This window comes from Salmo salar, chromosome ssa21 (genome assembly GCF_905237065.1).
Source record: "Salmo salar chromosome ssa21, Ssal_v3.1, whole genome shotgun sequence".
Classification (NCBI taxonomy): Eukaryota; Metazoa; Chordata; class Actinopteri; order Salmoniformes; family Salmonidae; genus Salmo; species Salmo salar.
Window position 1 is genome coordinate 45,965,880 of NC_059462.1, and position 144,179 is coordinate 46,110,058.

The 144,179-nt window shown below is 42.6% G+C and overlaps 3 protein-coding genes across 11 annotated transcripts; all 3 read right to left on the minus strand.

Annotated features, from left to right (window-relative positions):
- Window positions 1-396: 396 nt before the first annotated feature.
- On the minus strand, window positions 397-12,910 carry LOC106582412 (enhancer of polycomb homolog 2). 7 transcript variants are annotated; one of them, XM_045704838.1, is made up of 15 exons: window positions 12,129-12,194; window positions 11,651-11,911; window positions 11,335-11,494; window positions 10,863-11,008; window positions 9,030-9,236; window positions 8,295-8,443; window positions 6,768-6,903; window positions 6,309-6,521; window positions 6,086-6,193; window positions 5,768-5,916; window positions 5,242-5,567; window positions 4,541-4,677; window positions 4,219-4,369; window positions 3,745-4,024; window positions 397-1,687 (listed from the first exon to the last, which is right to left on the minus strand). In XM_045704838.1, exons 3-15 carry the CDS (start codon window positions 11,432-11,434, stop codon window positions 1,615-1,617), a joined length of 2,175 nt encoding a protein of 724 aa, XP_045560794.1. In that variant the 5' UTR covers window positions 11,435-11,494; window positions 11,651-11,911; window positions 12,129-12,194; the 3' UTR covers window positions 397-1,614. The 7 variants fall into 7 exon arrangements, with proteins under 7 accessions (XP_045560794.1, XP_014020982.1, XP_014020981.1 ...); XM_014165507.2 differs by lacking the exons at window positions 11,651-11,911; window positions 12,129-12,194 and adding an exon at window positions 12,491-12,909 and having other exon boundaries at window positions 6,110-6,193; XM_014165506.2 differs by lacking the exons at window positions 11,651-11,911; window positions 12,129-12,194 and adding an exon at window positions 12,491-12,909.
- A 389-nt stretch (window positions 12,911-13,299) lies between these two features.
- On the minus strand, window positions 13,300-64,779 carry LOC106582411 (methyl-CpG-binding domain protein 5). Of its 2 annotated transcripts, none has more exons than XM_014165504.2 (10): window positions 64,414-64,779; window positions 52,496-53,183; window positions 29,597-29,699; window positions 29,215-29,395; window positions 26,243-28,387; window positions 20,808-21,043; window positions 19,641-20,672; window positions 18,565-18,641; window positions 16,243-16,318; window positions 13,300-16,073 (listed from the first exon to the last, which is right to left on the minus strand). In XM_014165504.2, exons 2-10 carry the CDS (start codon window positions 52,603-52,605, stop codon window positions 16,011-16,013), a joined length of 4,023 nt encoding a protein of 1,340 aa, XP_014020979.2. In that variant the 5' UTR covers window positions 52,606-53,183; window positions 64,414-64,779; the 3' UTR covers window positions 13,300-16,010. The 2 variants fall into 2 exon arrangements, 1 of the variants encoding a protein (XP_014020979.2); XR_006761225.1 differs by having other exon boundaries at window positions 16,055-16,073; window positions 19,873-20,672.
- A 4,314-nt stretch (window positions 64,780-69,093) lies between these two features.
- On the minus strand, window positions 69,094-128,972 carry LOC106582410 (activin receptor type-2A). Of its 2 annotated transcripts, none has more exons than XM_014165502.2 (12): window positions 128,442-128,972; window positions 127,791-127,982; window positions 106,378-106,600; window positions 103,347-103,459; window positions 100,703-100,857; window positions 77,988-78,131; window positions 77,492-77,635; window positions 76,973-77,118; window positions 76,155-76,269; window positions 75,707-75,845; window positions 74,234-74,364; window positions 69,094-72,423 (listed from the first exon to the last, which is right to left on the minus strand). In XM_014165502.2, exons 2-12 carry the CDS (start codon window positions 127,843-127,845, stop codon window positions 72,229-72,231), a joined length of 1,560 nt encoding a protein of 519 aa, XP_014020977.1. In that variant the 5' UTR covers window positions 127,846-127,982; window positions 128,442-128,972; the 3' UTR covers window positions 69,094-72,228. The 2 variants fall into 2 exon arrangements, with proteins under 2 accessions (XP_014020977.1, XP_014020978.1); XM_014165503.2 differs by having other exon boundaries at window positions 128,915-128,933.
- Between the last annotated feature and the right edge of the window lie 15,207 nt (window positions 128,973-144,179).

The following is a 144,179-nucleotide window of genomic DNA, read 5'->3' on the forward strand; positions in this document are numbered from 1 at the left end:
AAATTCGAAGATGTTAAGAGTTGTACACCTGACCAACCACCCTGCTTTTATTTTTGTCTCAAGTAACCATGTCTTATGTAAACATAAACCAAACGTATACGAATTTGAGCGTCCCAAATTTACCTCTACTATGTTACATCTAGTCTATGAGACCAGGCTGGTCCATGTCTTTAGTTGGCCTACCTTACATGACTAAAACCTCAGTCTTGATCTTGTTCGGAATACATTTCAGACTGCAGTGAAGGATAACTACTAAGCACAGTATAGAACATTCTGAAGACTATAGCAACAAATGTAGCATACAATCACTTTGAGTAAAACTTCACTTAAGGCTAAATACATAATTCACTTCGGTGAAGAAATAGCAAACAAGAGGAAAGAGTTAATATACTGATATATACTGATATGAATAGATATGTTTATTTCCCAGCACTTTTTTCTGAAACCCTCCAAGAACAAGTAACAGGGAAACATGTATGTCTGAAGAAATAGTGCATGAACACTAGATAATTATCTAAACATATTTCTAATATCTGTACAGGAATCACTACATCAACTACACTAATCTACAGGAGGTCAAGCACCGACCATCAGACATCGTTTCAACATGTTTCTTGCCCCTTCACCAAGGGAGAAAAAAAAAATCCCCAAAATATTGATCTGCACCCCCCCAATCCAAAGGGTTAGTCATTCAACAGAGTTGCCAAGTAATCTTCACGATTATACCGCGTAATACATTACAATGGTAAGATTCCTATGTACTCTTCATTGGCTCCCTACCTGTTTAAAAAGACAAATATACTTAAAAAAAAAAAATGTTTTCCTGCTTTACATTTGCAGATAGATCTTAGGATGCATTTATTTGTCATTTCAAAGTCAATTTAAATAAATAGGTTTGTATGGCAAATGGCACATTTAAGATGTCTTCACTGTTTTTGGACAATTCTGCATCGAATGAAAAAATAAAAAACGGAATTAAAAAGACAAAATTCCTGTTACAACTGACAAAGTAACAGAAAATAAATTGTCTGAAGGGGAAAATACCATTACTAATCTAATGTTACTTACAAAAAGACCATATCTATTCAATTTGTGAAACCAAATCAAAAATCAGGATAATTTTTCCATCTTCAGAAAAAAAGCACAAGAATAAAATATGCTAGCAACACCGATGTCCACATTTTGTGGATTAATTTCCTCTTTAGAGATACAAAAATGTAAACATTGCAAAATAAATAGTGAAAACGAGTGATACAGGATCCGTGGTTCATGCTCATGATCCCAACAAACATGTATTTTTTTTGCTTTTCTACATGTACATTTTTTTTTGCATTTTCAAGTGCAAAAGCATGATGACAAATTCGCTAGAATTCAAGTAACAGAAAAAAAAACATACCAATGATACAAATATACTATTTTACAAGTTAGTGATATTCCCAATTTACAAAATGTACATTTATAATAGACAAATTTGTTATAATATTTTGATATGCTCGATTCTGTATAGGTCCTTGTATATGCTTGCCCTCTGGTGGCTGGGGCTTGCATTCTTCCTAGCGGAGGCGAGTTAGTTTGTCACATTCACCGGTCTGAGGGGAGGAGGAAGGGAGGAGGTTATGTCACCTCCATTGGTACTGTGGTCTCTGAAATACCGTTCAACGCAAGTCTCTCCGGTTCGTGATTATCCCTGAAAAAAATGAAGAAATAGTCATTCGTTATTCAGATAAAAAGCAAATTGGTACGCCTGGAAAATTAAAAACACAAGTTATGTATAGTACCAGTCAAATGTTTTTCTATATTTGTACTATTTTCTACATTGTAGAATAGTGAAGACATCAAAACTTTGAAATAACACATATGGAACCATATAGCAACCAACAAAAAAATGTGTTAAATCAAAATATTTTTGATTCTTAATTTTAAAAAAGGCACTCGCACATCTGAGCTAACTTTTTTGCAGGTGCATGGTAACAGTTGAATAAAATGAGAAAGAAGAACCCTGCACACTGCTCGACAGTATCACTGCTCTTTAATAAGCTTTACGTATCAGCGTCACGGCCTTCGTCAGGGCTTTTGTGAGTTTTTAAATTAGCACCCTTATGTAGACCTAGCCCCACCCACATCCGTTCCACACATCAAATGGGGTTAGAGTTGAGGAAAAATAAATACGTACTATCAAATATAACAATATGCATTTCATAAATATTCAAATAAAGTGTGTACATAAAACGTATTTAATAACGTCTGTAAAACCACAATGAGGACATGACCTACCAAGCAAGTTTTCATAAATCACAGTGTACCGCGCAAGAAAAATGTCAAAGTAAATCTGAAATAGGGGTATAATTCATGTTCAAATTTACAACATAACATACATAGGCATTTCATCATTAAGACCTTTAGGAAATAATGTCTAGAGGGTGAAAATCTAAAAATTATATTTTGCTCAGAGTATTATTACTATCACCTCCCCTGTCTGATATCATACATTTCTCTATGCCACAAAATCTTTAAAAAAAAAATATCACAGGCCACATTGACATTTAATAATTTAGATAACATGGGTGGTGGAGCACATAATGTCATTTATTTGGAACCGTTTTCCTGTATGTGGGTGGCAGAAATACACACTTCATATTGTTGCACTGTGCACAACCTCTGCATTTATAGCTGCCATTCGGGAAGAGGGCATAAAAGAGCCTGGCTGATTTTTTTGTGGCTGGCAGTTGGCATGGACCAATTTATCGTGGTGGATTCTTAAATTCAGCTGGCAAAGCTGAGTCAAATGATAAAATATGCCAGTGTTTCTTGACAGCATCTCCCACTTTTCACGAGTTCAAAGTATATGTGGTTGTGAACATTAGAGTTATTTAGCTCTAGTGGCTCTTTTTTGGTCAAACAGCCTTGAGGTGTATTTAGGTCATTGTCCTGTTGAAAAACAAATGATAGTTCCACTAAGCCCAAACCAGATGGGATGGCAGATCGCTGCAGAATGCTGTGGTAGACATGCTGGGTAAGTTTGCCTTATTCTAAATATATCACAGACAGTGTCACCAGCAAAGCACCCGCACACCACCTCTTCCATGCTTCACGGTGAGAACCACACATGCAGACATCATCCGTTCACTTACTCTGCATCTCACAAAGACAACAGTTGGAACCAAAAATCTCAAATTTGTACACAGACCAAAGGACAGACCGGTCTAATGTCCATTGCTCATGTTTCTTAGCCCAAGCAAGTCTCTTCTTATTGGTGGACCTTCATGTTTTAAAGTAATGATGGACTGTCGTTTCTCTTTGCTTATTTGAGCTGTTCTTGCCATAATATGGACTTGGTCTTTCACCAAATAGGGATATCTTCTGTATACCACCCCTACCTTGTCACAACACAACTGATTGGCTCAAACCCATTAGGAAAGAAATTCCACAAATTAACTTAACACACACCTGTTAATTGAAATGTATTCCAGGGGACTATCATGAAGCTGGTTGAGAGAATGCCAAGAGTATGCAAAGCAGTCATTAAGGCAAAGGGTGGCTACTTTGAAGAATCTCAAATATAAAATATATTTTTGATTTGTTTAACACTTTTTTGGTTACTACATAGTTTTGATGTCTTCACTATTATTCTACAATGTAGAAAACAGTAAAAAATAAACACCCTTGAATGAGTAGCTGTCCAAACTATTGACTGGTACTGTATATCAGCCATTCTAAACGAAAGAAGAAATTAAAAGGTCTTACCTGGCCATGCTGCCGATGGCAGGCGTCACCTTGGGCACGCGGTCCAGGCTGCTTGCGGCCATGGTGGCCAGCTTCAAGGCAGACGGTGAGGGCCGGGCATTGTGGTGGTGGTGGGCAGGGGAGACAGCGCTGCCGTGGCCCCGGTGATGGGGTAGAGACTGGGGTGTGGTCGAGTGGGAAGCAGGGAGCAGAGGGCCACCGCTGGAGGGGGTCCGACCTGACCTGTCCAACCCTGTGCCGCCCTGGGATGTGCTGGTGGAGTGAGGGGGTCTGGAGGTCCCTGCAGGAGAGGTGATATGACACCGTCAAACCTGAGTAGGCCTATTACCTGAATAAGCACATATCTTAAAATGTGAATTAATTAAGTGGGGTGGTCATTTAGCAATGACTCAATTCCTTTACAGAACCCAACAACAAAATAATATCTGAGAGTAGTCCATAGATTTCAAATGTATGATATATTCTGAAGCGGACCTAAAGGCTGGACGACCCCGTTGACGCTGGTGTTGTCTGGTTTGTTCTCATTGTTGACCTGGCCTGGAGCACTGATCACAGCTGACGCAGCAAAATGGGCACCGGCCGAGTCAAGAGTCTTTGATATGATACAGTCAGTGGAGCCAGCAGTCTACAACACAATATAATGACAGTCTTTAGAACAGAACACAGCCATAACAGTCATCCAAACACACACGGAGCTGTTTGAAACCTATCAACACATTAAATGAAAATGCATTCTGCCCCACCGACTGGACTGACGTCATTAGGAATGCTGTGTAAGGGGTGAAAGACTGTGTACCTGTGTGTTTTGTCGCTCGGGCAGTGAGAAATGCTGCTGGGGAGGAGGAGCTTTCAGCTGCAGTTGAGCCAGCTGCTGTTTCTGCATCTGGGCCAGAGCCTGCTGATGGACCTGGTATTGTTCCTCTGTGATGCCACCTGCAGATACAGGAGATCAAGGCCATCAGACTAAGAACAACAGAGATAAAAGAGAGACCAATACATATACTAAGGTGGTGTACACAGCAACGAGGGAGGGAAGACGAGCAGACAGTAATACAGCATCCTTGAAGGGAGGAGGAGATGAAGACTGCCTGCGGTGCCACTCCTTAACACTAGGGGTCAGAGAGAAGAAGCAGCCAAGGAAATTGCAAACAGAATCAGGAGAGAGGCCAGTTCCTTAATATGCAAGCTCCTAACATGCTACGGTTCAGTGGCAGTCTTTCCACTTCCCTGAACAAATAATTTCTGATTGGGAGTTGTGAATCAACATTTCCTGGCAGTTCTGAGAACAGTTTCTGTAGAGTAATGTGAGGAAGACCAGGGGGGCTGACAGGAAAACAAAAACCACAATGTGAAAATTAACAGAAAAACCAAATGTGTTCCACAAGCAGTACTATCACAATATAGCCAAGATAGAAACTGTATACAGTTAAATTATATTTGGTAGAGGCTTGAAAAGTGGAAGATGGACCTTCACTATGGTGTTGAGGAGGAGCTCACCTGAGCCACTGTTCTTGGTGTGGACAAACAGCCCTCCAGACAACCTGTTGTCCATGGAAGGTCTACCCGTCCTCCCTTCCCCACTGCCGTCACCCTGTGTGGACCTAGGTCTGAAAAAGCGCCACCTCAGGGCTTGAATGTTGCTCAGAAGGTCTGTCAGCGAGGATGCAGAGCCAGGCATAGTTCGATGGTTCTGTGAGGGTACCTGGTGGTCAGAGAGCTCTGGAACCGCAGAAAGGCCCTTGGGGAAGGAGGAGCTGAAGACGGCTGAGTCTAGCTGCTTCAGTACTCCATCCAGGTCTGACGATGCCCGATCCAACAGGACCCTGAGAGAAGAGGAGAAACATTCATTCTGATAAATCATAATGCGAGTTAACATTTATGAATAGACTTAAATCAAAGTCACGATAAATACCTAACCTACAATATACCTAACCTATAGCATAACTATCTGAACAGAAGACAGCGAAGACAAATATTTCTAAGGGGAATAAGTGGACGCAGTGAGAGGTATGCTGTGACGTACCTGCCACCTCGGCCCACCCTCCTACGGGCCAGTCCCACACAACGTTGGGGTACAGAGAGGGCGGTGAGGGATTGACGATGCCGCAGAGCATCCAGCCCTGCCAACTCAGGGTGATCCCACAGGAGCCCGGAGGTCTGGTCCAAACAGGGCTGAAGAGACAGAGGAAACCGTTACTCATTTAGGCTAGCTACCACAGTGATATACAGACAGGATCAAATACCACCTTAGCCACAGACTAGACCCAATAGCACAATATTACCACCGATACTAATAATGTGTGGAATTGCAAATTAATGTGAGAGAATATACTTTAATTACAGTTGTGATTGCAGTGAGACTCACAGCAAGGTAATGGCATCCTGCTTTCCTTCTGAAGGCAAACGTTCCATCTGGATCATTCTCCTCGTCCGGTTCTGATGGTGGAGACTGAAGGAGAAGACAAAACCAACACTATAAAATGCACACAACCTAAATATGTCATAACGCATGAACTTCTTCGATATGATATTATCATCAGAACCCTGTTCTCAGAGGTACTGACCAGTGGGTAGTCCTCCTCTCCAGAGCTGTGGAAGTCATACTGTTTAATATCGGCCTTGTTAACGATGTGCTGGCGCTTGGCAGGCCTTCCGGGGCGGCACAGAGGTTCCCGCCTGGTGTACTTTTTCTTTGGTCTGACAAAGTCAAAGGGATCCTCGTCCTTCACCGAGATGTGGTGGTACCCATGGTGCTGGAGACCACCTGACTTGTGCGTCTGAAAGAGAAAGACAGTGGAGTTAAAGGTCGTTAAAGTGTCAGAGCCACACAGACAAGATTTCTTCATAGTCAAATGATCAGAGTGAGAAGAGTTCATTGCTGCAATCAATTTCTTGAAATGTGATCAGTGTGCTGCAGGTTTCATCCTCCACCATCTCCCTATTCTGAACTGCTTGATGGTCAAATGTAAACCCCCCCCAGGTAAAAGAGGTAATGTTATGGCTGATAGAAACCCTAATATTACCTTGATTTTGATCTCAGCTTTGTGGTTATGGCGGTTCCCGTTGGTTACAGTGATTGGAACTGTGTAGACGGGCTTCTCAGCCAGAGGGGCTGTCACCTCACTGAGGACTTCACCCGTAAAGTCACCCATCTGATATCTACACGGAAACAACACATAAATAATAAGAATACATTCATTCAATATACAGGGGGGAATGTAAAATAAAATAGGCAGCTGTAACTTGACCATCATTCATATTGATTGACGGTATTCACCGTCAACATGAAAGAACAGGCTGAGACAAGCAAGCCTTTTCTTTCAGCACCGGAACTAGTAGTGTGTTACAGTGTTAGAAACTAGGTGACCTGCAGCCCGCTCCGACCACCCGGCATGACCTGCAGCCCGCTCCGACCACCCGGCATGACCTGCAGCCCGCTCCGACCACCCGGCATGACCTGCAGCCCGCTCCGACCACCCGGCATGACCTGCAGCCCGCTCCGACCACCCGGCATGACCTGCAGCCCGCTCCGACCACCCGGCATGACCTGCAGCCCGCTCCGACCACCCGGCATGACCTGCAGTCCGCTCCGACCACCCGGCATGACCTGCAGCCCGCTCCGACCACCCGGCATGACGTGCAGCCCGCTCCGACCACCCGGCATGACCTGCAGCCCGCTCCGACCACCCGGCATGACCTGCAGCCCGCTCCGACCACCCGGCATGACCTGCAGCCCGCTCCGACCACCCGGCATGACCTGCAGCCCGCTCCGACCACCCGGCATGACCTGCAGCCCGGTCCGACCACCCGGCATGACCTGCAGCCCGCTCCGACAATGACCACCCGGCATGGCCTGCAGCCCGCTCCGACAATGACCACCCGGCATGGCCTGCAGCCCGGTACGACAATGACCACCCGGCATGACCTGCAGCCCGGTCCGACAATGACCACTTGGCATGACCTGCAGCCCGCTCCGACAATGACCACTTGGCATGACCTGCAGCCCGCTCCGACAATGACCACTTGGCATGACCTGCAGCCTGCTCCGACAATGACCACTCGGCATGACCTGTAGCCTGCTCCGACAATGACCACTCGGCATGACCTGTAGCCTGCTCCGACAATGACCACTTGGCATGACCTGCAGCCCGCTCCGACAATGACCACTCGGCATGACCTGTAGCCCGCTCCGACAATGACCACTTGGCATGACCTGCAGCCCGCTCCGACAATGACCACTCGGCATGACCTGTAGCCCGCTCCGACAATGACCACTCGGCATGACCTGTAGCCCGCTCCGACAATGACCACTTGGCATGACCTGCAGCCCGCTCCGACAATGACCACTCGGCATGACCTGTAGCCCGCTCCGACAATGACCACTCGGCATGACCTGTAGCCTGCTCTTACACAGGAAGCCCTGCTGGGTTCCTCCATGCTCCCCTAGCAGGACACAGGCTACAGTCACACGCGCATTGTGAGAAACAGGGCACCAATAAGGCACAGACTACAATTTCACAACACCCCCCTCCAATGCTTTTAAGGCTCACCTTTTCTCCATCACCTCCAGGGTGAGGTGCAGCAGCTCTCTCTTGCTCTTCTCCCGCCGCTTGATCATCTCCAGGATGGTGACCGTCCGGCTGAACTCCCTCCTCAGCTTCAACATCTTCTCATAGGACGCCTCGTCATTCTTACGGTTCTAAACATCGAGAGACACGGTCAAACAACTATAACAACCCTCAGGATCATCAAGCATACACAGGGGACCTGAGTGAGTAAGGGTACAGAGAGACATGAAAATGCTTGGAGAGCACATTACAGGGGCGACAACATATTGTAGCTAACATGAAACAAATCACATGCAACATCATTCAATTAACAATGAAATAGTGCAAAGCTCCAAGCCTTGATAGAACAGAAACAATTTTTAAAAGTTTCCTTTGCAATGGGGCTCCTGAGTGGCGCAGCGGTCTGCGTCTCAGTGCTAGAGGCGTCACTACAGACCCTGGTTCGATTCCAGGCTGCATCACAACCGGACATGATTGGGAGTCCCGTAGGGCAGCACACAATTGGCCCAGTGTCGTCCGGGTTAGGGTTTGGCCGTCATTGTAAATAAGAATTTGTTATTAACTTAATTGCCTAGTAAAATAAATAAAATAAGAGTCGCTACAATGAAGGCCATCAAAGACTGAAAGAGCAGCAAATGATTGCCTAATACTGAAACTGCATATAATCTAAGTGCGAGGAGACACTTCAGTCCAAGCCATGTGATTCTAATTTCTCACCTTCCTGGTCTGCATCTTCTCTGTGCGTCGTCTGAAGGCCACGTAGGCGTCGTTGTTGGTGGAGCCGTCCCTCTTCTCAAACTTGATGAGGGGGATGAGCGACGGGCCCCGGCAGTTCTTCCTCTTCCTCACCCAGTAGTCGTACACTGCCTTCAGGAGGTAGTCATCCTCGTTCAGCAGCAGTTTGGCCTCTGTGATAGTGACCATCTGTGAGAAGACGTGAGATGAAAGTTTAGTTTATTACACCGTTTTCTTGATTATTTTCCAGAGCAAACGCCTCTTAACCTGTTAGGGCTAGGGGGCAGTATTGACACGGCTGGATAAAAAACATACCCGATTTAATCTGGTTACCACTCCTACCCAGTAACTAGAATATGCATATACTTATTACATATGGATAGAAAACACCCTAAATTTTCTAAAACTGTTTGAATGGTGTCTGTGAGTATAACAGAACTCAAATGGCAGGTCAAAACCTGAGAGATTCCTTTACAGGAAGTGGCCTGTCTGACCATTTCTTGAACTTCTTTTCCATCTCTATCATTTACTAAGGATCTCTGCTCTAACGTGACACTTCCCACGTCGTCCATAGGCGCTCAGAGCCCGGGAAAAAAACAGAATGTCGTCATTCCAGCCCCAGGCTGAAACACATTATCGCCTTTCTCAAGTGGCCGATCAAGGGACACTGGGCTTATGCGCGTGACCCCGACCGCCCCCGCCTTTGGGATTTTTTTCCTCTGTTTGCCGAAAAGGAGATTCCCTGTCGGAATATTATCGCTTTCTCACGAGAAAAATGTCGTAAAATTGATTTTAAACAGCGGTTGACATGCTTCGAAGTACGGTAATGGAATATTTAGAATTTTATTGTCACGAATTGCGCCATGCGCGTGACACTTCTTTACTATTTCGGATAGTGTCTGGAACGCATCGAACAAAACGCCGCTATTCGGATATAACGATGGATTATTTTGGACCAAACCAACATTTGTTATTGAAGTAGCAGTCCTGGGTGTGCATTCTGACGAAGACAACAAAAGGTAATCAAACTTTTATAATAGTAAATATGATTATGGTGAGTGCTAAACTTGCCGGGTGTCTAAATAGCGAGCCCGTGATGCCTGGGCTATGTACTTAGAATATTGCAAAATGTGCTTTCACCAAAAAGCTATTTTAAAATCGGACATATCGAGTGCATAGAGGAGGTCTGTATCTATAATTCTTAAAATAATTGTTATGCTTTTTGTGAACGTTTATCGTGAGTAATTTAGTAAAATGTTAGCGAATTCCCCGGAAGTTTGCGGGGGTATGCTAGTTCTGAACGTCACATGCTAATGTAAAAAGCTGGTTTTTGATATAAATATGAACTTGATTGAACAAAACATGCATGTATTGTATAACATAATGTCCTAGGGTTGTCATCTGATGAAGATCATCAAAGGTGAGTGCTGCATTTAGCTGTCTTCTGGGTTTTGGTGACATTATATGCTGGCTTGAAAAATGGGTGTCTGATTATTTCTGGCTTGGTACTCTGCTGACATAATCTAATGTTTTGCTTTCGTTGTAAAGCCTTTTTGAAATCGGACAGTGTGGTTAGATTAACGAGAGTCTTGTCTTTAAATGGCTGTAAAATAGTCATATGTTTGAGAAATTGAAGTAATAGGATTTTTAAGGTTCTGAAAATCGCGCCACAGGCTGGCAGTGGCTGTTACATAGGTGGGACGCTAGCCCATAGAGGTTAACGCAGCATTACAACCAGGTCAATCTTCTATTAACACAGAGAACCTCTTTTGATAACACAATTGCTGCTGGTCCAGACGGAGGGTGTTATGTTACCTGATTTGTGCTGGCTTTCTCCAATCTGTCCACCATGGTCTCAAACTGTATGGGTTTGATTTCCATCTTGCGGTTGAGTCTGTTGAGGAGGATCTCATCCTCTGAGTCCATGTCATAGTCTGGCTGCTCATTGTCCAGACCCAGGGCTGTGAGAGGAGGAAGAGAGGATATAATGAAGTTAGCAAAGGCTTTCTTGGTGCAAATGCTTTAGTGTAGGGCCTCTTTAACCAATTACAGTTGATCGGCTGCTGGACAGATTTCATCTTGTGAAAGTGTGGTAACAATTGACATCAATTGTCCTGTAACCTTGGCTAAAAAACAGATTCATATGTACTAGCTAGCTGGTCAAAGAGTCACTATTCAGATTTGGCACGCAACCTTTCAGAAACTATTTGATAGCTTGTCGACATTTGTCCTCTGAGTCAATATGCGTGCGTGTGTGTGAGGCTGCTTCCAAGGAAATGCTACTGACGCTGGATGTGGAAGAGCTGTTTGGGGATCCTGAGCTCTCCTTTGTAGAGGCGGTCATAGTAAGTGATGTTGCTCTCCGCCTCAGGCACCGGGATGACCATGTTCTCCTTTTTCTCCCTGAAAACCGACTGAGCAGAGATGGCCCTCTGGAGATGGTGCTCCTGAGAGAGAGAGAGAGAAATATTCAATTTCTTTGAAACCCTATATTTGCACAATTCAGAAAGTGAGAGTGAGAGGAAGAGAGAGAGAAAGAACCAGATACAAGTGAGTAAGGGAGAGAAAGAATGATATCTTAATGTGTTTATTTTGTAACTGACCTGCTCTGTATTTTAAATTAAATAAATCCCATGTTTGCATAGCATGACTGCAAGAGGCTGCCTTTCATATACTGTTACAAACGGAGAGCAGACAAGACCGTTTTTGTCTGCAAATAACACTCTGTATGGCCTGGGTTCATTGGCAGCGCAGCTGCACAGGGAAACCAACAGCTGTTTGCAGTGATGAAACCTCCTGCAACAACTTGAAAGGTGTAGGACTCCTTTCATTGCTGTTTGACTGCAGGCAAAACTACATCTGCACTGATGTAACAAGAACACAGATCAAAGACAGAAGTAGGTAGCTACCCTACTAGTCTAACAAGTGGGCCACGGTTCTTTTACTGCGCCTATAGCCATCTGCCACCCGCACATCTCCTGTTAGTTACTTAGTAAAGACAGCTAGCTAGAGTTAACCCAAGTTAACTAACCGTTAACTCAAGTTAACAACTCGTATACAGTAGTTACTTTATTTAATTACCTACTTCAGACGTATATACAGTTGGATAAGAAACTCATTGCTAATGTTAGCTTAGCTAACTTGTTACGACAACGCACGCCTGTTTGTTATCAATAGCAACCAAGAACATTTACGTAAAATCATTTACGTCACTAGTCGAAGAAAGCGTCACCAATCACACAGAAGCCTCGTTATTTACGCTATGAGAGTATAAATTGGCGTAAAGACCACGATTTACTACGCAACGAGCGGGAAATGAAGGACCCTAAGCATAGACAGAACATACGCACAAGACGTTGCGTAAACGTATCAAGAATACAATCGCCCTGCTGTGCACCTGAAATATTTTTTTAAGAGACCTCAATTTTAAAACGTTTTCTTACCGATTCTTCTTCTTTTTCCATCCCCGTAGGCATTTGCGGCACAGCCCGGTTGATCGAAACGCAGTCATTTAGGTCTGGAAGGTCTTTGTTGCGGTATATGGGGAGAGGTTTGGCGGCGTCTAGCGCTCGCGCTCGGAACGATAGTTTACTCATTGTTGGCCCCTATCGCAATCACATTGAATGCGAAGAAAACATGTATCCCGCCCGAATTCGCTCAAAAACTCGGTATAAATCCACAAGGGACTCCGCTGTTTCCACAATAGAAGGATTCATTGGTTCTCATTCGGTCGAAATTCAATGTGAAAAGCCATTTCTGGTCGCGTTCACATGGATTTAGATGCTATTTTTCTCGGTTGATCCTCTCCCAGTGCCATGAAAAACATGGCGGACATGTCCACAGCGTCTGAGAAATCCCGACAGCCAGCGCGACACATCCGAAAAACATGGGCCCTGGTGTTGCGCGCGCATCTCATACAACACGCATGAAGAAATCATGTAACATGGTTTTAATGACTATGCATGCACCACACTTTGAATTTTGCCTGGTTAAGTATGACTTTTTAGTTGTGTTGGAAAAACATAACATGGGGATTGTTCACTTATCCCAAACACTCAGCCCAGTATACTCAATAACATTTCAGCCAATCATTTCAAAAGTTGCAAAGAGGGTAGTTGAACAATTTACAGATCAGTGTCCTTGAATATACAAAATATAACATTTTACACTGGCAATGTAAAACACAGATGTGTTCGGATTTGAAGTGAATTAGGGTAGGACTGGAAGAGACTATAAAAATCACAAACCACAATTGATAGAATACATCATTTTATTGCAAAATTAATGCAATACTATGTCAAATTTGTACATCCCTTTGGAACAAACACAATGGAAAGATTTTGAACGAAGCATAATAGCCACCTTCCACTGCCTGTAATTTCAGGCACACTTTTTAAAATGTGAAACATTTCTGCTGGAGAAGCAGAAAGGGGAGATGCTACAGCTGTTATGTATGCAGAAAGATATTAAAAACTATAAGAACCTCAAGTACAAAATATACTTCAATATTGGTGCCACATTATGTGACTGTTAAAATGCCAAATGACTTAAAATAAAAATACTTTACAAAAAATAAAAATATTTTCACACCATAAAACCAATGTGGGCCACTCAGCTTGTACCATACTGTACCGTATGTCCTGAAATAAAGATCACAAAATGACATGGAAAAAACATTCAATAAAAAGCTAATTCAAACAATTTTTTTTTTTTTTATAAGATGGCAAAACATTTATTCCATATAAACACAATCACTCAAGATCATTGCAGTAGACAAAGTTGAAAATGGACCTAAATAATTTTTATGCAATGTAACTCATAATACCTTAATGATAAATAGGCCTAGTATTAGGCCAAGTATTTTGAAATGGAATACAACATTTAACATGATTTACTTAGTCCATGAACTAGTGGTGAGCTCTTCATATTTTAGGAGTAAGAGTGCTAAATTAAATAATTATAAACAAGATAGATATAATGTTGATGACACTCGTATTAACACTTGGTCACCTAGCAATTACATTTTAGGATGCCCTGTTGTTCTGTTAGAATTGAATACAGATGACTTGATATTGTATTTTAAATACAACATTTTTGGACAAACTTATCAAGAACATTTCAGTTATACAATTTCAGATTTACCCAAGACTGATCAAATCAGAAGGTTCCCCTCCTGAGTCAGGGTATAAAGTACAGAAAATTAAGTTCACTCATTTAATATAAACATTTAAAAATGTCTTCAGGCCGTGGGTATATACTCAGTTGACACAAGAAAAAAAACACTATATGCACATACAAGCATCCAAAGACATTACACTTCATAAATAAACACAAATATATAAATTCATATTTAAAAACCACTGACAATGTTTATCCATATATAGGCTGTTAATTTGTTAAGAGAAAAATATAATACTATAAAGGCTTTTCAGAGTGTACAACTCTTAGTATTATTGCTAAGTAACCATTTTAATGCAATGTAACAAACTTACAAATAAATATGTGATTCATAAATAAATAATAAAGTACAAAAGCAACACAATGAAAATCAACTAAATTAAGGCCACCTATTCAATAGAGTATTAAAAAGGTAAATAATATAAACTAAGTCCCAACCTGTGATGGGGCATAGCTTTGGCAGCAGGGGTTATAGCATTGGATATAAGGCTCAAATCAAAGTTCACTCTCATACTTTCTTGGGTCGTTTAAACTTGCTTTTCAGAGCAAAGGAAACCAATGCGTATAATACTGATCTCTTCTGAACTGTAAATGTGCAGTTCATCCAATAAGGCATTTTGACACTTGAAAATGACACATTCAAGGGAAAGATAAACAAGAAAAAAAAACAGAGCAATGCTCAAATTACATGATTTGCACCATTTAAATATTAACTTAATTGTAAATTAAACACTAGTGACAGAACCATATATTATAACTGTTAATATTGAATACTTAAGTTTCAGAATGCATGTATACCACAAATGTGTTTATACTTTACAATAACTTACCCCTTTTTTAAATGAACACAAAACACTCACAATTAAAGTCATTTGGCAGATAACACAGAAAATCTGTATCAAAAATATTCAGAGAAAATACATTTTACTTTGGGAGTAAATATAATTTAACTTAGAAGCATTTTTCAGACTCCTTCCTTTGATGGCTTTTTCTTTTCTTGGATAAAAACATAAGAGAAAGTATTTGCATGTCTCTCTCTCTATGTTCAGATAAACCCACAGTATCTATCTTCAAATCTTCCAGTTTACTTTTCTTGGGACTCTGTATGCCTTTCCAGCAGGAGAAGAACATCCTTACTGAAAATAGTGTCTGTTGAAGTTCAAATGTTCCTAATCCTTCTGCGGTTTGATGCTTAAACAGCATGTTTCAATAGATCTGTAGAAAAATGCCTCTATGCTGCTTTTCTTTCAAAAAAAGAAATCTCTGGCCGCACTGTTTTGTGCAAAATAAAAACATAGGAGATCGACATGTACATTAGAAAATGAGCATTGGATCGACTCATCTATGATAATACTGAACAATATATACAATTAAATCACTGAATATAATGTACTGTTTTCCTTTGTCTATTGTACATCTAAAATGCATCAGAAATATTTGTACCAACAATTTCCTCATATGGAAAAGAATGAGATTCTATATAAGGACAAGCTAGCAGTGGATATATCATAGCGATTATTTTGCAGCTAGGTTCCTCCATCCTTTTTTGTACTTCTTTCACTGTCAGTGTCTTGGTGGTGGTCAAGGTGGAAGGGGTGTTGACTAATTGTAGCACCAATCCAGTTGGACTAAGTACCAAGCTGATTTAACAGAGTGGACAATGGTCGCGTCTAATGCACACACAGCTAACTAGCTAGCGGTTCCACATCGGCTACAATGAAACCCATTGGCTAGGTGGACCGCTACTCAGAAGGCCACTGAAGTAACGGATCCACACATTCACTGTCATCTGGAGATCTTCCTCCTCTTGGGTTTAGGGGTCTTGACTTGTCTGTCTCTCTGTGACATCTGGTGCGCCAAAGAAATTGGGAAATAAAAATGGAACACCATCTTTAAAGACTGTAGACTCACACACATTTGGGCACCCAAAGGTCATGTCTAGAGAGGTGTGTATATACAGTACACACAACCAAATACTATGAATCTACCCATCATGTTTAGACGTCAGAGTACTCACATTGCCTGTCATCTTATCCAGCTCGCTCATAGCCTCCTGTATAGCAGCTTCTAGGTGGTTATTCCGTTTTCCCCCACTGTAAGAAAGATAACATTTGTATTACTGTATCCTTATCTGAAAAAAAACTACAGGAACAGATTTTATATATATTTACATTTTTTATTTAACTAGGCAAATTCTTATTTACAATGACAGCCTAGGAACAGTGGGTTAACTGCCTTGTTCAGGGGCAGAACAACAGATTTTTACCTTGTCAGCTCGGGGATTTTGGTTACTGGCCCAACGCTCTAACCACTAGGCTACCTGCTGCCCCCTGGTTCTACTTCTATCCATCTATATCCAGTCAAAAGTTTGGACACACCAAAACATTCAAGAGTTTCTTTATTTGTACTATTTTCTACATCAAAACTATGAAATAACATATGAAATCTTGCAGTAATCAAAAGTGTTAAACATATCAAAATATATTTTATATTTGAGATTCTTCAAAGTAGCCACCTTTGCCTTGATGACAGCTTTGCATTCTTTCAACCAGCTTCACGAGGTAGTCACCTGAAATGCTTTCCCAACAGTCTTAAAGGAGTTCCCAAATATGCTGAGCACTTGTTGGCTGCTTTTCCTTCACTCTGCTGTCAAACTCATCCCAAATCATCTCAATTGGGTTGAGGTCAGGTGATTGTGGAGGCCAGGTCATCTGATGCAGCACTCCATCACTCTCCTTCTTGGTCAAATAGCCCTTACACAGCCTGGAGGGGTATTTTGGGTCATTGTCCTGTTGAAAAACAAATGATAGTGGGACTAAGCGCAAACCAGATGGGATGGTGTATCGCTGCAGAATGTTGTGGTAGACATGCTGGTTAAGTGTGCCTTGAATTGTAAATATATCACAGATAGTGTCACCAGCAAAGCACCCCCACACCTTCTCCTTCATGCTTCACAGTGGGAACCACATGCGGAGATCATCCGTTCACCTACTCTCACAAAGACACAGTGGTTGGAAACAAAAATAAAAATATGGACTCATCAGACCAAAGGACAGATTTCCACCGGTCTAATGTCCATTGCTTGTGTTTCTTGTCCCAAGCAAGTCTCTTCTTATTGGTTTTCTTTTGTAGTGGTTTCTTTGCAGCAATTCAACCACGAAGGCCTGATTCACGCAGTCTCCTCTGAACAGTTGATGTTGAGATGTGTGTTACGTGAACTCTGTGGTGCAGTTAATTGCAGATTTCTGAGGCTGTTAATTAATGAACTTATCCTCTGCAGCAGAGGTAACTCTGGGTCTTCCTTTCCTGTGGCGGTCCTCATGAGATCCAGGTTCATCATAGCGCTTTATGGTTTTTGCGACTGCACTTGAAGAAACATTCAAAGTTCTTCAAATTTCCGGATTGACTGACCTTTATGTCTTGACAGTCCATCATTACTTTGTTTCTCTTTGCTTATTTGAGCTGTTCTTGCCATAATATGGACTTGATCTTTTACCAAATAGGGATATCTTCTGTATACCCCCCTACCTTGTCACAACATAACTGATTGGCTCAAACGCATTAAGGAGGAAAGAAATTCCACAAATTAACTTAAGGCACACCTGTTAATTGAAATGCATTTCAGGTGACTACGTCATGAAGCTGGTTGAGAGAATGCCAAGAGTATGCAAAGCTGTCATCAAGGCAAAGGGTGGCTACTTTGAAGAATCTCAAATATAAAATATATTTTGATTTGTTTAACACTTTTTTCATTACTACATGATTCCATATGTGCTATTTCATAGTTGGGATGTCTTCACTATTATTCTACAATGTAGAAAATAGTAAAAATAAAGAAAAACCCTTGAATGAGTAGGTCTGTCAACTTTGGACTGGTACTGTATATGTTTTTTTATTAAATATACTCCAGTCTGAACTTAAATGACTAAAACCAGGTAGAAAGTGTGTAGAAGTAAGAATAAATATATATATATTTTTTTATATATACATCTACCCTCTGGACAATTTGTCTTAAATCACAGTATTTTCAATATTTATTAGCAGCGCTATTTAGCGGATTTGGTTGATTTTGTGGTCTCAAACCAGTGAGCTTAACATTCTTCATCAAGAATATGGGAAATTGCAATTATTGATAATGAAAAGGTGGGACTGTTGTTCTCGTTATGTAAATTGGTGCATTTACTATCAACATTGCATTAAACCTAGATTTCCAGATTTTTGGCATTTTGGCTAAACAAATAATAGCAATGTGAATATTGGAGCGAGACAGACAACCTGGTTCAATTTGCGTCCAGAGACAAAACCAGTTGAGAACCACTGATTAGGGTAAGTAACTTACTTTCTAGTTATTTTGTTTGCTTTGTGTAGTGTCTCCAGATCCTCTGTTAGTGTCCTCTGGAAATTGTCTGACTCTACCTGTGGGCAAGTAGAAAAAAACATTACCAAAACACCGACCGGGGGAATAAACCCAAAACTTTACCAAAGGATCATCTGCATTGAGAGTGTTAAGACAGCCAAGTGAAACCAAAAGAACATTACCCTGTTCTCAGGACAGGAGTTCTGAATGAGTTTGCAGAATGACTCATGTCAAAGCAATGACTTCATTTAACACTCAATAATCACAACAATTCAACTTCAATAAAGCCTTATTGTCTTATGACTAACTGGCAAGCTTCTTTAATTAAACACACGACAGAGAATTTAACAGTTTTCTAATTAAAAGAGGCAGCATTTTCTCCTACCCTTCCAAACTGCTTTCAATTTCTGATTTACTCAACACAAGGGGTCAGATTTATTCAAATAGTTGTCCACACATAGGCCTATAAAAAGGATGGGTGTGGCAAATTCATCCACCACTGCATATTATCTGTACGGTCAAACTAGGCAAGAAACCAAACTGAAATAACGCCTAGTCCAAATGTTAGCCTAAATTAACGTGTCACAAAAAATATAAAAGCACATTCCCCCAATCCCACATTGAAGAGCCTGGAGAGTAGTTTTGAAAATATCTAAAACAAAGCACAATAGGCTGTAAATAAATTCAAGCAATGGATGTCGACATAAGTGAAAATGGGGGCGAAACGACTAATTCTTTGGCATCACCGAGGCCGTTGGCAGTGCCACAGAGCAGAAATAGTTTTTGAATGCAGAACACCTGAGTTCTTCTCTTTCCCTGCCATGCTCCTTGTGAAGAATATAATATCCTTCAGGGACATGCCATGCCTAATATCAGCGCACTCCTCTCTTATACAAAGCATCATCAAAGGTATGGTGCACAACAGTAGTTGCAGCAAAAGTGTAATGTAAAATAGTGTTGAAACTGAGGGTGGAATTGTGACGGAGACCTCCACTTCCTTATGTGGTGTAGTCATGTGACCAATCAATCACACAACATTGACAATACAATAATCTCACTTTGCCCTGTATGCTGTTCACCATCCCAAGGGAGTACATGTGCCCCTCGCTTCCCATCTTGCCTGGCCATGGAGGGAAACCTTTGCCCTGGCCCCAGAGCAGCTCTCCCGGGTAGTGGGTCTGAGTTCTGGGCCTGTGGTGGAGCTGGAGCCCCTCACTGGAGGAGGGTGAGTCCCCAGGCCTCAGGTCCTCCTCGCCGCTCAGGCTCCCGTTCAGGTGCCCATTGTAATACCTGTTGTAGCAGTGACCGTTGAGTTGGCCGTCGAGTTGGCCGTTCAGATGTCCGTTGAAGAGGCTGTAGTCCTTGGTGAAGTGGCCCTCTGGTGGGGACAGGCTGGGGTGTCTGGGTCTTCCCGAGGTGTGGCCCCTACCGTTGCCATTCATATGGGCATACAGGCCACTGGGGACTTGCAGTGGTGTTTGATCCTGGGAGCCTAAGTGGGCCTGACCTTTGGGCCTTTCTGGGTAGGTGCCGTTTCTGCTCTGGGCTAAGGAAAGCTGTTGGAGGGGCTCGTCATCACGCCACAGACCAGCCTGCTCCTTGCCCTCCGCCTCCCCGTCCCATTGTCTTCTCTGGGCTCCACGTCGAGGCGAGCGGAATCTTGTAGGAGATTCCATGGCAACGGGGGAGAAGATGTTGTTCCGTTCAGGGGTCTTCTTGCGGGGCCGGCCCACCTTGGGATGGTGTCGGTGCTCCGGCACTGGCTCCTGATATGAGCGGAGCGGGCCGGTGTGGATGACAGAGTTGACCGCATGGGAGAGGTCAACAGGCTCACAGACAACAGTAGCAGCGAAGGTACTGCTACCACCCGTTGATGTAATGACATTAGACATGCTCTTGCTGGCCGTGCCCATCGCTTCCCTGTGGAAAGGATCAATAACTTGTCCCCCACCACTGTGAAGGCCCTGGGGAGACTGGTATTCTCGATGACCCTCCTGGAGACAAGGGGCACCGGGTTGGGACATGGACATCATCCCCGGTCGACTCATCATAGCTCTGTTGGGCAGTGGAATCCTCTCAGGCAAACCCCCCTGTAACAAAAAGAGAGGGAGAAGGGCTGTTATGTTGACAGTAATCAACAATAATCATCCTTAAAATACAACACTAATCCAAATACACAGAAGAGAAAATAAGGCTCAAACAGACCAGGAACACATCAGCCTGACCTGGAATCTCTGAAGGAGGCTGTTCATGGGGTTGGAGGAAGCACCACCAGGGAGAGGGGCAACAGGATGGGAGCCCTGGCTCTGTAACCTGTGGAGCTGCTGGCTCTGTATGGAGTGACGACCCGGACCCCGAACAAGCTGTTGCTGTGTATTGGCTTGGCTGCTCCTGATGAGAGACTGGAGACTCTCCTCTTGGGCCTGCCTCAGCTCACAGCTCAGAGAACTACTGACCTCAACTGTACAGGGAGGGAGAGAGAGAGGTGTGAGAGATTACAAAGAAACACAAGAGGGGTGAGAAAGTTGGGAGAATGAGGAGTGAAGTGAGGGATTAGGTGTGTAGAGGGAGATCTGATCATGAGTGAAGTGAGGGAGAGTCTAGGGAGATCTGATCATGAGGTCAACACCGCTCCAAGCTAACTGAGGCTTTTCAAAGATAAGCAAACACTGAAGTCTTGGAACTTGGCAAACTACAGACAACAACGGGAGACCTAACAGACTGACTCTGTGACGATCACAAAAAGCAGGGGATTCTCTGAGAGGAAGTAGTGAAGGGGGATCACTTGGGAATAGCACAATCACTCCAAATAAGACAATTACCTGTGGTAATTGGAAGAGGATGTGTTGAAATACAATGAGACAGTAAAAGAGAGTAGTGTGGTCGTAAAAACAAGCACAAAATGTACTCCCATTTACTTCCCTTGATTTGTGAGGACTTGATTGAACAAATACGAAAGAAAAAGGAAACCGACAAGACAAGTGAGAAAAGAAAACAATGTTGTTGAGATGAAAACCAAAGGGGTCAACTGGGGTTCATTTGGGCTTTTCCTGACTACACACTGACTTCAGACCAAATATAGGTGTTTTAGATAAGATGGCTACTGACTCTTAAATCAATCGTGATATAAAACCTGAACGTACACTTCTAGAACTCGAGCCATATGCCTAGATGGATATCCATACATTACCTGAAAACTGTCAGCAAGGGTATGGTGTAGAACAGGAGAAGTAGTCAACAATAGCAGTCAGTGACAACATTAGGAGTCTATTGCTATTGAAATAAAAAGGTTCATTTAACAAAAACAGATGACAAACCTCAACAAAGTAGCCAGTAGCCACCATGATCCGCTAACTTTGACGGTTTCGGAGGACATTTGCTGAATCCACAGAGCTTGGACAGGAAGTGAATGTGATCATATGTGTGGAGCTCCTGTATCGAAACAGAAATGCATCCATGTTTATGGATGTGTGGCACATCTCTCACTGTAAGGGCATTGGCTTGTCCAGGTGAAAGTGCTCCCTACTCTCTGGCAGATAGCTAGTGACTAGACACTACTATGAAAGTGTATAAAATACAAGATTCCACCTACTGTAATTAGCTTACGCTAAAGGGTTCATCTGTCTAGATACATTCGACTCCTGATAATTGCACATCAAAGGAAATGCAATTTCCCTTCAAGGGGAGTGCGTCTCACTTGTCCCAATTCAAATTCTTAATGTTCTCGTGCCACCGCCTGCTATCGGCATTAACAACAATCCCAAGCCGTTGCATACATCAGGAGTGGACTGTACGTCATTTAAATCAGACTAGGGCTAAGAGAATGTATCTAGACTAAATGCCATTACTAACCTTTACTTACTACGTATCACTTCAGAATAAAATGACAGAGACAATAAGTATATGGTGGCATAGCTGGTATCCTACTCATCCACCCAACTACCTACAACCATTAAGATTAGAGCTGGGATGATAAACCAAAAACGATCCACACCGACCATACCGATCACTTATCGCAGACATTTTTGCTGATGTCATTCATTGCAATAAGTAGCCTATACTAGAGAAATGTGAAGTTTGAAATAAGTTCTCTAATATCGGTGACTGTTAAAGAGACAATTGATGGCTACAACCCTCAAACTAGTAGTAGTAGTAGTAGTTTAAAGAAGAAGAATAATAATAATAAACAGTATGGTGCACATTGTTATAAACGTATCCTTTGGTTTATCATTATGGCATCAACTCAGGCAATTTAGAACCATATGGATTTTTGTCCATATCGCCCAGCTCTAATTAAGATCAAATCCCAATCTCAGTAATTCAGATTAAATATTACATTACTTGTTTACTAGAACCGCTGTTCTCATTTTCCATGACCCTCTCGCCCATCCTTCGCTCTCTAAGTGCAGGAATGTAGGTTACTAGAGGCTAGCTCCAGGACACAGAGACATTAGCCAAGAGGACGCACACAGCGAACCAGTGACGCGTGGCTAGTGGCGCTTCTTGGGCTCTCAGTCACAAACTGTCACCCTTGGCAATGCAGAGGCCTGGCTGCAGACCACAGAGGACATAGCAAGGAAGTGCATTCCACAACACTAAGGTCTCTCCACTCACTGTCTAAAGGCTGATTACAATGACACAGATAGAAACTAGGCCTACTGTTTACAGTAGAACAACTTCTAGCATAATACTTGATCATCTAACTTGGTGAGTCGTTATTGTTGTTTGGTCTTCTATCATTTCATACAATGAGAAACACACATGATCATAATAGCCAAGATGGGAGAGTTGGGTTTCAGGTCAAAGCACTGCTGAAAAGATGACTTAGTTGAGCTGAAAATGGGTTAAAGAAATTAGAGCCAAAACAAAAAAAAGCACGAACAATAAGGCCTGATGTGAGAAATACAAGTTGAAAAACATCAGAAATGTTTTATCTGCCTGCTTGTACAAAATGTTTGCCTTTAAAGAGGTCTTGCACAGGCTTAAAATACATCACTTTTATTTGGCTATGCAGCAGAAAATGTTTTGCAGTCAGCTCAATGTTGAAAGCTTCTAAAAGAGCACAAGTGACAAAGACGCCAACAAAATGAGACTGAACTGAATGAAAAGGACAAAGAGTTATGCAAAAATAATACAAAATAGTCGTTTTTTGTGATCATTGTAATAATGTAGGCTAATGTACACTACGTTCAAAAGATTGGGGTCACTTAGAAATGTCCTTGTATTTTTCCCATTAAAATAACAACAAATTGATCAGACATACAGTGTAGACATTATTAATGTTGTAAATGACTACTGTAGCTGGAAACGCCAGATTTTTTATGGAATATCTTCATAGGTGTACAGAGGCCCATTATCAGCAACCATCAGTCCTGTGTTCCAATGGCACGTTGTGTTAGCTAATCCAAGCTTATCATTTTAAAAGGCTCACTGATCATTAGAAAACCCTTTTTGCAATTATGTTAGCACAGCTAAAAACTGTTGTCCTGATTAAATAAGCAATACAACTGGCCTTCTTTAGACTAGTTGAGTATCTGGAGCATCAGCATTTGTGGGTTCGATAACAGGCTCAAAATGGCCAGAAACAAAGAACTTTCTTCTGAAACTCATCAGTCTATTCTTGTTCTGAGAAATGAAGGCTATTCCATGCGAGAAATTCCCAAGAACCTGAAGATCTCATACAACGATGTGTAATACTCCCTTCACAGAACAGCGCAAACAGGCTCTAACCAGAATAGAAAAAGGAGTGGGAGGCCCCGGTGCACAACTGAGCAAGAGGACAAGTACATTAGAGTGTCTAGTTTGAGAAACAGACGCCTCACAAGTCTTCAACTGGCAGCTTCATTAACCTCTTGGGGCTAGGTGGGACGCTAGCGTGCCACCCGTGGTGCACTCCATCAACAGCAGGTGCATTTCAAGAGCGGCAAATTTGAATCCAAATAAATGTCAAAATTCAAATTTTTCAAAAATACAACTATGTTACACCATTTGAAAGATAAACATCTCCTTAATCTAACCACGTTTTACGATTTCAAAAAGGTTTTATGGCGAAAGCATAAATTTAGAGTATGTTAGGACAGTACATTTACAAGAGTTGTGTGTAATGTTTTGTCAAGTCAAAGACAGGGTCACCAAAACCATAAAACCAGCTAAAATGATGCACTAACCTTTTACAATCTCCATCAGATGACACTCCTAGGACATTATGTTAGACAATGCATGCATTTTTAGTTCTATCAAGTTCATATTTATATCCAAAAACAGCGTTTTACTATGGCATTGATGTTGAGGAAATCGTTTCCCTCCAATAACCGGCAGTCAAGTCAGCGTAACAAATTAAATAATTAAAATTAGAAAACATTGGTAAAATATTATATTGTCATTTAAAGAATTATAGATTTACATCTCTTGAACGCAATCAACTTGCCAGATTTAAAAATAACCTTACTGGGAAATCACACTTTGCAATAATCTGAGCACTGCGCCCAGAAAAATACGCGTTGCGATACAGACTAGACGTCATGTTGGGGAGATCTAAAATCGAAAATACTATGTAAATAATTACCTTTGATTCTCTTCATCAGATGTCACTTCCAGGTATCACAGGTCCATAACGAATGTAGTTTTGTTCAAAAAAGCTCATCATTTATGTCCAAAAATCTCCGTCTCGTTAGCACATGATGTAAGCCAGCCGGACTTCTCGTCATGAACGAGGGGAAAAAATATATTTCCGTTCGTTCAAACATGTCAAACGTTGTATAGCATAAATCATTAGGGCCTTTTTTAACCAGAACATGAATAATATTCAAGGTGGACGAATGCATACTCTTTTATAACGTATTGGAACGAGGGTACCCAACATGAACTCGCGCGCAAGGTGTCTAATGGGCCATCATCGTTCCATGGCTCTTGTTCGGTCAGATCTCCCTCCAGAAGACTCAAAACACTTTGTAAAGGCTGGTGACATCTAGTGGAAGCAATAGGAAGTGCCAAAATATTCCTAAACCCCTGTGTTTTTCAATGGGATAGGTTTAAAGTCAATACAACACATCAGGTATCCACTTCCTGTCAGAAAATGTCTCAGGGTTTTGCCTGCCAAATGAGTTCTGTTATACTCACAGACACCATTCAAACAGTTTTGGAAACTTTAGAGTGTTTTCTATCCATATATAATAAGTATATGCATATTCTAGTTACTGGGTAGGATTAGTAACCAGATTAAATCGGGTACATTTTTTTTATCCAGACGTGCAAATGCTGCCCCCTAGACCCAACAGGTTAAATAGTACCCGCAAAACACCAATCTGCCGTTTCCAGCTACAATAGTCATTTACAACATTAAGAATGTCTACACTGTATTTCTGATCAATTTGATGTTATTTTAATGGACAACAAATGTGCTTTTCTTTCAAAAACAAGGACATTTCTAAGTGACCCCAAACTGTTGAACAGTAGTGTATATCCAATTATTTGCAATACTAGAACAAAAACTATACCAGTTCTCCATAAGGTTGCACAATAAATTACTGTCCTTCGCTTAACCACAAAAACGTGTAGGTAGAGACTATTGACTTAAAACATCATGATATAAATCTATGATTTTGCTACACACTTAGCATAAGAGGACAAAAGTCAACAAAATCAAGAAACAGCTGCTTACCTGACTTAGAGAGGGCTTGGACACTGCCATTGGACATCATGGGAGGCAATCCTGCCCTGCCTCTGAAGTGGGGGTTGCCTTGCACCTGGGATGGTTTCTGATAACGTCCAAACTGCTGCTGCGAGTTTGGGTTGTCCTGCATTGACCCCATGGCTGCATGTTGTCTACCACCGTAACCCAGCACACCAACGTTCCCAGCTGAGGCGGGATCCTGCATTACGTTCATTGGCCCGTTAAACTGCTCCATGTTTAGATCTTGGCCTGAAATCTGACCTTCGTTGTTCATGTTCTGGAAGAAAGGGACCAACGCTCTGCCCTGGAGCTGAGGCCCCCGCAAGCTCTGCTGCAAAGCTGACATATGAGGCAAAGCTTCCTCCAAGAAGGGAGATTTGCTGGATCGGGCTGGGCTGGGGCCCACGTGGCTTGGCCCATTATGGGCACTCTGGTGGCTCATGGACTGGAGTAGCTGGGCCATGGATGTGTTTGGGGGCAGGCTACCCTGCTGAAACATTCTCCTCAAAGGCTCTGGAAAGCTAGCCGAACTTGATCCTGAGCCACCCATTGGATGCTTGAGCACGTCGAAAGCCCTGTCATTGTTGACGCCACCACCGCTGACATCATTGGACAGTTTCCGCTTGCGATTCGCCTCTCTCTGCTGAGCCATACCCATGAGTTTGTCTCTTAATGCTGCTCTTCCGGTTTGAACCTCACTCGCCAACGGCCCAGGATTAGGTAGATATCGCTGGTTTAAAGTGCTGTGTCCATCTAGGTTCCCACCTCTGCCTCCACCAACCAGCCCTGGGTGTCCCAAGCCACTGTGAGCCTCTGCGCCTGCAGCCGCTGCGCTGTCGGGATGTTTGTTTTGATTCACTAGCTGTGCTTTGGCTGCGGCTGACAGAAGACTGCTGGCTGGGAAGGAAGCAGGATTCTGCTGATCTAGCATCTTGTTAAGGGGCATTCCTACTGAGTGATTCCTTTGAAGGACACTATCAGAACCAGGAGCTGGAGGGCACATGGAATTGGAAAGCCTGCTTAGACTACTGTTCATCCCCCCTGGCAGGTAGTTGGGGTTATCGTTCAAGTGATGGAGTTTGTCCATCTTATATGAACTTGGCGGCATTGCAGGTCGAGGGGACCCCAAAGAGGCCCGAGGGGACCTGGGAAGTGGCTTTGAACCCCCACAAGGAACCTGGAGCCCCGTGGGGTGAGCGAAGCTCCCATGTTCAGAAGATCCGGAGGAGCAACGTGAACGGTGGGGTGACTCCTCCACCCTGGCAAGGACAGGCCCAGCCATATGTACCGGGGACACAATAGGCGAGGACGAGACAGATGAAGGGGTAGGGTGGTGCTGGACCCTCTGGCCATGCCCAACATGTCCAGACTTCCCAGTTGGTAAAGGCAGGTTGCTGGGCAAAGGGACACTGGTAGGGGGGATGTTTACATTCATTGGTGGTACCTGAGAATGGGCACTGTGTTGGAGGCCAGATACATTTGACACTAAGGGACCCTGGCTTGGAGCCTTGCTTGGAATGGGGTCCAGGATACCAAGAGGGTCCATCTCAGAGGAGGGAGGGAGCTGAGACAGGGACAAGTGCGACTGTGGGTGTGGATGGCATGCAGGCTGGAGCTTATGTTGAAAGTTGTTGTGGGGGAAGCTGTAGAAGGGCTTCTGCATATTGGGGCTTTTGGCATTGACGGGTACATTAGTCCTTCCTGCTATGGCACACGAGGGCTGGGTGGCCGAAGGCGAGCCGTGGAACAGAACACTAGGTGGTGAGAGAGGTGTAAAACGATCACCGTTCATAAGGGCAGAGCCTGGGCTGCAAGCTCCATGAAAACCAAGCATGTTGGGCTCAGGACTCCCCAGAAGTTCAGTCCTTGGGGAGGGAGTCCCATCACCATAATGCTGCGAGCCACATGAGGTGGAGGAGGAGGGGCTGAGCAGGACACTGTGGCGGATACGATATGGTGACCGTTGTTGGCTACAGCGATCACTTCCCCCCAGTCTTGTCCTGCTGTAACCAGAGTACGGATCTCGCTGAGGAGAACCCAGTTCATGGTTATAGTACCGTAGACCAGGTATTGTCATCTTGTTGGGTGGACCATCGTACATATTGTTCTTTATTGCTGGATGACTCACCGTACCTGCAAAGCAGAGTAATATTGTTCATATTAGTAATCTCAGTTAGTAGTCATCCTAGTTTTGTCAAGTTGATATTACAGATCAAAATTGAGATGATTCTGAGTGACACAATCAGCATTTTCCATTCTAAACTTACAAATATACAAACAGTGCTTAATTGACAACAGACACCTTATATTTACAGCAAACAGTTAGAAAACAGCAGATAAGCAGACTGAATGTTATGGAAATATAATCTAGCTGATATGTGTATGCATGTTCAGACAGTGTCACATTTTTGCTTGTCTTTTATAACACAATGCTGACAGGGCACAATGCAGCACAGCAGCTGTAAAAATGCTGCATGGAACAGAGCATTTCTGACAGAGCTGATCTCAATCTGTCATAAAGATATTGTCTTTCATTTTAATTTCTCCATGGCATATTGAAAAACTGAACAAAACTTGCTGAGAATGCACAGATGCTCACGTCATCATATCTAGTGACACCCATTGGAGGGTAAAAGCAATTGAATGGCAATCAAATGCTGTAAGATCTCAAAGCACTGGTGAGTATAGGCCTATTTCTAAACATGATCAGATATGAGATATTGAACTTCATTATCAACCAATAAGCTATATGAATGGTTGGATTGTTGTAAGTAAATAATAAAAATAACAACCATTTAGCAGATGCTTTTAACCAAAGTGACTTAGTCATGTATGCATACATTTCACGTATTTCTGGCCCCGGGAATCGAACCCACTATCGTGGCGTTGCAAGAGTCATGCTTTACCAACTGAGCTACAGAGGACCAGGAGGCAAGCGTGCCTCTCAAACCTCCACATACCAGTGCTACTACCATGACTAGCCAGAGCCAGTGAGGGGTGCAGTGACTCCATGTTCCTGTGCAGAGTTGCCGTGGCAATGATCTTCCTCTTGTGGATACACAGCTTGGTGACATCGGCGTCAGCTCGTGCATCCTCAGCCATCCTATGCTTGACAGCCGCCCCGGGGTCAAAGCTGAATATCTGAAGGGGGGGGTGAAAGATGTTAGCGTGTGTAAGTGGCTACTCCTATAACGTACGTGTCACCTCTCTCCTCCAACCCTGGCAACAGTTAGAAGTGTGTTAGTGTTCAGTAGCATGTGCAGTGTTTTCCCTTGAACTTTATGACCCAGCTACCAGGAGTGGCCCCATCACACACCCACAAACAACTCCTGGCTGGCTCACCTTGTGGATGGTGAGAGGACACTCCAGGCCACACTTGCAGGTCCCATCAGTCAGCAGGTAACTCTTCACCTGCTCCAGACAGGCTAGCACAGAGCCACTGGGACTGGAAAGTGGAAGAGGAGAAATTCTGTGACTGACCAACGTTAACGGCATACAGTAGCACAACCATACAGTAGCTACATAAAGACTGTCTGCATCAGAAATGGCCCCCTATTCCCTAAAGTGGTTCTGGTCAAAAGTAGTGCACTATACAGGGAATAGGGTACCATACGGGACAACCATACACATTCAATTATATCAAAATGGCCTGAATAAAGTAAATCAGTCACAGCAAAAAAAAGCAAAGCTCACAAAACATGGGAGGGCCACATTACCATGACAACGGCTCACCTCACAATGACAACGAGTGTCATCAGCTTAAAAGGCTTGTTTCCGGAGAGAAAAAAAAATCATTTACAAGCGTCACACCAAAAAAAAGATCTTAATGAAAGTAAGGGAGTGAAAAGCGGCTGACGCGTGGAGAATTATGGTGCCATAAAACACAGATCCCGACAGCGTTTCACAGTTTTTCAGAGGACACAATTTTCTCTGTATAATACAGTCACTGTTCTCAAACATGCTTCCCCTCAAGGCCATGTAGCACAGATCTACCCACCAGAAAGGGAATATACTTCATATGAAGAGGGAGGGTGGCAATATTGGACTCTGGAAGATGTTATGCTTGACTGGCCCTGGTATTGAAACGCTTCCCTTCACTACAGCTCATGGACAGACAATATTGATATAATAACCGTCATGTCAAAGAAAATTTGGAGTCACGCAATGTGGTGTATAGCCCTCCCCACGTCGACTCGGGAAACCACACAGTTTATTAGACTACAGAAAAAATAAGTTATTAACTTCACTGGGTGGTGAAAGTGCATGGTGATGAGCTTGATGTTGCTTTCCAATAAATATTGAGGGTCTTATTCTGGTGACATGATCATCGATGCTTGGCTGTCATTTGACAAATAAAAATATTATCGCTCTTATCCGTCATCGCATCATGTAGACTAGTCTACCCACACAGCCTACCTGCACTGTATCAAGGTGTTGGCTAGAGTGTAGGTGCCCAGACCAGAGCAGGCAGATACAATTAGAGTTGCAAAGGGTCCGAAACTTCCCTGTAAATTTACGGAATTTTTCCATGGGAAGTTAAGCCCAGGAATTTGGGGAATTTTGCTTAAATTCATCAAAAAAAGTTAGCTTATAACAGTGAACCTTTTTTGTGGGACACACATAAGGCAATTCTAGGTCTTGTAGCATATTTTGGTTAAACTATTCCCAATTCAATGGAATTGCAACCCTCTGCACGCACAGTGCATTCTTCCATCACATGTGCAGCTGATTCTCAAGATCTTGCACACTAATGAGATGCTATTGAGCCCACACTACTACACTGTCTGGGCCAAGGACGAAATGCTGTCTGGTAAGTTTTGATTACAATACTGGGTGGGGTGAATATATTTTATGGTAAGTTTTGATTACAATACTGGGTGGGGTGAATACATTTTATATGACCAACATGTTGTTTTGTTAACTAGTAAATAGTAGCCTACAGCAAAGTGTGTTTAAATCATTTCTAACTTGTTAAGAATTTCTGGTAGTTAGTTTTTGCTACCATGTGGGTTTCAGCTTGCTTGAGCCTGCTAACTGAGGAGTGTTAATTCACCATTTTCCATAGATGTTTCATTTTAAAACATTTATCTTACAAAGGAGTTATCTGCTTAATTATTTATCTGTACATGGAATTGTATTTGGGTTTTTTGAAACTCATTTTTTCCTAATCTTTACAGAAAAAACACCATCTGATATGGAGACATTTCACTGCAGCTAATTTAGAAGGAAAAGCTGTGTACATTTGCAAATACTGTGCCAAATCATATGTGAAGAATGCAACAAAGATGCAGAATCATCTGGCCAAGTGCATAAAGTTCCCTCAGCGCTCACAACAAGCACCTCTGATAAAAGTCCCTCTACTTTTAATCAAGGTGAAAATAATGAATCAGAGACCTTATCGATAGCAACAGCTCATGGTCCTCCTGGAATCAGAAGTTTATTTGACTCAATGGAGGAACGTAGTCAGAGAAATGCTGATGAATGTCTTGCTCGAGCTGTGTATGCAACTGGTTCACCTCTGATGCTCACAGGGAATGTGTATTGGAAGAGATTTCTGAATGTTCTCCGCCCAGCATACACCCCTCCAACCAGACATGCTTTATCTACTCATTTGCTGAATGCAGAGTTCAACAGAGTTCAAGTGAAGGTCAAGCAAATCATAGAGAAAGCAGACTATTGCAATCGTCTCTGATGGGTAGTCGAATGTTCATGGGAAAAGAATAATTAACTACATCTCCACCCCTCAACCTGTATTCTACAAGAGCACAGACAAGGAACAACAGGCACACCGGTCTCTACATTGCAAATGAGCTGAAGGCATCCATCAATGACCTTGGACCACTGAAGGTATTTGCACTGATGACAGACAATGCTGCGAACATGAAGGTTGCTTGGTCTAAAGCGGAGGAGTCCTACCCTCACATCACACCCATTGGCTGTGCTGGTCATGCATTGTATCTGCTCCTCAAGGACATCATGGCACTGAAAATAATGGAGAGACTCTACAAGAGAGCCAAGGAAATGGTTAAGTATGTGAAGGGTCATCAAGTTATAGCAGCAATCTACCTCACCAAGCAAAGTGAGAAGAATAAGAGCACTACATTGAAGCTGCCCAGCAACACCTGTTGGGGTGATGTTGTCATATTTGACAGTCTCCTGGAGGGGAAGGAGTCTCTCCAAGAAATGGCCATATCAGTCTGCCGATATGGACAGCCCCATCAAGATGACCCTCCTGGATGATGTATTTTGGGAGAGAGTAGTAAGCAGCCTGAAACTCCTGAAACCCATAGCAGTAGCAATTGCACGGACTGAGGGAGACAATGCCATACTGCCTGATGTAGACTCTGCTTGCAGATGTAAGTGAAGAAATCAGTACTGCCCTGCCCACTTCACTGTTGCTAAGCAGAGGAAACTGCAGTTCTGAAATACATCAAAACGCGTGAAGACTTCTGCCTGAAGCCCATACACGCCGCTGCATACGTTGGACCCCAAGTATACTGGCAAGAGCATCCTGTTTGGTGCAGGGCCTATGGTGTCATCACTATCATGTCTCGCCATCTTGGCCTGGATGAGGGCAAGGTTCTTGGCATTCTGGCGAAGTACACTTCCATGCAAGGGCTTTGGGATGGAGATGCAATATGGCAGTCTTGCCAACATATCTCATCAGCCACCTGGTGGAAGGGACTTTGTGAATCCTCAGAGCGCAACTGGTCCTTGTTTGGGAACACACACACACACACACACACACACACACACACCAAAGCACGCAACAGGCTGACAAATACAAGGGTTGAAAATAGAGGTTGACCGATTAATCGGAATGGCCGATTAATTAGTGCCGATTTCAAGTTATGACAATCGGAAATCGGTATTTTTGGACGCCGCTTTTGTTTTTTTTATACCTTTATTTAACTAGGCAAGTCAGTTAAGAACACATTCTTATTTTCAATGACGGCCTAGGAACGGTGGGTTAACTGCCTTGTTCAGGGGCAGAACGACAGATTTTTACCTTGTCAGCTCGGGGATTCAATCTTGCAACCTTACGGTTAACTAGTCCAACGCTCTAACCACCTGCTTTACATTGCACTCCACGAGGAGCCTGCCTGTTACGCGAATGCAGTAAGAAGCCAAGGTAAGTTGCTAGCTAGCATTAAACTTATCTTATAAAAAACAATCATAATCACTAGTTAACTACACATGGTTGATGATATTACTAGTTTATCTAGCCTGTCCTGTGTTGCATATAATCGCTTAGGTACACGTTGCTCCAACCATTAACATCAATGCCTTTCTTAAAATCAATACACAAGTATATATTTTTTAAACCTGCATATTTAGTTAATATTGCCTGCTAACATGAATTTCTTTTAACTAGGGAAAATGTGTCACTTCTCTTGCAAACAGAGTCAGAGTAAATGCAGCAGTTTGGGCCGCCTGGCTCGTTGCGAACTATTTCTTCCTAACAAAGACAGCCGACTTCGCCAAACGGGGGCCGATTTAACAAAAGTGCATTTGCGAAAAAAGCACAATCGTTGCACGACTGTACCTAACCATAAACATCAATGGCTTTCTTAAAATCAATACACAGAAGTATATATTTTTAAACCTGCATATTTAGCTAAAAGAAATCCAGGTTAGCAGGCAATATTAACCAGGTGAAAGTGTGTCATTTTGCGTTCATTGCACGCAGAGTCAGGGTATATGCAACAGGTTGGGCCGCCTGGCTCGTTGCGAACTAATTTGCCAGACTTTTACGTAATTATGACATAACATTGAAGATTGTGCGATGTAACAGGAATATTTAGACTTAGGGATGCCACCCGTTAGATAAAATACAGAACTGTTCCGTATTTCACTGAAAGGAAAAACGTTTTGTTTTCGAGATGATAGTTTCCGGATTCTACTATATTAATGACCAAAGGCTCGTATTTCTGTGTGTTATTATGTTATAATTAAGTCTATGATTTGATAGAGCAGTCTGACTGAGCGGTGGTAGGCAGCAGCAGGCTCGTAAGCATTCATTCAAACAGCACTTTCGTGCGTTTTGCCAGCAGCTCGTCGCTGTGCTTCAAGCATTGCGCTGTTTATGACTTCAAGCCTGTCAACTCCCAAGATTAGGCTGGTGTAGCCGATGTGAAATGGCTAGCTAGTTAGCGGGTGCGCGCTAATAGCGTTTCAAACGTCACTCGCTCTGAGACTTGGAGTAGTAGTTGTCATTATTTCAAATAAATAAAAATAAAAAAATATATATATATAAAAATAAAATAATAAAAAAAAATAATAATAATAATGTACCATTTTTTGGCCGATTAAAAATCGGTATCGGCTGTTTTGGTCCTCCAATAATCGGTGTTGAAAAATCATACACCGGCCGACCTCTAGTTGAAAAATTGGTGGCCATCTGGGAAAATTTGAGGCTTTTTGAGCCTGACAACGAGCCATCCTCAACAAGGTTGGAAAGTGACAGTGAAGATGAGGCCTCAGTCTGACGTTCAAGTGGTGGACATTGAGGAGTTCCAGGGAGAATACAAAAAACATCACATTTAAATGGCATTAACATTAATTTGCATATATTCCCGTGAATTCCCACGGAAAGTTTCCACCTCTGAATATTCCCCAAAACGTGCAACCCTAGATACAATTGCTATTTAACGCAAAAGTTGTCACGCCACTTGGTTCTGAAATCATCATCACCCACTAATTAACTTGTTTCAAAGTCATGCGCACAAGTACAGTGAAATGCCTATCTTGTTAGCTCTACACCCAACAATAGTACAGTAGTAAACAGGTAGAACAAAAATAAAACAATAAAAATGTTACATTTACATTTGAGTAATTTAGCAGACGCTCTTCTACAGAGGAACATTCAGTAGTCAGTGCATACATTTTCATACTGGTCCCCTGTGGAAATAGAACCCAAAACCCTGCCGTTGCTCAACCAACAGCTACACAGGAACATAAGCAAGCATACCATATACAGGGTCGATCAGTTCCAGTACCATATTCACAATGTGCAGGGATACTGGAGTGATAGATGTAGATGCACTATATATACAAAACCATGTGGACACCCCTTCAAATCAAATGAATTTAGAAAGCCCTTCTTACATCAGCTGATATCGCAAAGTGCTGTACAGAAACCCAGCCTAAAACCCCAAACAGCAAGCAATGCAGATGTAGAAGCAATGAGTGGATTAGGATATTTCAGCAATACCCGTTGCTGACAGGTGTATACAATCAAGCTCACAGCCATGCAATCTCCATAGACAAACACTGGCAGTAGAATGGCCTTACTGAAGAGCTCAGTGACACAACATGGCACCGTCATAGGATGCCACCTTTCCAACAAGTCAGTTCGTCAAATTTCTGCTCTGCTCGAGCTGCCCCAGTCAACTGTAAGTGCTGTTACTGTGAAGTGGAAACGTCTAGGAGCAACAACGGCTCAGCCATGAAGTGGTAGGCCACACAACCTCACAAAACAAGTGCTTAAGTGCGTAGAGCGTAAATACTATCTGTCCTTGGTTGCAACACCCGCTACAGCATACAAGACATTTTAAAATGTTTACATTTTAGTCATTTAGCAGATGCTCTTATCCAGAGCGACTTACAGTAGTGAAAATATACATTTCATTTTCATTTCATGCATTTTTATTTATTTATTTTTTGTACTGGCCCCCCGTGGGAATCGAACCCACAACCCTGGCGTTGCACACACCATGCTGGCGTTGCAAACACCATGCTCTACCAACTGAGCCACAGGGAAGGCCATTTTAGATGATTCTGTGCTTCCAACTTTGTGGCAACATTTTGGAGAAGGCCCTTTCCTGTTTCAGCATGACAATGCCCCGTCCACAAAGCGAGGTCCATACAGAAAGTGTTTCTTGAGATTGGTGTGAAAGAACTTAACTGGCCTGCACAGAGCCCTGACCTCAACCCCATAGAACACCTTTGGGATGAACACTATACTGGAAACACTCAGTATGTTATTTTAACTAAAACATAACCAATCTTTGTTAAACATAAATACCAAAATAGTTTTTTCATGGATTCTGCGACTTGGTTAGCTTTTAAAAGCTAGGACTGCTATTTCTTATCTCGGATACCCACTTAAAGTCGGCTTGAAAGAGCCACTAACTAAGCTAAGCTGCTAACGTTAGCCATCAAGCTAACGAAGTTAGTCCCAGATGAGTTTTCCAATGGAGCCCTCTCTGGAAAAGTAAATGAATGGTTCCAGCGCTGTATTCACTATGGTTTGATCAGGAAAAACTGGATCACTCAGAGTTCCATTGCAGCAAGGATTATAGGCTTGAGGTGGCTTCTTTAATCACGCAGGTACCCAGTCAACGTAAGAAACTGGGGAAAATGCAGAGTGGAATGTTTACCTTTTCTACGCCGGTGGCTTGACGGCGTTCGCGCATGTTGGATGAATCTCCGTCTTGTTGTTTGTCATTATCCGACTGGCTGGTGTTGCCCGGAGTTCGTTCGCCAGGGGAGCCATCTCTGCCTCTCCTCCCACATCTGATAGAGTCGAAGGAGCACAGCAAGAGGAGCATGGCAATCAAAGATCGTCACGTCACGAGCTGCGGAAGCCGAAAACAGCAGCCCCCCGCAAAGCAGTCTACATTCCCAAAGAGAGGTCCGGAGCGGATACAAATATTGAATAGTTTCACCACGCTGTAGCCTGATCTTCCTACACCTTCGTCGCTGGGGGTACCCGTGTCTGCAGCCGCTGTGCCTACTCCTATTCCTACGATTTCGAAGTCGATGTTGGCAACCTTTCATCCCTGCTCTGGATCAAGCGGGGCGTCTCCATCTGTCTGGAGACCTGCACCATCCTGTGAAAAGTGGGAGTGGGCAGATTTCCTTGTCCTTCTCGCCAGCTGTGATTTTGGGCAGCTCCAATGTAAGAAATGTGACTGTTCCTGGTGCAAAAACAGTGTTCTATCCCAGAGCTTGAGTAAATGACATTACTAAGCTGCTCCTGAATGTACTACGCCAGGACAGCGATTCTATCGTAGTTTCGGTGGGTTTTAATGACATTATGAAGGGCAGCTCTGAACAGTTGAAACTGGATTTCAAAGAGCTGATTGACTATCTGCTAGACACTAATAAAAGACCCATCATATCTGGCCCTGTGCCCTCCCTGAATCTTGGCATTGAACACTTTAGCAGGATTCCTTCTCTTCACAACTGTGATTACTGCAGCTCAATGGGTATAACTTTAGTTGACAATTTCAATACCTTTTGGAAACAAAACAATTTATAAGGAGGATGAGATCCACCCAAATCATTCAGGTTCCTGGATCCTTTCACAGCATTACAAGGCTGCGTTGAGACAATGACTTCAATGACCCCAGCTCAGTTAATCCCTTTCCATTGTGTCGCCGAGTCATCATAATGCTTTAGCAAATGTACATTATACCAGGGGCATAGGTAGACAACGTAAGTAACCTAATTTATGTCCCTCTAACTGCCCTGAATGCCTCTGCTGATCCTACAGCTATTGTATGCAGCAATCACGTGTCTATGAATCAGATTTATGCTGTTAGCAATGAGCCGGTGTGCCCTAGCTGAAAGTCCACTGTGTGCAACTCACCCTGCACTAACATAAATAACATGAGAATATCTACTTCTGCTAAACTTCCCAGTAAAGCTAAGAAAACAAGCAAGCATCCCAGAAAAGTGCTCAAAATAGCCCACGTTAACATATGTAGGTTAACCTGTTATGGCTAAGGGGCAGTATTTTCACAGCCGGATAAAAAAACGTACCCGATTTAATCTGATTATTACTCCTGCCCAGAAACTAGAATATGCATATAATTATTAGCTTTGGATAGAAAACACTCCAAAGTTTCTAAAACTGTTTGGAATGGTGTCTGTGAGTATAACAGAACTCATTTGGCAGGCCAAAACCTGAGAAGATTCCTTACAGGAAGTGCCCTGTCTGACCATTTCTTGCCCTTCTTGATTATCTCTATCCAATACAGGGGATCTCTGCTGTTACGTGACACTTCCTACGGCTCCCATGGGCTCTCAGAAGGCGGCAAAAGCTGAATCGTGGCTTTGCAGGCTCTGGCTGAAAAACATTAGCGCGTTTGGATAGTGGCTGGTCACAGTACTGTGAGACTCAGGCGCGTGCACGAGGGGATCCCATGCTTTTATTTTCTCTCTCTTTGTACGTATACACGCTTTCCAGGTCGGAATATTATCGCTTTTTGAGAAAAATGGCATAAAAATTGATTTTAAACAGCGGTTGACATGCTTCGAAGTACAGTAATGGAATATTTAGAAATTTTTTGTCACGAAATGCGTCGTGCTCGTGACCCTTATTTACACTTCGGATAGTGTCTTGAACGCACGAACAAAACGCCGCTATTTGGATATAACAATGGATTATTTTGAACCAAACCAACATTTGTTATTGAAGTAGCAGTCCTGGGAGTGCATTCTGACGAAGAACACCAAAGGTAATCAAACTTTTCTAATAGTAAATCGGAGTTTGGTCAGGGCTAAACTTGGTGGGTGTCTAAATAGCTAGCCGTGATGGCTGGGCTATCTACTCAGAATATTGCAAAATGTGCTTTCACCGAAAAGCTATTTTAAAATCGGACACCTCGATTGCACAAAGGAGTTCTGTATCTATAATTCTTAAAATAATTATGTTTTTTTGGGAACGTTTATCGTGAGTAATTTAGTAAATTCACCGGAGGTTTGCGGGGGGTATGCTAGTTCTGAACGTCACATGCTAATGTAAAAAGCTGGTTTTTGATATAAATATGAACTTGATTGAACAAAACATGCATGTATTGTATAACATAATGTCCTAGGTGTGTCATCTGATGAAGATCATCAAAGGTTAGTGCTGCATTTAGCTGTGGTTTTGTTTTTTGTGACATTATATGCTAGCTTGAAAAATGGGTGTCTGATTATTTCTGGCTGGGTACTCTGCTGACATAATCTAATGTTTTGCTTTCGCTGTAAAGCCTTTTTGAAATCGGACAGTGTGGTTAGATAAAGGAGAGTCTTGTCTTTAAAATGCTGTAAAATAGTCATATGTTTGAAAAATTGAAGTTTTTGTATTTGAGGAATTTGTAATTCGCGCCACGCCTATCATTGGATATTGGAGCAGGTGTTCCGCTAGCGGAACGTCTAGATGTAAGAGGTTAAGAAACAAGGTACATGAAATTAATAACTTGCTAGTAATAAATGGCAATCATATTCTGACTATCTCCAGAATTCACTTAGACCAGTGGTTACCGAAATTTTTATAGTCCCGTACCCCTTCAAATATTCAACCTCCAGCTGCGTACCCCCTCTAGCACCAGGGTCAGCGCACAAATGTTTTTTTTTGCCATCATTGTAAGCCTGCCACACACACACACTATACGATACATTTATTAAACATAAGAATAAGTGTGAGTTTGTCACAACCCAGCTCATGGGAAGTGACAGAGCTCTTATAGGACCAGGGCACATACAATATAATAAATCATTTTGCTCTTTACTTAGCCATCTTACATATAAAAGCTTATTCGTTCATCAAAAATTGTGAATAACTCTCCACAGGTTAATCAGAAGAGTGTGCTTGAAAGGATGCACATAACTCTGCAATGTAGGGTTGTATTGGAGAGTCTCAGTCTTAAATCATTTTCCACACAGTCTGTGCCTGTATTTAGTTTTCATGCTAGCGAGGGCCGAGAATACACTCTCACATAGGTACGTGGTTGCAAAGGCCATCAGTGTCTTGACAGCCTGATTTGCCAAGTCAGGATACTCTGAGCGCAGCCAAATCCAGAAATCTGGCAGTGGCTTCTGATTAAATTAAATTTTCACAGAACCGCTTGTTGCAATTTCAATGAGGCTCTCTTGTTCAGATATTGATAAGTGGACTGGAGGCAGGGCATGAAAGGGATAACAAATCCAGTTGTTTGTGTCATCCGTTTCGGGAAAGTACCTGCATAATTGCGCACCCAACTCACTCAGGTGCTTCGCTATATCACATTTGACATTGTCCGTAAGCTTGAGTTCATTTGCACACAAAAAAAATCATACAACGACGGAAAGACCTGTGTGTTGTCCTTGTTAACGCAAATAGAGAAGAGCTCCAACTTCTTAAACATAGCCTCAATTTTGTCCCGCACATTGAATATAGTTGTGGAGTCTCTAATCTTAGATCATTCAGACGAGAAAAAACATCACCCAGATATGATGAGTTTCTCACACGACTGGCCTCATGCAAGCGGTCAGACAAGTGACATTTATGGTCAGTAAAGAAAACTTTAAGCTCGTCTCTCAATTAAAAAACAAAACGTCAATACTTTTCCTCTTGATAACCAGCGCACATCTGTATGTTGTAAAAGCGTTACATGGTCGCTGCCCATATCATTGCATTGTGCAGAAAATACACGGGAGTTCAGGGGCCTTGTTTTAACATTTAACCCTTTTCAATGTAGTGTCCAAAACGTCTTTCAAGCTGTCAGGCATTCCCTTGACAGCAAGAGCCTCTCGGTGGATGCCGCAGTGTACCCAAGTGGCATCAGGAGCAACTGCTGCATTACCACTCCACTATGTCTCCCTGTCATGGTTAAAGACCATTTGATGTCACAAAGCTGTCCAGTACTCTCCTGTTGTCCTGGTTTGCAGAAGAGGATGTCTTCCTTAATTGACACCCCATAAATGTAAGGGACATATACCAGGATCTGTGCCAGGCCCGCCACGTCTGTTGACTCATCCAGCTGTAACCCATATAATTCACTGGCTTGTATGCGAAGCAGTAATTGTTTCAAAACATCTCCTGCCATGTTACTGATGCGTCGTGAAACAGTGTTGTTTGATGACGACATTGTCTATATAGTTTTTTGAACCTTTCCCCGAGCATTGTCCCAGCCATATTCGCGGCAGCAGGAAGAATTAAGTCCTCCACAATAGCATGGGGATTGCCTGTCCAAGCCACTCGGTAGCTCACCATATAAGACGCTTCTAGCCCCTTCTTATTAACCTGTTATGGCTAGGGGGCAGTATTTTCACAGCCGGATAAAAAACGTACCCGATTTAATCTGATTATTACTCCTGCCCAGAAACTAGAATATGCATATAATTATTAGCTTTGGATAGAAAACACTCCAAAGTTTCTAAAACTGTTTGAATGGTGTCTGTGAGTATAACAAAACCTGAGAAGATTCCATGCAGGAAGTGGCCTGTCTGACAATTTCTTGCCCTTCTTGATTATCTCTATCCATTACAGAGGATCTCTGCTGTTACGTGACACTTCCTACGGCTCCCATGGGCTCTCAGAAGGCGGCAAAAAGCTGAATCGTGGCTTTGCAGGCTCTGGTTGAAAAAAAGTAGCACGTTTGGGTAGTGGCTGGTTACAGTACTGTGAGACTCAGGCGCGTGCCCGCGTCGACCCCATGCTATGTTTTCTTTCGTCTGTTTACCTAAACGCAGATTCCCGGTCGGAATATTATCGCTTTTTTACGAGAAAAATGGCATAAAAATTGATTTTAAACAGCGGTTGACATGCTTCGAAGTACGGTAATGGAATATTTAGAAATCTTTTGTAACGAATTGCGCCATGCTCGTGACCCTTATTTACACTTCGGATAGTGTCTTGATATAACGATGGATTATTTTGGACCAAACCAACATTTGTTATTGAAGTAGCAGTCCTGGGAGTGCATTCTGACGAAGCCAACAAAGGTAATCAAACTTTTGTAATAGTAAATCAGAGTTTGGTCAGGGCTAAACTTGGTCGGTGTCTAAATGGCTAGCCGTGATGGCTGGGCTATCTACTGAGAATATTGCAAAATGTGCTTTCACCGAAAAGCTATTTTAAAATCGGACATATCGAGTGCATAGAGGAGTTCTGTATCTATAATTCTTAAAATAATTGTATGTTTTTTTTGTGAACGTTTATCGTGAGTAATTTAGTAAATTCACCGGATGTTTGCGGGGGTATGCTAGTTCTGAACGTCACATGCTAATGTAAAAAGCTGGTTTTTGATATAAATATGAACTTGATTGAACAAAACATGCATGCATTGTATAACAATGTCCTAGGGTTGTCATCTGATGAAGATCATCAAAGGTTAGTGCTGCATTTAGCTGTCGTTTAGTTTTTTGTGACATTATATGCTAGCTTGAAAAATGGGTGTCTGATTATTTCTGGCTGGGTACTCTGCTGACATAATCTAATGTTTTGCTTTCGCCGTAAAGCCTTTTTCAAATCAGACAGTGTGGTTAGATTAACGAGAGTCTTGTCTTTAAAATGCTGTAAAATAGTCATATGTTTGAAAAATTGAAGTTTTCGGATTTTAGAGGAGTTTGTATTTCGCGCCACGCCCATCATTGGATATTGGAGCCGGTGTTCCGCTAGCGGAACGTCTAGATGTAAGAGGTTAATGGTATCTGTTGTTTTTATACATGTCTTACTACTTGAAAGTCTTAATTCTCACTCCAAAAACTCCCGTGGCTTATTTTTCAAATTGGCATGTTTTGTTTCTAAATGTCTGCACAAGAGTGAAGGTTTCATCGAGTTGTGAGATAGTATTTTTGCACATATAACACACTGTGGCTGAGGAAAGGCACTACTCCCAATATAACTGAAACCCATTTCAATGTAGTTCTCATCATTTTGAACATAATGCTGCTGCTACCGTCTCTTATGACCGAAATTAACTTCTGGACATAAGAACAGAGATTATTCACCACGAACTGGAAGAAGCTTTTTCCTTTAACAAATCCAACGAGAAGGATATACTGCTCTCCCGGGAACAGGCACAGATCCCTGTCATTTGTATGAAGAAAAGACTGAGGAAGAGAGGACGTAGATCGAGCTGCCTTCTGAGAATCCATAGGCGATCGAGTAAACTCCCAATGCCTTCCGTTCTACTTGCTAACATGCAATCATGGGAAAATAAATTTGATGACCTACGATTATCCTACCAACGGGACATTAAGAACTGTAATAACTTATGTTTGAAAGAGTCATTGCTGAAAGACAACACGGATAATATAGAGCTGGCAGGATTTTCCATGCACCGGCAAAACAGATGCTACGTCTGGTAAGACGAGGGGTGGGGGTGTGTGTATTTTTGTCAATAACAGCGGGTGCGCGATGTCTAATATTAAAGAAGTCTCGAGGTATTGCTCGCCTGAGATAGTGTGGTCTACAGCTCATCATAAGATGCTCTATCTACCAAGAGAATCATCTATATTATTCGTAGCCGTCTATTTACCACCACAGACCGATGCTGGCACTAAGACCGCACTCAACCAACTCTATAAGGCCATAAGCAAACAAGAAAATGCTCATCCAGAAGCGGCGCTCCTAGTGGCCGGGGACTTTAATGGAGGTAAACTTACATTTGTTTTACTAGCAAGTCATATGTGCAACCAGAGTAGAGGTCGACCGATTAATCGGAATGGCCGATTAATTAGGGCCGATTTCAAGTTTTCATAACAATCGGTAATCGGTATTTTTGGTCAATGATTTGGCGATTTCTTTCTTTATTTTTTTAGACCTTTATTTAACTAGGCAAGTCAGATTAAGAACGCATTCTTATTTTCAATGACGGCCTAGGAACGGGGGTTAACTGCCTTGTTCAGGGGGGATTCGTTTTTGCAACCTTCTGGTTACTAGTCCAACGCTCTAACCACCTGCCTTACATTGCACTCCACGAGGAGCCTGCATGGCAGGCTGACTACCTGTTACGCGAGGGCAGCAAGAAGCCAAGGTAAGTTTCTAGCTAGCATTAATCTTATAAAAAACTATCAATCTTACATAATCACTAGTTAAACTAGTAATATCATCAACCATGTGTAGTTATCTAACGTGTCCTGCGTTGCATATAATCAATGCGGTGCCTGTTAATTTCTCATCGAATCACAGCCTACTTCGACAAATGGGTGATGATTTAACCTCTATGGGCTAGGTGGGACGCTTGCGTCCCACCTACGTAACAGCCACTTGCAGCCTGTGGCGCGATTTTCAAAACCTTAAAAATCCTATTACTTCAATTTCTCAAACATATGACTATTTTACAGCTATTTAAAGACAAGACTCTCGTTAATCTAACCACACTGTCCGATTTCAAAAAGGCTTTACAACGAAAGCAAAACAGATTATGTCAGCAGAGTACCAAGCCAGAAATAATCAGACACCCATTTTTCAAGCCAGCATATAATGTCACCAAAACCCAGAAGACAGCTAAATGCAGCACTCACCTTTGATGATCTTCATCAGATGACAACCCTAGGACATTATGTTATACAATACATGCATGTTTTGTTCAATCAAGTTCATATTTATATCAAAAACCAGCTTTTACATTAGCATGTGACGTTCAGAACTAGCATACCCCCGCAAACTTCCGGGGAATTCGCTAACATTTTACTAAATTACTCACGATAAACGTTCACAAAAGCATAACAATTATTTTAAGAATTATAGATACAGACCTCCTCTATGCACTCGATATGTCCGATTTTAAAATAGCTTTTTGGTGAAAGCACATTTTGCAATATTCTAAGTACATAGCCCAGGCATCACGGGCTCGCTATTTAGACACCCGGCAAGTTTAGCACTCACCATAATCATATTTACTATTATAAAAGTTTGATTACCTTTTGTTGTCTTCGTCAGAATGCACACCCAGGACTGCTACTTCAATAACAAATGTTGGTTTGGTCCAAAATAATCCATCGTTATATCCGAATAGCGGCGTTTTGTTTGTGCGTTCCAGACACTATCCGAAATGGTAAAGAAGTGTCGCGCAATTCGTGACAATAAAATTCTAAATATTCCATTACCGTACTTCGAAGCATGTCAACCGCTGTTTAAAATCAATTTTTACGCCATTTTTCTCGTAGAAAGCGATAATATTCCGACAGGGAATCTCCTTTTCGGCAAACAGAGGAAAAAATCACAAAGGCGGGGCGGTTGGGTCACGCGCATAAGCCCAGAGTCCCTTGATCGGCCACTTGAGAAAGGCGATAATGTGTTTCAGCCTGGGGCTGGAATGACGACATTCTGTTTTTTCCCGGGCTCTGAGCGCCTATGGAAGACGTGGGAAGTGTCACGTTAGAGCAGAGATCCTTAGTAAAAGATAGAGATGGAAAAGAAGTTCAAGAAATGGTCAGACAGGCCACTTCCTGTAAAGGAATCTCTCAGGTTTTGACCTGCCATTTGAGTTCTGTTATACTCACAGACACCATTCAAACAGTTTTAGAAACTTTAGGGTGTTTTCTATCCATATGTAATAAGTATATGCATATTCTAGTTACTGGGTAGGAGTGGTAACCAGATTAAATCGGGTATGTTTTTTATCCAGCCGTGTCAATACTGCCCCCTAGCCCTAACAGGTTAACAAGCGCATTTGTGAAAAAAAGCACTGTCGTTGCACCAATGTACCTAACCATAAACATCAATGCCTTTCTTTAAAATCAACACACAAGTACATATTTTTAAACCTGCATATTTAGTTAATATTGCCTGCTAACATGAAATTGTGTCACCGCTCTTGCGTTCATTGCCTGGCTCGTTGCGAACTAATTTGCCAGAATTTTACATAATTATGACATATCATTGAAGGTTGTGCAATGTTACAGGAATATTTAGACTTAGGGATGCCAATAAAATAAACGTTTTGTTTTCGAGATGATAGGTCATTTAATATGGTCGAATCCGGAAACTAAGGCTCGTATTTCTGTGTGTTTATTATAATTAAGTCTATGATTTGATAGAGCAGTCTGACTGAGCGGTGGTAGGCACCAGCAGGCTTGTAAGCATTCATTCAAACAGCACTTTCGTGCATTTTGCCAGCAGCTCTTCACAATGCATTGCGCTGTTTATGACTTCAAGCCTATCAACTCCCAAGATTAGGCTGGTGTAACCGATGTGAAATGGCTAGCTAGTTAGCGGGTGCGCGCAAATAGCGTTTCAAATGTCACTCGCTCTGAGACTTGGAGTAGTTGTTCCCCTTGCTCTACATGGGTAACGCTGCTTCGAGGGTGGCTGTTGTCGATGTGTTCCTGGTTCGAGCCCAGGTAGGAGCGAGGAGAGGGACGGAAGCTATACTGTTACACTGGCAATACTAAAGTGCCTATAAGAACATCCAATAGTCAAAGGTATATGAAATACAAATCGTTTGGAGAGAAATAGTCCTATAATTACTATAATAACTACAACCTAAAACTTCTTAACTGGGAATATTGAAGACTCATGTTAAAAGGAACCACCAGCTTTCATATGTTCTCATGATCTGAGCAAGGAACTTAAACGTTAGCTTTCTTACATGGCACATATTGCACTTTTACTTTCTTCTCCAACACTTTGTTTTGCATTATTTAAACCAAATTGAACATGTTTCATTATTTATTTGAGGCTAAATTGATTTTATTTATGTATTATATTAAAGTTAAAATAAGTGTTCATTCAGTATTGTTGTAATTGTCATTATTACAAACCAAAAAAAATACAAAAATAAAAAAAAATACAATAAAATAAAAAAGAAGTTGTCCGATTAATCGGTATCGGCTTTTTTTGGTCCTTCAATAAACGGTATCAGCATTGAAAAATCATAATCGGTCGACCTCTAAACCAGAGGAAAACAATTCTAGAACACCTTTACTCCACACACAGGGATGCATACAAAGCTCTCCCTCACCCTTCATTCGGCCAATCTGACCATAATTATATCCTCCTGATTTCTGCTTACAAGCAAAAACTAAAGCAGGTAGTACCAGTGACTCACTCAATACGGAAGTGGTCAGATGACGCGGATGCTACAGGACTGTTTTGCTAGCACAGACTGGAATATGTTCCGGGATTCATCCAATGGCATTGAGGAGTATACCACCTCAGTCATCGGCATCATCAATAAGTGCATCAACGACATCGTCCCCACAACGACCGTACGTACATATCCCAACAAGAAGCTATGGATGACAGGCAACATCCGCATCGAGCTAAAGGCTAGAGCTGCTGTTTCAAGGTGCAGGACACTAACCCGGACGCTTATAAGAAATCCTGCTATGTCATCAGACAAATCATCAAACAAGCAAAGCGTCAATACAGGATTATCATTGAATCCTACTACACCGGCTCTGACACTCATCGGATGTGGCAGGGCTTGAAAACTATTTCGGACTACAAAGGGAAACCCAGACGCGAGCTGCCCAGTGACGCGAGCCTACCAGACGAGCTAAAGGCCTTTTTTGCTCGCTTTGAGGCAAGCAACACTGAAGCATGCATGGGAGCACCAGCTGTTCTTGATGACTGTGTGATAACACTCTCAGTAGCCGATGTGAGCAAGACCTATAACCTGTTAGGGCTAGGGGGCAGCATTGACACGGCTGGATAAAAACATACCCGATTTAATCTGGTTACCACTCCTACTCAGTAACTAGAATATGCATATACTTATTACATATGGATAGAAAACACCCTAAATTTTCTAAAACTGTTTGAATGGTGTCTGTGAGTATAACAGAACTCAAATGGCAGGTCAAAACCTGAGAGATTCCTTTACAGGAAGTGGCCTGTCTGACCATTTCTGGAACTTCTTTGCCATCTCTATCATTTAGACTAAGGATCTCTGCTCTAACGTGACACTTCCCACGTCGTCCATAGGCTCTCAGAGCCCGGGAAAAAGAGAATGTCGTCATTCCAGCCTCAGGCTGAAACACATTATCGCCTTTCGCAAGTGGCCCATCAAGAGACACTAGCTTATGCGCATGACCCCGACCGCCCCGCCTTTGGGATTTTTTCCTCTGTTTGCCGAAAAGGAGATTCCCTGTCGGAATTTTATCGCTTTTCTACGAGAAAAATGACGTAAAAATTGATTTTAAACAGCGGTTGACATGCTTCGACGTACGGCAATGGAACACTTTGAATTTTATTGTCAGGAATTGCGCCAAGCGCGACACCCTTATTTACTATTTCGGATAGTGTCTGGAACGCATCGAACAAAACGCCGCTATTCGGATATAACGATGGATTATTTTGGACCAAACCAACATTTGTTATTGAAGTAGACGTCCTGGGTGTGCATTCTGACGAAGACAACAAAAGGTAATAACATTTTTATAATAGTAAATATGATTATGGTGAGTGCTAAACTTGCCGGGTGTCTAAATAGCGAGCCCGTGATGCTTGGGCTATCTACTTAGAATATTGCAAAATGTGCTTTCACCAAAAGCTATTTTAAAATCGGACATATCGAGTGCATAGAGGAGTTCTGTATCTATAATTCTTAAAATAATTGTTGTGCTTTTTGTGAACGTTTATCGTGAGTAATTTAGTCAAATGTTAGCGAATTCCCCGTAAGTTTGCGGGGGTATGCTAGTTCCTGAACGTCACATGCTAATGTAAAAAGCTGGTTTTTGATATAAATATGAACTTGATTGAACAAAACATGCATGTATTGTATAACATAATGTCCTAGGGTTGTCATCTGATGAAGATCAAAAGGTTAGTGCTGCATTTAGCTGTCTTCTGGGTTTTGGTGACATTATATGCTGGCTTGAAAAATGGGTGTCTGATTATTTCTGGCTTGGTACTCTGCTGACATAATCTGTTTTGCTTTCGTTGTAAAGCCTTTTTGAAATCGGACAGTGTGGTTAGATTAACGAGAGTCTTATCTTTAAATGGCTGTAAAATAGTCATATGTTTGAGAAATTGAAGTAATAGGATTTTGAAGATTTTGAAAATCGCGCCACAGGCTGGCAGTGGATGTTACGTAGGTGGGACGAATTCGTCCCGCCGGTCCCATAGAGGTTAAACAGGTCAACATTCCGCGTGAGGCCAGATGGATTATCAGGACGTTACTCAAAGCATGTCGACCAACTGACAAGTGTCTACTCATTTTCAACCTCTCCCTGACTGAAACTGTAATACCTACAGTTGAAGTTGGAAGTTTACATACACTTAGGTTTTTGAATAACGCGCCACGGGATTACACTGGCTGTTACATAGGTGGGACGATTTGGTGCCACCTACCCTAGAGAGGTCAAGGTATTGGAGTGGCCATCACAGAGCCCTGACCTCAATCCCATAGAAAATGTGTAGGAAGAACTGAAAAGGTGTGCGCGAGCAAGGAGGCCTACAAACCTGACTCAGTTACACCAGCTCTGTCAGGAGGAAATGGGCCAAAATTCACCCAACTTCTTGTGGGAAGTTTGTGGAAGGCTACCCGAAACATTTGACCCAAGTTAAACAATTTAAAGGCAATGCTACCAAATACTAATTGAGTGTATGTAAACTTCTGTCCCACTGGGAATGTGATGAAATAAATAGAAGCTGAAATAAATAATTAGAATTATTATTCTGACATTTCACATTCTTATAATAAAAGTGGTGATCCTAACTGACCTAAAACTGGGAATTTTTACTTGGATTAAATGTCAGGAATTGTGAAAAACTGAGTTTAAATATATTTGGCTAAGGTGTATGTAAACTTCCCACTTCAACATGTTTCAACCAGACCACCACAGTCCCTGTGCCCAAGGAAGTGAAGGTAACCTGCCTAAACGATTACAGACCCGTGGCACTCACGTCGGTAGCCATGAAGTGCTTTGAAACAGGGCTGTAGTGGAGCGGGTCGAGAGATTCAAGATCCTTGATGTCCACATCACCAACGAACTATCATGGTCCAAAACACACCAAGACAGTCGTGAAGAGGGCACGACAAAACCTTTGCCCCCTCAGGAGACTGAAAAGATTTGGCATGGGTCCCCAGATCCTCAAAAAGTTCTACAGCCGCACCATGGAGAGCATCCTGACCGGCTGCATCACCGCCTGGTATGGAAACTGCTCAGCATCTGACCGTAAGGCGCTACAGAGGGTAGTGGGTACGGCCCAGTACATCACTTGGGCCAAGCTTCCTGCCATCCAGGACCTATATAATAGGCGGTGTCAAGAGGAAAGCCCATAAAATTATCAGAGACTCCAGTCACCCAAGCCATAGACTTTCTCTGCTACCGCACGGCAAGCAGTACCAGAGCGCCAAATCTAGGACCAAAAGGCTCCTTAACAGCTTCTACCCCCCCCAAGCCATAAGACTGCTGAACAACTAATCAAATGGCCCCCGGACTATTACATTGACGCCCCCTCTCCAATTGTTTTGTACACTGCTGCTGCTCACTGTTTATTATCTATGCATAGCCACTTCACCCCTACCTACATGTACAAATTCTCTTAACTAACCTGTATTCCCGCACACTGACTCGGTACCGGTACCCCCTTTATATAGCCTCGTTAATGCTATTTTTATTACATTTTTTACTTTATTAGGTAAATATTTTTCTTAGCTCTTCTTGAACTGCACTGTTGGTTAAGGGCTTGTAAGGAAGCATTTCATGGTAAGGTATACACTTGTTGTATTCGGCGCATGTGACAAATATTTAGATATTTCCACCTTATTCCCATATTGTCCTTTTGCTTGTTTGATGACTCTGCAGAGGTCATCAATGGACTTCTTGTACTTGTTCCTGTCCTCAGCAGTAGCCTCAGGGTTGTGTGCTGCAGCCCTGTGTGCTAGCTTAGCACCAACCTCAGTGTTAATCTAGGGCTTTTGATTGGGGAAGCAGAACATCTGCACTGTGGGGACAATGTCGCTGATGCATTTCCTAATGAAGCCAATGACGGAGGTGGTTCGCTCGATGTTATCGGCGGATTCTCAAAACATATTCCAATCAGCACTAGCAAAGCAGTCCTGTAGCAAAATATCTGATTCTGGTGAGCTTCTGCTTGTAAACAGGAAGCAGGAGTACAGAGTCATGATCTGATTCGCCAAATGGTGAATGAGGGAGGGCCTTGTATGCATGCCTGTGGGTAGAATAACAGTGGTCTAGGAATTTATCACCCCTAGTCGCAAAGGAGACGTGTTGATGGAAGTTGGGCATCGCGTGTCTTAACGTGGAATTAAAAATCACCAGCAACCAGAAAAACAGCATCCAGATACATGTTTCCTGCTTGTTTATAGCCTGTACAGTTTGTTAAGTACCAGCTTGCTGTGTGTGTGTGTGTGTGTGTGTGTAAACTAGTTTGTTAAGTGCCAGCTTAACATACACAATGAATATATAAGACAACTTTGGATTTCATCCCATCTCAAAATCATATGGTTTTGACCGTTTTAAAGTTTAGTGATCTTCTCCTCTCACTTCGGCCATGCAGCACACCTAACAAAAGTGATTGCTGTCCTCGTGTAAAATGATCACCTTTCTCCTGTATATCTAAAAATGACCATAAAGACTGATTTACTAAAGCAAAACCACCAAAACTATTGCTGATGGTGAACCTGAACAATCAAAATAAATGGTATTGTAGGTCCCATTCAGCAGGTAGCCTACAGCAAGATGAGAGTTGTCGCCGGTAACTTACTTTTATTCCGGTAAAACTTATTACAATGCTTATTACATGCTTAGTTCGACACTGAAGGAGAGGACCCATCAGTTGTTACAAAATATGAGGTCTTTTTGGAAGGTAGAAAGAAAGTACAAATATGAGCAGAACATTTGATTAAATCAGAGATTTGTAACGTTTGAATGGATTTTCTGACAGATGCTACATTTGGATCGGTTTGGGTTCCGCAGACTGATCATAACTTAATTTTTTATTTTTTCCCCAGAGGTTAGGTTGGACACTATTTTATAAAAAAAAAAATGTGTAACAGGTTTTAGTAACAGATTTGAACAACATGTTTTTAATTATATGTATTTTTTTATTTAACTAGGCAAGTCAGTTAAGAACAAATTCTTATTTACAGTGACGGCCTAACCCGGCCAAACCCTAACGACGCTGGGCCAATTCTGCGCTGCCCTATGGGACTCCCAATCACGGCCGGTTGTGATACAGCCTGGAATCGAACCAGGGTCTGTAGTGACGCCTCTAGCACGGATATGCAGTGCCTTAGACCGCTGCGTCACTCGGGAGACAAAAACACTTAAACATGTCAAATCGGGGACCGATGCGCATCAGTGAATCATTACATCCCTAATGACAAGCATCTCTGAGAATATGAAGTAAAAGGACAATCGAAAGGGTATAGTGGGCCTAATATGCAAATATATGTTTTTTTTTTAAATATCCTGTATGAAGGAACCTGTTCAACAAACATATTTCAAATGGTTACAGACAATTACATGAAAATCTTCCTGTAGAAGGAAAGAAGTCATTAGCCTAAATTCTGACTGGGCAGATGGGCCCCAGGCTAGTTTAAATACAGGTAGAGTAGGTCTTACCTTATGTAGACAACCCCGCTGTGGGTGATCCTCCGCTGCCAACCTATAGGGACTTCAGCCGGGGGCTTCCCCTCAGAACACAGACCTTCATACTTCTTTGTTCTGTTCATTGTCCACTCCTTAAGTCCACACAACTACACCCTTGCGATGTGAGATATCACAAGTCTGTCAGAGAGCTCAGACTAGTGTGCGTCATCCTGGGGTCTCTCAGGAGTGAACTGACCAAGCAAGAGATGATGTGCTACAACAGCTTCGATGGTTGGAACTGCCAACTGCCAATCCCACCGTTGCCTGCCTCTTCTGGGACAGGTTCACTGTGGAACCAGACCTTTGAGGCCCTTTGTCCCCATCCTGTTTAATGTCGTCATGTTTAAATCACCATTTTCATCAATGTTTTTGTGAAGAGGCCATGGTAATGGTGGGAGAACCTGCCGACATTGAGATGGGTGACCTGAGGGAACTTGAAGCAGCGCTGCCCAGGCGACCTCTCTCACGGACCAATGTTTCACTTTCAGTTCACAGTAGCTGATATTGGATGGATCTGGTTATCAATGGTGATTAAGTGAGCTCTGGCTGATACTAACTGCCGCTGGTACCTTAAAACTCCTCATGTTGCAGGTTATGTCAGCATTACATCCTCCCAGAGAGGATCATGGATTAAAGCAGCCACTGTCCCATATATTCCAACCTGTAAAACAAGTAAAAAGTAACACCGTCAAATTTACTACAAAAAGCTTTTAAGAATATATTTATAGTCTAAATATATTTATAGTCTAAATACTCTCAATGAGTAGGAGCTCAGAGTATATCTAAATATTTCCCACACAAGACAGGTTTGCAGAGCTTTTACATAGCCCAAAATAATGTTAAATCCATTGTGCACGTTTAAAAATATTGTTTTTCCTCTAAGAAAGAAATCGCTCTTCAATGTAATTTGGACTAGTTGTAGAAGTCACTAGCGATAGTTAGCTGTATTTGGCTATATGCAGAGTGAATGGTCACAAAATCATGATGGATTGGATGCCATTGTTCCAGGCACTGACGTGACTCTGAATACTGCTAAGGCTTAATGATACTGAGTCGCCACGACAATGGGCCAGCCTACCTGCCTCCCATCCCCCTTTTTAATCAAGCCCTTCTCTGGCCAATACCTTAAGAGATCAGTAGTGGCAATAGGATGGGAATATTCCCCCTGTGTATCCACAGCCATTTCTAGGTGGGTGGATTTGGAGGACAAATATATTAGACTTTATAAGCTGTTTTTTCATTTTTGTTGTTTAATTTTAACCAGAGTCTTGCATTCTGTCATCTGAATGGTCAAATCTGTCTCCATCTCTAGTGAATTCTCTTGCTGAAATAGTGGGAGTGTAAAGGTGACAGTGGGCCTCCCAGGGGCTGAAACACTCGATAGCCCTGTGTGTCTCCTGGGCTGCGAGGTGTTCGTCTTCACCGCCAGGCCTGTCAGACCGACAACTTATCTGTAACTCTGGGGTGAAATAAAAACAGCAGCACTTTGATATTGCATTACAGAGTGTGAATCACGCTCGCTGTGCATTTTCTGTGACGGATGACTCATCCACACAGCCGAGCATGCACAGAAAACGCTGGTAATTAAAGCAAGGGTGCCTTCCTTTGCCTAGATACCAATACAAAATGGCTTGGTATTAAATCAGAGCACACACACACACACACACACACACACACACACACACACACACACAGAATTGCTCCATGATTGAGAGCAGTGGTAGTGCCACTGCCACAGACACCCTTGGGATATGTCTGAAAGAGGACAAACGGAACAGCAAAGGCCAATATTCAAATCTGATTGTTAGCCTACCATCATTGTGCCATCCTTTATTTTCATAGTTGACTGAAAGCCTGCACAATGTCAAAATAATCACAAATATGGACTGTAGAACAAAACAAAAATCGAAGGTGTTTAATTTGAGGCTTTATCGTGTTTTACCTTCACAGTATGTGTGCCTAAAAGCCAGGCACATTTGTAGAGCATGATAGGCCTACTAGTCCCTCCCACATGATAAATCAGCCATAAAACACTACATGGCTCTCCAGTGTTCCGCCACTGCTCCATAGCTTGGAGGGGAACAGAGCGGGTTGAAAAATAGGCCAGGCTCTCTTGGATGCAAGGTAGCTGTTGCAAGGGGGGGGGGGGGGGCTTCAGTGTTAGATTCAACAGCTTCAAATATTTTGGCAGTGTAGAGTTCCAGGGACACAGCATCTCTACTTCTGATATTGTGAACAAACAATCCAACTCCACGCCAGATGAGCAAAGAAAAGAAAACGATTGACCCAATGTATTAGAACGACATGTAAATGCAGCCTAAGTACCCATACAGTACAATAAACAAATATTCCCTGGATAATAAAACGGAAAGCAGGCACACTGGGCCTTAGTGCTGGGCAATATGGCCAAAATATCATATCACTGTATTTTTGTCATTGACGGTATGAAGCTATTTGACGTTTCTGAATAATAACTTGCTTTATGAGTAGCGCATGACCCTAGGATGCCATCAAATTCATTCTAAGTGGTTTTAAAAATGGGCTTTCTCCATTCTGATTGCTTTATACTGTTCAAACAAACTACAACCAAAAATAGTAAGACATTACTGAAAGTGAAGTAGTCTTATTTGTAGAACAACGAAATCCTATTTTGTAGCCTCAAACTCTGGTACTCGATCAATGGTTGCCATTTCTATAGTTATTTGTTCAATTCCAGCCTTCACTTCCATAGTTTTCTTCAATTTCTTAATTTCCTGCACAAATTTGTTATTATTTAAACACTGTCAAGTGCATTTTGTCTTAGTACGCCTCTATAAAATAAAATAAAAGAATATCAGAATATTATCATCATCATCATCATCATCTTTGACCATGTACTTTCGGGTTAATTTGCAGATCTTAATAAAAAAGGGCAGTCGGACAATTTCTGGTGGTCTCTACTCCGAAGTTGTTGACTAGTTGTGCTAGCGTTTAGCTAGCAGTTCTCAGCTGTTAGCAGTTTCGTACTGGCGATAAAAATGAATTATTGCAAGAATTTGAGTAACTACGGAATCATTTAATTAAACAAATCAAACAAAATGACGTTAGAATGTAAAGTAAAAATCCACACCGGTGTGTGTATCAATACCGGTATAGTAAAATGCAGTAAACTAGCGATGTAACGATTAAAATGCTTAAGATGCAAGTGCATAGGTTCGAGGAACCCAAACCGATCCAAATGTAGCTTGCATCGGTCAGAACATTGATTCAAACGTTACAAAATCACTGATTTCACTCAAATGTTTTGCTCAATTTACTTTCTTTCTACCTTCCAAAAATACCTCATATTTTGTGATAACTGATGGGTCCTCTCCTTTAGTCTTGAACTAAGCAAGTAACTGTGTTGATAGTCATTTATATAAAAGTAATTGTGCATGCCGAACAACCCCAGGGAATATCAGTAGCCTAATGACAAATTGAAAACAGGCTTTTAGAAATGTATTAAAAATTAAAACCTGAAATACCTCATCTACATAAGTATTCAGACCATTTGTATTAAGACTCAAAATTGTGCTCAAGTGCATCCTGTTTCCATTGATCGTCGTTGAAATGTTTCTACTACTTGGGAGTCCAGCTGTGGTAAATTCAATTGATTGGACATGATTTGGAAAGGCACACACCCGTCTATAAAAAGGTCCCACAGTTGACAGTGCACGTCAGAGCAAAAACCAAGCCATGAGGTCAAAGGAATTGTCCGTAGAGCTCCGAGACAGGATTGTGTCGAGGCACAGAAGTGCAGTATTGAAGGGTCCCCAAGAACATCATTCTTCAATCATTCTTAAATGGAAGAAGTTTGGAACCACCAAGACTCTTCCTAGAGCTGGCCGACCGGCCAAACAGAGCAATCGGGGGCGAAAGGCCTCGGTTAGGAAGGTGACCAAGAACCAGATGGGCACTCTGACAGAGCTCCAGAGTTCCTCTGTGGAGCTGCGAGAACCTTCCAGAATGACAATAATCTCTGCAGCACTCCACCAATCAGGCCTTTACGGTAGAGTGGCCAGACAGAAGCCACTCCTCTGTAAAAGGCACATGACAGGCCACTTGAGTTTAAAAAGGCACCTAGACTGTCAGACCATGTGAAACTAGATTCTCTGGTCTGATGAAACCAAGATTGAACTCTTTGGCCTAAATGCCAAACGTCACATCTAGAGGAAACCTGACACCATCCCTACAGTGAAGCATGGTGGTGGCAGCATCATGCTGTGTGAATGATTTTCAGCGGCAGGGACTGAGGGTCTAGTCAGGATCGAGGGAAAGGTGAACAGAGAAAAGTACAGAGAGCTCCTTGATGAAGAGCGCTCTGGACCTCAGACTGGGGCAAAGGGTCACCTTCCAACAGGACAACAACCCTAAGCACACAGCCAAGACAACGCAGGAGTGGCTTCGGGACAAGTCTTTGAATGTCCTTGAGTGGACCAGCCAGAGCCCGGACTTGAGCCTGATCGAACATCTCTGGAGAGACCTGAAAATAGCTTTGCAGCAACACTCCCCATCCAACCTGACAGAGCTTGAGAGGATCTGCAGAGAGGAATGGGAGGAACCCCCCAAATACAGGTGTGCCAAGCTTGTAGCGTCATACCCAAGAAGACTCAAGGCCTTAAATCGCTGCCAAAGGTGCTTCAACAAAATACTGAGTAAAAGGTCTGAATACTTATGGAAAATGTGATACGGTTTTTTAACTTCTTATAAATGTGCAAAAATTTGCAAAGACCTGTTTTTGCTTTGTCATTATGGGGTATTGTGTGTAGATTAAATCGTTCCCCCCCCCTCAATCAATTTTTGAATAAGGCTGTAACGTAAAAATGTGGAAAAAGTCAAGGGGTCTGAATACTTTCCCGAATGCACTGTATATTCATTGGCTATCTAATAGTGGTAGTGAGGTGGTAGATGCCTAGTCTCACTTACGACTCAGCTCAGGTTAGGGCTGTGCGATATGGTCACATTCACGATATGCTGTATATCGCAATGTTTTGAATTCTGCTGCCACAGTTCTAAAACGTCTTTCTCCCTTGAGGTAAACAGTGTAGGCTAGTATAACTTCTTTGTCGGTGGTCTTGAAGGCCTTCCCAGCTCATACCTATCACACACAAACTAAAAATGTCCAGTAATGCATCAGGCTGTTGCATGAATTTATCCGGCGTGAGCCAGCACTGGAATTCAACCGTATGTTTTTATAAGCAGTTGTCATTTCAGCTTATCATTGTAAACTAAACACTGGAGCAGAGTTCTGATGCTACCCAATAGCGCTGGGCCGTATATTGTGCATCTCACAGAATGGACCAAAAAAAATAAATGAAACTTAGGATCTGTGTTTATTCTACAGTACTCTTGGGGGAAGACACAAAAAAAGCAGAGTTAAATAAACAAATAAAAAGCGTTATGGATGTTACATGAAATGGACAAGCTTTTTGGGGAGACTGAACATATTAGCAAAAGTCTGAGTCTTAGGTCAATACATGGATTGCCATTTCAAAGGCTTGGCTGAACACAAAAACAATTTAGAAAATATAGTAATTTCCATTATTAATTTAGAAAGTAAAAACAACTCACGGAGGTTACATCCTTCATTACAAATGTCTGAGAGTCTAAAATAGACATTCACATCTTAAAAAGGGAAACTCCAATGTTGACACAGTCCTGAAATGTTTTGTATGTCAGCAGTCAAGAAATTGGACAATCAAGAAGCAAAGTGTCACCGGTCAGTCCTAGGTGCCATCTCCGTTCTGATAGGATGGTTGAAGCGCACAATGATAGCAGTCTGCCCAGAGAAAGCCAAGTGAGCTAAAGAGCCAAACCTTTTAATTACATTCATATGAGACAGCCCTCCATCAAGACAGCAGAGCCCCCGTTTCATCAGTATCCATGTTATCTACACTGAGTGTACAAAACATTAGGAACACCTCTTTCCATGACAGACTAAGCAAGTGAATTCAGGTGAAAGCTATGATCCCTTATTGATGTCACTTGTTAAATCCACTTCAAATCAGTGTAAATGAAGTGGAAGAAACAGGTTAAAGAAGGATTTTTAAGCCTTGAGACAAATCAGACATGGATTGTGTATGTGTGCCATTGAGAGGGTGGACATCCAGCCAACTTCACACAACTGTGGGAAGATTTAGAGTCAACATGGGCCAGCATCTCTGTGGAACAATTGACACCTTGTAGAGTCCATACCCCAATGAATTGAGGCTGTTCTGAGGGCAAAAGAGATGCAGCTCAATATTTGGAAGATGTTCCTAATGTTTTGTACACTCAGTGTATAGTTCCAGTCGGTATTAGATAGAACGTTGCGGCCGTGCCCGTTTGGAAAACAACTTGTGGTTACCTAGGTTACCCCACCAGCTCACAGCAAAAACATGACCTTTTTCAAAACGCAATTTTCTTGTTGTCTGCTTGTTTCAGTCAATTACAAAACGACATTCAATAAAGATAGATAGATCTAGATCTATCTCTCTATATAAATAAATAGTTTAACTAGGCAAGCCAGTTAAGAACAAATTCTTATTTACAATGACAGCCTAGGAACAGCGGGTTAACTGCCTTGTTCAGGGGCAGAACGAGAGATTTTTATCTTGTCAGGTCGGGGATTCAATCTAGCAACCTTTCGGTTACTGGCCCAATGCTCTAACCACTAAGAAAAGTAAAACATGTCTAATGATTACTTTTCAACATTGCCTGCTCCCGAGCATTCACACTACTTTAAAAAAAACGTAATATCGTAGGGCTTCCCTCATGCCCCTTTTAAAGACTGTGCTAGAAGCCACATGAGTGAGTGCTAGCTACCACCCGTAACATCTAGCAAAGACCAACAAAATTAACAAACGGAATATAAAGCTACAAGTTGTGAGTGGAGTTACAAACGGACTATACTAAAGTTAAATGTCTTACCTGTGTAGCCTATTTTGACACCGGGTCCCAACATTTTCCACACCAAATAGCCTGAAGCCACAGGGCTCATCTCGCAGGCTCTATTGAAGCAATAAGGCACAAAGGGGTGTGTCGTGCCTGGATACAGCCCTTAGCCGTGGTATAATGGCCATATACCACAAACCCCTGAGATGCCTTATTGCTATTATAAACTGGTTACAAACTTAATTAGAGCAGTAAAAATATATGTTTTGTCATACCTGTGGTATATACCACGGCTGTCAGCCAATCAACATTCAGTGCTCGAACCACCCATTTTATAATTCCCTACGTGGGACAACACAGCCGCTTTTTGGCATGTTTTGCTATTTCTGTATAAAAACTATATATAATTGGACGAAGTTGTCTCTTTTACAATGAGGGTGAATGGGAAAATGTTATGCCCCAATTTGTGGGTGTGATCGAGGACAACTCATTATTATGTAAATATCAATTCGGAGTATAGAAGAACATGGAGTGAGCACCTCTCCCTCCTTGCGTCTCAGCCATGAAGGATTCTCCCATAAATTGAATAGATTTTCCTGTGCTGTTCTATAATTGGAAAGGACCCCACATCCATAAATATGGGATTTATGAAACACGGGAAGTAATAAGTGGTCCGGCGAGATGTAAACTCAGCAAACAAAGAAAATGTTCTCACTGTTAACTGCATTTATTTTCAGCAAACTTAACATGTGTAAATATATTTGTATGAAAATAAGATTCAACAACTGAGACAAACTAAACAAGTTCCACAGACATGTGACTAAAATAATTGGAATAATGTGTCCCTGAACAAAGGGGGGGGTCAAAATCAAAAGTAAGTCCGTTTCTGGTGTGGCCACCAGCTGCATTAAGTACCGCAGTGCATCTCCTCCTCATGGACTGCACCAGATTTCCCCGTTTTTGCTGCGAGATGCTACCCCACTATTCCACCAAGGCACCTGCAAGTTCCCGGACATTTCTGGGGGGAATGGCCCTAGCCCTCACCCTCCGATCCAACAGCTCCTAGACGTGCTCAATGGGATTGAGATTCGGGCTCTTCGCTGGCCATGGCAGAACACTGATATTCCTGTCTTGCAGGAAATCACGCACAGAACAAGCAGTATGGCTGCATTGTCATGTCAGGATGAGCCTGCAGGAAGGGTACCACATGAGGGAGGAGGATGTCTTCCCTGTAACGCACAGCGTTGAGACTGCCCGCAATGACAAGCTCAGTCCGATGATGCTGTGACACACTGCGCCAGACCATGACGGACCCTTCACCTCCAAATTGATCCTTCTCCAGAGTACAGGCCTCGGTGTAAAGCTCATTCCTTCGACGATAAACGCGAATCCGACCATCACTCCTGGTGAGACAAAACCACGACTCGTCAGTGAAGAGCACTTTTTGCCAGTCCTGTCTGGTTCAGCGACGGTGGGTTGTTGCCAGTGATGTCTGGTGAGGACCTGCCTTACAACAGGCCTACAAGCCCTCAGTCCAGCCTCTCTCAGCCTATTGCGGACAGTCTGAGCACTGATGGAGGGACTGTGCGTTCCTGGTGTAACTCGGGCAGTTGTTTTTGCCATCCTGTACCTGTCCCGCAGGTGTGATGTTCGGATGTACCGATCCTGTGCAGGTGTTGTTACACGTGGTCTGCCACTGCGAGGACGATCACCTGTCCGTCCTGTCTCCCTGTAGCGCTGTCTTAGGCGTCTCACAGTACGAACATTGCAATTTATTGCCCTGGCCACATCTGCAGTCCTCATGCCTCCTTGCAGCATGCCTAAGGCACATTCATGCAGATGAGCAGGGACCCTGGGCATTTTTCAGAGAGTCAGTAGAAAGGCCTCTTTAGTGACCCAAGTTGTCATAACCGTGACCTTAATTGCCTACCGTCTGTAAGCTGTTAGTGTCTTAACGACCGTTCCACAGGTGCATGTTCATTAATTGTTTATGGTTCATTGAACAAGCATGGTAAACAGTGTTTAAACCCTTTACAATGAAGATCTGTGAAGTTATTTGGATTTTTGCAAATGATCTTTGAAAGACAGGGTCCTGAAAAAGGGACGTTTCTTTTTTTGCTGAGTTTATTGTGCTATGACAGCTCAAACCGACACCCATATAGTGGACTTCTAGTAGTTAGACAGACCCTGTACATTCATTATTTATCTTATTTCAGTATTCCATTAACACGCAGTAGTTTATAAAGAATGGCCAGACCAGCTAGCCTAGCTACCAAAACTCCTTGCTCCGACCAAACGCCATGCCCACGGACATTCGTTTCTCCTCCGCAATGAGTCTGGATCTGAGTAACTAGCTAGAACGCTAACCTAACGCAGTAGGCATAGAAAGATGAGATCCCACTTCGGTATATTTTTCTTGCGACTCATCATAGGCTACTAGAACGCAAACGCATTCTAAGGGTTCTGATTGGTCCCAGAAACCGATGGGTTGGACCAGAGCCAAAAGGGTTGGGCCAAAGTTGCGTTTACTAAATGAATCATTGGCTTTGATACTCTGATTGGTTAGAGACGATCCAATCGCTGATGATCTTGTTTTGTACAACACCCCAGACATTTATTTTAACGTTCAGAAACGTCAATAATCATCGCTGTCATACAGGTTTTCGAAAAAATACACTGATATGCCCCTTGTCTTTCATATCAGCTAGAAAGAATCTTTCAAATAAAAAAAAGATGCACTCACTGCAGCAGTTTTGCACAGATCCACAAGCTGTGTGTGTGCCTTCAGTTAAGGAACTACACTTCCTCCCCAGTTACTTTTACATGCTGACCACACCACCCGCGTTGCATGCACGAGCTTTGCAAAATAAACATATTTTTCAATAATTTCATCCGAACTGCTCGGCTACGAGCTTCTGCATAACCATCAAGCATTTTAGATGCTAGTGTAACCGATGTGAAATGGATAGCTAGTTAGCGGGGTGCGCGCTAATAGCGTTTCAATCGGTGACGTCACTCGCTCTAAGACCTTGAAGTAGTTGTTCCCCTTGCTCTGCAAGGGTCGCGGCTCTTGTAGCGCGATGGGTAACGATGCTTCGTGGGTGTCAGTTGTTGATGTGTGCAGAGGGTGCCTGGTTCGGGGCGAGGAGAGGGACAGAAGCTATACTGTTACACTTGATGCACTGCAAGTCCCGCCTCTCCCATCTCCTCATAGTTTTTTTTATTTAACTAGGCAAGTCAGTTAATCACAGATTCTTATTTACAATAATGGCCTAGGAACAGTAAGTTAAATGCCTTGTTCAGGGGCAGAACGACAGATTTTTACCTTGTGAGCTCGGGGATTTGATCTAGCAGCCTTTCGGTTACTGGCCCAATGCTCTATCCACTAGGCTATGTGCATATAACCATGTGAGTGAAAGAAGGATGAAGCAGGGCCACACTCCAGTCCATTTGTTGGTGGTAATGCACCTTAAAGTTGGTTGCCAACTGCCATAGAAAATCCACAGAGGAAGAATGAACAAGGAGAAAAAACGAACTAGAATTCCCCCTTTTTATCTGTGGATTAATTGTCAGAGTGGAGCGCAAACGATTTTGTATGACTCAACATGGGGTCAAAATTCTATAAAGATCCAGCTAATCCAGTCGGTTTTGATATTTTAACCTGGATGTCATGAAAGCTTTTGGTAGGGATAGACAAAATCAACACAGGCATGATGGCGCACACAGACGCATGCGCGTTACCGGTTTGGTCAGCATGTTACACACAGGTGTTCAGAGCAGGCTATATAGCCAATTACCACAGGTGGCCCGCCTATGGCTTCCCTTGTGGGGACACTAACCCTATGAAAGGTGTAGTCATTTAACCTTCTGTTTTTTTATTATTGTTTTTGGCTGATATCAAAGATATGTTCCTTATGTTTCCAAAAACGGGTGCAAGTGTCGCGCTCTTAACAAAACTCCCCTGGTCAGAAGATACTATTGTCAATAGGCACTAAAGCAGTTAGCTTTCATGAATGGGGTAGCAACAGACCAGACACTAATGTATAACATTACTTTCAACTGAAATGAAAAGGAAAACCACAAAAATACCCAAGATGTTGGGAAACAAATAATGGATCTCTTGATGCAACATGGTCATTTTTTGTCCTTACCTTTATCATAAAAATAAGGTTTTGACAGTGGAGCAATACTCTATTCTCTCTCACAAATTAATATCTACTAAGATTTCATTCTCTGTCCTATGGGATGTTTGCTGGTGGCCTATGCAGAGGGTCTGATTAACATTGCAAACAGACCAGATGCTGAACAAGCATCTAAACCCATACGAACATCTGCAAAACCAACATTCTGTTATTAAGCATTACAGTACAACAACAAAAAATTACAAAAAAATACTGTTACGGATTGCCATCACTATCCACTATATAGGAGGGAACCAATTAGGCCAGGTACATTATTACTGTGCCATAGCCACACTCCTCTGAAACCACAGACAACACGGCATAAGTAGTTAACGTTACATATTGATGACATTATGTCGTGTGTGCGTGAGGTAGGCAGCACGCGCACTATTTTGAAAACCATGCGCGTTGTCGGGTGCTGATTTGACTGGCAAAATAATCTGCGTAGATAACTAACTGTTAGGGTAACTAACTTTCTTGCTAACTATAAAGCATGTAAATTGCAGGTGATAATTGCATGCTAATAGCATGCTATCTAGCTGGCTACCTAGCCTTACTTCAGCTTCCTACTGGTGGCTAGTTACGCGTACGAGCCTGCTGCTATTGACGATGCCATAACAAACACAGCAAGAGCAATTTCACAGCCAAGCGACACGGATGGAGAAGATAGCTACAACAGTAGTCCTGTATGATAAAATAATATTATTTTATTTTACATAGATTTTGGTGTTACTAGTCGCTAGCTAGCTATTTAGCTAGCCAGCTAGAGTTGCCTATAAATGTTTTCTTAAAATGTGTAAACTAATATAGCACTCTTACCTGTATAGCTTCCCATATCAGAAGACAAAAAACACGACACGGAGAATTTAGTTCAATAACAACATGAACCGAAGCCCTTCTTTGCAGAAATGTCAGTCGAGCCAGGGCCAAAATTGAGACAGACACCAGGCAGAGGTCTGTTGCTGAGAGGCTTGAGAGTCAGAAATAAGGTTTAGCATATCCAAAATACCATGCCCTCCATTTCAACAGTTAACATTTTGCTTTTCAGGATTACATGTAGAGAAATGTAAAAATAAAAAAGAAGCAGAGGTTCACGTTTGCTATTCCTTTGAAAATCTACATTAAAGCGCTCCCACGTACAAGTGCCACTGCTAGATTTCTCTCGAGCTTGTTGGGAATAGAAAGATGGGAGCGATGGATTGCGCATGCGCCACAGCTGGAGCCTGGAAAATCTGTCCCAGCATGCAACAGAATGTAAAAAGAACGCAAGGTTTAGAAAGGGAGACATGTTGAAACATTCTAGTATCTTCAAAATTATTGTGGTGGGTGCATACCATAATGCAGGCATATTCTGATTATTTAATATATTGTGATTATTTTATGTGTTTATAGTACACTACTGCTGGACAGTTCATAATGCATCCATTGAATGTATTTCATTTGAAGGATTTCCCACACAACTTTCATAGTAAATAATGTGTATACATTTGGATTCTTGTTATTTAGCCGACGCTCTTATGCAGAGCGATTTACAATTATTAATGCATTCATCTTAAAGGTCGACTTTGGGCACAAAAAACTGTCAACTCCGCCCCGTTCTCAATTTTCGAACATAAATGGAGTGTGTCATTCTGGTCACGCCGCGACCGACGTAGCAAAGTCGTTAACTAAACAAGCCACTTTAGCTAGCCAGTAATGGTGCTTTTAAGACAAATGGGAACTGAAGAAACATTTTTAAAACGTGGTCAAATCATGTTGTCAATGATATTCAGGCCGGAAAGTCGGAGCTGTAGAAAGATTCTCGACTTGAATTCGGAGTTGGAGGACCTTTCAAAATGATTTTTTCCCAGTCTGAGCTATTCTTTTCCGGAGTTCCGAGTTGTCTTGAACCCACTGAAGTCGGGGATTTACGAGTTCCGAGTTGTTTTGAACGCGGCATAACTCATCCAGAATGTGTTTGGAAATAGGCAAAAAATAGCACTTCTGTAGCCAAATGTCTTTTTCATAAATGTTTGTTTTTAAGCATTAAATGACCTGGTATGATGGTGCATTGATCAGTTAGTTATACAGTTTAAAGACGTTATTTTTACCGAAAGCTAACCTTTAAGATAACTAGGTGATAAAACCACATATCATAGTTATTACATTAGTACATTGTTCCTCAATAAAGAAGTTAATGCTAGTAGGCAAAAAAATGTGCACACGTATTTATTTATTATACATACATCTTAAGCGTATGTATTATCATACATCTTAAGTGTATCAAGCCCCAGCATGTTCAATTCACTGTAGGAGCCTTGCTGCTGCATCAGGATCATGCCTCCATCCCATAGTGTGAGAAAGGGAATCTTAGATGCAATGGGCTTTGCTGCCACCTAGTGAACAGATGGAGCTCTCCAGCTCCCTGTTGTGCTGAAATCTACAGAAAGACGTCTTGCTCCCAGACAAGTTAAACAACTTCTTTGCTCGCTTTGAGGACAATACAGTACCACTGACACCGCCACTACCAAAGCCTGTGGTGTCTCCTTCACCGTGGCCAACGTGAGTAAAACATTTAAACGTGTTAACCCTCGCAAGGCTGCCAGTCCAGACTTAACCTTTAAGATAGCTAGTTCTATTTCCATCCAAACACATTCTGGATGATGTATGATAATACATACACTTAATTAAGATGTAATAGGCAAAAAATAGCACTTCTGTAGCCAAATTTATTTTTCATAAACGGAACAGTAGCGGAAAGTTCTTCAGCGTACACATCACGGCCAAACTTAAATGGTCCAAACACACAGACAGCGTGGTGAAGAAGGCACAACAGCGCCTCTTCAACCTCAGGAGGCTGAAGAAATTTGTCTTGTCACATAAAACACTCAAACTTTTACAGATGCACAATCGAGAGCATCCTGTTGGGCTGTATCACCAGCTGGTACGGCAACTGCTCCGCCCACAACCACACGGCTCTCCAGAGGGTAGTGAGGTCTGCACACCGCATCACCGGGGGCAAACTACCTGCCCTCCAGGACACCTACAGTGCCCAATGTCAGAGGAAGGCCAAAAAGATCATCAAGGACAACAACTACCCGAGCCACTGCCTGTTCACGCCGCTACCATCCAGAAGGTAAGGTCAGGACAGGTGCATCAAAGCTGGGATCAAGAGACTGAAAAACAGCTTCTATCTCAAAGCCATCGGACTGTTAAACAGCCATAACTTACAAAGAGGGGGTGCTGCCAACTTACAGACTCAAATCTCTGGCCACTTCAATACATTTAATAAAAGGTATCACTAGTCACTTTAAATAATGCCACCTTAATAATGTCTACATATCCTACATTACTCATCTCATGTGTCAGAAGTTGACATACACCTTAGCCAAATACATTTAAAACTCAGTTTTTCACAATTCCTGACATTTAATCCTAGTAACAATTCCCTGTCTTAGGTCAGTTAGGATCACCACTTTATTTTAAGAATGTGAAATGTCAGAAAAATAGTAGAGAATGATTTATTTCAGCTTTTATTTCTTTCATCACATTCCCAGTGGGTCAGAAGTTTACATACACTCAATTAGTATTTGGTATCATTGTCTTTAAATTGTTGAACTTGGGTCAAACGTTTTGGGTAGCCTTCCACAAGCTTCCCACAACAAGTTGGGTGAATTTTGGCCCATTCCTCCTGACAGAGCTGGTGTAACTGAGTCAGGTTTGTAGGCCTCCTTGCTCACACACACTTTTTCAGTTCTGCCCACAAATTTTCGAAAGGATTGAGGTCAAGGCTCTGTGATGGCCACTCCAATAACCTTAACTTTGTTGTCCTTAAGCCATTTTTTCCACAATTTTGGAAGTTTGCTTGGGGTCATTGTCCATTTGGAAGACCCATTTGCGACCAAGCTTTAACTTCCTGACAGATGTCTTGAGATGTTGCTTCAATATATCCACATAATTTGCCTGCCTCATGATGCCATCTATTTTGTGAAGTGCATCAGTCCCTCCTGCAGCAAAGCACCCCCACAACATGATGCTGCCACCCTCGTGCTTCACGGTTGGGATGGTGTTCGTCGGCTTACAAGCCTCCCCCTTTTTCCTCCAAATATAACGATGGTCATTATGGCCAAACAGTTATATTTTTGTTTCATCAGACCAGAGGACATTTCTCCAAAAAGTACAATCTTTGTCCCCATGTGCAGTTGCATATCATAGTCTGGCTTTTTATGGCGTTTTTTGGAGCAGTGGCTTCTTCCTTGCTGAGCAGCCTTTCAGGTTATGTCGATATAGGATTTGTTTTACTGTGGATATAGATAATTTTGTACCTGTTTCCTCCAGCATCTTCACAAGGTCCTTTGCTGTTGTTCTGGGATTGATTTGCACTTTTCGCACCAAAGTACATTCATCTCTAGGAGACAGAACACGTCTCCTTCCTGAGCGGTATGACGGCTGCATGGTCCCATGGTGTTTATACTTGCGTACTACTGCTTGTACAGATGAACGTGGTACCTTCAGGTGTTTGGAAATTGCTCCCAAGGATAAACCAGACTTGTGGAGGTCAACAAATTTTTTTCTGAAGTCTTGGCTGATTTCTTTTGATTTCCCATGATGTCAAGCAAAGAGGCACTGAGTTTGAAGGTAGGCCTTGAAATACATCCACAGCTACACCCCCAATAGACTCAAATGATGTCAATTAGCCTATCAGAAGCTTCTAAAGACATTACATAATTTTGTGGAATTTTCCAAGCTGTTTAAAGGCACAGTCAACTTAGTGTATGTAAACTTCTGACCCACTGGAATTGTGATACAGTGAATTATAAGTGAAATAATCTGTCTGTAAACAATTGTTGGAAAAATTACTTGTGTCATGCACAAAGTAGATGTCCTAACCGACTTGCCAAAACTATAGTTTGTTAACAAGAAATTTGTGGAGTGGTTGAAAAACGAGTTTTAATGACTCCAACCTAAGTGTATGTAAACTTCCGACTTCAACTGTAAATACTGTATTCTATACCATCTACTGCATCTTGCCTATGCTGCACGGCCATCGCTCATCCATATATTTATATGTACATATTCTTAGTAATCCCTTTACATTTGTGTGTATTAGGTAGTTGTTGTGAATTTGTTTGATTACTTGTTATATTACTGCACTGTCGGAACTACAAGCACAAACATTTCGCTACACTCGCATTAACATCTGCTAACCATGTGTATGTGACCAATAAAATTTGATTTACTGTACTTCAGCACTGCATCAGAAATTCTGCCAGCCGGATAGATGAGGGACTGCATGAATCGGTCCAATTCTCAAAATCTATATCCTAAATCAGCAGCACAGTTGTGACATTCATTCAAAGCCATACGCACATTCATGGGTTTGCACAGGTGGTGGATAAACATTGGATGAATGTTGTTGCATATTTTTCATTGCTCCCAGGACAGTGCACCTGTGTTTTTCATGCTCAGAACACACTCCAACCCTGCAGTAGAGAGATTATAAACAGACCGTACACATTGTTCAGAGCAGTCACTATACTTTATTTTAGGGGGAGAAATGGCATAAAATGTCTTCTGTACAATATTTAACTATCACTTCCAACCAAGCCCTGAAACGGTTTTGTTAAATACTTGCAAAACAAAGGCAAAGATGTCATGTTTATTTCGATAGCAGGATGGCCATTTATGACTACGGTGAGAATATCGGCAGGTAACACAAACCTCAGTTACAGTGACACCAATTTTATTGTGATGACGAAAATAATGCGTCACCATAACATAGAAAATGTTAAATGACAACAACAAAAAATCCATAGCTTGTCAAATCTCATATTCCCACAGCACTGTTAACTACACAAGTCTATGGTTACACCATACAATCTGCCTTCAACACTGATCAATGTTGTGGGAAAGTTGAGTTGACAGCTAGGATGTGTGTCTGATTGGTCTGAGGTAATGAATGAGCCAATCCAGGGAGTCTTTGCTAGCCTATATAATAACAATACTTTTTCCTTTGAAAGAGAAGTGAGCATTGTCTGGGCCTTGACATAAATTAATAAAACCATATTTTTTACAATACAATTACATATAAAATGAACATTAAATTCTTTTTTGGAATATTATTAACATGATAAAGGATTGTTTTCTTTTTCACCTTGAGACCATAAAAACAACCTCATGCTAAAATCACTATCTAAAACAACATTCATATGTACATACTGTGCATTTTCCATCCAGTCATCTGCTGTCATAGAGGGGTTTGGCTTATGTTAAGGGGTATACTACAATGTAGGCGACATGCAATGTGTGCCTCCTTAAGAACATGACGGTGTCATAGAAGTAGCTTGTTTGACATGAAAGAAACCTAGAAACCTTCTGAGGCCAGAGGGGGAGTATCTGTTTAGGGAGATAGAGTATCTGCACAGCAGTAGTGTTCCTAAAAAGATATTGTGGAACAAAATATGGATGCAAACAGATTGGATTTGACTTTCCTCTTTAGCGTCAGTGCTAAAAGATAATACAGACACAAAGTGTACATATCAAAATGGCAGCAGTTGCAAATCTGCCTCCCTCTGTTTTTGAAGATTGCTCTTCTGTTGGCTCCCCATGTCTACACTCCTGAATCAGAGTGGCTCCGGTTAGAGCGGAATAGCAAGAGTAGCATAGATGTCAGTCAGTCAGAGAATAAGAAACCCTGAGCTACACGGTGTTAGTCCTACAGATGCCGAGACCGCTTTAAATCCAGAACGTACATGTTGTTGCACTATTGAGTTGGCATACAGTTCTTGCCAGAGAGGATGTACTGGTTTTAAGTCAGAGAATAAACACAAACAGATGATTACATTGATTTAAAAACAAACGCTACATAGAGTGAAAGAAAGTTGGTGCCATGGCAAGAAGCAAACTGTCAGTTCCAACTTTGATTGCATACAGTTAAAACAGTAGAAGCATGGTGTTATTATATCCCTGAACGTCTCTCCTTAAGTGGTAGGATATAACAAAATCTGTCTGATGGAGAGAAGCACAGAATTGAGTCACCAGTGTTTTACTACAATTGGACTACTAATAGAACATATCTGGTTAGACTCTGAAAGCTACAATTGGCAATTTGAATCTGTTATGTGTTGTCTACAGTAGCACATAGCCAAAGTGGTGGACATGCTGTCAGTGATGGAGAATACAAGATTGAGGGGGAACACGTATCGATTTTTATCATGATGGCTACATTAGCAATGTAGAACACCTGACATGATCTGAATAACCCGTCTAAATGGACATCTACCTGAAAACCACAGAAGCCGTAAAGACCTCATGTATGCACCTCTCGACTAAGTTATCCAAAATAATGGCACGAGAATGAGTCAGAGCCTAAAAGCAGAGGGGGGGGTTGTCGTAGAGTAATGTATGCTTCCTGAGACGTATTGAAATACGGTGAAAATAGTAGACTACGAACAGAAAACACCACAAACATGGCAGGGAGAAAGAGCAATACAGTTACAGCGGATTGTAGACATTCGAGTTTAAAATCAAAAGGGGGTTTCAAACAACCGACACCAGCGTCACACTTTTACATAGAGGCTCAAAAACAAAACTAAAAAAGGCATGCGTTTTTAATATTATGTGGACACCGCAAACCTAAAAAGGGAAGTGCTTAAAAATATTTTTCCTCAAATATTTTCATATTTTCAGGGATGTTTAAAAAGTTCAAAACATTTTGGTAAAAACAACAATGCTCACAGTCACATTTGAATAGCAGGGGCAACATAGAAAATACACAAAAAAAATACACAAACAGAAATGAAGAAGGCAGAAACACTTGTTTGTGAATGGCCATTTTGTTGGCATACTCCATTATTTGAAAAAGCTTCAATACCAAACATGTCATCTGAATGTCAATGTCCTGTAGTGGTTTTAGTGTTACAAAGGAAAACATATTTATTTGTAGGATGTACAACTGAGGTATACCTTGTTGAGAGACTCAAGAGGTTGATGGTTATTTGTATAGAAATGCTGTGAAGCAGGTCCGGATAAATAACCTTGATTACGCTGTTCTCTCTCTCTCTCTCTCTCTCTCTCTCAAGCAGCGAAACACAGACATTCAGAAGCTGTTTCTTATTGGCATTACAGTAGTCATTCTGAGAAACACAAACAGAAAATGTGTTTAAAAACCAAGTTGCCCTTTTTTTTCTGCTGAAATGAAGTTAACTGTGTGTCTCGATTCTTCTTCTCTCCTGTTCCGCCTTTTCTTAGAAAAAAAACTGAAGTCAGTCCAGGAAGTACATTTTCCTTTATTTTACAAAAAAATTGTAATATCAACCAAAAGGTCAACTTTAAAATGACTTTGTCCATTGTCAAGGTGCTGGACAAAAATATTTGTTCAGTGAGGGGTCTAGATGATTGATTGTCCACCCTCCCCACCCCCCATCATGCCCTCCCATTTTAAAGGACCTGGGCATGAGGAAGTCTTTAGGTACACATGTAGCTAAATGCAATAGGAACCAGTTTAAAACTGGATCATTCTCCATGAACCCAGGTCCACTAAATGATTTTGGCGCCACTTTGGGTATAATCCCAGAGTTAGCAACAAACGTTGGAAAGAGTCCTGACCTTCTGCTTAGGGAGGCGAGTCTCTCTGGGTTCTGTTCATACGCCTAGTCATAGGCTGGATTCTTTGGGGGGGTAGTCCACGTTGGTCACCATGGTGACGACTGTGACGATCTCCTCGGGCGCGGTGATGTTGTTGAGGCGCTGCATCTGCACCATGCGCTCCTCCACACACCCTGCCGACAGGCGCGCCTCCGCCTCGTGGTCCCAGCACTCCTCGATGGTCTCACACAGCATGGTCAGACCCTGGGAGGGACAGAACACACACACACGGTTACCCTCGGCGACACAAGGGCACAATGACACACATGGAGCGAGGCCCGTGGTGCGTCATGGTGGACAGAGAGAGACCAGACACCATTAAGTTAACTAATCTACTGTTACAGATCCACAAGAGAGGAAACAGATCTGGTAGGAGACACTGAGAAACTGTGAGGAGGAGGCCACTCAGCAGACATATCAGACAGAAATGGCCACTATCTTCTGGACTGGGTGGAGAAATAAAAGTGTCTGCGTTGGGCTCGCGTTAGGATGCTCTGCAGACAGTAGAGATTCAGACAAACCATTTTAGCTAACCATAGTCAAGACATAAACAGATGAGGTAAACAGTGCCCTGGGTCATGGTAAAAATGTGCTTAACAAATCACATAATAAGGTGCATGGACGCACTCTGTGTGCAATAACTGTTTAACATGATTTCTGAATGACTACCTCATCTCTGTACCCAACATATATCATTATCTGTAAGGTCCCTCAGTTGAGCAGTGAATTTAAACACAGATTCAACCACAAAGACCAGAGGTTTTTCAATTCCTCGCAAAGGGAAGGTTGGTAGATGGGTAAAAAAAAAAAGCAGACTTTGAGCATGGTGAAGTTATTAATTACACTTTGGATGGTGTACCAATACACCCAGTCACTAAAAATATACAGGTGTCCTTCCTAACTCAGTTACCGGAGGGGAAGGAAACCGCTGAGGGATTTTACCATGAGGCCCGCAAAACACCAGTCTCAACGTCAACAGTGAAGAGGTGACTCCGGGATGCTGGCCTCCTAGGCATAGTTGAAAAGAAAAGCCATATCTCAGACTGGCCAATAAAAATAAAATATTAAGATGGGCAAAAGAACACAGACACTGGACACAGGAACTCTGCCTAGAAGGCCAGCATCTCGGAGTCGCCTCTTCACTGTTGACGTTGAGACTGGTGTTTTGCGGGTACTATTTAATGAAGCTGCCAGTTGAGGACTTGAGGCATCTGTTTCTCAAACTAGACACTCTAATGTACTTGTCCTCTTGCTCAGTTGTGCACAGGGACCTCCCACTCCTCTTTCTATTCTGGTTAGAGCCAGTTTGCCCTCTTCTGTGAAGGGAGTATTACACAGCGCTGTACGAGATCTTCAGATTCTTGGCAATTTCTTGCATGGAATAGCCTTCATTTCTCAGAACAAGAATAGAGAAGCGAGTTTCAGAAGAAAGTTCTTTGTTTCTGGCCATTTTTAGCCTGTAATTGGACCCACAAATGCTGATGCTCCAGATATTCAACTAGTTTTTTTTTATCAGCACAACAGTTTTCAGCTGTGCTAACATAATTGCAAAAGGGTTTAATAATCTACCGTTTCCAGCTACAATAGTCATTTACAACATTAACAATGTCTACACTGTACTTCTGATCAATTTGATGTTATTTTAATGGACAAAAAAAAATATATATATTTCAAAAACAAGGACATTTCTAAGTGACCCCAAACTTTTGAACGGTAGTGTATATTAGTGTTTTATTATTCATAAATCTTTGACAAATGTTCAAATTTTTCTTCCACTTTGACAGAGTACTGTGTAGATGGTTGACAATATTTTTTTTTTACAATTAAATCAATTTTAATCCCACTTTGTAACACAACAAAGGGGTGTGAATACTTTCTGAAGGCACTGTCCTCCATCTCCTTACTGTTGCATGACAATGGGTATTTGGTCATTTGTGGTAGTCACGGTACTACCCCTTCAGTCAGGTCACAATGGTTGATTGGTTAAGATACATGGTGTATATGTTCTACTCACAGTGTGTTTCTGCCAGCACTCCCTGAGTGTGGGCCTCAGCTTTTTGTGAACTACAACATCCTGCATGTCCTCCAGGGATGGGTGCTGGCCAATCTCCTCCTCAAACGGCAGCATGTACTCATCCACTGGGCCTGAAATAACACAGCAGACTGTTACCTCAACACCACAGTGATCCATTCCAACAAAGAGAAAACCTTCACAAAATGCAATCAATATACCAATCATTACTTTCAGCTAATAAAGAAAATAAAACATTGGTCTAAACACAATCAGTGATCTCTGAGTTTTTCCCCCCAAGGTATTCAGAGCTGATGCTTTGTGTTGTCTAACAGCTCTTGACCAGTGGAGGTCTCCCTCTGGGCAGTGAGTTGCTCTGACCAGGCTCTAACCCAGAGTTGCCCTCCAGTGATAACCAGAGGTCATGCAGGGCGTTCCACATGCTGACCCCCGACACAACAACCCGGGTTAGGCCAGGTCAATACGGCTCCATGGAACCAGACAGACAGAATCCAGACGGAATTCCCTGGATAGACACCAGGACTATGGTAGTGCAGGAAAGGACCCCCCCCCTCCTGGAGAGATACTGTGTATGCTGGCTTCTGCTCCAGCCCTACACCTGATTTAGCTAATCAAGGTTCCGAGTAAAGCTGGAACACAATCCTGCGGTAGTGTAGCTCTCCAGAGAGTATGCTAGGAAGACAGGAAGAGGGTTGGCCACTCCTACTCTGCGTGGGCCACTCCTACTCTGCGTGGGCCACCCCTACCCTGCGTGGGCCACCCCTACCCTGCGTGGGCCACTCCTACTCTGCGTGGGCCACCCCTACCCTGCGTGGGCCACTCCTACCCTGCGTGGGCCACCCCTACTCTGCGTGGGCCACCCCTACCCTGCGTGGGCCACTCCTACCCTGCGTGGGCCACCCCTACTCTGCGTGGGCCACTCCTACTCTGCGTGGGCCACCCCTACTCTGCGTGGGCCACTCCTACCCTGCATGGGCCACCCCTACCCTGCGTGGGCCACCCCTACTCTGCGTGGGCCACTCCTACTCGCGTGGGCCACCCCTACTCTGCGTGGGCCACTCCTACTCTGCGTGGGCCACACCTACACTGCATGGGCCACCCCTACTCTGCGTGGGCCACTCCTACTCTGCGTGGGCCACTCCTACCTGCGTGGGCCACTCCTACTCTGCGTGGGCCACCCCTACTCTGCGTGGGCCACTCCTACTCTGCGTGGGCCACCCCTACTCTGCGTGGGCCACCCCTACCCTGCGTGGGCCACCCCTACTCTGCGTGGGCTACTCCTACCCTGCGTGGGCCACCCCTACTCTGCGTGGGCCACTCCTACTCTGCGTGGGCCACCCCTACCCTGCGTGGGCCACCCCTACTCTGCGTGGGCCACTCCTACCCTGCGTGGGCCACTCCTACTCTGCGTGGGCCGCTACTACTCTATGGTCCTTCCAGGGAGTGTGTTCTTACCGTCAGCAGCCTTGCAGCGTGCGGCCAGCTCCCACAGCACCAGTCCCAGGGCATACATGTCTATCCTCAGGAACGAGTCCCGCTGGAAGTTGATGGCCCCCTCCAGCACCTCAGGGGCCATGTACCTCCGGGTGCCCACCTGGAATGAACAGACGCGCACACACACACACACACACACACACACACACACACACACACACACACACACACACAGACTGGTTAGAGATCAATCTCAATCGGTGGTCCTGCCTGTTTTGGATAATTTACATGCAATTGTCTCAATCTGACATCAGGGAATACAGAGTTCTGCTTGTGCTGAACAGATTGACGATGTTGATGTTTTTTTCTTTGTAACATGAACGTCGAGGTATGCTGACGTTTTTACAGTCATGTAGAACATCATGGACTACACCTTCCACAACCATTCCTCCCATCACTCATCACTCACCTGTCCGTGCGTGTCCCCAGCGGATTTCCCAGCCTCAAACCTCTGGGCCAGGCCAAAGTCAGCGATGCAGGCTGTCAGGTTGGACTTTAGAAGGATATTCTTACTCTTGATATCCCTGTGGATTACAGCAGAACAGAAACACACCAATGAGACAACAGACAGCGCGGGAGAGGAAAGATACCCATCATTTAACAGGATGAATGTTGTGTACTTTGACCTGTTCACCAGACGTCCTAACTGTCCCAGACCTGCTGTTTTCAACTCTCTAGAAAGAGCAGGAGCGGTAGAGATACTCTGAATGATCGGCTATGAAAAGCCAACTGACATTAACTCTTGAGGTGCTGACCTGTTGCACCCTCGACAACTACTGTGATTATTATTATTTGACCATGCTGGTCATTTATGAACATTTGAACATCTTGGCCATGTTCTGTTATAATCTCCACCCGGCACAGCCAGAAGATGACTGGCCACCCCTCATAGCCTGGTTCCTCTCTAGGTTTCTTCCTAGGTCCTGGCTTTTCTAGGGAGTTTTTCCTAGCCACCGTGCTTCTACACCTGCATTGCTTGCTGTTTGGGGTTTTAGGCTGGGTTTCTGTACAGCACTTTGAGATATCAGCTGATGTAAGAAGGGCTATATAAATACATTTGATTTGATTTACTTTCTGGAAGCAGAGTTAGATTTTTGGGGGGGGTAAGTGAAGGAAGGCAGTGGATTGAAAAGACCATCGAAGAGTAGGTCTTTAATGGCAGTGTAATGATAGAGGAACACAAACAGAGATAGGTGACCAGGGAGGATGGGAGAGCAGGGAGCTGACCTGTGGGCGATGGCTGGCTTGTGTCCGTCCTTCAGACCAGGGATGTCTTCATGGAGGTAGGCCAGGCCTCGAGCCGTGGTCTGGGCTATGTGGCACAGCTCGCTCCACGACAACACGTTGGCCTTCAAATAGTCTGTCAACGAGCCCTGGAAATGGAGGCAGACAACCAGTTAATATAACAGCACCTAGCAAATGTGGCTCACCTTGAAGTCAACATGCCACCATACCATCTGACATAATGCCAGCTGATTGTTCTACCTCTAACCACTAGAGGGCAGATATATTCAACACAGATAAAGACCATTCTAGTGTTTTCTGAAAAATAGGAAGGAACAGCTCTATCTAAGGTTGTCTAGTTAATAAATACTGGATCAGTGTTGCTACATAGACTTGCATTTTCACAACGACGCTTGATGTCTTGGGATAAATGTTAAATTCTAGCATGACTTCGTTGAATGAGTTGTGATTTAATTTGCTTTGTTTGTGCTGTGATCTTCTGACCAGCAGGGGGGGCTGTACCTTCTCGTGGTACGCTGTGATCAGCCACAGCTCTATGTCCATGTTGTTTCCCCTCTTCTCTGCTCCCAGGAAGTGGAGCAGGTTCTCATGCCTCATCCCGCTCAGGTTGTAGATCTCATACTCGTTCTGCCATGACTGCTTGTCCTGAGGACGCCAAACACACAGAAAACTGTTCAAGATGTACAATATCAACTGAGAATGGGTTTTGGATTCCTACTAGACATGAAAAGAAAAAAGAAAAAATATGATTGTTATTTAAAAATAGCATAATAATGTATGTTAGGTCATGTCAGTTGCTGCTCAGTGGTCAATCAAGGCCACTGTGGGCTTAGTGATTGGCCTCTAAAGTAGGGGGCTGGTCAGCCCAGGAGGATTACCTAGGGCCTGGAGCTTTAAGACTGATGACGCTCTCTTCTCCCTTCCAAAGAAGCAGAGAAAGCCTCCACACAGCCCTCTGTCCTGCTACTAGTGGTGGTTAGTGGTTACATTACTGTACCTGAATGGGGAATATTTTGACAGCCACGTAATCGTTGAGCAACTGAGCCTTCCACACGCAGCCGAAGCGCCCCCTGGCTTTGATCTCAATCAACTGCAGTGGCTTCTGTCCCAGGATGGGGGAGGGAGGCATGGGCCCCGGGTCCTGCAGAGGAGAAGAGAGAGAAACACACATCAAACTCACTGTTTGTTACACAGACACCAAGCATTAAATGGGACTGCAGTACATTGAAGTAGGATCCAAAATGGCTTCCATGTTGCAGGGCCAATGGTTGGGCTATGGGGAAAAGAGAAACTTTTAACCAGCTGCTGGGCTGGGTGCTATGAAGCTTTGACAGAAGGGGCTTATGGGGGCTAGGGAAGTGATGAGCATGTTAAACTTAAATCACCAACCCGTCTCCTCTCTGGACTACTGGATGAGGCCTGACCTACTTACCGTAGAGTAGCATGGAGGGACTGACTGACTGCTGCAGCACACCTGGTCTGGAGGGATATCTAGACCCGATTTACACTATAGGGCCAACCAGAACCATTCTGTTCTTTCCCGCTCGGCTTGGCCCAGGAGTTTACATTGCCTACTCTGAGCTGAGACCGCCACTTTTGACTGGTACTGTATACTGTAGGTACGGCTCTGATCTGCACTGGAGTCATGTAAAAGCATATGCTCTGCTCTAACTATAGATCATGTTTTATGGGCATGTCCATCATGTCCATCATAGCTCCAGACAGTAAGAAAAACAGACCTTTGCCTCGATACCATCAAGGAAGAGAACTACAGGATACCATCAAGGAAGAGAACTATAGGATACCATCAAGGAAGAGAACTACAGGATACCATCAAGGAAGAGAACTATAGGATACCATCAAGGAAGAGAACTACAGGATACCATCAAGGAAGAGAACTATAGGATACCATCAAGGAAGAGAACTATAGGATACCATCAAGGAAGAGAACTATAGGATACCATCAAGGAAGAGAACTACAGGATACCATCAAGGAAGAGAACTATAGGATACCATCAAGGAAGAGAACTACAGGATACCATCAAGGAAGAGAACTACAGGATACCATCAAGGAAGAGAACTATAGGATACCATCAAGGAAGAGAACTACAGGATACCATCAAGGAAGAGAACTATAGGATACCATCAAGGAAGAGAACTATAGGATACCATCAAGGAAGAGAACTACAGGATACCATCAAGGAAGAGAACTACAGGATACCATCAAGGAAGAGAACTACAGGATACCATCAAGGAAGAGAACTACAGGATACCATCAAGGAAGAGAACTATAGGATACCATCAAGGAAGAGAACTATAGGATACCATCAAGGAAGAGAACTACAGGATACCATCAAGGAAGAGAACTACAGGATACCATCAAGGAAGAGAACTACAGGATACCATCAAGGAAGAGAACTATAGGATACCATCAAGGAAGAGAACTACAGGATACCATCAAGGAAGAGAACTACAGGATACCATCAAGGAAGAGAACTACAGGATACCATCAAGGAAGAGAACTACAGGATACCATCAAGGAAGAGAACTACAGGATACCATCAAGGAAGAGAACTACAGGATACCATCAAGGAAGAGAACTACAGGATACCATCAAGGAAGAGAACTATAGGATACCATCAAGGAAGAGAACTACAGGATACCATCAAGGAAGAGAACTACAGGATACCATCAAGGAAGAGAACTACAGGATACCATCAAGGAAGAGAACTATAGGATACCATCAAGGAAGAGAACTACAGGATACCATCAAGGAAGAGAACTACAGGATACCATCAAGGAAGAGAACTACAGGATACCATCAAGGAAGAGAACTATAGGATACCATCAAGGAAGAGAACTATAGGATACCATCAAGGAAGAGAACTATAGGATACCATCAAGGAAGAGAACTACAGGATACCATCAAGGAAGAGAACTACAGGATACCATCAAGGAAGAGAACTACAGGATACCATCAAGGAAGAGAACTACAGGATACCATCAAGGAAGAGAACTATAGGATACCATCAAGGAAGAGAACTACAGGATACCATCAAGGAAGAGAACTACAGGATACCATCAAGGAAGAGAACTACAGGATACCATCAAGGAAGAGAACTACAGGATACCATCAAGGAAGAGAACTACAAAGGCAGGATGATGCTGATGATGACAGACTGATTAAGAGGTGTTCTGGTCGCCGTAGTGACGGACCATGACCATTCTGTGTCTACAGACTGTTACAGGTCTATACAGATGTCCGATCTCAATTTAAACCAATTTTCTACGGCAGGAAAATATTTATGCAGCAACAGGGAATGTGAATTATTATGTGGATTATAATTCATGGACCATTTTTGTAGGGGTTGATACATTTTTCTTCACGACAAATTAAGTCTGAAATTTCAAAAGCGGAAATTAAACTTTTGAAGCGTTTTTAAAACTCAAATACACTAGAAGTTTGCGTTTCCTGGCTGCTTGCCTGCTTCAATGAGGGCCGCTATTGGTCCTCTAATGAATTAGTTGAATAGCAGGGAAGGTAGCCTCTTTAATGTCAGAGAATGTTTATCTTTCCCCATAGGTTGTACACATAATGGCCTGCATGCGTACAGCCAGAACAGGAAGGGAAGGATAGACAGATTAATGACGGCAAAGGAGGAACAGGAAGGAGGGAAGAGGGAAACCAAGTGAAAGAGGGCAGCATATAGGGCAGGATATATAGCCTGGGCCTAAAGCCTGCAGTCCAGACCTAGCCGCAGCCACACCCTGCACCTCTAGCTGTCTTCACAGTGTTCAAGGTCATGTTTACGTTGCCATTCTCTCAAGTGATCAATCATAGCACAGGCACTTGTAAAAATGAAAACAATGTCATTTTTATGGTCCAGCTGTCCCTGTAGGCTAGGACCGGGCTGAGAGGCCTAACATTTATCATCTGTGTGACACATTCTTTTGTCTTCAACAGGAGAATCAATATTGATGTTTGCAAGCTACTGAGAACGGTTATCCTTGTACTGACTTAGCTATACTGCAAACCAGCAGGCACTGAGTCGCTTCTGTTCAAAATGGTTATTATATTTAAGTAGCCTATAACTGTTGGTGTGTGTGTGTGTGTGTGTGTGTGTGTGTGGTTAGCCACCATTCTCCCACCCCACATTGATATAAGACACCATATCGATCATTTCACCATCACGTTCTTTGGCTGCATTCATAGCATGCTCAGACTCTTGCATTCCAACCAATAAGCCAACGGTCCATGCACTTCCCTCCTGCTGCTGAATCCCAAACAGGACAGTGGATTTAGCGTATATCCGTGCACATCAAAAAATGAAAATAACAGCGAGCAGTTTCAAACTCATATAGACATGAATGGTGCATCTGAGGTGGTGGGAGTCTCAAGCTTGAGGGATTTGATAAATCATATTCACAAGAGATGCAGAAACTGTGAACAGATCGTAACCAACTGCTGAATGAGAGAGACTTCTCTTACCTCTATCATAATATGAAAGGTGTGCTAGTTAAGGAAAGAGGTGGAAAGAAAACAACATTTCCAGCATGAGAGACAAAACAAATGGCAGCTGAGCTGATGACCTGTGGCCAGAGGATATGTTAACACCACTCCTGACCTAGGATCAGGGACACCAAGGGTCTGTCCTGAGAGTCAAACGTGGCTTCAACGGACCTCAACAACAAGAATGGGCCATTGTTACACAGCAACATCTGGAAGAAATAACCAGTCAACTGTGAGTTCCCCTGCTCACCTGCAGCCACGTTTTCAAGTCACGACAACATCTGACAGTCTATTAGCCTGCCCTGCTCTGCCCTGTCCTGTCCTGCTCTGCCCTGTCCTGTCCTGCTCTGCCCTGTCCTGTCCTGCTCTGCCCTGTCCTGTCCTGCCCTGTCTTGCCCTGTCCTGTCCTGTCCTGCTCTGCCCTGACCTTCCCTGCTCTGCTCTGCCCTGTCCTTCCCTGCTCTGCCCTGTCCTACTCTGCCCTGCTCTGCCCTGTCCTGCTCTGCCCTGTCCTGCTCTGCTCTGCCCTGTCCTGTCCTGCTCTGACCTGCCCTGCTCTGTCCTGCCCTGCTCTGCCCTGCCCTGTTCTGCCCTGCTCTGCCCTGTCCTGCTCTGCCCTGCCCTGTCCTGCCCTGTCCTGCCCTGCCTGAGAAAGCTCTCTCTTTCTCCCAGAACTGACTCTGACTCTAAACCCTGTTACAATACAATCCTATTGAATCTCCAGCCAATTCATTCCTGTTTCCACCATTCACACACCACTGACCGATGACGCAATAGGGCGAAGGGAGTGACTAACAAAACTCCTGGGCAAATCCTAACTAGTAATGGTGTGTGACACAATGGCAGTATGTTAAGCGTATGTGTGTGAGGAGAGAGGCTGCAGTCCGCCTGCTAACACCAGGTTTTCAAGCACAGCTCTGTGTGTATATTATAGTGTGTTCAGCCTGAGGACACTGTAAAAATGACAAGCTGACTGGAAGCATTTCAGCGGCTGCCAACAATTCCCTCAGAATTTAGCAATGGCTGTTACAGAGTGTTATTACGCTTCTGGTCCCTTCCCTCCCGACACACCGTCAAGCAAGTACACACAATTTCTTCACACGCACGCATACACACACACAGCTACATGCTACTGTAACATGTACAATTATTTGAGTGAGTGTGTGTGACTCAGTGAGCAAGTGATACATGTGTGTGAGTACTGATGTGTGTGACTACAGATGTGTGTGAGTACAGATGTGTGTGAGTACAGATGTCTGTGAGTACAGATGTGTAAGAGTACAGATGTCTGTGAGTACAGATGTCTGTGAGTACAGATGTCTGTGAGTACAGATGTCTGTGAAAGCCAGAGCCTGCTGAAGTAAGCAAGCCCATGAGAATGTCAGACAGTCCAGAATGTAGTAGAAATAAGAGTATAAAATGAAATCCCAGGCAGCGGTAACACCTGCGCCTGTGAAATAAAGCTGACCAAGGACTTAGAAGGACCCAGGTGACAGTAAGCAGAGTACGCCAAGACAGGTGCACTTTGTGTTGATTTGTCTGTCATTTCAGTGAGCCGTTGGTAGTGGAGGGAAAGGAAGGGTTGTAGCAGTGAAGCTGTATGACCTGTAGGCAGTGAGTGAGGAGAGACACTAAGGATGGTTAAAAGGCTGTGTGCCCTTTGTCTCTCTCCCTCCCTCTCTCTCTTTCCATCCCTCGCTCCATTTCCCTCCCTCCCTCCCTCCCTCTCTCTCTCTCTCTCTCTCTGCTGAAGGACATGCTTACTCAAAAGGTGCCTTTATAAGGCTGATGAATAATGAACTCCACTCCACCCCCCTCCCCTATACCGTCTTCTCCTCTCCTCTCCTCTCCACTCCACCCCCTTCTATCCTCTTCTACTCTCCTCTCTCCTTCCCCCCCCCCTCTTTCCCCTCCTCTCCTCTCTTCCCCCTCTCTCCCGTCTTCTCCTCTTCCCCTGTGTGATAAATGGTAATATATGGTACCACAGTGTAAATGCATACCTTGACTTGTTTGGGAAGAATGGGTAGAATGAAAAGCACTTAATGTGCAGTAGCATATATTATATACCAGCATGACTGGAAAGCCTGTGCTATAAAATCAGGCAGCTGGCTGTAGATGGTCCAGCAGATAACAGCAGCTTCTTGGAGATAAGGGGTCGGCAATAGTGATGGGGGAAAAAAATGGAGTTCCATATCGGATTATATTATTTTTGACAATATATCGTATCGTTTCGACAATGTCGCAATATTATTTTTGCGCTAGCTGGCTGTAACTGCACCAAAACTCCAGTATTTTTCCTTCATAGTTTGTTCTCCATCTTCTTTTTAAATAGGGAGCAAATTAGTTTTCAGCACTTTTATTTCCATGACTGTTAGAAACTGGTTTTCTCATGGCTCTCTCTTGTCCCTCTGCAGCAGCCATATGGTGAGTAACGCTGATAATCACAATACATATCTAATCGGCACCTAAGTATCGTGATAATATCGTATCGTGAGGTCCCTGGCAATTCCCAGCCCTAGTCAGCAAAAGGCGGCCCGCAAGTGATTTTGTTTGGCTTTGTTTTACCAAAGTCAGTTTTGGTAAAAAGACCAAATCACCTGGAATTCATCAAAAAATGTGATTAATTTAGGAAATCTGTTCCCCAAGTATTCCCACGAAAAAGAAAAAAAAAATGTAATCAAGGTATGAAATGATTGTATTTGAAAATGACAATCTCCTTTTGAGCTTAGCTGTGGTCAATTTGCAATGTACAAACTATTATAATTCCGTTCTGGCCCCCCGACCATCCGCTCCGCGGCTGAATCTATTTGCTAGCCCTGCTGTAGATGGTCCAGCAGATAACAGCAGATGAAGAAGACACTGCTGAAACATGGTGGTGGCTAGGCAGCATTAACACTAAAACCGCTAAAGCAGTCATTTTAACTGCTCATTATTTTATTTCTGTGCCATTTTTTAAGTCATGCCCCCCTCCGTCCTTGATTTTTCTTAAAAAAGTCTATATAACACACTGTCGTTGTCCGAATCTTAATATCACAAACAGAACTGGAGTTATAACTAGTTTTAGGAGGGCATGTCATTTAAATGGTTTCCCCTGTTGCCTCTCCTTCTCTCGACAGTAGGGCCTGCTCCGCTCTTTCTCCCGACAGTAGGGCCTGCTCCTCTCCTTCAGACAGTAGGGCCTGCTCCTCTCCTTCTCCCGACAGTAGGGCCTGCTCCGCTCTTTCTCCCGACAGTAGGGCCTGCTCCTCTCCTTCTCCAGACAGTAGGGCCTGCTCCTCTCCTTCTTCAGACAGTAGGGCCTGCTCCTCTCCTTCTCCAGACAGTAGGGCCTGCTCCTCTCCTTCTCCCGACAGTAGGGCCTGCTCCTCTCCTTCTCCCGACAGTAGGGCCTGCTCCTCTCCTTCTCCAGACAGTAGAGCCTGCTCTGCTCTTTCTCCCGACAGTAGGGCCTGCTCCTCTCCTTCTCCAGACAGTAGGGCCTGCTCCGCTCTTTCTCCCGACAGTAGGGCCTGCTCCTCTCCTTCTCCCGACAGTAGGGCCTGCTCCTCTCCTTCTCCAGACAGTAGGGCCTGCTCCTCTCCTTCTCCAGACAGTAGGGCCTGCTCCTCTCCTTCTCCAGACAGTAGGGCCTGCTCCTCTCCTTCTTCAGACAGTAGGGCCTGCTCCTCTCCTTCTTCAGACAGTAGGGCCTGCTCCTCTCCTTCTTCAGACAGTAGGGCCTGCTCCTCTCCTTCTTCAGACAGTAGGGCCTGCTCCTCTCCTTCTCCAGACAGTAGGGCCTGCTCCTCTCCTTCTCCCGACAGTAGGGCCTGCTCCTCTCCTTCTCTCGACAGTAGGGCCTGCTCCGCTCTTTCTTCCGACAGTAGGGCCTGCTCCTCTCCTTCTTCAGACAGTAGGGCCTGTTCCTCTCCTTCTTCAGACAGTAGGGCCTGCTCCTCTCCTTCTCCAGACAGTAGGGCCTGCTCTGCTCTTTCTCCCGACAGTAGGGCCTGCTCCTCTCCTTCTCCAGACAGTAGGGCCTGCTCCTCTCCTTCGTCAGACAGTAGGGCCTGTTCCTCTCCTTCTCCAGACAGTAGGGCCTGCTCCTCTCCTTCTTCAGACAGTAGGGCCTGCTCCTCTCCTTCTTCAGACAGTAGGTCCTGCTCCTCTCCTTCTTCAGACAGTAGGGCCTGCTCCTCTCCTTCTTCAGACAGTAGGGCCTGCTCCTCTCCTTCTCCAGACAGTAGGGCCTGCTCCTCTCCTTCTTCAGACAGTAGGGCCTGCTCCTCTCCTTCGTCAGACAGTAGGGCCTGTTCCTCTCCTTCTCCAGACAGTAGGGCCTGTTCCTCTCCTTCTTCAGACAGTAGGGCCTGCTCCTCTCCTTCTTCAGACAGTAGGGCCTGCTACGCTCCTTCTTCAGACAGTAGGGCCTGTTCCTCTCCTTCTTCAGACAGTAGGGCCTGCTCCTCTCCTTCTTCAGACAGTAGGGCCTGCTCCTCTCCTTTGTCAGACAGTATGGCCTGCTCCTCTCCTTCTTCAGACAGTAGGTCCTGTTCCTCTCCTTCTCCAGACAGTAGGCCTGCTACGCTCCTTCTTCAGACAGTAGGGCCTGTTCCTCTCCTTCTTCAGACAGTAGGGCCTGCTCCTCTCCTTCTTCAGACAGTAGGGCCTGCTCCTCTCCTTTGTCAGACAGTATGGCCTGTTCCTCTCCTTCTCCAGACAGTAGGGCCTGCTACGCTCCTTCTTCAGACAGTAGGGCCTGTTCCTCTCCTTCTCCAGACAGTAGGGCCTGCTCCTCTCCTTCTTCAGACAGTAGGGCCTGCTACGCTCCTTCTTCAGACAGTAGGGCCTGCTCCTCTCCTTCTTCAGACAGTAGGGCCTGCTCCTCTCCTTCTTCAGACAGTAGGGCCTGCTCCTCTCCTTCTTCAGACAGTATGGCCTGCTCCTCTCCTTCTTCAGACAGTAGGGCCTGCTCCTCTCCTTCTTCAGACAGTAGGGCCTGCTCCTCTCCTTCTCCAGACAGTAGGGCCTGCTCCTCTCCTTCTTCAGACAGTATGGCCTGCTCCTCTCCTTCTTCAGACAGTATGGCCTGCTCCTCTCCTTCTCCAGATAGTAGGGCCTGCTACGCTCCTTCTCCCTACAGTTGAAAGTGTAGTGCCCCAGCTTATAATCACCTCGATAATTGCCTCAAAACGGAACCGAAACAGATTTTACACATATTCAATAAATTAAGTATGATGGGGAATGATGCATAACTATGTACAGTTGAAGTCGGAAGTTTACATACACCTTAGCCAACTACATTTAAACTCCGTTTTTCACAATTCCTGACATTAAATCCTAGAAACAATTCCCTGTCTTAGGTCAGTTAGGATCACCACTTTATTTTAAGAATGTGAAATGTCAGAATAATAGTAGAGAGAATGATTTATTTCAGCTTTTATTTCTTTCATCACATTCCCAGTTGGTCAGAAGTTTACATACACTCAATTAGTATTTGGTAGCATTGTCTTTAAATTGTTTAACTTGGGTCAAATGTTTTGGGTAGCCTTCCACAAGCTTCCCACAATAAGTTGGGTGAATTTTGGCCTATTCCTCCTGACAGAGCTGGTGTAAATGTGTCAGGTTTGTAGGCCTCCTTGCTCGCACACACTTTTTCAATTCTGCCCACAAATTTTCTATAGGATTGACATCAGGGCTTTGTGATGGCCACTTTGTTGTCCTCAAGCCATTTTGCCCAACTTTGGAAGTACGCTTGGCGTCATTGTCCATTTGGAAGACCCATTTGCGACCAAGCTTTAACTTCCTGACTGATGTCTTGAGATGTTGCTTCAATATATCCACATAATTTTCCTGCCTCATGATGCCATCTATTTTGTGAAGTGCACTAGTCCCTCCTGCAGCAAAGCACCCCCACATCATGATGCTGCCACCCTCGTGCTTCAAGGTTGGGATGGTGTTCTTTGGCTTGCAAGCCTCACCCTTTTTCCTCCAAACATAACGACGGTCATTATGGCCAAACAGTTCTATTTTTGTTTCATCAGACCAGCGGACATTTCTCCAAAAAGTACAATCTTTGTCCCCATGTGCAGTTGCAAACTGTAGTCTGGCTTTTTAATGGTGGTTTTGGAGCAGTTGCTTCTTCCTTGCTGAGCGGCCTTTCAGGTTATGTCGATATAGGACTTGTTTCACTGTGGATATATATACTTTTGTACCGGTTTCCTCCAGCATCTTCACAAGGTCCTTTGCTGTTGTTCTGGGATTGATTTGCACTTTTGCACCAAAGTACGTTCATCTCTAGGAGACAGAACACGTCTCCTTCCTGAGCGGTATGACGGCTGCGTGGTCCCATGGTGTTTATACTTGCTTACTACTGCTTGTACAGATGAACGTGGTACCTTCAGGCGTTTGGAAATTGCTCCCAAGGATAAACCAGACTTGTGGAGGTCTAAAAAATGTTTCTTTTGAGGTCTTGGCTGATTTCTTTGAATTTTACCAGGATGTCAAGCAAAGAGGCACTGAGTTTGAAGGTAGGCCTTGAAATACATCCACAGGTACACCTCCAATTGACTCAAATGATGTAAATTAGCCTATCAGAAGCTTCTAAAGCCATGACATCATTTTCTGGAATTTTCCAAGCTTGTGTCATGCACAAAGTAGATGTCCTAACCGACTTGCCAAAACTATAGTTGGTTAACAAGAAATTTGTGGAGTGGTTGAAAAACGAGTTTTAATGACTTCAACCTAAGTGTATGTAAATGTCCGACTTAAACTGTGATTACCAATTGTGAATTAAGAACAGGACGGGCCATTATATTGTATTGATACACTGTAATTCTAATCTGTAAATGGTATGTACCCTATAACAGTCCACTGAATCCAAGCAGTCTTATCAGTCTACTCTGACCTACTTGGAGTAGGGTACACAGTGAGAGCGTGCATAATTGTACATGCTCAATGGCTTTCAAAATCTGCGAAAATACCCACATCGGCAGCAGGTGAGCAAGTTTCGGGAATGTGGTGATGAGGCTTGTGGAACCTTACATTGGCAAGGGGACAAATGTCACAGTGGACAATTTCTTCACTTCATCATCATTAACGAATAAGTTACTTGCAAAGAAAACAAATCTGTCTGACACCACGAACAAAGTGAATCGGAAGCTTCTCCCTCTGCAAAATAAGGCATCTGCACAGCCGTTGTAGTCCACAACGGTGCTGAAGAGTGACAAGATGACGGGAGAACTGGAGACTATTACGCACTACAACCAAACAAAGTTATGTCAAAGTGTGTCAAGCAAGTGAAAGGTATGAAAACTGTGTCAACTGTTAGGACAAGGGATAACTGCTAAGTCAACTGTTAGGACAAGGGATAACATATATATATATATATATTTTTTATATAGCTTTTACCGTACTCTAACACATATGCTTTCTGTCTCATAGTTGTAACAAAAGGTATTCTACAAATAATTTTTTTTTTTTTTTTTTTAATATAGCCTTGTAACATAAATTATATTGTAATATAATTAAAAAGTATTCTAAAATTAAACCTAGACCTTCATAAACACAACCAAATGATTATTTTTGCGACAGTATATATGAAATGTATTCATTACACTGTTAGAATGTTGCAGTCAGCTTGAAGGGGGTTCCGTAGAGGCCCAGTGGTTCTACTGTTAATGAAAATATGGCTTGTTATTGATCAAACTCAGGCATGTCTCATTGACCTGCGTGCAGCAAGCTTTTTTATAGCCATAAGGGAAGGGGGAGGAGCAGAGAGAGAAAGCGAGGGAGCAGAGAGAGCGAGAGCATGCATTATTTATCCACCCTCCCCCTCTCCTCTCCGAACGAGCAAACGCTTTCCTGTGCTTAGTGTTTTGTGGTGCGGGCGATGACAAGTGGGCGAGAACCACACACACACACACACATATATACACACACACACACACACACACACTTAATTGCCCTCTTCAATCCGCCTCTCATGATTATCAAGTACTGTACTTGCATAGGACGCCCATACTGAGAAAGGACCACTCATCCTAGCTAGGCCTAACCAGCCTTCCTTCTATCTGTCTCTTACAGACCCTGTTACACCGATTCTGAGCCAGGTTCATGTACAGCATGTCGACCGGTCTTCTAACTATTATAACACCAATGCAGGAGTGGACATTGGTTCTAAAATCAGCACTGATGTTCTTATGTCAGAGAAGAGGGTCTCTTTGTAAAGAGAGGTCGAGTGCCCTTTGGTTCAGGAGCCTCAAAAGGGGTCGACGTGACCTCTGAATTTATAGATAATCCACACCACATGATCCACATGATTAACAGTGGTAAACAGTGTTAAATAACACTAATATGTGAAAACAATATTTTGCTTGAACAACTATTTCATTTTGTCATTATAACAAGGTTGGTAGAAACATGTGGAAATGTGTTGCAGCTCAAGTCGACTACAAAACCCACAATACAAAGCTCTCTCTCTGTGCTGGCTGACTAGCTGGTTAGCTAGCAAACGTAACAACACACAATAATACCAAAGTCAATATCAGCATGTAAAGTAGCTAGCTAGCTGTAAAAGCACCTAAACAAACTGCACTACTAATTTAGGAGCCTCTCATCGAGATCAACTTGCAGTTCGTCTCAAGTGCAGAGTACGTTGCTATGGCAACACCAGCCCTTTCCCACATTTCCCTCAGACACACAGGGCACATTGCGAGATAGTACTTGAAGGAGAAACTGAGGTGAATAATTTGATACACGGTTTAGATTGAGCACATCTAAGCGAAATCTATACTTTGTCATGACAATATAAACGGATGAATGTGTTCTAGACAAGTATGACCATACCATCTATTAACTGATTTGGGGATCTTTTAAAAGAGTTAGTGTCCCCCCCCCCCCATCTCCAGTAACAAGAACCACACGTCTGTGACCCGTTCCAACACGATTTCCTGACTTCACAGACTGACCAAAAAAATGTCGATTTTACCCACTGATAGAACATACAGTACCAGTCAAAAGTTTAGACACACCTACTCATTCAAGGGTTTTTCTTTATTTGTACTATTTTATACATTGTAGAATAATAGTGAAGACATTCTCTCAACCAGCTTCATGAGGTAGTCACCTGGAATGCATTTAAATTAACAGGTGTGCCTTATTAAAAGTTCATTTGCTTGAGCCAATCAGTTGTGTTGCGACAAGGTAGGGATGGTATACAGAAGACAGCCCTATTTGGTGAAAGGCCAAGTCCATATTATGGGAAGAACAGCTCAAATAAGCAAAGAGAAACGACAGTCCATCATTACTTTAAGACATGAAGGTCAGTCAATCAGGAACAAAGTTTTCTTCAAGTGTAGTCGCAAAAAGTTACCTCTGCTGCAGAGGATAAGTTCATTAGAGTTACCAGCCACAGAAATTGCAGCCCAAATAAATGCTTCACAGAGTTCAAGTAGCAGACATATGTCAACATCAACTGTTCATAGGAACAGGCCTCCATGGTCGAATTGCTGCAAAGAAACCACTATTAAAGGACACCAATAAGAAGAAGGGACTTGCTTGGGACAAGAAACACGAGCAATGGACTTTAGACCGGTGGAAATCTGTCCTTTGGTCTGATGAGTCCAAATTCTAGATTTTTGGTTGCAACCACCGTATCTTTGTGAGACGCAGAGTAGGTGAACAGATGATCTCTGCATGTGTGGTTCTCACCGGGAAGCATGGAGGAGGTGTGATGGTGTGATGCTGCTTTGCTGGTGACACTGTGTGATTTATTTAGAATTCAAGGCACACTTAACCAGCATGGCTACCACAGCATTCTACCACAGCCATCCCATCTGGTTTGCGCTTAGTTTGACTGTCATGTGTTTTTCAACAGGACAATGACCCAACACACCTCCAGGCTGTGTAAGGGCTATTTGACCAAGAAGGACAGTGATGGAGTGCTGCATCAGATGACCTGGCCTCCACAATCACCCGACCTCAACCCAATTGAGATGGTTTGGGATGAGTTGTACCGCAGAGTGAAGGAAAAGCAGCCAACAAGTGCTCAGAATATGTGGGAAAAGCATTCCAGGTGAAGCCGGTTGAAAGAATGCCAAGAGTGTGCAAAGCTGTCATAAAGGCAAAAGGTGGCTACTTTTAAGAATCTAAAATATATTTTGATTTATTTAAAGCTTTTTTGGTTACTACATGGTATGTGCTATTTGATAGTTGGGATGTCTTCACTATTATTCTACAATGTAGAAAATAGTAAAAATAAAGAAAAACCCTTGAATGAGTAGGTGTGTCCAAACTTTTGACTGGTACTGCAGGCTTTCACTTAACTGACAGGAGTTTCATGATTTTTTTTCTGGAAGGTGGATTAGGGCATCACTTTAACTTGAGACTGTTGCAGCTGTGGCACAACCTCAGGAACATCAGAAGGGATGCCTGTCTGCCTATGTAGAAATAGTCAATAAAGATGATAAAAGAACAGCATGGCTCCTCACATCTACTTCCCAGCTCAAACTATGTCCAACATGATACACTGGCTTGATGCCAACCTGACCATCTGCCAAAGGTGTCCGTACATTCATGCCTACCGATCAAAACTAAAGGCCGTAAAGAGGGACGATAATGTTATGTTGTTATAAACTCAGCAAAAAAAGAAACGGCCTCTCACTGTCAACTGCATTTATTTTCAGAAAACGTAACGTGTAAATATTTGTATGAACATAAGGTTCAACAACTGAGACAAACTGAACAAGACATGTGACTAAAATAATTGGAATAATGTGTCCCTGAACAAAGGGGGGGTCAAAATCAAAAGTAACAGTCAGTATCTGGTGTGGCCACCAGCTGCATTAAGTACTGCAGTGCATCTCCTCCTCATGGACTGCACCAGATTTGCCAGTTCTTGCTGTGAGATGTTACCCCACTCTTCCACCAAGGCACCTGCAAGTTCCTGGACATTTCTGGGGGGAATGGCCCTAGCCCTCACCCTCCGATCCAACAGCTCCCAGATGTGCTCAATGGGATTGAGATCCGGGCTCTTCGCTGGCCATGGCAGAACACTGACATTCCTGTCTTGCAGGAAGTCACGCACAGAAAGAGTAGTATGGCTGGTGGCATTGTCATGCTGGAGGGTCATGTCAGGATGAGCCTGCAGGAAGGGTACCACATGAGGGATGAGGATGTCTTCCCTGTAACACACAGCTTTGAGATTGTCTGCAATGACAACAAGCTCAGTCCGATGATGCTGTGACACACTGCCCCAGACCATGACGGACCCTCCACCTCCAAATCGATCCCGCTCCAGAGTACAGGCCTCGGTGTAACGTTCATTCCTTCGACGATAAACGTGCATCCGACCATCACTCCTGGTGAGACAAAACCGTGACTCGTCAGTGAAGAGCACCTTTTTCCAGTCCTGTGTGGTCCAGCGACGGTGGGTGTGTGCCCATGGGCAACGTTGTTGCCGGTGATGTCTGATGAGGACCTGTCTTGCAACAGGCCTACAAGTCCTCAGTCCAGCCTCTCTCAGCCTATTGCGGACAGTCTGAGCACTGATGGACTGTGCGTTCCTGGTGTAACTCGGGCAGTTGTTGTTGACATCCTGTACCTGTCCCGCAGGTGTGATGTTCGGATGTACCAATCATGTGCAGATGTTGTTACACGTGGTCTGCCACTGCGAGGACAATCAGCTGTCCGTCCTGTCTCCCTGTAGCGCTGTCTTAGGTGTCTCACAGTACGGACATTGCAATTTATTGCCCTGGCCACATCTGCAGTCCTCATGCCTCCTTGCAGCATGCATAAGGCACGTTCATGCAGATGAGGAGGGCCCTGGGCATCTTTCTTTTGGTGTTTTTCAGAGTCAGTAGAAAGGCCTCTTTAGTGTCCTAAGTTTTCATAACTGTGACCTTAATTGCCTACCGTCTGTAAGCTGTTAGTGTCTTAACGACCGTTCCACAGGTGCATGTTCATTTATTGTTTATGGTTCATTGAACAAGCATGGGAAACAGCATTAAAACCCTTTACAATGAAGATCTGTGAAGTTATTTGGATTTTCACGAATTATCTTTGAAAGACAGGGTCCTGAAAAAGGGAGTTTAATATAATTCCTCACCTTACTTTCAGGAATGTCTTACATTTTAAGACCAATATATCCATTCATGCTTCCGTTAGTTAAGGCAAGTGAAGACGTTCTACTAGGAAAATGTTCTTAGAATTCACTTCTTTGGGTGCGCCATTTACTAAAATGGCTGCCAAACTGACAAGTATTTGAGGCCTAACTTAGCTTTGGTACAGCCAGGCTTTCAAAAGTATGTGGACACCGGCTCGTAGAACATCTCATCCCAAAATCATGGGTATTAATATGGAGTTAGACCACTCTTCTGGGAAGGCTTTCCACTAGATGTTGGAACATTGCTGCAGAACATTGCTGCTGAAAAACAGCTTCTCTCAAGGCCATCAGACTGTTAAACAGCCATCACTAACATTGGGTGGCTGCTGCCAACATACTGACTCAAATCTCTAGCCACTTTAATAATTAAAAATTGGATGTAATAAATGTATCACTAGTCACTTTAAACAATGCCACTTTATATAATGTTTACATACCCTACATTACTCATCTCATATGTATATACTGTACTCTATACCATCTACTGCATCTTGCCTATGCTGTTCGACCATCGTTCATCCATATATTTATATGTACATATTCTTATTCATTCCTTTACACTTGTGTGTAAAAGATAGTTGTTGTGAAATTGTTAGATTACTTGTTAGATATTACTGCATGGTCGGAACTAGAAGCACAAGCATTTCTCTACACTCGCATTAACATCTGCTAACCATGTGTATGTGACCAATAGCGCAACTTCATTTTTATGCTGATGATACTGTTACTTACTGTTGTGCCTCGTCTCTTACAAAAGCTTCCCAGAACTTGCAAACTGCTTTTTATACTGTTCAACATACCTTGTCTCAATTGAAGCTTATCCTCAATACTGACAAAACTAAACTACTGGTGTTTTCTAAAGCAAGAAATAGACCCCTGAACCTTTCACCTATTACTACCTGTCAGGGCAAGGAGATTGAGGTTGTAACCTCATATAAATATCTTTGAATTTTGATTGATGATGGCCTCTCTTTTAAAATGCATTATTCAACAACTTACAAAAAAATTGAAGCTGAAATTGGGATTTTATTTTAGGAATAGGGCCTGTTTTTCTTTTGAAGCCAGAAGGAGGCTAGTGTCAGCTACATTTATGCCTTTACTAGACTATGGGGATATTTTATATATGAATGCTTCCGCTCAGTGTTTGAGATCAATTGACACCCTTTACCATGGCACTTTGAGATTTATTTTAAACTGCAAAACCCTTACGCAACACTGCACTTTGTATACCAGGGTTGGCTGGCCTTCTCTAGTCACTCGTAGGCTCAGTCACTGGTATACTTTTATTTACAAAGCCATTTTGGGTTTACTACCTTTTTATTTGGGCATTTTTATTGTTCAGAAATGTGGTGGGTACTCTCTTCATTCGCTGGACTTTATCCTGCTAACTGTTCCAAATGTCCGAACTGAATTTGGTAAAAGGGCTTTTATGTACTCTGCACCATCGTCTTGGAACGCCTTACAAAATACTTTTAAACTGGAAGAACTTGTCCCGATTGGTGTTTTTTAAATCACTGATGAATGATCTTGAGACTGATTCCCTGACATGTCAATGTTTTTAATTTGCTGTTTTGATTTTGTTATACTCTTGTGAATTCTATGTTGTTTGTCTGTCATTTTTGTAATGACTTGGTGCTGCCTATCTTGGATGCTCTTGAAAAAGAGATTTTAAATCTCAATGAGCCTTTCCGGGTTAAATAAAGGTTAAATAAAATAAAAAATAGCATTTGATTTGATTTGGGACTTGATTCCATTCAGCCACAAGAGCATTAGGCCTGGCTCGCAGTCGGCACTCCAATTCATCCCAAAGGTGTTCGATGGAGTTGAGGTCATGGTTCAGTGAGGGCCAGTCAAGTTCTTCCACACCGACCCTCGACAAACCATTTCTCTATAGACCTCACTTTGTGCATGGGGGCATTCTCAAGCTGAAACAGGAAAGAGCCTTCCCCAAACTGTTGCCACAAAGTTGGAAGCACAGAATCATCTACAATGTAATTGTATGCTGTAGCGTTAAGATTTTGCTTCACTGGAACTCATGGGCCTAACCTGAACCATGAAAAACAGCTCGAGACCATTATTCCTCCTCCACCAAACTTTACAGTTGGCACTATGCATTGTGGCAGGTAGTGTTCTCCTGGCATCCGCCAAACCCAGATCTGTCCGTCGGACTGCCAGTTTTTCCTAGCCACCGTGCTTCTTTCACATGCATTGCTTGCTGTTTGGGGTTTTAGGCTGGGTTTCTGTACAGCACTTTGAGATATCAGCTGATGTACGAAGGGCTATATAAGTACATTTTATTTTATTTTATTTGAAGCGTGATTCATCACTCCAGAGAGCGTGTTTCCACTGCTCCAGACTCCAATGGTGGCGAGCTTTACACCACTCCAGCTGACGCTTGGCACTGCGAATGGTGATCTTAGGCTTGTGTGCGGATGCTCAGCCATGGAAACCCATTTCATGGGTAGTGAGTGTTGCAACCGAGGACAGATGATTTTTACGCACTGCGCTTTCAGCACTCGGCGGTTCTGTAAGCTTATGTGGCTGAGCCGTTGTTGCTCCTAGGCGTTTCCACTTCACAATAACAGCACTTACAGTTGACCGGGGAAGCTCTAGCAGGGCAGAAATTTGACTAACTGACTTGTTGAAAAGGTGGCATCCTATGACGGTGCCACGTTTGAAAGTCACTGAGCTCTTCAGCAAGGCCATTCTACTGACAATGTTTGTCTATGGAGAGTGCATGGCTGTGTGCTAGATTTTATACACTTGTCAGCATCAGGTGTGGCTGAAGTAGCCAAATCCACTAATTTGAAGGGTTGTCCACATAGTTTTGTATATATAGTGTACTTTGCGAGCCTTCATCTGACTGTGTGTGTGTGTGTGTGTGTGTGTGTGTGTGTGTGTGTGTGTGTGTGTGTGCGCGTGTGTCAGATAGGCACAGTAAATGCTCCGTCTCATCCCATCAGAGTAAGGGAGATGCGTTTCCTGAACAAGCGGCATTTCTCAGAAAATTATTCTCAGGCTCCTTCTCTAAAGCCGACTCCAAACTCTCAGCCAACCAACAGCACAAGCTCAAGTACAGTAAGCATATACAACCCATAGCTACTGATCTGTCTTATACAGCAGTACTTCTCTCACAGTATGCCGTGATGGAGGAAAAGTTTATGAACAAAGCAGGCCACAGTAAAAACAAAGAGGTGTTGCGTCTACAGTGGCATATCTGCAGCCTCGGTACTAGTCTCTTTACATAATACACTCCCTGTACTCCATCCACTGAGGTGACTCCATGTCATGTGCCTTTCTGCCATCTTCAAATATGAACATTCTATCATTAATGGGCTCGAGGAGAACAGAGGGTTTGATCCTGATTCGATCACCCTCACAGCTATCCTCCAATCACAACGGTTATGCAAATATTGGAACTCTATCTGTTTTTTTCTCCACAGAACATGTTGGTATCTGGTTGCTAAGCAATTGTTTTTTGTTTGTCCAGAAGAAACAGTCTGTCAAAAGTTGCTAGCTCACATCTAAATTCTAAAACTAAACATACTGCAATACCAACCACAAAACATCTTAGTTTTAAGCCTCAAAATACAACAACTTGCCTTGCTAACAGCTAAATGTTTGTTTTTGACTTTGTTATAAATTGTAATTCTAGAATTTCCTTGCCCCCCAGCAGCCAAATCGAACGCTCTGCACCTTATTGTGACTTTTTATTGGTAACGACCTATAAAACGTCACAATACGTTCAATTTGGCTGCACTTGAAGAGCATAGTCAGAACCACACATTTCTGATTATTCTATGCAAAACAATTGTGGACATTTAGCTCTATCATCATAGTTATACAGCAAGTAACTGCATGCTTTTCATGATCAGTAAATACCAGCCTAACAATATTTAAGAAATAAGGCACAGGGGTGTGTGGTATATGGCCAATATTCCACAGCTAAGGTCTGTTCATAGTCACAACGCAAAGCACGACGCAACCCCCAAGGTGCCTTATTGCTATTATGAACTGGTCACCAACATAATTAGAGCAGTAAAAATACATGTTTTGTCATACCCGTGGTATACGGTCTGATATAACAACGGCTGTCAGCCAATCAGCATTCAGGACTCGAACCACCCAGTTTATAACTCTCATTATACCATGGCATTGTTGAATATTTGTTTTCTGATTGTCTTAAAGGGCATTTTAGAGCGTGCATTCTTTCCTTATAATGCACAGAATATCAGCACGGTATAATTCAACGGCTGTAGCTAGTTGACTCTATATGTTGGAGCTGATTTTGAAAGCAAAATTCGAATAGATTTTTTTTGTTGGCATTGTTGAATTCGATTTTCATAATGGCAAACTAGGACTGATGGTTTGGTTAGCTAAACTAGCAAGTCGGTTTGTTTGGTTACCACGGCAACTACTGTATCTATCTAGTAAACTTGCTAGCTACTTCAGTGGATGTTGAAGTACCGGCAAATGAATACATTTCTAGCTGCAAATGTGTTAAATTACAACCTATAAAACGTCACAATACGGTGCAGAGCATTCGATTTGGCTGCTGGGGGCCAAGAAGACCCCAAGCTCCGCTAAAAACATTGACAACTACGTGCCGTTTTCAAGGGGGTTGTTAAATAAATGTTAACTATTTGGTTTTAATATCATCACCTCTTGAAGAGCGTAGTCAAAATGAAACATTTCTGATCATTCCACTTTTAGCTCTATCATCAGAGTTATACAGCAAGTAACCACATGCTTTGCATGGTCAGTAAACTGATGATGCAATTTCAGAAACGTGACAGTAGCCTATCCATTTGGCATGTAGCTAGCTAGTTAGCTAGCTAAGCAAACATGTATTACTTGCTTGCTTAGAGATTAGGCTTTTGGAAAGAGCTTGACATCGGTAAATCCTCATCCTGGTAAAGTTGTGAGTCAGACTACTGTCATCACCACTATAGATGACAAGCAAATATAGCCATCTAGTTTATCCCGCAAAAGTTAGCTTAGTAACTAGCCATATTGATGTGATCTGTTGTTAGCTAGCTAGCTAGCCAATTTGACGTGATCCATCAATCATGTCTTTCAGCAGCAATCGTGATTAAACACTTAAAAACTGTTGAAAAGGGGATGTTAGGTAACTTCGCTAAGTTGGGCTACATTGAAGGGAGAAAAAAGTACATTCGGTCTTCTTACCACTATGCTATATGTTTAGCCAACTGTACAAAGTTTCTACCAGTACAGTAGCTTACAAAGTAAACATAATTAGCTAACAGTACATTGACAAATGCACCCTTCTGCTGCTTGACAGGCAGAGCCCACAAAGGATGGAAAATAACCTAAACCACTCCTATTTGTCAGGTATAGTTCACTTGTATTTTATATCACTCAGATATCCACTTAATGGTGGCCAATATTGAGAGATATCTTGAGGCTACCCTCATATATCAATTGATGTTATCTGATCATGAAAAGCATGCAGTCACACGCTGTATAACTCTGATAGAGCTAAATGTGCGCAATTGTTTTGCATGGAATAATCAGAAATGTGTAGTTCTGTCTATGCTCTTCAAGAGGGGATATTACAACCAAATAGTTCAGATGTATTTAACAATCCCTTGAAAACGGCACGCAGTTGTCAATGGTTTGAGCGGAGCTGGGAGTCTCCATGCCCACAGCAGGCAAATCGAACACTCTGCACCGTATTGTGACGTTTTATTGATAACGACTTATTGAACTTTGAGATTGCCAAAAGGCCAGTTTCTTTGGCAATGATAAGGAGTGGCATGTTAGCTAAAGAGAATGGTACTCAGACTAGCATATCTGTGGACACTAAATATAGTATATATCTCACTGGTCACCCCCAAAGCCAATTCTTCCTTTGGCTGCCTCTCCTTCCAGTTCAATGCTGCCAATGACTGGAACAAACTGCAAAAATCTCTGAAGCTGGAGACTCTTACCTCCCTCACTAGCTTTAAGCACCAGCTGTCAGAGCAGCTCACAGATCACTGCACCTGTACATAGCCCATCTGTAAATATCCCATCCAATCTACCTCATCCCCATACTGTTATTTATTTATCTTGCTCCTTTGCAACCCAGTATCTCAACTTGCACATTCATCTTCTGCACATTCTACCATTCCAGTGTTTAATTGCTATATTGTAATGACTTTGCCACCATGCCTATTTATTGCCTTACCTCTCTTATCCTACCTAATTTAAAGTTAAGTTTAAGTTCTCTCACGTCACCCCGCTCCTCCGCTCTCTCCACTGGCTTCCAGTTGAAGCTCGCATCCGCTACAAGACCATGGTGATTGCCTACGGAGCTGTGAAGGGAACGGCACCTCCATACCTTCAGGCTCTGATCAGGCCCTACACCCAAACAAGGGCACTGCGTTCATCCACCACTGGCCTGCTGGCCCCCCTACCTCTGAGGAAGCACAGTTCCCGCTCAGCCCAGTCAAAACTGTTCGCTGCTCTGGCACCCCAATGGTGGAACAAGCTCCCTCACGACGCCAGGACAGCGGAGTCAATCACCACCTTCCGGAGACACCTGAAACCCCACCTCTTTAAGGAATACCTAGGATAGGATAAAGTAATCCTTCTAACCCCCCCCCTAAAAGATTTAGATGCACTATTGTAAAGTGGTTGTTCCACTGGATATCATAAGGTGAATGCACCATTTTGTAAGTCGCTCTGGATAAGAGCGTCTGCTAAATGACTTAAATGTAAATGTAAATGTAATTTGCATATGCTGTATATAGATTTTTCTACTGTATTATTGACTGTATGTTTGTTCATTCCATGTGTAACTCTGTGTTGTTGTATGTGTTGAACTGCTTTGCTTTATCTTGGCTAGGTCGCAGTTGCAAATGAGAACTTGTTCTCAACTAGCCTTCCTGGTTAAATAAAGGTGAAATAAAAATAACTTGCTTGCATCATCCAACCAACACAGATCAAATGCTAGCTACAAGTGAAATTAAAATGAGAACAACACTCATTCATATACAGCATCTAGCCTATTAAAGTTAAAGAGGGTTTTGTTCATTAGTGCTGTGTGTTGTCATACCTGTGTGGGCACCAGGACTAGAGGGTATGCCAGCTTGTGATGGCGGTACATCCAGAACGAGAAGAGGATGATGGCAGTTATGCCTATGATGGGCACCAGTGAGTACATCAGAGTGGTGAAGACAGGAGGCTTCTGGGTAACCGGGTTCGACGTTGCTATGGAGGGAAAGAGAAGAGAGGGAGAGAGAAAGAGAGAGAGAATTAAATCAATCGATCTAGATTATACCAGGACAAAAGGACTATTATAGGATGTACTCCAAAAAAAGGAGCGCTGAAAGAGGATTTTGTAAAAATGACGGCACAATAACTTTGCCAAGAATGTGAAAAAGAATGAGTTATGTGTTGCAGTCTCTGTGTTCATAATATAGAGATGATATGGGCTCAACTTTAGCTGGCTGATGTCATTTTTATCGAATGCATTTCTATCTATCTAGCTAAAGCATGTTTGGTTCGCCGGCTCCCATCCTGGCACAGGCCCATTACAGAGCTTCATGAGAGAGAGAGATAAGACTGGATGGTGCCTCGTCGCCAAAGCAGCAGCCCCACCACATAATCACAACATCCACTCGTGTCACCTCTGAGGTGGATTCCCCTTCCTTCGCCTGCCAGCGTGACATCCAGTGTGTGTGTGTGTGTGTGTGTGTGTGTGTGTGTGTGTGTGTGTGTAGAGAGAGAGACCTCGTGCCATTGCTTCTCTATGTGGGTGACCTCAGCTGAACTGGCATTAGGTAGCAAAAGAGGGGCACTGTTCATGATGCTGCCTGCCTGCCACAACCCCCCATGCAGTGCACCTCCTCCCACCCTCTACCCGTCGCTCCCCTCCCCCAGCTCCCTGCCCAGTGCTCCATTTTAGCTGCAAGCGGGATAAGAACCCGGATTAGCCTTTGAAATGAAAAACATAGCAGTCCCAAACCCCCATCCTCTCCACCCTGCCTCCTTTGCCTGCATCCTCCCCCCACCCCCAGGCAGGATCACCACACGGCACACGCCACGGAGTCACTCTGGTCAGCAGGTGACGCTCTCTCCCACTCTCTATCCACTCCTAGGGCCCTATAAAATCTGCATTACGGAGAACACGGCCGGAATCACGGAACCCAGATATTAAAACGGAATTCAACAATACTCCAAAATCTATTGAACTAAATGTACTGAAGACATGACCAAAATGCATCAGTGATTTAATTGTATTTTCCTGTAACTTTCTGAAATGGCACAGTTCTGTGTGTATGTGTACGGTTTCCCAAAAACCTAACTACAGAGTAGCCTATGCCTACCTGGCAGAATGATCTCATGATTATTTTCATCAATCCAGTGGCTATTTGTTCAGCAAACTCTGCAATCACATGAGTGCTACAGATACATTGCTATCCAAACAACAGTCTCTGGCTGGTGCACAGTTGAATCAAAGGGTAACTGCACCTAAAAATCTAAATGTATTACATTTTTCCCAAACCTGAAAAGTGGTCTCCGGATGTGGTTTAAGCATTGTTGTTGACTTAGAAAAACAACAAAATTGGACATTCTATTTAAACAGTGTGGCTTTAAGAGCAAAAACACTGAAAGAAATGGAAAACTGGAAAAACTAAACAGAGAAAAAGGAATTTATAGGACTCTACACTTCTGCATTGTCGCTCTCCAAAATAGGCCCTATTGCAAGGTTTAAAAAAAACGCAGCTGTGACTATGTGACTGTGTGTGACTATGTGACTGTATGTGACTATGTGCCTCTGTCACTCAATTCCATAGTCAGGCTCCGACCTAGCTTTTTGTTCCAAATATCCAGGGCATTCCACATCTAGTTAGTCGCTGCTGCAAATACATGTCCACGTTCAGTTGCATAAGCGGAGGGAATAAGGCCCATCCCCCACACCAACCCAACGCTTCAATACATCCTATTCTGTAACCTTTATCTGACTCCAATGCAAGAACACACTGATTTTCCCCATGAATTAACAGGACTATTCTGAAAAGGGCATTTCTGTTCATTGTTAAGCAACAATGGGACAACTGGAAAAGGAGTTTCCCAACCACAACATTAAGGCATTTTTGAACACTGATTAGATGTTTCTTTTCATTCTACTTTACTGAGGAGGTATTAAAAAAAACAAAAAACAGATCGTTTAAAAATGAGTGTTTTTACAACAATTACGAGAAGAATGTAGCCAGGACCAAGAAATTCCAGAACCAAGGTACATTAAGGAAGCTGATGTCAGTGTGCCCCTGCCCAGCTAGCTAAACCTCCTCTGACTGAGTCACTGCATTCCTCCTCCTGCTAAGAGGATGTTTAGCAGTGAGGCCCGTTAGCTCAACAGGGATAATGAGGACAGACCAGCCCCTTTAATCTGAAAAACACAGCAATCCCTGAGGAATGACACACAAGCAGCCACACAGGACACGGTTCGACACGCAATGGCACACACTTCCTGGACCTGGGCAAGTCACATAAAACCAGACCACAGCAGAACGTCAGCGTTACGTAATGTGAGAAAACTAACAGATTGGGTTATTTATTTTGTCTCGTGACGTTAATAGGACACAAAAAGTCGCATTTCGGATTTCAGCCTAACAAATTTTTCAGTTCATATGGTGTTACACACACGCAGACACATGCACACGTGTACGCACACAGACAAACCCAGAACTTACTCTGAACAGCTTGTGTGTTGTCAGGAGTGTAGACAAATTTCTCGTTACACATGTTTCCTTCACAGCAGCAGAAGAACACGTCAGGGCTTTCTTTCTTCTCCACACATTCAGTACTGAAAAACAAGAGAGGATGCGGTCAGTGTCACAATCATGTTGGAAAGACCACACTTTTGTAATTTATTTGGTTTCTTTGTGTTACAATTGTATACAAACAAAAAAAGCTTTTCTTTCAGAATTTCAGAACTATCCTTGAGTTTCAGACCGGAGCGATGCAGGTATAGGATGTAAAAAAACTCAAGTTCAAGTGCTTGGCCCTTATGATGCTGTAGTTTATGTTGTTGTAGGTACAGTATGTTACTTCCTGTAAACAAGTTTATTCTTTTTTGTGTTTCACCAAGTTGGGTGGGACGTAAAAAAATTAAGAATTCTACATTAACTGACAAAATTACATTCCATGGCAGTTAAACCACATGAAAGCAACACTCCGTTCTCTGAACAGCCCCGAATAGATAAACAAGCTTATTAGCCCAAGCAGAAACCCAACGAGCAATGTTCACTCCAAGAACAAGAAGAGAAAAGCAGTCAGACCGTTTGGCCGTTGTTTACACGTTACATGTAGAGCACGCACCTGCCGGTAAGCTGCCGCACGGCGCGGTCAGAGTCAGCGGCCGCACGGCGCGGTCAGAGTCAGCGGCCGCACGGCGCGGTCAGAGTCAGCTGCCGCACGGTCAGAGTCAGCGGCCGCACGGTCAGAGTTAGCGGCCGCACGGCACGGTCAGAGTCAGCGGCCGCACGGCACGGTCAGAGTCAGCGGCGTCGTCAGCGGCCGCGCCGGTCAGAGTCAGCGGCCGCACGGCGCGGTCAGAGTCAGCGGCCGCACGGCGCGGTCAGAGTCAGCGGCCGCACGGTCAGAGTCAGCGGCCGCACGGCGCGGTCAGAGTTAGCGGCCGCACGGAGCGGTCAGAGTTAGCTGCCACACGGCACGGTCAGAGCTACCTGTTGCTCTACATTTAGTAATAACATGGAAGCACGCCACACTTGAAAAATACATGGATCCGGTTGCTGCAGGTGGGAGCGGTTGCTGCAGTTGGGAGGTAAAGGGGTTCAACGGCATGTTAAGACAAGAGGACCAGGTAACTAAGCCTTCCTGGGCTCTGGTTCAACAGCATGTTAAGGAAAGAGCCGCCAGGTAACTCAGCCTTTCTGTGACTGGGCTCTCGCACGCTATAAAATTAAATGTTTCTGGTAATGCTAGGCTAGCTGACATGTTGAATGGATAGCTGAGAAGATATCACAATACAGTGGAATGGATTTGTGTGTATTGTTGCGAATTGTTAGATACTACAGCACTGTTGGAGCTAGCAACACAAGCATTTCTCTACACCTGCAATAACATTTGCTAAATATGTGTATGTGACAAATAAAATGTGATTTGATTTGGATGGAGAGCAAAGCTTAAAAGAAACAGCATGTTAACTGAAGAGGCTCAAAACACTTCAACATCAGCTGATATATGGACATAAGATCCTTAGTGAGGAAAAATAAAATCTCTCCGTCTCGGTCTGTTCTGGCTCAGAGGGCAATATGCAAACATCTAGGCATAGCTTGTTTCAAAAAAACATTGCAGGTCTTAAATCACTTGAGAAGAAGCTCTACTGCTTATCACAGTAGCGTAGCCGTTAGAACAAGTTGAGACGGCTGATGCTGCCATTTTAAAACAGTTGGCAAGGAACCAGAGCGGTGTTCAAATAACCATACTAACATACTGTATACTACATACTTAATGAGTATATACTACATACTATTAGTTCATTTTAGTATATTGTAAACAAACGGTATCCTTTCAGTTGAGAGTACTAGCGTGTCGCCTATCTACCGGAAGTGGATGCTGTTGCTATGCAACCTCTTGCTAGCTTGTTATCATAACAAATTACGACTTCGGTGTGTTCGTAAATTCAATCTGGAGTGCGCTCTGGGAGTTTGTAAATTCAGAGCGGTGTCAGATTTTCCGTTCGTAATTTAAGAGCGTATTGCTCTTGGAGCGCACGTCAATGGACGCTCTGGCCGAGGAGTAGGGTTGATCATTTTTTGCCGACGTTTACTGACATTGGCCATATTCAACAGGTGTTGAGCGTTCGTAAATTCATCAGTTATTCTGCACTCTGGCACACTCAGATGAGAGTACTCAGAAATCGGAGTAGATAGCCAGAGCGAATTAACAATGACCATTGAGAACGCTCAATGACTTTACCACTTAGCTAAGCTAAGAATGACATATAGTTAAAATACTGGCAAGTTCGATGTATTAGTAGGCAACTAACATTAGGTAGCTAGCTAACATACCGGTTCATACTGCTGTAATGATATACTGCGGTTCGTAAGGATAGCGTAGCTAACAAATTGTCAGCCAACGTAACTTATTTGAAAAGTCATTACTTTATTACATCGCTCAACATTTTCTTAACATTTGTCATAATTAGTTGAAGCAATGAAATTGTATCCGCTCTCGTCGGACTTCGGCTGCATATTCTCAGCCATTTGTTTTTACATCTGAAAACGTTGTGAAGCCATGCCCATTTTCTGAAGAATTGTATTATGCGCCCTAAAAGCAAGGAAATAGTGTCCACTGCTTGTATACTTCGTATTTTGGCGAATTTAGTACGACATCCAGAAACTTTTGACATACTAACTCTATCCATACTATGTTCAATAAGCATACTACATACTCAATTTACGTCACAAATAGTACGGTTAGTATGAGTATTGGAACACAGCTCAGGTTCATGATGATTTTTCTTGCACCCCATTCGACACCTTTAACATCATATTCATGGTACGACCAAGTCCTCACATAGAATGGAGATCCTATATAGGCCTATAAGAATAGTTTTCACTGATATACTGATAACATTTGTGACCCATTGCAACACACCAATGACACGGTGGAATGATTAAGTGTGTCATTGGTGTGTTGTAACAGATCACAAATGTTATACGAACCACCACAGAGCCCTGATGCAATAGGCCCTACCTGTCATAGCAGTTGTGATCATCCAGCCAACAGCCCTGCTTTACGATCTCTACGATTCCCGACACGTTCCTCCAAGTGGCGAAACAGTGTCTCCGCTTGTCCTTCTCCCCGGCACACGTCTCGATGCCACTGCGGTTCCCTCGGTTCTCCTGGATGGCAGCAGGGTTGGGGTTGTAGTTATAGTGGACACACTCCTGTGTTTCCATCCGACCCAGGATCGCCCCTGAGAAATAGAGATATGGAGACACTAGATCAGATTTTGAAGGTGAATGTTGAACAGAAGTCTTGTTTTACGGTAAATGGGTTGATGTAATAAATCATTTGAGAGAATCGATTTAATGGCGTTCAAAACACAGAAACAAGATCGAAAGAAACATAACAAATATGCCTACTGCGTCCTGCACATCAACAGAGTTCATGTTGGGCCAGCCCTGTCTACAGTGTGCCATCATACAGTATGTCCTATTTGTTTCATGTTCTTTTAATCTACTACTTATCTATTGCTCTCATGAAGCAATGCACGGATCATGTCCCTCTCTGCCCAGTGCAGGAGCATTCCAGGACAGAGGCATTAAGAACACTCCAGTGCTACAGTGATCAATAACACAGTCATTGCCCCCCTACAGTGTGAAGCCTTACCACATCCCTGTAATTAACCAGTGGTGACGAGTGTGTCCCTCTAGAGACCGACATAGTCTTCAAATGCTGTGTGGGAGAATCTGTGGCCCTGGCAGGCCTTAATATGACTTGTTAGTGATTATGTTTGATAGGTCCAGGAGGGTAATGGGGCAGAACAATCATTTAGCCCACCGGTCTAGGCCTGACAGTATGCTCGGAACTGTACAACCCACGCTACACGAGTCAATCAAACAATTGCCAATAATGTACTGTCATGCATATGGTCGACAATAGAATAGGTAGACTGTAGAACAGGTAGGTTGTAGAACAGGTAGGCTGTAGAACAGGTAGGATAAGGAACAGGGAGGCTGTGGAACAGGTAGGCTGTGGAACAAGACAGGTAGGAATTATGAGTTAACAAGTTTACGAGATTAATAACTGAATAATTGATTAAAAAAAAATGGAAATCAGTAAAATCGCTATAACTAACTGATAGGTCTACGGTAGACGTACCAATTCATTTTTGTGATTTTACTGACATCAATTTGTTTATTAATTATTACGTGATTAAAACTCATAAAATCTGATAGTCTACCATTACTTGTTACTTTTGTAAACTTTCATTATCCCTCCTCATTAGGGAGAGAAACTTAAAAATGTCTTAAAGTAACAGAATTACAAAGCAATATTTCTTAAAATTACAGAAGGTAAAAAGTTTTTTGTATCCGTTTATCCAGAAATCAAAGCCTTTACCTATACCTAACTTTTCAGATGGAAAATGGTTGAAAAATGAATCTATGCCTTCATTATCCCAAAAATATACACTCTTAGCTTTCATTTGACAGCCAATTTGATATGCTCCTACGAATTTTCCTTGTTGGTGCTCATGGGTCCTTTAAAGGGGAATGAGCTAGATCCTCTCAGACACCAAAAAGGCCAAACAAAAAATTATGTATCTTTTAAATTGAATCCTTGACACTTAATCTTATCTAAATAACTGGGGGAAAGGATATTGAATTTAAAGTACAAAACAGCCTGAGGGTACCATATTGTTTATGAAACAACATGAGATGGTTTTGTGGTTAACCCTGACAAAACCTCAAGAAGTAGGCCTAACACTGACCGACAAAAACAAGGCTTATTCAGCTAAAGGATGTGGTGGGTGTGGTTTGACAACTTATTATTGCTAAGACAGAGAACAGAGGCTCTGATACAACAATGAGCATGTAAAGACCTCTCTCTCTCTCTCTCTCTCTCTGAGTACCAAATAGAGGAGAACTAACAGTTCAGGCATAGAAAGCTTTCTATAAATAGGCTTGTCGACTTGATTTAGCTCAGAAGGTATAAAATGCTACTGTTTAGCCTACGTATCTAATCTAAGTCTATTCTTAACACATGTTGTCCTTGGGGTTAAAAATACAACACATCCTTAGTTTCAAATAATTTCTAATTTAAAAAGTACAGAGATATTTTGAGAGAGACAGGAGAGAGAGAGAGAGAGAGAGAGAGAAAAAGAGAGAGAGAGAGAAGGTATTGAAAAGACAGGGAGAGAAAGTGAGCGGGAGAGAGATATGTGACTAATTTCAGGAAACTAGGCATATGTTGTGCCTCACTAGTTCACAGGAGAGCCATTTGAACATAACTTTTTTTTTTTATCTAAATGTGTTTTTTGACAGAAATGCCTTCTGGAACATGTGAACTTTTATGTGCTTTAAAAACAAATACAATTCTTAAAATTACGAGCCTAGTGGGTTTAGCCACAGAAAAAGCGGGCAACCTTCCCGCTAGCCATGACTGGCTGAGATAATGATGGGCTAGACATGCTGAGAGATGAGTTCGGATTGGTCTGCCATGTAGCATGCTTCTGTCTATAATATGAGCTGCTCAGTATGTGTAGGTAATCCTTTCTAACGCTGCTTTTTTTTCTCCGATATCATATAGTAGAAGTGCATAAGTGTTAATCTCCACTTTCTGGAGGACCGAATTTTGAAATCAGTGGAATTAGAGTATGATAGCTAAGGAGATTCTGCCGTTTATTGCAAATATGCACACGGAGTCAAAAAGAGAACACACAGAAGGCCATTGTATAAAACACCTGTCTCCAGATTACATCTTCAAACTAAGGGCAACCATGGCATCCATAACAGAGAGAGAGAAGCGACCATCCATGTATACGGGTAAGAGAGTCTAGCTAGCTACATTTTCAGATATTACATGTTTCTAATTTTGTCATAAAGTCATTTTCATTTCAAGTTAAAGTGTACTGTTAGCTAGCTAGCTAGCTAACGTTAGCTGGCTGGCTAGGTAGCTAACATTACGTGTATGATCTGTGTAGTAATATTATTCCTATTTCAGAGCCATTTGCATTGGTAGTTATGTTAGCTACTGTAACTTTGAACCTGGTTGGTTACCTACCTGCAGATTCATGCAGGGTAGTAACGTTATGAGTTGGGATTATGGTTCATTGTTTAGCTAGCTAGATGTCTTAACAAAAGACTCCACTATGCAAGTAACTATTTCAATAGAATTTTCATGATGTCACTGCAACAACTGTCGATAGACGTAGAGGGTAAATTCGCTCTGGCTATCTACTCCAATTTCAGAGCACTCTAGTCTGAGTGTGCCAGAGCACAGAATAACTGACATATTTATAAAGGCTCAACACACATTGAATATAGCCGGTGTCAGTAAACGTTGGCAAAAAAGCTTAACTACATTTTTTGCAAGCAGCACAGTTGCAGTCACCAATGCTCTAGATAACATAAAAACAGCCTAACCAGCTCTGCTAGGGTGAGTAAAATGGTCAGTGAGCGGTTCTCTCATTTGTGTCTGGAAGTAGCTAGCTAGCTAGCCAACGTTTGCCAGTTAGCTTGGGTGCTTGACTGCTGTTGTTAGGTCAGAACGCTCGGATCAACCCTCCTTTTCGGCCAGTGTCCACTCTGAACGTTCCGAGAGCGAAACGCTCTGAATTTACGAACGGACAATCTGACAATGCTCTGAGTTTATGAACACCCAGAGCACACTCTGGCACTCTAGATTACATTTACAAACACACCCATAGTATAAGCCAGCCTTTAGTCGTGAAATCTTTGGTTGTTTAGTACATAGCCTCACATGTGAATCCTTAAAGAGATGGGTGGGGCTAAAGCTTACATTACATTACATTTACATTTTAGTCATTTAGCAGACGCTCTTATCCAGAGCGACTTACAGTAGTGAATGCATACATTTCATTTCATGAATTTTTGTTGTTGTTGTACTGGCCCCCCGTGGGAATCAAACCCACAACCCTGGCGTTGCAAACACCATCCTCTACCAACTGAGCCACAGGGGAATACATGACATTTAAAAAATACAACTAATGATGTACAATAAAAACAACATTAAAGATGAATCATAGGTAAACTAACAATATTGTAGACTTGATGCTAAATACAGATTTTTTCAGCTTTAGTGTGTATTGTCACGTCCTGACCAGTAAAAGGGGTTATTTGTTATTGTAGTTTGGTCAGGGCTTAAAAGGGCGTGAACGATGCTGAATGGGTGTAAACAAAGAAGAGCTCTCCAGTAGGTATGAAAACATTCAAGGACCATTTCTCAAAAGTGAGGTTACAAGTTTATCAACTTTCAAAGCAGAATTACTTTCCCATTGTTCCTCAACTGTAGTGTATGATATACCATGTTCTAGCTCTGAGTCTCACAATTTATTCAATGTAAAAAACACAATCGAATTATTCTACATAAGACCGAATCGAGCCGGTCGGTCACATATATCTACCATATCACAGGAAGCAGGGAGTAAGGACCTACAGTGGTGACGTTTGGCACAGGGAGTCAGTGGAATGGTATCAAATTCATCAAACACATGGTTTCCAGGTGTTTGATGCCATTCCATTTGCTCCGTTCCGGCCATTATTATGAACTTTTCTATCCTCAGCAGCCTCCTGTGGTCAGGACCTACAGTCATGCTTGGCCCAGGGAGTCAGGACCTACAGTCATGCTTGGCCCAGGGAGTCAGGACCTACAGTCATGCTTGGCCCAGGGAGTCAGGACCTACAGTCATGTTTAGCCCAGGGAGTCAGGACCTACAGTCATGTTTAGCCCAGGGAGTCAGGACCTACAGTCATGCTTGGCCCAGGGAGTCAGGACCTACAGTCATGTTTAGCCCAGGGAGTCAGGACCTACAGTCATGTTTAGCCCAGGGAGTCAGGACCTACAGTCATGCTTGGCCCAGGGAGTCAGGACCTACAGTCATGTTTAGCCCAGGGAGTCAGGACCTACAGTCATGCTTGGCCCAGGGAGTCAGGACCTACAGTCATGCTTGGCCCAGGGAGTCAGGACCTACAGTCATGCTTGGCCCAGGGAGTCAGGACCTACAGTCATGCTTGGCCCAGGGAGTCAGGACCTACAGTCATGCTTGGCCCAGGGAGTCAGGACCTACAGTCATGTTTGTGCTGACAAACAATTATGAGCGACAACACAGTGCCAGCTAAAAACCAGGGCTCGACATTAACACTTGTCCTGTTGTCCAGGACAAGTACATTTTTTTTTATAATTGTCTGACAAGAATATACTGTAGATTTAAGTTGTCCGAACGGAGAAGTAAAAAAAATTGAATCACACACAAATCACAATATCAAACAATTACTCCAGTCAGAATTGGATCAGAAGACAACACTGGAATAATATTAAAATCTCATGTTTCTCTTTTAACCTTTATTTAACTAGGCAAGTCAGTTAAGAACAAATTCCTATTTACAATGACGGCCTAGGAACAGTGGGTTAACTGCCTTGTTCAGGGGCAGAACGACAGATTTTTAACTTGTCAGCTCGGGGATTTGATCTAGCAACCTTTCAGTTACTGGCCCAACGCTCTAACCACTAGGCTACCTGCCACCTTGTCCAAACCGATGCTGACATGAAGGAGGCACCAGATAATGTAGCCAAACTTTGAGACTTTTAATTACATAAATATATGCTACTGAAGGATAATTTTAACATAAAAGCTTGATTCTGTGGACATACTCGAGGCACGTTTCGTTCAGATCAAGACTGGAGAGTAAAGGACAGTGCCTGTTGCGCACCGCACATCAACCACTTTGAATCTGAGCGGAGGCGGTCAGTATTTTTCTTTAACTATTTACCCATAAATGTAATTGTTTAAAACCATCTAACCTTTAAAGTAGCGGGAATTATTTTATAAACATAATATGCAATTTGTTCATGTTCTATTGGTTTTCAAATGAACTTTATTTTATTGTACAGCAGCCAAAGGCAATGGGACATCTTAGACAGTTATTCCCTAAAATGTCTTCATATGAATAAATAGGTCTAAACCTATGATGACAATAAGAACCTCATAGAGATCAGTGCTACTATGGGGAAGAAGATAGCACCTGACTGTATGCATTCAAAAATAGCCAACAAGAGGAAGTGTAGAAAAAATACCCAATTATCATACTTGAGTAAAAGTAAAGAAACCTTAATAGAAAATTACTCAAATAAAAGTGAAAGTCACCCGGGAAAATACTACTTGAGTAAAAGTCTAAAAGTATTTGCTTTTAAATATACTTAAGTATCAAAAGTAAAGGTATAAATTATTTCAAATTTCTTAAGTAAACCAGACAACCTAATTCTGTTTTTTTATTTATTTCCAGATAGCCTGGGGCACGCTTCAACACTTCAACATATAATTTACAAACGAAGCATGTGCTTAGTGAGTCGGACAGATCAGAGGCAGTAGGGATGTTCTCTTGATAAGTGTGTGAATCGGACCATTTTCCTGTCCTGCTAATCATTCAAAATGTAACAAGTACTTTTTTGGGTCTCAACATTTATGAAGTAAAAACTAGATCATTTTCTTTAGGAATGTAGTGAACTAAAAGTAGTCAAAAATATAAATAGTAGAGTACTGATTTTTTTAATTTAACCTTTATTTAACTTTATTTAACAGATACACCCCCACCCCCCCAAAAAACGACTTAAGTAAAAATACTTTAAGAACTACTTAAGTATTTTACACGACTAACAAGAGGCAACTTTGCTTACACTGAACACATCAGATCCATTTCTTCATTACTCATGGCCCTAGTCCAAGAACAGCCCTGATTTCCTCATTCATATTTATCCAAGTGTAAACAACGTTAAAACAAGAACAACATAATGGCTCATTAAAAAACAAATGGTGCTCTGCAGTCTGTGGCGGCATGGATGAAGAAAATTATTTTGGGAGGGAATTAATTAGCTAATTGCCCCTCAGTGGGGATAAATCCTGGGGATTATTTCCAAAGACACAAATCGCCCTCATCAGGATTACTGAGAATCTTTGGGAATTACTGTCACATCCACACATGGTGGAGGAGGAGGAGGAAGAGGAGGAAGACACAGCCCAAGATGCACATCATCTGTCAGAGTCCCTATGCCATGATTACAGATCTGGACCAGCAAATTGAAACAGACAAATTGACCCAGGCGCTTAACACAAATCACAAAGGGCCCTGTTCAAAAATCAATTTGTTTATTGACTAATGGGGGATAGTTGGATTGGGCAAGACCTGCAACAATGCTGTACAGACTGGGAGCCAACACAGAAAAAACATCTTCTCCATTAGACTTGACTATTCTCACTCAGCCCCTAGCCTAAACCTTCTTTTGAAATACATGGCCTGGAGACTGATTGGCAATCACGTCGGAGGCAGCAGGTAGCACTGGGCGGTATACCGTATTTTATGATATACCGGTATTGATGCAGGGACCGGTTAAGGTTTTTATTTGACGTTCTATACCGTTATTTGAATGTTTGGTTTGTTAAATGTGATACGCCATGTGTAATATCAATTTTCATAGTTTGTTTCGCTAATTGAGTCATCTCGCTCTGCGCCACTTTCCACACAGATTTAGCCACGCCCCCTGTCACTCAAGGAGCGCATTTGATGTTCCTCAACCAGAGACACTTGCGTTTAGTCTGCATGGTCAATGCAGCACATGCAACACTGTTGATGACAACAATGCTGTTTTCACTTTGCTTCTTAATATAAATCCACTAGCGTTCTATAATGACACTATTAGTTTCTGTTTCTTACATCAGCTAGTTTGTCTTTTCTTAGCAAGTTGCCCTAAATGTTGTGAGACGCTAATTGTTAGCCGACAATGCTAATAGCTAGCTAGCTAATAAATGTACTGAGTAAGAGCAAACGTAGCTAGCTAATACAGCCTGATAATACCAGTGATGGTGTAGACCTAAATCAGAATGTTGTTTGTGCAACAGTATCTTCTAAATCAAAGAGGAATATGCAAAGCAAGAATATGTTAGCTACATGAAGTATCTAAGAGAAAACATGCAATGTAGCCAAAGCTTATAGGGTCCCCTAGGAAACACGTACCAACACTTGAGTTCCTACCCTGTCACAATAACTCCTCCCTGGCATTTGAATTCGTTGTCATCTCAAACAACACTGTATTCAAAGTGCCCACTATTATATTCTAACTATAGAATTAGAATAGTCATTCTATTTCCATGATTCCAACAGTTTTGTTCTAATTCACAAGTCAAATCGCAATTGCAACATTCGGTTAAAAATAAGTCCTAGATTATTTGCCCATATCGTGCAGCCCTACTTGGCAGTGTGGAAATGATCTCAAATGAGCAGTGGTGTAAAGTACTTAAGTAAAAATACTTTCAAGTACTGCTTATGTAGGTTTTTTGGTATCTGTACTTTACTATTTTTGACAACTTTTACTTAACTACATTCCTAAAGAAAATACTGTACTTTTTACTCCATACATTTTCCCTGACACCTAAAAGTACTCTTTACATTTTGAATGCGTAGCAGGACAGGAAAATGGTCCAATTCAAGTACTTGTCAAGAGGACATCCCTGGTCATCTACTGCCTCTGATCTGGAGGACTAACTAAACACAAATTCCTTGTTTATGTCTGAGTGTTGGAGTGTGCCCCTAGCTATCTGTAAATTAAAAACAAAAACAAATGGTGCCATCTGGTTTGCTTAATATAAGGAATTTGAAATTATTTATACTTTTACTTTTGATACTTAAGTACATTTGATCAATTACATTTACTTTTGATATTTAAGAATATTTAAAACCAAATACTTTCAGACTTTCACTCACGTAGTATTTTACTGGGTGACTCAGTTTTTCTATTACTTTTTCTAGTAACTTTCTATTAACGTATCTTTACTTTTACTTAAGTATGACAATTGGGTACTTTTTCTATCACTGCAATTGAGTGCAGGAAATGCAGAAATGATAAAAGTGCTGAAATTTGTTTTGGTTGAAGTTGAATTGAACAGTATAAAACAATCAGAATGGAGGAAGACTCATTGAAATCACTTAGAATGTGTGTTGCCACCCTAGGAACACTCACTACTCATAAAGCAAATGTACAAATATATTATTAAAAAACTAAAAATACCGTCAAAATACCATCATACCGTCCAATTTTTTTTTAAATACTGTGATATAATATTTTGCCCATATCACCCAGCCCTAGCAGCAGGGTTACTTGGGGATACTCTATTGGTCCAAACATAAAACAATCTTTCGAAACCCTTACTGAAAACAACAGCAATGCACAGCAATACAATTGACCCTACGCTAAGCCTCGCACCTTTTGGTTACTGTTGCAACTTCTGACATTTTCCCGAAAAGCCCAATTCCCCATTCAACTAGTGGCGAAATCCCCTCGCAATGATCTCAAACTGTTTCTAATACACAATGAAATTTAACACAGACTACCTCTTGCTAGTCGGTATCCCCTTATCACGAAATTCTTCGGTATGTTGTGGTGGACCTGTCATTACAATTTCTTCATGGGAACCTGGTACAGTTACTATCCATTGGAGTACTGTGATTGGTTGCCCAACATTATGGGGCCCTACAGTAGGCATATTCTTTAGATGTGGTGGTGGCACAGACACAACCAAAATGGAGTAAGAACCCCAGCTCATCAAGCCTGTCTGTAGCAGACTCCTCTGATTATCTTGTCTAGTCCAGCGCGGGCCGGGACAGCCCGGATTTAGCGGAAGGGGAGAAGGGGGAGAGGGGGTGTTTTGAAAAGATGCCAAATGGGGAGAAAAGACACTTTCTTTTGTGCTCCATCTCCACAGGGTGTAACTGGCATGGATGCGAAACAAGTGCAGTTATAAATTTAGCTCGTACTTAAGAGTTTCGCACATGCAAACTCAGCAAAAAAAGAAACGTTCTCTCACTGTCAACTGCGTTTCTTTTCGCAAACTTAACATGTGTAAATATTTGTATGAACATAACAAGATTCAACAACTGAGACATAAACTGAACAAGTTCCACAGACATGTGACTAACAGAAATAGAATAATGTGTCCCTGAACAAAGGGTGGGGATCAAAATCAAAAGTAACAGTCAGTATCTGGTGTGGCCACCAGCTGCATTAAGTACTGCAGTGCATCTCCTCCTCATGGACTGCACCAGATTTGCCAGTTCTTACTGTGAGATGTTACCCCACTCTTCCACCAAGGCACCTGCAAGTTCCTGGACATTTCTAGGGGGAATGGACCTAGCCCTCACCCGCCGATCCAACAGGTTCCAGACGTGCTCAATGGGATTGAGATCCGGGCTCTTCGCTGGCCATGGCAGAACACTGGCATTCCTGTCTTGAAGGAAATCACGAACAGAACGAGCAGTATGGCTGGTGGCATTGTCATGCTGGAGGGTCACCCCTGGTGAGACAAAACCGCGACTCGCCAATGAAGAGCACTTCATGCCAGTCCTGTCTGGTCCTGCGACGGTGCGTTTATGCCCATAGGCGACGTTGTTGCGAGTGATGTCTGGTGAAGACCTGCCTTACAACAGGCCTACAAGCCCTCAGTCCAGCCTCTCTCAGACAGTCTGAGCACTGATGGAGGGTTTGTGCGTTCCTGGTGTAACTCGGGCAGTTGTTGTTGCCATTCTGTACCTGTCCCGCAGGTGTGATGTTCGGATGTACCGATCCTGTGCAGGTGTTGTAACACGTGGTCTGCCACTGCGAGGACAATCAGCTGTCCGTCCTCTCTCCAAGAAGCGCTGTCTTAGGCGTCTCACAGTACAGACATTGCAATTTATTGCCCTGGCCACATCTGCAGTCCTCATGCCTCCTTGCAGCATGCCTAAGGCACATTCACGCAAATGAGCAGGGACCTAGGGCATCTTTATTTTGGTGTTTTCAGAGTCAGTAGAAAGGCCTCTTTAGTGTCCTAAGTTGTCATAACCGTGACCTTAATTGCCTACCGTCTGGAAGCTGTTAGTGTCTTAACGACCGTTCCACAGGTGCATGTTCATTAATTGTTTATGGTTCACTGAACAAGCATGGGGAACAGTGTTTAAACCCTTTACAATGAAGATCTGTGAAGTTATTTGGATTTTTACAAATTATCTTTGAAAGACAGGGTCCTGAAAAAGGGATGTTTCTTTTTTTGCTGAGTTTATATAAGTTCAACCAACTATTGATATCAAATTGATAAACACAGCATCTAATGGATTACACTTTCATGGCTTTGATCACTTCAACAAACTATAAAATTAGACCCAGGCTATGTGACACTACGGGCGTTAGAGTACTAACAGTTCCAAACAAGTAGGCTCCATGGAAGTCTGTCGTAGTTGTGCATTCATTCCTCATCCAAGCTAAGTTTCAGTTAATATCATGGCATTTGTATGCAAAGCGCTCTGCTCATTTCTGAGAATTTAGATCTACTTGTTACTCCTGGTAACAAACGAGGGGCCAAATAGCTTTGTTCAAAGTAAACTAACAAAACAGGACTGTTTTCAGCTGAAAATGTGATTGTTTCCCCCTGATCTCTGTCAGAGCACATAATGTCTCACTTCTTCCAGTTGGAGTGATAAGCAGACAGGGCCTGAGACCCAAGAGCCTGCTTGGAGCTGGACGGACATTCCAGCCAGGATTAAGGGATCTGACTTCATCACTGTGTTTAGCTGTTTTACAGTACGAATGAATGGGCCTGCAGTCTGCAGTCTTTGTGTCTGACGAACAGCATTAGGACAACACAGGCGTTAGAATGTGCCATTTGTTTTCTGAGAGGGGGACCTTTTCCGTCTATTCAATTTCTAAGAAGTCAAGACAATTTTTACAAAAATATAAAAAAGCTTTGCTGAACAAACAATTGAAATGTCCATAGGGTACATAGAGTTAAGTGCCCTACTTTTAAGTCCCATCAAACTTCCTCTTGTGAATTGAGCCTGGAACTTCCAGCCCATAGAGCACTTCCACATAGAACCCTTCCCTGTGCATCTCCAATGGTTGTGTCACATTTAGTCCCAGTGTGTTATGGGGACTGCAGGTTGAGTCTGATGAGTGTTTAAAATGCCATGCTTTTTTAGGACAAATTCTCTATTCTAAACTACAGATGAGAACAGAATGTTCTCACTCTGACCTGAAGAACAACAGAATGTTCTCACTCTGACCTGAAGAACAACAGAATGTTCTCACTCTGACCTGAAGAACAACAGAATGTTCTCACTCTGACCTGAAGACCAACAGAATGTTCTCACTCTGACCTGAAGACCAACAGAATGTTCTCACTCTGACCTGAAGACCAACAGAATGTTCTCACTCTGACCTGAAGAACAACAGAATGTTCTCACTCTGACCTGAAGAACAACAGAATGTTCTCACTCTGACCTGAAGAACAACAGAATGTTCTCACTCTGACCTGAAGAACAACAGAATGTTCTCACTCTGACCTGAAGAACAACAGAATGTTCTCACTCAGACCTGAAGACCAACAGAATGTTCTCACTCTGACCTGAAGACCAACAGAATGTTCTCACTCTGACCTGAAGAACAACAGAATGTTCTCACTCTGACCTGAAGAACAACAGAATGTTCTCACTCTGACCTGAAGAACAACAGAATGTTCTCACTCTGACCTGAAGAACAACAGAATGTTCTCACTCTGACCTGAAGAACAACAGAATGTTCTCACTCTGACCTGAAGAACAACAGAATGTTCTCACTCTGACCTGAAGAACAACAGAATGTTCTCACTCTAATCTGAAGAACAACAGAATGTTCTCACTCTGACCTGAAGACCAACAGAATGTTCTCACTCTGACCTGAAGACCAACAGAATGTTCTCACTCTGACCTGAAGAACAACAGAATGTTCTCACTCTGACCTGAAGAACAACAGAATGTTCTCACTCTGACCTGAAGAACAACAGAATGTTCTCACTCTGACCTGAAGAACAACAGGAGCATACTTGAGGAAACAAGGCATTGTATTTCATTTCCAAGGCATTGTATTTGATTTGCCCTTTATAGTGAAGAATCTGGACTTCTCAGCTACAACTGATGAATGTAAATAATTCATACAATCATGGTGCTATGGCATACACCATCTTGGTTACTGTAATCCACCTCAGTGAGCACAGCAAGAGGGAAAAAAAGTATCATAATCCAATTTGAGGTCAAAGTATTTATCAGGTTATGGAACCTGCCTGAAAAGAAAGGTAAATAAACCAGTTGCAGAGGTCATCCTTGCACCTTTTTCATTTGTGAAATTTGCCATTGAGCACTGGCCCACAGAGCGCACTCCAAGAGTTCTGATAATGATCTGAGGAAACAACAAACAAGCCGTCCTGTACCGCTGTCTGCTATTTGCTATGGCAACTCCGTAGCGTGCTACGAGTGGGATGGGGGTTCGTTCGGGTTGACTGGGAGGCCAGGTCTTTTGTCGTTCAAGCATTCTTTTTGTAGATCACAAGCTGATATGTATGTGCAGATTTAGAGTTTTAAAACTTTTTTTTTTAAAGGAGAGAGCAAACAAAGTTCTTTTGACCAATCGATTGGACGAAAATTTTAAACGTGTATTTTTCCATATATTGACACATCCTATGTGTTTTAATCAAATCAACTATATTCACTGAGCTTATTAATGCTTTAAGCACACACTTTGATTAAATAATTAAGACACACAATTGACTAGAGGGAGTCCGACCAGCAATTGATTTGTTTGTGCCGGGCCAAGACTTGCTTCGCTGTGTAAAAAAAATATATATATTTTTTTTTATTTAAAAAGACAGTGAATGTGACTAGAACCCGTTCTCTCTCTCCTTCCTACTGCAGCGACTACCACAAATCATCAACGTGTATTATCGCGCTCTCCGTGTTGCTGAAGCTACAACATAATTACAGCCATTTCTGACTGAAAAGTTCCCTCATTTGTTTAGGAAAAACATTCCCTATTCCCTCAACTCTTGCTCTCTTTACGTGACATGTTTGCATTGCATAGACCAAAGACCTACTCGCATGGGACTAGTATTACTAGAGAACGTTGGTTATGTAATTATTACTCCAGAATGTCTGTTATTCCAGAGGACGATTCGGATGGGAACAGTTTTTTTCCAAACTGCCCCATGTAAATCTTTATTTTTTTTCCCAAAATAAATGGACAGTTATGACTGAAGCCTGGAGGTTTTTATTCTAGGTGTGAAGATACAGTATTTCAACACGTCCAGGTGATGTGGCCACACTGATAACTCCAGCTTGGTTCCCAAGTTTCTAAACCATACCAAACCATATTTCCTATAGTGTCAGTATAATATTCGAATTGAGGAAGTGTGATCATAATCATTAGGATATTATAGCCATCCACAGTACATCCTAAATGCCCCCCAGCCTATCAGATGTGAGCTAAACAGTGCAATTGCACTTGAGATGCATTTTAAGGCTACGGATGAGAAAGTTAACTTATCATTTCCAAACGTTTAGGTCAGTTGTATGCTGCAACAGCAAGGGTTGCATTAAATAGGCTCAATATTTTTTTACTTATGCATTTGGCAATATTCAATTCATAAACACAAAACATATAAACAAAATGATTCACTGTTAATGTAGATATATGAATGGCTAACATGTAACCTATATTTTATGTAACTAGGCAAGTCAGTTAAGAACAAATTCTTATTTACAATGACGGCCTACCCCGGCCGACGCTGGGCCAATTGTGCGCCGCCCTAGGGGACTCCCAATCACGGCCGGATGTGATATAGCCTGTATATAGCTTATGCGCAGCACTTAGTTCAATTTATCAAATCAGTTATAGTTTTCTTGCGCAAACCGCCAGCAACACCTTTCAAACTCAGACATTTCTATCAAAACACAGGGATGTCGATTCGCACGGGACTAGTATTATCAGACCTTGGAGTTTGCCCCCCAAAAAACGGTGGGTTATTCTGGCTGGAATTGTTACTCTCCTGCCATGTAAAAATTACTGACACGGCAGACTCGGACAGGACTAAAATGAAAGATTTGGTGTTTTGCGCTTGTGCACATAATTTCATTACCCGACCTCCCCCAGTAAATCTAATCCCATCCGAATAGGGCACAATAAGGCCTGACCTATAGCATATCATAATCACATCCATGAATTGGTTGTAACAAACTCTGAATATCGTAACACGTGACACCAAAATGGAAGCAGAGGACTTGACAAACTGGAAACAAGGGAATATTTACTGGTTGCTCTGGAGGTAAAGGGAAAGCCAGATGTGTGGAATAAATGTGACTAGTTGTGGAACATACTGGATATCAAGAAAAAGAAGGTAAGGAGCAAGCGCTGCGTGCATATTATGTGTTCCAAACAGGTGTTGTATAGATTACATCATCATTTTTATGACTGTTTGGAACAATGTAAAAAACGATAAATAAAGTATAAGCGCACCAGAGACTCTGTTGTAACGTTTTTTTTGTTTGTTAAGCCTTTATTACAGCAAAGACTAAAAACAGTCACATTCATTCATGAATGCAATTTACGACATGGAACGGTTTATTTTTTGTTTAAGCTAATCATTCAAGGCTCGCTTTATTTTATTCTAAAACTAAAATGCTTGATTGCATTTCAAATCATGAATGACTCGTATGCTGTGTGATGACATGAACGAATTAATGATTGATACAGTAGCCTATAGAAGTATTGAAATATAGGCCTAACTAAGTTATCGTATTAAGACTAAACAGGATGTGCTCTCAGGCCTACAGCTCAATGGTAGTTATACAAGGCTGCTATACCAAGCCTACTAATGATAGTAGGCTTATTATTATAATAATATCAAGATCAAGAAAAAGGAGCATTATTATTATTATAAATATTACTTTTCCGACAATTTGGAACCGTGTTAACACTAAATAAATTATAAATAATACCAGAGGTTATTTGAATGAAAAAAGTGTAAAGCCTTACGTTTATTACAGCAAACTGAAAGATTTAAAAACAAACAAATTTGTGAAATTGTTTACTTGACATGTCGTTGCGTGAGGCTTGGTGCTAACAGAATCAGTAGGCTATTAAACAAACACTCAAACAGACAGCAGAATCTGTCTTATTTCTGTAGATATATTGATTTATAAAGTCAGAAACATTTTAACAGTTAGGCTATTGATTGTAGACTAAATTAAGTTTTACTCCTCACTTTTCTTAGACAATAAGGCAAGGGCTGTTTTCCTGTCTCTGCTGCTGCCTCCGCCACATTGTTCAACACCCAAATGCTGGTTACCTTTGCTATTATGCACATAGCAACATGGTCTAGGACAAGGCACCACTTCAACATGATATTATTTTTGTTGCTACTGCTTGACTAAAGATATCTTGGTCGACCAAAAGCCTATCGACAAAGCAATCGTCCAGTCGACTAAATGGGGTCAGCCCTAATACAGAGGCAGAGAAACTTCCATCAGAGAGCCATTAATGAATCATGTTGAGGCAGGTCACACATAAATTATATTTGGCTAGCAACCATATGGGGGTGGAAGGATCTTTCAGTACTTAGGGTGAGGTACCGCACAGTCCACTGAGTTACACCTGACAGTAAAGGGTAGAAAGATGTGGGAAACAACCTAATATCACCCTATGGGGAGACGGACAAAGACCGTATGGAGCAAGTTCTTTGACCATCTTCTGTGGCCCAGTTAGTAGAGCATGGTGCTTGCAACGCCAGGGTTGTGGTTCGATTCCCACAGGGGACCAGTTTTTAAAAAGTATGAAAATTAATGCACTCACTACAATAAATCATTCTGGATAAGAGCATCTGCTAAATGACTAAAATGTCAATCTTAGAACACAGTTTCTACTGTAGTTTAGGCTATGTACCTTATTTTTAACATAGCTAGGCCTTGTCTTTTACTGTACCTTGTTATCCCAATTTCTACTGTAGCTAGTCTCTCTACTCAGTAATTGTAGCTCGATTCTGCTGCAGCTCATTTCTACTCTAGCTTGTTTCTGTCCGGTGGCCTTTGATCATTTGCTTGAAGGCAACAATAAATGGAATGTGGTGTTGCTTCAGTCCCTTTCTCAGGATGCAAAGTTAGGGGATCTTAATGAGGGGCGTTGTTGCCTAATGTGACCAGAGAACATTCTAATGGTTCTCTTGAGGGCCCCCTCTTGTAAAAGCCGCAAAGGGTAATGCAATAATTGTAGTAGAAGACAGGAACTGCTTAAAATTCAAGAGGGCAGGATTTTGGGGGTTTTGTTGTGCGATACAGAAGAACATTTACATGTGAAGCAGAGGGGGCCTATGAGCGAAATTGGCCTTTTGTGCATAGAAATGTGCATAGATAAACCAGCTGGTCCCAGCACTTCAGAGTATAACAACCAGTTACATTTCTATGCCTGTTGCTTGGTTGTTGGCGGATTAGTGCAAGGAGCTTGGTTGGGTAATCCTACAATGTGTTGAAAACATACGTATACATCAGGAAAACAACAGCAAGATATCCATAACAAAACATAGACAACCTCCCAAATACCAATTGTGTTTTTGCCAAAGACTAACAACAACCAATTTGTTGTACCACTGAGAGATAAAAACCTACCTTAAAAACAACACACCATAACCATGTACATATCACTCTAATCCCCTATAATTGATGGGTTCAACAAATGCATTAGGGCTCTCCATCCAATCAGGCATCAGTATGGATTCTGTGTGATTGTACAAAAGGGGGATCTTTTTTTTTAAGGTTAAGTGTGTATTATCCTCCACCACATCCAAAAAATGAATAATTTTGTGACAGAAGTGGTGTCGCTCTCTAATGGTCTCCTGCTGAGCTGTCTGGATGAGCATTAATATGCTGGGGATGATGAGCAGTGAGCACTGCTGGGCTGCATACCAAATGACACACTATTCCCTATATAGTACACTACTTTTGACCAGGACCCATAAGGCTCTGGTCAAATGTAGTGCACCACAAAGGAAATAGGGTCCGATTTGGGACATAACCTGTATCCCCATCCAGATCCAGCTGTGTGTGACTGGGCCCTGGGACCATTGGCCTGAGTCTGACAAGCCTAGGGCCAAAGCAGGTAGACTAATGACCATAGACATGGCCCTTCTGGCAATCCTTTGAACACATAGCCTAGCCATTCTATTCCATGATATATATGTATGTACTGTATGTATGCATGTACACTACCGGTCAAAAATTTTAAAACACCTACTTATTCAAGGGTTTTTCTTTATTTTTACTATTTTCTACATTGTAGAATAATAGTGAAGACATCAAAACCATGAAATAACACATATGGAATCATGTAGTAACCCCCAAAAAAGTGTTCAACAAATCAAAATATATTTTATATTTGAGATTCTTCAAAGAGCCACCATTTGCCTTTATGACAGCTTTGCACACTCTTGGCATTCCTTTAACCAGCTTCACCTGGAATGCTTTTCCAACAGTCTTGAAGGAGTTCCCACATATTCTGAGCACTTGTTGGCTGCTTTTCCACTCTGCAGTCTGACTCATCCCAAACCATCTCAATTTGGTTGAACTCAGGGGAATGTGGAGGCCAGGTCATCTGATGCAGCACTCCATTACTCTCATTCTTGGTCAAATAGCCCTTACACAGCCTGGAGGTGTGTTGGGTCATTGTCCTGTTGAAAAACAAATGATAGTGGCACTAAGCCCAAACCAGATGGGATGGCGTATCTCTGTAGAATGCTGTGGTAGCCATGCTGGTTAAGTGTGCCTTGAATTCTAAATATATCACAGATAGTGTCACCAGCAAAGCACCCCCACTCCATCACGCCTCCTTCTCCATGCTTTATGGTGGGAACCACACATGCGGAGATCATCCATTCACCCACACCGCGTCTCTCAGACACAGCAGTTGGAACAAAAAAAACTCCAATTTGGACTCCAGACCAAAGGACAAATTTCCACCGGTGTAATGTCCATTGCTCGTGTTAACTTTTAAGAAGGAACACCTGTTAATTGAAATGCATTCCAGGTGACTATCTCATGGAGCTGGTTGAGAGAATGCCAAGAGCGTGCAGAGCTGTCATCAAGGCAAAGGGTGGCTACTTTGAAGAATCTCAACTATAAAATATATTTTGATTTGTTTTACACTTTTTTGCTTACTACATGATTCCATTCGTGTTATTTCATAGTTTTGATGTCTTCACTATTATTCTACAGTGTAGAAAATAGTAAAAATAAAGAAAAACCCTTGAATGAGTAGGTGCTCTAAAACCTTTGACCAGTAGTGTGAGAGTGAGAGAGAGGAGAAAGAGACAGGAGAAAGAGTAGAGAGAGAGAAAGCATGTGTGTACTCCCTCACTACATTTTAACAAAGATAACCCAAAAAATAAATGCAGGACTTAAATCTGGCAAACTGTCGTAAGATATAATCCTTCTTTTCCTTTCCCTCAAATGAAATGTAGAACCAGATTCACAAGATCAAGGGGAAGAGTAATTAACCTTGCTCCTAGGCATCCAACCAGCTCTAGTCCCCACAGAATTCAACCTCTGCAGAGAGCGGGCCTTCCTATCGACAGGCCACCCACATTCCAACCCGCTTTGATTATACTTTAGGCCAGGGCTGTGTTCAGTAGGACACAGCATTGTGGAGTGTTCAGATAGGAACAGGCTTATATTATGTGGAACAGAACAGATGTCAGCTGCTCTATTGGTGATATTTCTATCTACAAGGTGGTGAACGTTACGGCCCAGGCAGTCGAGTAATGGAACCTGCCACTTCCTCAAAATAACATCAACATACTGTAGCTCGGTCACGACGGTGTGCAACATACAGCTCAAGTAGCATTGAGGTGAGGTGTGTAACTGACAATCACCCTCTATTGAGGTCAAAGTTCTGCTTGGTGGAAATCCCATTCGTTAAAGTGAGCAGATTGCTTTAGTTCAATCTCCTTATGTGGCTTGGCTAGGCCCAGTTTACTCAACCTGGCATCAGAGCCATACGAAACACATTGTACGTATTTCTGAGAACCTCCAAGACATATGACATGTACTAATGGTCTAGTTACTTTAGACAAACAAAAGTAGGGAGGTTGGTTCACCTAAACTGCTACATAACTTATCCTAACCTTTTTCATTAGTTCTCCTAATCACCAACGTAAATTCTCCCCATAATTCTTGTTTAGATGCAACAATCTACCTTTTCTGAGAGAAAGACGTATAATCATTTACATCATCCAACTCGTATGCCATTGTATGACCGGGTAAGACGTACGATACTATACATCCTCTAATTCGTATGATATTGTACAACTACTATTCCATTCATAATGTAAACTAATGTACACAATAAATGTACATTAACAGATTTAACAGATTTACGTACCAAATCCTACGAATTGCACTGAGACCTGACTGACCTCTGCCTGGTGAAAAGTAAATGGAGCTTTGACTCAGGAGATGACTTCGAGTCTTTGCCCCCCACCTCCCCCCTGCTCTGTGCAAATGGAATTTCTTGGAGTGTAGAGTGATAAGCACAGATGGAAGACTGTTTCTCAGGGCAGGCGCCAGCAGCACGTGCCTGGTTTCAAACAAAACCGCCACACACACTGAATCCTTGAGTCCCAACAAGCGATCTTTTAAACAGGAGATCAACTTGCTTTTTGTCCACTAACTGCTTTGGGATGTACCAACAAGAAACAAGTATTCGTGTTGATGTTTCATTTAAAGAAAACTAAGTGAATACTACTGTACAACAGACCATTACATAGGCCTAGGCATAATAATATGCAAATAACATGCAGTACAGTAGCTATACCTGAATGTATCAGAATGCACATATCTACATAAGAAAATATCTAGGCAGTACAACTGGGATTTCAGAGCCCAGATCACAATCACACCATAAAATAAGAATTTGTCCTTAACTGACTTGCCTAGTTAAATAAAAGTTAAAACAAAATAAAACAAATCTAGACTGAAATAACAACCACAACAGGGTCAACTATAGCCTCATCAGATATTCCATTTTTACATCACATAAATAGTCATAATGTAGTGGAGAGGATTCTCGATTGAATCATCTTCCTGCATAAAATATATAGCCGTCTTGACATTGCATGAAAAGCACACAACATATGCATAATTATAGGCCGACAGCTAGCTGTTCTCAATCAGATGCACACGTTGCCTCCTCTCTCCACATGAGGCCTACTCTACTCCTGTGTTGACTCTTCGCTTTCATCTCGCTATAGTGGCTAGACCGATGGCTATTGCTGTATTGGACTGGACAGACGATGACCACCAACATGATCTAATGTACAGTCAACTCTATTCAAAAAGCTGTTTAGTTTCAAGATGCTGTACATCCAATCGCGTTCCCGCGTCATATGACCCGCGGCAGCGAGCGCACATAACAGGGACAGTAGGATAGGCTATAACATTATCATAGGCCTACACTGTGATATGGATGTGTGTGAAATATTCTGACTATTGCATGCATGAACATGTGATCGCTGGTCGATATTTGAAGACTGCTTCCTATCGAATACCCACCTGAAGAACATGAGATCAAAAAGACGCCGAATGCCAGTTTCGTTGCTGGTCCCATTTTCGGTCAAATGTCAAATCCTTTATTTCCAGTAAATCCTGGTGCCACGAATCCTATGGGATTAGCGTCCAAAGTATCAGAGTACCTTTTTATAGCAAATGCATCAGGTGACTGACTGATTGAAAGAGCTGCAATGCCTGTAACATACAGCATACAAATTTCCACTTCAGAATCCTTAGTGTTTATTGTATTCTTCTGGCATGGGACATCGTTTGAAACACATGTAAAACAAAAATATATAACTATAAAGAAACTAAACTACTGCAAAAAAACAACAAAAAACGACGAATAGCTTGTTTGACTACTGGTTAATGTACTTGCTGCATGGTGTATCCATTCTGCACACAATAATGCAACATTGTCGCATTTTAGAAACAATGTCTAGCGCTAGACTATGTCCCAGCAAAAATAATCACAAACTCTTACTTTGTTGCAATTTTTCCGACTATCTAGCGATAATCTTTCATCTAGACAGCTATATTGCATCACCGTTAACATAAACCGGATTTGCATAGGTTTAAGATTGCCAACTGGTTACCTCACTAATTAAATCACAAATTCAATGAGTCGAGTTTGCGTAATTACATTTTACTGACCAAGTTTCACTCTTGCAAACATTACACCTTTCCAAAATCACGCGCGATCACATCCAAAGGAAAGTTGACGCCGGAGAAAACATTAACCAGCCATTCTACCGAAGGCTGTGTGTATTCCAAACGTTGTTTGTCCACAACATGCAAATAACGCAATATTGTCTCTAGCTGTCTTCAAAATCTGAATCTTGAATCACAGAAACTATATTTCGTATTTTAGATATGTCAATCGAGAAAGGATTGAAGTCGAGTTACACCGTTGAAGGCACATAGGAAACCCGTGAAGCTAGCCCGATACGTTAGCTACTGGCTGGCTTGGTCGGTATCGATTCAATCAATGTTCACTCGTGCGAACGGGAAGTGTGGCATACAAGAAAACAACGAATTAGAGAATTAAAATTAATCCTTTAGATGTAGTCTCTTTCGTCTAATATTGACGTTTTCCTTGAACGACTCGGTCATATAATTCTCATCACCTCTCCAAGTGCACAACTGTACTCAAGATGGCTGCTTGCACGGATTGTTTTTGATTTTTTTTTTTCATACTCATCTGTCACTACGCGGCTAAAGCTGTGACCGACATGAATAACGGCCAATAGAGAACGACAAATCCGCCAGAGCTTTACTGTTCCACCAATCCTGTGAGGCATTCTCTTGTCTTGTGCCCATGAATGAGAGGCAATAAACACGCCCAGGCGAGTGTACTGTGAGTAAAGGTATTGATGATGGGAGGGATGGCTGCAGATACGCTGATCAATAAAATTACTGGATTTTTTGTTGTTGTGAAAGGATAGGAACAGTAGTTTTGGTAATTGTTTCCTAGGAGACGCTAATTAGGGTCACATATGCAAAAACCTATAAAACCACGGACAACTCTAAACTGTCTAAGGCATCTTTGGGACGTCCCAACTCTGACGTCACGACATTGAAGTTGACATTAACACGGTGGTGGCTCGTTTTCCATCCAATTGGCGAGAGATTTTCATGCGAATATTCTAGAATCTGCATAAAGAAAATATATGTACATGTACATGGCATGTAGATTTAATAATAATTTAACTGGAGATAGAAAACATTCTGGTATTTTAGCCTATATTCATTAATATTGATCAACCAGTCTAATGAGCACATGGATGTATCAAGGGATTATGAAACCAATATACTGTATGAAACCTGTACTACTGAGGTGCTTTGGAATTCCCCGGATTAAAAATGTGGTTGTTTCAAATTCACATTTGAAGTGGAATTGAAACAAGTCCAACCTGACTGTCAACCTCTGGAAAGAAGATTTGTTTTTTCTAACTTTCTAGGTTATATTGAATTATGTAAAACAGGTCATTTAGATGCATTATGATGAAGTAAATTTGGATGTTAGTTAACAATTTGAGAACTAGAATATGCTGCACATTTGTGTAAACGTAATACTTTCCATGAGCTGCCTCTGGAATTAGGTAACCACACCTGACCTCATTTTTATTTGATCTTTATTTAACTAGGAAAGTCAGTTAAGAACAAATTCTTATTTACAATGACATCCTACCCAGACAAAACAGGGCCATTTGTGCACCACCCTATGGGACTCCCAATCACAGGCAGATGTGATACAGCCTGGATTTGAACCAGGGACTGTAGTGACGCCTCTAGCGCTGAGATGCAGTGCCTTAGACTGCTGCGCCACTTGGAAGCCCTATTTCTGTGAACATATAACCCAGGTCACTAAGTTGACCTAAAGAAAAGCGCTGGCGCTTATAACCTAAGCTTCAGTACGCATGTGGAAAATATCAAGGACATTAAGAGAGGATAGAAAGCCAGGATTTAGTCACATTTACTCACACCCAAGACCTGTCTCTCCAACCTACTTATGAGGCTATTACTCTAACTGCTAAATCACTTCAACACTCTCCTGAAATATGGGAAGTATTTGGTTGTGGGGTTCTATATATCACAGGAATACCAAGATGCCAGGCATTCTTCCCCTGGATGAGCTCATTAACTTTTAATCAGAGTTCTAAAAGTGCAAGAGATTATCCCAATGGATATCAAAGAGTTTGCGTGAGATGTCAGGCAGATGTCAGGAGACAGGCCATGCATCTGTTAGAGCGTGTCGTCCCTGTCAGGCTGCTAATGTCCTTGAGAGAGCGTACACGTGTCTTTCTTCCGTGAAGGTAATTACTGTACTATTTCCCAGGATTCAGTTCTGCCAAGTAGCCTAGGACCTATTGTACCCAGTACAAGGTTTAACTCACTCAAAATGACCACTGTGCTTTAACTATCTGGTCAATCTTATTTGAGTACTTAAAAGGCAACTCCCACATTTTAAATTACACTTTTGGGTTCATGTAAATTACAACTCTAACCAATGTAGTGCTAAACCACATACTTGCACAATGTAGGCATACTTCACCCTAGCTCTCGTGAATAGGTAATCACTTAAGCACTAGTAAACCATATTACACCCTGTCCTCTGAAATCACATTAATGTTGAGCCTTGGCACATGTTAAGGATAATAGCCCAGCTCCTTCACAGTAAGGCATATACAGTTGTCTTTTATCATCTTACTGTCAGTCCATATATACCAGTTTTTATCCTTGCACTATTTACAATGACTATTTAAATGATTGTTTGTGCACCATCCCTGCATGATTGAAACCTCCATTGCCCCAATAGGCATCATATTACCATTTCTATCTCTGTTTAACAGCTATATTTTAGACCTTTGCTAATGTAATGTTGTGCAGATATGAAACTGCATGTTAAATTGCACTGGCAAATGGCTGCCAGATGTATATGATCACTTATGACGTTGCTATGGTGAAATTAAGTTATCCATGCATACAGAACTTCGCGGGATGTTCATAGCAGAAACCCTCTTTTAATTTTGAATCATTGTCAGGGGACAAGCCATTGGAGGGAGGGAGCTGCAGTAGTCTCCCTCCAGCTACTTCACTTGCTATTTCATTAAAATTACAATAAAACCACAGCATATTTTGGATTATGACAGGTTATACAAGCATTATTGTGAGAAGGATTGTGCGCCATTCATTACAGTATCTGGCACTGGTTAATGTGGGTTGGCAATGCAATCTCCCTGTCACCATTGGAAATCAACACTAATTGAAGTTGAGAGGAGAGCTGAGGGGTTGGTGTGTGTGTGTGTGTGTGTGTGTGTGTGTGTGCACGTGCGCGCATGTGTGTGTGGCTGCTTGGTGACAGAGGGAGTAGAGGTGACGGCAGATTACCAGTGTGACCTGGGCAGCTATGACATTCCTCCCTGCTCCACTAATCTCATATCCTCCCTGACGTTACCTAGGCTGCAGTGTGTGAGTGTGTTCATGTTTTAATAGCCTACTTTCTAACTAAGGCAATGGCTGATGATAGTTACTAGTGCTACAGGGAGCCCATTATGAGGGCATCGGGTTTTAATGACATATAATGATCTATGCTACTAGTGGCTACAATGGCCTTGCCCAACTGAAAGGCACTTACTGCGAGGCCAATTCAATGTTGACTACTTACCATAATATTTTGCTAATCAACTTTCTTTATCAGAATTGTTTTGTCATTCCCTCTCCCACACTCTCTCCCTCTCCCACACCCTCTCCCTCTCTGACACCCTCTCTATCTCCCACACCCTCTGCCTCTCCCACACCCTCTCGCTCTCCCACACTCTCTCCCACATCCTCCCCTCACACTCTCACTCTCCCTCTCCCACACCATCTCCCTCTCCCACACCCTCTCCCATGCTCTTTCCCACACCCTCTCCCACAACCTCTCCCTCGCCCTCTCCCTCACCCTCTCCCTCTCCCACACCCTGTCATACACCCTCTCCCACACCCTCTCCCACTCTTCTCCCTCTCCCACACCCACTCCCTCGTCCACACCCACACCTTCTCTGACACCTTCTCCCACACCCATTCCCTCTCCCATACCCTCTCCCACATCCTCTTCCTCTCCCACACTCACACTCACACCCTCTCCCACTCCCACACCCTTTCCCTCTCCCACACCCTTTCCCTCTTCCTCTCCCACACCCTCATATCTTCCATATCTCACTGTGAAACAGGAAACCCAGAGGAATCAGATGGTGCAGCATACCTCATTAACCCTGCTAGAATAGGACGTCTCAATTCCTTTAGGAGGCCATTACTTACTGCAAGTAAATCCTTGTCATCCACCAGTACTCCCTAAATCAAGGATACCGACGTGATATAAGTTACTGTAAACTAGGTTTCTAAATTAACTTCTATGGCATACCAGTAATACAAATGCTGGATCTGTCACAGGCGTCGAAAGGATTAGACCAAGGCGCAGTGTGTTGAGTGCTCATTCTTTACTTTTAATGAGCAACACTTCACAATAAAAAAACAAACGACAGCCAACAGTTCCGTAAGGTACACAGACTATACGGAAAACAACCACCCACAAAACCCAAAGGAAAACAGGCTGCCTAAGTATGGCTTCCAATCAGAGGCAACAAAAGACACCTGCCTCTGATTGGAAACCATACTCGGCCAAACCTGGAAAACGAAACATAGAAAATGAAAACTAGAACACTTTCCCCCCAGAAACAAACAAACCCCCAAAACACACAAAACAACCCCCCTGCCACGCCCTGACCAACTACTATGGCACTGCCACGCCCTGACCAACTACTATGGCAAATGCCCCTTTCCACTGGTCAGGACGTGACAGGATCTGTAATTTATGACATTCTAATTTGATTCCTCTAGCAAAAACACAGGATGGAGTTTCGTAAACACAAACACTGCAGCCCCAATTTCCTACCACATCCTCTCTCTTCGCATGTTATGCAACCCACAGTGAACAGGACTCCACCAGGGATACACACACTCTACAGCCTGTGGGGAGTTATTCTGTTTGCTAGGGGGACCTATGAGACTTATTCTCCAGGCAAGCTTCGCTTCAGGGGATGTTGCAGAGGAATAGCATTTAAAATGAAAGCTTATGGTACAAGCTGTTCCTTCTAGTTCTCTTTGCCTTTATGTAACAATTGCGTGTTCTTCAACCACCATGCTCTCTGTATGGTCTCTGAGGTCCAGGATGCACAAGTTATGTTAGGACTGTCAACAAGGCAGTGTTACATACAAAACACAAAACAATGTCTCAACAAGTAAATGCTGACCCGCTTCAGCTTTTTAGTGTGTGTGCATGTAAGTGTGTGCGAAGGCATGCTCGCTCATGAGAGTGGGTGTATTAGTTGGTCGATGAGGACTGTCATAAATCCCAAAGTAAAGAAAAACCATAATAATATTTTCCACCTATAACTCTGATGCTGAGAAGGTGATCATATTCAGATCAATCTTTCCCATGGAAGCCATCCTGTTAACGTTAAGGAGGAGTGATGCTAACCTAACGTCAGTTCCCATCCGGCTCTGTTGATTTTGCCGCTCGCCCGTGGATTAAATAAAAAGCAGAGGGCTCCTGCCAAGTGGGGCAGCGGCCAAGGCCCGGCAGCTTGGCACAGAGGAGAAAAGGCAGTGCCATGGCGATGCATTCCTCACGCTAGGCATTCAACTGCTTGTCTAATACTCCTCTAGTACTGCATGGCTTCATCATTATCTGAAGTTCTATTGGAATTAAAACACCTGTAAGGGTTCGGAATTTGGCTATTGTGTTCTACCTGCTGTAGGGATTCTCCAGAAGTAGTAATGGTGTTGGTTAGTCAATAGAGCTCTGATAATGAATAGTCTCAAAACATATCAGTTTAATGTTGTATTTTGATAATCTAGTAATCGACATAGATGTGACAGTCGGTGTGTCCTTCATGAAATATGCAAAGGCTTTGTTGTGTTACGAATGGCTTTTGAATGTACTCTTATTAAATCATTCTAATCAGGATTTCAAAAGCTTTGTCCCTGTGTGAACATGTATGTTTGTATGCTTCGTGGGTAACCTCTACAGGTCTTTGACTGAAATTTCAAATGAAGTTTCAGATTGGGTTTGTGTCATAACTTCAACCTCCCGCAGCATTTATAGACAACAGTGGGTGGAGTAGTGGGTAGAGTGGTTGTGACAGTATGACATGGGTAAACTAAGGGATGTGTGTTGTATTTTGCCCTTGAAAGGTCATGCAGTCCACCCCTGCAGTGTTGCCGCCCCACACCTCACCATGCTTCCTGTTTTTCAGCGGATTGTGTGTTTATCTTTGCCATTGGTCATCAAATTTTCTGACAGGGGCGACTACCCACGCTGGGTGAAGGAGAGTTGATGTTTGTTCGGGCGCCGTGACACCCGCTAGACCCAACACTGCTAAACCCTTGTGATTTAAAGAAAGTTGTCCACCCACCTTCACCCCATGAACCCATCCATCGCTGGCCCTTGCTCTTTGTTGGAGCTAATGCCATCGCTGGCCCTTGCTCTTTGTTAGAGCTAATGCCACTGCTGCCTGATGCAGACATTTCATAACAGTAGGTTGTTTACTTTTACCATGAGTCTACTAGTAACTAAGAGTAGATAGTTGTCTATGTCCAAAAAATATTGTATAGGCCACAGAGACCTTGCCTACATCCTTCAAACTAACTAGATAATAAAATGGGAGGCTGGAAACAAAAGCTTTGTTAGGATTTAGAAATTAGGTTCACAGGTCAGTAGGACATTTCTGAAAATCAACAACAGTCAAACGTCAAATGGCAATAAACGTGTGCTAAACAAGTAGAGTAAGTAAATAGATTCCCATGTTTCTCTTCAGCTTCTCCATTTCTACCACCCCCCGCTCTTAACCCAGTTCAATGTGTATTTAAGTGAAAATGCCAGAGAAGCCGGTGTTTGGAGGAAATATTGACACGGGTGTTGTTAGGCCCGAGACCAAGTCAAGTGTGTTAGTCGAAAAGAAATGTGAGATAATGTCTAGATGCTTTTTATAGTGGAGATCAAGTTCATAAAGTGCCTGTCTGAGCTGATGAGACAGTGGATTGTGCAATCAGATGGAACAGATTAAACAGCCATTTTAACATCATAGATTTAGCCGGTGGTAACTTGTGGAATAGACACCGGCTGGAGTACAGTTTTAACCAATCAGCATTCAGGATTAGAAAAAGACATCACCACTGTCAAGAAGAGGAGATCTACATTAAAGTGTAAGTGATAAGTGTAAAGCTAACTTCAACCAGGCAGAAACATCCCACAGTTTTGTAATTTGAATTCAATTTCCTCTCTCTTGACTGGGAGATGAGATCCCTGCTGTGTCTTTCCACCGAGGTGCAGTTGCTGTGCCAGCCTGAGCCATGTGTGGGTGTGTGTATGAGTCTGTGTATTTTGTGTGTGTGTGTGTGTGTGTGTCTGTGTATTTTGTGTATATGTGTGGGTGGGTGCAGCTAATGGCCTTTCTCCAGTAATTAAAAAGCCACTTTATTTCATCAAGCACTTCATTGTTATTTGCGAGCGCTCTCCAATGTCTACCTCTGTGCTTGACTCTGGAGGGCAGGGGGAAAACAACAGTGGGTTCTGAAAAGTTTGAAACAGAGTACCACCTAACACAGTTACCACCCCATTAGAGGCCTGGTTTGTGTAGTAACGCCTAGAACGGTATCGTTTCTACTCTCTTCACCGCAATCACATACAACCTCTTTCTAGACTACAACCCTATGCTTTGTAACTTGGGAAGGCCAGCATGGTTCAGTTATGGGCTTTACTAGGCTACTGTATTAGATTAAGAGTAGGAGCCCTGTCCCCCTTCTCCTACTTTGGAGGGGTAAGTACAGTATATGTTAATAAGTGGTGAGTAACTAATATGTTAATTCGGGGTGAGTACAGCATATGCTTATTAAGGGTGAGTACATCATACGTTAATTCGGGGTGAGTACAGCGTATGTTAATTAAGGGAGAGTACAGCATATGTTAATTAGGGGTGGTAGAAGGGTTGGCAGTATTGTCACCCTCCCCCTAATCTGGTTAGGTAATGATATGGCAGTGGATCTGCTCAGTGAGGGCTACCTTGTGGTTAACCTGTCTGTCTGACATCTACATCAGTTTCATGGGATGGTGATCAGCTAGATAGCTTATTAGCAGGGTATTCTAATGTCAGAGGGGTTAATTGATTGATCAAATGAAATGACATGACAGCAGAGGATCAGAAGTCCGTATTGAGCCCCTACCTGTTCTTGATGATGACTCTATCTTTTTTTGCATACCTTTTTTGGATTATATTGTAGGTTATTATTTGTCCTTCGCAATGAGTAGAGGTTTACTCTGTGTGTTATTCAGGTTCACACATTCGCTCCAAGGTTCACTTCATACCCATGAATGTGGAGCTGTCCACAGGGCCAGTCCTCAGAGGACAGGAGCTAGCTAGCCCTGTCTATTATTAGGTGGAATTTGGACAACTTCTCTCCAGGCGCATTATGCAGAGAGAGCAGACTAATACGGCCCTCCTGACACCTGTTGAGAAGCACTCCTGGCCAAACAGCAGATTCCTTCAGATTTACACTGAGCTTTGGCAGGGGAGAGGTTTTCAATAAAACCACTAGGTTAAGCTGTTATGGAACCTTGTTAATTTCTCACATCAGATGAACCTATAAGATAGATGGTAGCATCTCCCACTTACAGCTGAACTTGTGATGACTGACTCAGTGACTGAGTGACTTTAGTGCAGTGACAACCCTTATGTCCTCGTGTGAACCAAGATACCAGCCTGTTGGGAGCTCCTGCACACTGGAAAGTCATTCTGGCGAGCTACACCATGTCTCTTTCAAGCGTAGCCAGCATCGGCTCCTCTTTCATCTTCCACCATCGATCACTAGACATTTTAGTGCTACTAAAATAGTAATTTCTCAGAGCCCTGCTTAAATCTGTAGCCCGGCGAACACAGAGGCCTGTCCCTTTAACGTCCATTTTGTCAACGTTATGATGGCGGATCTGATAAACTGGATATGATACACTGCATTATCAAAGAGCTGATAGAACATGTTCTGTTTGTGGTTAGAACATGTACAGAAGCCTGATAAGTGTTTGAGTGAGCTGTGTTACTTCTACTAAACACATACACCTACTGGTAACCGACATGCAAAGCAGGTTGTGATTGCATATCTGTCTCTATTGTAGAAACAGAACACCTGAATTTCAAATACACATTAAAGAAGCTATTGTTAGAGGTGTGTGTAAAAGGGGTGCCAATCTAGATGTAATGGTGAGAAAAGGTGAGAAGTGAACATTGGGAAATTCAGGTCAACAGAGGTCATTTGAGGCGTTCTAATTCAGGGAATTTCCCTCACAATCCAGAAGTTGGGAATAGCTACTGGAGCCTACAGTGTATTTCAGCATCATCCTCCACCCATTGCAATAACTCCCGTCAATATCACCTGCTTATAGTGGCCACATTATTAATGCCTGTGTTAGCATGAAATAAAGTCCTCATGTACTAGCCTCTCGGTTAACTGCTAAACGACAGCACGGATTGCTCACTGACAGCTCTTTCATGTCCCGAATAAACACACCCACACTGCTACCATTTTTTACGATGGCCATCTCTTTTTACGAGTGGCTGATATCACATTCTCCATCGTCGTTATGTGATCAAATGGATACGTTTGGAGAGCGGTGGCGTCTGCAAATAGTTCCGTGATTAGATCACGATCAGAAATGAAAATGCAATGTGACACCTGGGGCCAAAGAGCCTATCACAGCTTTCCCCAACTGGCGGCCCGTGGGCCAAATTTGGCCTACGTGTGATTTTTTTTATTTTTATTGTTGGACATAAAAGACTGTGAAAAAACCAGCAAATCAGCTCCAAGTGATTTTAATTTTGTAAATCTGTTCCCACGTATTCCCACGCATAATAAAGAGACATGTGATTGTATAAATGTAAACAAGGTTTGAAATTATTATGTTTTAGACAAATATTATATCTGTTTGGGCTTCTAGCGGTCAATTTGAGTCTACAAATGGTTGTAATTATGTTCTGGCCTCCTGACCATCCTCTCAGGGCCTACCATGTCCTATTACCATGTGGGAGAGGGAGGCAGGGAATTTGAGGAGCTCCTCCGAAAACGTACTATACAGGGTAACAGTCACGATTAAGTCCGTGAGAATATTCTACCAAACTGAATCATTACTGCCTATCTATTTCATGGTGTATTCTATTCATAGTTTAGAACTGGAAGGATGTTGAAACAATAATAAGTAAACTCTTGTTGGGTTGCAGAGATATTTATTCTGTTCACATTTCCTCTTCCTTTTTCTGAAGGATTCACTAGGCTAACGTTAGACATTTTCTTGGGGAGCTGGCACTGTGCTGAAGATTCTCATCTTATTAGGGGTTCATTTCACACCAGTTGAAACCAGTTATAAAGATGCAGAGCAACAGGAACCAGATAGCTTTTATGCACTGTTTGTGTGAAATCATTTAGCCATCGCTGCTGAGGACAGGTTGGGGATTGTGGTTTCAAATCAGTGTTTATCCCTGGCTGTAGCCCGCTTAAACATGAATAGCCTGCTTAATGTATTTGAATATCCTCCCATTCAAATTTTCACAATTATTCAAGTGAGCCGAAGTTTGATATCTCTGACGTTGTTTTGAAACTGAAAGGGCACCGCGGCAACAGCTGCCATGGTGCTTTAAGGCGGTAGTAGCAGGCTGGTCTGATGGACAGGTCTCTTTGTGCTTTATCCCTGGGAACCCTTTTCATCATCCAGGACCAAAAGGCCCCTTCTTCACACAAAGCTAAGGCCCCAGCGCTGGACTCAATCCTTTCAATTGGGTCGACTCGAAAAGACCAATGCGACTTGCCGCTATAGTGAGCATTAGCATGTTTTTCACACTCATTCAGAGGCCTCTCGCAGAGCCTTTGTTTCAGAGCGTTGCACAGTGCGATCAAGTAAACAGCAGTGGCAGGACAACCATTCCATCTGCTAATGACCATTGACTTTCATAGTAAAGTCCTTGGCATGTCAAAATGATGGTAGTGAAAACTGCAAGGAAAGCTGTATGGCTCGATCAGACTAACAACGTCATTGCATCAATGCCACGTAATAAATTCTGCAGTCAAACTTTTCATTATGTAATCCAACAATTTTACTGGGTATGTGTGCAACAAAAGTTCAATATTCACCTTTTGCTACTATTTTTGTCTAGTCTACAAGACGTAGGATATATCCAACATATGCAACACACAGAAACACACTGCAACTGCCTCTGCAACACAATGCTGCAAGGCAAATGCAGCGTTCCATTGGAAATGAATGTAGGCTACTTCTGGTGTACCAAAACACGATGACGCTGTCTGTGTGATCCAGGTGTTAGTCTCAGGTCTCATCCACAAGGGTGCAATCACTGCATTAATATCATCAGTGGAAATATAATTGATTGTATAACCGTGTATTGTGTTTCACATTTTCCATATTTTAAATGTTTAGAAGGTCATACCTTTAAGCATCTGGCAAAATCATGCGAGAATCTATACTGAACAAAAATATAAACACAACATGCAACAATTTCAACTATTTTATTGAGTTACTGTTCATATAAGGAAATCAGTCATTTGAAATGAATTTATTAGGCCCTAATCTATGGATTTCACATGGTTGGGAATACAGAAATACATCTGTTGGTCACAGATACCTTAAAAAGAAGGTAGGGGCCTGGATAAAAGAAAACGGTCCGTATCTGGTGTGACCACCATTTGCCTCATGCAGCGCGACACATCTCCTTCACATAGAGTTGATCAGACTGTGGCCTGTGGAACGTTGTCCCACTCCTCTACAATGTCTGTGCGAAGTTTCTGGATATTTGCTAAAACATGAGGTGATGGAGGCGGATGAACGACAATGGGCCTCAGGATCTCGTCGCGGTGTCTCTATGCATTGAAATTGCAATAGATAAAGTGCAATTGTGTTCTTTGTCCGTAGTTTATGCCTGCCCATAACATAACCCCACCGTCACCATGGGACACTCTGTTCACAATGTTGACATCAGCAAACCGCTCACCCACACAACGCCATACAAGTAGTCTGCGGTTGTGTGGCCGGTTGGAAGTACTGCCAACATCTTTAAAGTGATGTTGGAGGCGGCTTATGGTGAAGAAATTAACATTCAATTCTCTGGCAACAACTCCGGTGGATATTTCTGCAGTCAGCATGCCAATTTCACAGTCCCTCAAAACTGCACATTTTAGAGTGGCTTTTTAAATGTCCCCAGCACAAGGTGCACCTGTGTAAAGCTGTCACCAAAGCAAAGGGTGGCTACTTTGAGGAATCACAAATATAAATTATATTTTGATTTGTTTAACACTTTTTTGGTTACTACATGATTCCATATGTGATATTTCATAGTTTTGATGTCTTCACTATTATTCTACAATGTAGAAAATAGTAAAAATAAAGAAAAACCCTTGAATGAGTAGGTGTGTCCAAACTTTATTTTTTTATTTATTTTTTTAACCTTTATTTAACCAGGTAGTCTAGTTGAGAACAAGTTCTCATTTACAACTGCAACCTGGCTAAAATAAAGCAAACAGTCAATAACACAATAGAAAAAAAGTCTATATAGAGTGTGTGCAAATGAGGTAAGATAAAGGAGGTAAGGAAATAAATAGTGGCGAAATAATAACAATTTAGCAATTAAAAACTGGAGTGATAGATGTGCAGAAGCTGAATGTGCAAGTAGAGATACTGGGGTGCAAAGGAGAAAAATAAATAAATAACAGTATGGGGATGAGGTAGTTGGATGGGCTATTTACCGATGGGCTATGTACAGGTGCAGTGGTCTGTGAGCTGCTCTGACAGCTGGTGCTTAAAGTTTGTGAGGGAGATATGAGTCTCCAGCTTCAGTGATTTTTTGCAGTTCGTTCCAGTCATTGGCAGCAGAGAACTGGAAGGAAAGGCGGCCAAAAGAGGAATTGGCTTTGGGGGTGACTGGCACTGTGTCACGTCTTAACCAGCAGAGGGAGTAGTTGTTTAGTATTTTCGTCAGGACGTGGCAGAGGGATGTTTGTTTTGTATGGTGGGGGTTTTGTGTGTGTTGTAGAGGGGTGTTTGATTTATGTGTTCCTGGGTTTTGGGTGTATGTTCTAGGTTGTATTTCTGCATTCGGTCTAGTTTAGGTTTTCTATGTTTAGGTTTGGGTGCTGGACTCTCAATTGTAGGCAGGTGTTTCTCGTTGCCTCTGATTGAGAGTCCTATATATGGGTAATTGTTTGGTGTAGTGTTTGTGGGAGATTGTTTCTTGTTTTGTGTGTGAGCATGACAAGACTGTTTTGTTGTTCGTGAGTTTTTTGTTATTTTGGTGTTCACTTTATTTTAAAATAAATACAAGATGAGCATCCACATTCCTGCTGCGTTTTGGTCCTCCATTCCCGACGACAACCGTTACACACTGTGTGTGTATATGTGTGTGTATATACTAAAATCACCAGGAATTCAGCTGAAAATGTTTAATTTAGCAAATCTGAAAAGGTATACTATTGAGAAGGAGACTACAGAAAAAGACTGTAATGAAACCATGTAGCCCGACAGCAGAGAAAGCGTTCTCTGAATAGAAGGATGACCTGATATGAAGACAATAGCATTAAGTGAAGGTCAAGTAACTTATGAGACACATATATTCTTTGGAAAAACATTATCCTTCAGGTTCCATAACAATGTTCTGTGTTCTTCACTCGATGATGGTGAGAGACACATACGCACACACACTGATTGCTGATACCGTGTTCTGCAAAGGGCATCCATCTAGATTGTATTCATACATTTGCAGATTCCACGTGTGAGCAGCTCATTAAATGAAGCCGATGAGGCGCAGTTTGGAGAGGCCTGGCCAAACATGTTTAGGAAACACATCATAGCCCTTTATGACCCCATATACACAGCAGAAAATTACTTTACAGCACTTTTACATTACAGTACAGCACTCAAACAAGTGTACCAGCAAGGCCAAGAACATCTGAGTTCCTTGACTGACCTAACCTACAAAACAAGCCTAATTTGACATTTCAATTAAATCATGCATTAATGACAATGTGCAATTTAACAATTTCTTTGTCAATAACATGTTCTTACTAGAGCAATTATATTGTTACTTCACAAGTACAAGAGCGACGTTGTCACTTAAAGTAGTGCCCCACATTGATCTGTCATTTCTATCTTTTTCCAGTTTTGAGCCAGCGCTTGGTGGAGAAGATGGCAGGGATGAGAGAGCAAGTGAGTTTTCAAAAGCATATGTTTGGGTAGTTAGTTAGTCTTGCGTCTCTGTGTTACTGATCCTCACATCTGATACAGAGGCAGATCTCTCAAAATAAAATGCCACAGCGTGCCACTAATCATAGCTTGTCATATAAATTCTAAAGACTATTGAGTTGAGGGTTCTTTCATCAGAGGCAGATGACTGTGGTAATGAGAATTGGAGCGATGAGAGGAGGTTACTGATTATCGTCACTTATGCTCACAAAGAGATAGAGTGACTGGTCATTAACATTGAGGACTGGCAATGATTGATCTCTCACAATGTTTACAATGGAGAGGAGAGGAGGGAGAGATATATAAAGAGGAGAGAGAGAGATGGAGAGAGAGAGAACCTAATGCAAAAATATACTGATCTGTACTCTGTAACAACCAGAAGAGGACTGGTCACCCCTCGGAGCCTAGTTCTCTGTAGGTTTCTTCCTATTTTCCTGTCTTCTATCTAAGGAGCTTCTGCATTGCTTGCTCTTTGGGATTTTAGGCCGGGTATCTGTAAATCACAATGACAACTGATGTAAAAAAAAAAGCTTCATAAAATACATTTGACTGATTGATTGATTGATTGTACTGCAGCGCTTCTCAAACTCGATCTTGGGGACCCCAAAGGGTGCACCTTTTGTTTTTTGCCCTAACACTACACAGCTTGATGATTAGTTGATCATTTGAATCAGCTGTGTAGTGCTAGGGGCAAAAACCAAAACGTGCACCCCTTGGGGTCCCGAGGACCAGGTTTAGGAAACGCTGCAGTACTGTATGTACATTCTCCCCTCATCAGCTATCTATAGAAATGAATGAAACTCAACTAATGCCACAGTGTATGATGCCTTAGAAGTTGTTATTTAATAGGGCAAATATACACTAGAACAGAGCTATGCAATCACAAGCACCCTTGAAATGGATGCTATTTGATGCCTTGAATTTGAGATATTTATGTGCGAAACTGTGAATATATCTCAAATCAATAGGATACTCTATTACAGCCTGCCAGTGGCAAAGATACCAGAGTTATCTAACAATTGGCAGTAGGTTTCCAGTCATGGTGAGCATTTTATCATGAAGGTCATCAGCAACTGAAGGTAATGTGACAGAGATGCACCGCCTCATTTAGTAGCACTGCCCTAATTGTCTCCTCCTCTGATGTTTTCAGAGCTTTCTAGATGTTTGACATTGGCATTCTATTGTCGTGGACTGATGTTTTCAGAGCTTTCTACTGTCGTTGACGAAGGTTAGAGCAACACAACAGACAGACAAGAGAGGTAAAGAGGAGATTAAAATAGGCACATCAACTCAGAAAGAGAAGCAGACACAGTGAAAATGACCTTACATAGCCTGAGGACTACGAGTGAATGTTATTTAAACCTCCCCAAGGGCACTGAGGACATCTAATCAGTAATGACAATGGTAACCATTTTGAACATTTTAGTGTGATAGGGTTAGAATCATACATGCATGACAATTGAATCACATTGAAAGGGTCTGAACTACGTCAACATACTATACTGTGCGTCAGTGGCTTATTCAAAAGGAACAATCGGTAAAGAGAGGCTTATAGA

Coding starts and splice junctions, on each gene's coding strand:
- LOC106582411 (XM_014165504.2), bottom strand. CDS start 52,605: ATGAACAGAACAAAGAAGTATGAAGGTCTGTGTTCTGAGGGGAAGCCC. Junction 18,642..19,640: donor TGAACAGCATACAGGGCAAA/GTGAGATTATTG, acceptor ACTTGCCCACAG/GTAGAGTCAGACAATTTCCA. Junction 16,074..16,242: donor TGGATAAGATGACAGGCAAT/GTGAGTACTCTG, acceptor TTGGCGCACCAG/ATGTCACAGAGAGACAGACA.
- LOC106582410 (XM_014165502.2), bottom strand. CDS start 127,845: ATGGGACCAGCAACGAAACTGGCATTCGGCGTCTTTTTGATCTCATGT. Junction 77,119..77,491: donor TCACAGCGTACCACGAGAAG/GTACAGCCCCCC, acceptor CTCCATTTCCAG/GGCTCGTTGACAGACTATTT. Junction 75,846..76,154: donor CTGGGGACACGCACGGACAG/GTGAGTGATGAG, acceptor TGTTCATTCCAG/GTGGGCACCCGGAGGTACAT.
- LOC106582412 (XM_014165506.2), bottom strand. CDS start 12,643: ATGAGTAAACTATCGTTCCGAGCGCGAGCGCTAGACGCCGCCAAACCT. Junction 9,237..10,862: donor AGAAAGCCAGCACAAATCAG/GTAACATAACAC, acceptor GTCTTCTCACAG/ATGGTCACTATCACAGAGGC. Junction 6,522..6,767: donor AAGCTGAGATCAAAATCAAG/GTAATATTAGGG, acceptor TTTCTCTTTCAG/ACGCACAAGTCAGGTGGTCT.